At 58.3% G+C, this 130,012-nt stretch overlaps 7 protein-coding genes and 1 long non-coding RNA gene across 17 annotated transcripts; 3 read left to right on the forward strand and 5 right to left on the reverse strand.

Moving 5' to 3' along the window:
* Positions 1-4,130: 4,130 nt before the first annotated feature.
* On the forward strand, positions 4,131-8,085 carry PEAK3 (PEAK family member 3). Its single transcript, XM_087867426.1, has 4 exons — positions 4,131-4,250; positions 4,713-4,795; positions 5,210-5,748; positions 7,027-8,085. The coding sequence occupies exons 2-4, from the start codon at positions 4,714-4,716 to the stop codon at positions 7,807-7,809; spliced, it is 1,404 nt and encodes a 467-aa protein (XP_087723552.1). The 5' UTR covers positions 4,131-4,250; position 4,713; the 3' UTR covers positions 7,810-8,085.
* Positions 8,086-9,976: 1,891 nt separating this feature from the next.
* On the reverse strand, positions 9,977-12,941 carry OAZ1 (ornithine decarboxylase antizyme 1). Its single transcript, XM_045800113.2, is given in 6 exon segments — positions 9,977-10,546; positions 10,657-10,742; positions 10,978-11,150; positions 11,469-11,555; positions 11,557-11,614; positions 12,709-12,941. Coding segments are annotated over 6 exon segments (684 nt in total). The 5' UTR covers positions 12,855-12,941; the 3' UTR covers positions 9,977-10,412.
* Positions 12,942-17,749: 4,808 nt separating this feature from the next.
* On the reverse strand, positions 17,750-20,445 carry LOC148109001 (uncharacterized). Its single transcript, XR_015726741.1, has 3 exons — positions 19,658-20,445; positions 19,098-19,195; positions 17,750-18,553 (listed from the first exon to the last, which is right to left on the reverse strand). It is a non-coding gene; the product is annotated as an uncharacterized LOC148109001 (long non-coding RNA).
* On the forward strand, positions 19,396-23,228 carry JSRP1 (junctional sarcoplasmic reticulum protein 1). Its single transcript, XM_045800054.2, has 7 exons — positions 19,396-19,547; positions 20,492-20,653; positions 21,055-21,092; positions 21,252-21,372; positions 21,734-21,910; positions 22,537-22,625; positions 22,737-23,228. Exons 2-7 carry the CDS (start codon positions 20,536-20,538, stop codon positions 23,136-23,138), a joined length of 945 nt encoding a protein of 314 aa, XP_045656010.2. The 5' UTR covers positions 19,396-19,547; positions 20,492-20,535; the 3' UTR covers positions 23,139-23,228.
* Positions 23,229-23,440: 212 nt separating this feature from the next.
* AMH (anti-Mullerian hormone) lies at positions 23,441-26,595 on the reverse strand. The gene is made up of 5 exons (XM_045800051.2): positions 25,914-26,595; positions 25,225-25,367; positions 24,715-24,823; positions 24,465-24,633; positions 23,441-24,382 (listed from the first exon to the last, which is right to left on the reverse strand). The coding sequence occupies exons 1-5, from the start codon at positions 26,344-26,346 to the stop codon at positions 23,509-23,511; spliced, it is 1,728 nt and encodes a 575-aa protein (XP_045656007.2). The 5' UTR covers positions 26,347-26,595; the 3' UTR covers positions 23,441-23,508.
* A 493-nt stretch (positions 26,596-27,088) lies between these two features.
* Positions 27,089-38,295, reverse strand: SF3A2 (splicing factor 3a subunit 2). Of its 2 annotated transcripts, none has more exons than XM_045800115.2 (9): positions 38,166-38,295; positions 32,960-33,124; positions 31,686-31,757; positions 30,619-30,665; positions 30,039-30,148; positions 28,850-28,899; positions 28,629-28,769; positions 28,091-28,159; positions 27,089-27,979 (listed from the first exon to the last, which is right to left on the reverse strand). In XM_045800115.2, the coding sequence occupies exons 2-9, from the start codon at positions 33,083-33,085 to the stop codon at positions 27,221-27,223; spliced, it is 1,374 nt and encodes a 457-aa protein (XP_045656071.2). In that variant the 5' UTR covers positions 33,086-33,124; positions 38,166-38,295; the 3' UTR covers positions 27,089-27,220. The 2 variants fall into 2 exon arrangements, with proteins under 2 accessions (XP_045656071.2, XP_045656072.2); XM_045800116.2 differs by lacking the exon at positions 38,166-38,295 and adding an exon at positions 37,908-38,038.
* A 46-nt stretch (positions 38,296-38,341) lies between these two features.
* PLEKHJ1 (pleckstrin homology domain containing J1) lies at positions 38,342-40,763 on the forward strand. The gene is made up of 6 exons (XM_045800117.2): positions 38,342-38,575; positions 38,661-38,728; positions 38,977-39,043; positions 39,875-39,965; positions 40,048-40,111; positions 40,207-40,763. The coding sequence occupies exons 1-6, from the start codon at positions 38,482-38,484 to the stop codon at positions 40,270-40,272; spliced, it is 450 nt and encodes a 149-aa protein (XP_045656073.1). The 5' UTR covers positions 38,342-38,481; the 3' UTR covers positions 40,273-40,763.
* Positions 40,764-41,325: 562 nt separating this feature from the next.
* DOT1L (DOT1 like histone lysine methyltransferase) lies at positions 41,326-107,872 on the reverse strand. Of its 9 annotated transcripts, none has more exons than XM_087867427.1 (29): positions 107,544-107,871; positions 91,001-91,044; positions 82,735-82,809; positions 79,568-79,631; positions 77,893-78,121; positions 75,766-75,860; positions 75,266-75,328; positions 68,679-68,734; positions 66,442-66,521; positions 62,787-62,855; positions 61,900-62,006; positions 61,420-61,461; positions 60,360-60,470; positions 60,032-60,266; positions 59,440-59,553; positions 58,617-58,708; positions 58,229-58,330; positions 57,660-57,797; positions 56,804-56,929; positions 55,055-55,539; positions 54,731-54,866; positions 54,228-54,374; positions 53,037-53,151; positions 51,397-51,977; positions 50,922-51,124; positions 48,327-48,391; positions 47,007-47,936; positions 45,678-46,251; positions 41,326-44,125 (listed from the first exon to the last, which is right to left on the reverse strand). In XM_087867427.1, exons 1-28 carry the CDS (start codon positions 107,622-107,624, stop codon positions 45,713-45,715), a joined length of 5,124 nt encoding a protein of 1,707 aa, XP_087723553.1. In that variant the 5' UTR covers positions 107,625-107,871; the 3' UTR covers positions 41,326-44,125; positions 45,678-45,712. The 9 variants fall into 9 exon arrangements, with proteins under 9 accessions (XP_087723553.1, XP_087723558.1, XP_087723554.1 ...); XM_087867432.1 differs by lacking the exon at positions 45,678-46,251 and adding an exon at positions 46,778-46,908 and having other exon boundaries at positions 107,544-107,724; XM_087867431.1 differs by lacking the exon at positions 41,326-44,125 and adding an exon at positions 46,778-46,908 and having other exon boundaries at positions 46,114-46,251; positions 107,544-107,724.
* Between the last annotated feature and the right edge of the window lie 22,140 nt (positions 107,873-130,012).

Below are 130,012 nucleotides of genomic sequence, written 5' to 3' on the forward strand. Positions count from 1 at the left end.
ACCTTGGTTGCCATAACAACCCCAAGGGCCCCTCAAAATGACATCCAAGTGCCTTCATCATCAACGATGGGAGGGGTGTGTTCTCAGCAGCGTTGGGACTCGCAGAACGTCAGTGTATTGGGATCTCCCACCCCCTCTGCTCACCCCCCTCCCAACGTGAACCAAGACGCCCCAGCCCCCCAGCCCCCTCCTGCTGTATTTGGTTGGAATCCAATAAAAATGGAGCTGATTTAATAACAGACTTCGGGGTTGGGTTTTTTTTAATTTTCATGGGAGGAGTGGGGGCAGGAAGGAGCGTCTGCTGGGGTCCCCGGGGAGCTGTCTGGTTCCAGCCCCAAAGCTGGCCCTGCGTCACGGGGCACTTGTGGAGACAGAAGGACTTGTGATGACTTCACAGGTCTTGCTTTGGGAGCGCCCATGCTGTTCCAGGTGCTGTTCCCAGCTGCCTGTATTAACTCCTTCCAGGCAGGTAGCAGCCCCGAGAGCTGGGTCCTCTTAGGATCCCACTTTACAGGTGGGCAAAGGGAGGGTCAGGGGATGGAGGGCACTCGCCCAGAGTCCCCAGCTGAGGGAAGGTGGGGTGCTCCCCACTGTGCTTCCTCCCTCCAGGCTCGGGGGGGGTCTCTCCTCTTCTGAGGGGGGCCCAGCAGTCTCCCTGCTTCTGGGGACTTGGAGAAAAAGCAGGTAGCTTTTTTAAAAAAAGATTTATTTATTTGTCTATTTATTTATTATTTAAGTCATCTCAACCCCCAGCGTGGGGGCTCGAACTCACAACCCCGAGATGAAGAGTCACATGCTCTTCTGACTGAGCCAGCCAGGTGCCCCCTACGAGCAGGCAGCCATTAGGGACGCCTGGGTGGCTCAGCCGGTTGAGTCTCCGACTTGGTTTCGGCTCAGGTTGTGATCACCGGGTCACGGGCTCGAGCCCCATGTCGGGCTCCCCGCTCAGCGCGGAGTCAGCTTGGGATTCCCTCTCTCCCTCTGCCCACCCCCACTCAGGTGCACGCACTTTCTCTCTCTCAAATAAAAAAATATATATTTTAAAGAGCAGGCAGCTTTTAAACAAAGCCCTTATCCGCCCTTTCTGGAAGGAGGTGGGCCGAGTCACAGTGGTCAGCAGACTCTGACCCAGGCAAGATGGCCAAGAGTGGCCTGTCACGTGCCACACAGCGCCTCTCTCTGGGCCTGCGGGTCCCTGTCTGAAGCTGGGAAAAGGCGCCCTTTCCCGCCCTGCAGGAGGCAGCCGCAGGACCGGGACGTGGCAGGCTGCGGCTGACCCTGCGTGCCTGATTTCGGAGAAGCCGCTAGGCCAGGCGCTGGCCCTGGGAACCTCCCCAAGGAGCCTCCCTTCCCCTGGTCCTCCCACAGCAAAGGCTGGAGAAACCATTCCCTTCACAGGGACTGCCCAGCTCCCTGGCTCCAAGCAGGTCCAAGACCCAGGACTTCCTGAGTCCCGTCTCATTCTTGAGGTGGTGCTGAGGGGTCCTCCTTCCAAGGCCCAGCTGAAAGAGGACCCAAACCAAGGAGGGGCTGCTCAGAGGGGCCGCTCAGAGCCCCACAGTGTCTGTGGTCCCCCCAAAACACAGGACAGGGCTCCAGTCATCATGCCTGGGCCCGGGAGGGGGGCACTGAATATCCCTGCCTCGATTTCCCCTCCCAGATGGAGCTGGAATGGTGTGAGGTTTCCTCCAGCCGGGCCCACACGTCAAGCGTCTGTGAGCCCCATCTTCCTGGCACAGACCCACTTTTCATGCACCTCCCCTCTTGTCCAGGCCCCTCCGGCCAGTGCCCTCCCCAGTGTCCTCCTGAACCGTGCGCAGGGACGCCCCGAAACGAACCTGAGTGGCTTAAAACAACTGAGATTTATTAGGTGACAGTTCTGGGCTCAGAAATATAGACTGGAGGGCCAGTGTCCCCTCTACCGCCGGGGGCCCCAGGGAGACCCGGCTCCTGCCTCTTCCCGGCCTGCAGCCCCCCTCTATCCTCACCTCCAGCAGCGCGGGGTCTGCCCATCTCTGGGCCTCCCACCCTCTGCCTCCTTCTCGTGAGGAACCTCGTGAGGACGCCGGGCCCCCCGGTAACCCAGGCTCACCCCCACCTCATCTCATTAGCAGCCTCAGTTTCCCTGCCATGCCACATAACAGGTTCATAGGTCCTGGGCATGGACATCTTTGGGGGCCATAACTCTGCCCAGCACAAAAACGGGGGCATTTTTCTCGGGAAGGCCAGCGTTGTCTGGAATCCATGAGCATTTGGCATCCGTGGGCACCCCGGCCCAGCAGGACGCACAGAGGCTGGCCATGCAGAGGCTGACCCCGAGGCGGAGCGGCCAGGCGAGGCCAGCCCGAGGCAACTCCCATGTAGATGGTGGGGACCCAAGGCAAGCGGGCCCCATTCCTGAGCCTCCGGGGAGGCCTGCCCACTGGGCCCCGCGGGCTGCTGGGCGCTCCGCTCTCCCCTCCTGCAAAGGCCCCTGGGAGCGCTCGGAGGACAGGCCAGCCTGAGGCAGGCAGCGGTTCCCCATGGCACCCCTGCCCGCCACCCTGCCCCACCCTGGGCGGCAAAGTCCCTGGAGACGTCACCCTCGGGTCCCAGCCTGGCCTGTATGCTCACCCCCACCCCCCACCCCCCCACCCCCTCTTGCCCATGTGGCTGCCACAGCAGGGCGGGCACCAGGCCGGGGTGAGTGAGGCCCTCGCGTCAGGCACGGATTTGAAGGGAAGTCCAGAACTCAGCCATCAAAATCAACATTCCACAGACAAATGACTTCCTGTCCCGATCCACAGTGAGCAACAATCCATCTCTTAAGTAAAAATAGGATCTGCCCGGCATGACCCTGCCTGGCCCTGGTTCTAATAAAACGTCATTTACAGAAACGGCTGGGCGACCCACGGCCACCGGGAGCCAACTAGGTTTCTTAAATATTTCGTGGAAAAGTTCTTTACCCTGATTATGGAGTGGGGGTGTTTGGCCTCACCTTACCTTGTGCGCCCAAGGTGGGCGCCTGGCATGCTCTCCCCTAGTCGTGGGTCAGAGCCAGGAGCTGGCTGGGGGAGCCCCCAAGGGTTCCTGACGCGCAGAGCGAGACTGGCACCCAGAAGGGTGTGGGCAGCGAGGAGGCATGTCTGGTCCCACCAGGGACGGCTCTGGGTTTGTGGAATCCGGCCCTCGGGCTCATCTTGGAGCCCGCCCCCTCACCCCCACCCCCCTCCTGTCCTGAGGTTCCAAAGCCGCCTGGGTCACAGGGAGCCCCACCGACAACAGACGGAGAGCGAGCGTTAATTCTATCTGTTTAGGAAGCTGAGTTTGGGAAAAGGGAAAATATAGGATCAAGTTACGGAAACTCACCCTGGAAATGCCTCGAGCTCAGCTGGTCCATTTTGCCCAAAATGTGGGCAGGGGACCCGTGTGGAAGATGTTCACGAAGTGGCTTAACTTGCTTCCCCACACCCAGGGCCTTGGGTAGGGTGGGGTACCTGGCCACGCCCGGAGGACCAAGCACTGTGCCTGGACCGGCCGCAGGACTCCACAGGGCTCACCGCCCAGAGGGAGACAGCAGGGGGCAGGGGGGAATCCAGCGCAAATGCCCTTGCGACCGCAGCTTGGGGATGTCGTGGTTTTCCCTTCACGTGGCGGGAGGCTGCACGCGCAGCTGGGCGCCGGTCGCGCCTTCTGCCCAAACACAGCTGGACTTTCCGCGTCTGGTCCCCTGGATTTCCCCATTCTTGCTTTTGCACGTGTGACCACCGTAGACCAACTGTCCCAGAACAACGCAGGAAGGCGCTTGCTTCGTTGGCCCCCCCAGGGGCAGCGGGCGCTGGGGGCTTCTCAGACGACCCCGCAGAAGGGGAAGCAAGAGCCGCAAGGAAAGAGCCGCCCAGTGGCGTTTCTCGCTGCCCGGTTCCCTGCCCTCATGGGGGGTGGGGAGTCCAGCATGTCTGGCTCCCGCGGCCGGCCCCCTCGTGGGGGCTCTGGGGCTGTCCGCACATCACCCCTCCCCCGTGCCACACCCTCTGCCTGGAATGCCCTTTGCATCTCTGAGGGAGGTGTCTGCGGGCAGGCGGGCAGGCGGCTAGCACGTCCTGGGGAAGTGATGCAGAGAGCACCCCCTCCCTGCGGTCTGACAGTTGCACAGTGCTTCCGGGCGGCCACGGGCCACAGGTCAGCCGGACGGGTCAGGGGCGGCAGCACCTGGGTGTTCGACCCCAAGGCCACCCCTGCCCCTGCTCTCGGTCACTCCAGTCCTGCAGGTATGGGCTCCCGGAGGTGTGCTGGGGTGGGGGGGCAGAGGCAGCACCTCGTGGAGGTTGGGGTGACGGGGGTCTGGGTGGGGCAGGGCCGGGGACCAGGCTGCCGAGCTCTGGGAAGGAGGCCCCCCGCACGGGTCCCTGGTGTGTCGTCGGGCCCCCAGCTGACCCTCCCACCCCTGGCATGCCCTCACAGCTGGACATTCTGTTCAGTCCATGTCACAAAACCACAGGGTCCTTCCCAGTGTCCTGAGAAGTTGACGTTCCTGCCTCACCCATGAGGAAAGGAGCCCAGAGAGGGCGACACACCGTCCCAGGGCCACTAGCAGGTCAAGCGAGGCAAGAAGACCGAGACTGCCCCCACTCTCGCCTAGCTCCCCACACCCCCCCACACACCATCGACACCCCATGCATGCCCACCCCCGCGTGCCCCCAACTCTGACCTCCCCTCCCCTCCCCCCGCAGCATGAGCGACCCCAAGCCACCCAGTGAGACCCCTGGGCCTGACGCCCCCACCTGGCCGACTCAGCCCACCTACAGCAACCTTGGTGAGCCCCCCGGGGGCCCGGCTGGGGGACGCGGGCCGGCAGGGGCGGGTGGCTGAGCTGAAGGGCTGAGGCTCTGGTTACCCCTTGGGGAGCCCTGTGCCTGAGGGCCGCTCAGCTCGCTTGCCGCATCCTCCCTAACGCTCTGCTGAGAAAGGAGGAAAGCCGGGATCATCAGCTTGTAACATGAGCAAGCTGGGGTTCACGGGGGCGGGGGGCATCTGGCTAGAGCCACGCAGGGACACGGGGTCGCCTGGTGTGGGCCCCCACCTCTCTGCCACCGCTGCTCGCTCCTCCCTAGACTGGGGATGGCATTCGTGCCCCAGGGGGCCAGTCCTCTCATTCTGTAGCGGGTGCAGCGGTAGTTGGGGGGCCCGAACTCCGCATGTCCTCACCCCCTTCCCCGCTGCCCTCCAGGTGAGGTCCGCGCCCAACTGCTGCCCTCCAAGGCCTGCCGCCCCCGGACATCTGGGCCCCGCTCGACTGACTCGCAGCCCCCGCCCCCACCCCTGCCCAAGAAGACCCTGGCCAGGACCCAGTCCCTGCCCACCCACAGGGTGCCCAGCTCCAGCCCTGCTCCCGCGGGGCAGCCTCGGAGGCCCCTTCTGGGGTCCCACAGTGTGGACGAAAGCCAGGCAGGCAATGGCCAAGCTTGGGCCGCCGGTCCCCCTGCGGAGATGCACTTCCCCTCGCTGGACAGCCTGCTGGGCCTTGCCTTGCACGACCTGCATCGCCCCGAGGCCGTGAGCGCCATCCTGGAGGCCCGGCAGCTGGAGGGCCTGCGCATCGTGCACGCCCGGCTCCAGGCCCGGCTGCTGGGGGGCCGCCCCGGCCCCTGCCACCCAGGCCACGGCTTCCGCCTCCTGGACAGCTCGCCGTGCACGGAGAGTGGGGATGCCCTGTACTACCGCCTGGTGCGGGTGGGCGACGAGGCGTGGCACATGCTGGCTGCCAAGGTGAGCCCGCCACACACACACCCCCGGAACTTTCCCAGGGTCCCCTCTTGGGCGTACCCCAGAACACACAGACAGCTCGGGCCTCCCTGCTTATTTTGCAACTAACGCAAACTAACACCGTCAGCCCTGGGAACCACCTTTCTGAAGCGTGGGGCCGCGGGCCTGCAACTCGCCTGGTCGTCTTAACCCCCCACACCTCCCGGGAGCCCAGGAGCCTGCATTTTAACGCGGTCTCCAGCGAACTCCGGCGCTAGGCAGCCGCTGAGTTCAGCAGGCGCAGGCAGCTGGTGGCCACCTCGTTAATGACCATCATTGGCCACCGTCAAACGTCGGAGCCCTTCCGGGTGCCCTGAGCCACTCTGAGGACCCCAAGATGCCCTGCCCACCGGCTCCCCGCACTCCCTGTGTGACGCAACCATCACCACACTGTCATAAGATCCTTCCGTTTTTATGCGCCACTCAGGAAAAGGAAAGATCCCCGTTAAGCCACCCCGCGTCACACCCACCACCGTTTTGGTGGGTCCCCGGCCATTAGACAACCCGGGCTGGCAGGGGCCCGTCCTTTCCGCACCCTGGAGCACTGAGGGAGCACGGTGTCGCAGGCCTCCTGCGGAGCGGACCATGGGATCCTGGCTGCAGCCCAGAAGGCCCTGGGGGCGTAGTTTTTAACCCCCCCCCCAGTTGATTCTAATGTAATTCCCAGAGCTGATGCTCCCCCTGGCCTTCTAGAAAGAGCTTTGCTGTCCAGTACTGCGGCCGCTGGCCGCTGGGACTTCTGAGCCCTTGAAACAGGGCTGGTCCCCACGGAGATGGGCTGTCAGCTGCACACCAGATCTCCAGGACCCACGATCGAAAAATAGCCACAATGCGAAACACCTCATTAGTAGCTCTGACATCCAAGACTGCTGCGTGATAACGTTTTGGATATATTGGGTCAAATAAAATAGAGTGTGAAATTTATGTTCACATTTCTTACCACGTTTACGACGTGGCTACTGGAGATGTTCAATTACACCGCGGCCCGAGTCGTATTTCTCCTGAACGGCCCGGCCCTGGCCCCTGCGCGGCCCCCTTCCTCGCGCCCCTTGGCAGGCTGCACTTTGACCCCGAAACACCATCCTCCGTAGCACGTGGGCAACAGACCTCCAAATTCACACATAACTCCTGCTGCTGGAGGCCGAGCAGCCGCTTCCCCCTCCCCAACCGCAGTGGGCGCGGGCAGGGCGGGCAGGAAGGCTTCCACGGTCAGGCCCCTGATGGCCCCCCTGTGCCCCTCAGGTGCCCAAGCCGGGAGCAGAGAAGCCCCACCCGTGGGGCCTGGAGCTGCAGGCCTCGCTGGCCCCACACTTCAACCTCCAGGAGCTGTGTGGCCTGGTGCCCGAGGGCGCGCTGCCGGACGTGCCCTGGAGAGGCCCCGTGGTGCTGGCAGCCGAGGTGCCCGAGTGCACAGTGAGCCAGTGGCTGTCAGAGGCGGGCAGGCGGCCGCGGCACGTGGAGTTCCCCCGCCTGGTGGCCCTGCTGCTGCTGCAGCTGAGCTCAGCCCTGGAGCACCTGGAGGCGTGGGGCGCAGTGCTGGCGGAGCTCCGGCCAGAGAACCTGCTGCTGGCGGCACCACGGGGCTGCGCAGCGGCAGGGCCCCCACGCCTGCTGCTGGCCGACTTTGGCCGCGTCCACCCACGGCCCGCGGGACCCCCGGGCGGCCACGCGCGGCAGCTGAGCCGCCTGCTCCGCGTCCTACTCGGCCCTGCTGCGCCCTCGGCCACGCCCTTGGCGGCTGGCCTGGAGACCCTGGCGGCCCAGCTAGCCCGCTGGAGGCCCTCGGCGGCCCAGACGCGGGGTGCGCTGCAGGCGCTGCTCTGGGGGCCTGGGCCTGAGCTGCTCCGCCAGGGAGCCCCGCTAGGGCCCTGGCTGCAGGTGCGCCGCGCGCTGCTGGTCCTGCACCTGGCCGAGCGGGCCGCGGCTGGGGAGGCGCCGGGCCTGGAGGACTGGCTGTGCTGCGAATACCTGGCTGAGGCCACGGAGACCTCCCTGGGCCACGCCCTGGTACTGTTGTGGGACTGATGCCTTCCAAGGGCCTCGCCGAGAGGTAGGCACCCTTCCCGGGACTGGGGCTAGAAGGCCAGTGTAGATTGCCCCCATGATAGAGGGGACACCCTCTTCCAGAAAGAGTGAAGGACTGTGGCCACCTCCTCTCCAATGCCCGCCCCTTCCACACTGGGGACTTAGGCCCAAGTCCTCCCCAGGAAGGCCGGGGGCTGGGGGCTAATGGCCAGTGCCTCCTGAGGCTTTCTGACGCCAGGACGGCCCACCCCTCTTTCAGGGGTGGGCACTCCCTGTCAGCCAAGGTCTGTGTGAGGGTGCGGCTGTTACCCCCACCATCCAGCAGAAGCGAGGCTGCCCTTCCGGTGCTCGAGTCTGAGGGTCACGGCCTCAGTGAGAAGGTGGACACCGTCCTCCGTGCTGGTAGCAGAGCCATCTCTGGCCCCGGAGCACCCCCTCGTGCTGAGGGTGGTCAGTGACTCTTCGTATGAATATACTTGTCTAGACCCGCTTGGGTCTCCAGGGGGAGGGAAGCTCCTAGAACCTGAGACACCCAGCCCACCCAGCACAGCCCGCCCCTGCCCAAGCGTCCCCACGGCGTCCTGTGCCTTCTACCTGCCCCACTCTCTCCACCCACCCTGGCCTCCGCGCTCTTCCTCCGTGAAATTCAATTCCATCCGGCCGCCACACTTCTGCATGGGCCGCTCCGCCAGACTGCCCGAATCTCACCTCCTCTAAGCAAATAAAGTTGCCCCTCCTGGGCCCACTGTCGCTCCTCCCCGTGCCTCCCCGCTCGCTCCCCCGCCAGAGCACCCATCACCCCCCGGAAGTATTTATCTCACGGCCTGCCATCTGGCCACCTCACCCACCAGGCTGAGTTCCCTGAGGGCAGAAGCCAGGCCTAACACACGGTAGGTGTTGAATCACATAGGGTGATGGGATAAACTGGCAAGGAAGACTCGTCAGGGAACCTAAGGGAGAAGGTCTCAGTTCACACCTCTGAAAAAATGGACACACAGGCCCTGAGGGGCCCCACTGCCCTTGCCTCTGGGGCTCCAGTCATGCCCCCTCACTTCCCCTCCCCCGTCATGGCTAACCTGGAGGTTTCTCTCCTGCTCAAGCATCTCCCATGGCTCCTTAGTACCCTCAGAATACAGTAGGGCCCCTCCAGCAGCTCCACAGCTCTCTGGCCGACCCTTCCTGCCACACTGCCTCCCTGGGGAGCTTTCTGACCTCCAGAACTTGCCCGAGCTGTTTCTTCCCCTCGATCACTCTCCCTCTACTCGGCTGCTTCAGACTCCTATTCATCCTTCAACACCCCAACTGCAAAGACCTTCATCCATCCTTGCGCTCCCCCCAGACTGGAGTGTTGTCCAGCTGTCCCTTCAGACCTTTAAAGGCCAGCTCCATCCTCAGGTAACTGGACAGCCTACCCCAGCCCCAAATGTATATTCCAGCCCCTGCAAGTACCTTTCCTGCTCCATAAAAGATGCCTCCTTTTCCAGCCTCTCAGCAGAGGCCTGGAGGTGAATCTCTAGGCCATGCTCCCAGATGTGGCCAGCAGGTGGCGCTGCAGCCCTGCCGATCTTGGGCCTTCAGGACCCCCCCCCCCCTCACCCCAGCGGACCCTCTGCAGGCCCCTCGTCTGCCTTCCTGCATCCCTGCTGTGACCCCCACCGCCAGAGCGCTCCTGCCCCAGCATAACCTTGCAAGGCCCTCCCCCAGGGGTACTAGTGTCCATGGGTCCCACACAGGTGCTAAGGGTGGGGCCCAAGTTCAGATACACCCCCACACCTCAGCGCCTCAAGTCCCAGGCAGCCCAAGCCACACCCCACACATCAACCAGGAGCAGAAGTGAACCAGTTCAGGGAGCAGGAACTCAGCCAGCAGGCAGCGTGGCCATCCCAGATAAGGCACAGGAGCAGTAGGCCCAGGTTTGGGGTGGGGCAGCCAGGCTGCTGCGAAGGGCCGTGAAAACGTGAGGTAGAGGCAGCCCACAGCCCCCGGGGCCTGGCCTTGCATCGGATCCCACAGGCACGGGCCGGGGCCAGAGAGGTGAGGCGGTTCCCCTTGCGGAAGGGGGTCACACAGCTCAGGACACACGCACGCCCCCTTGCCCCACACCCTCCAGTCCGGGGTGGCGGGTGGGGACAGTGGCCGGGGGAACACCACTGAGCCAACACAGGTCTTGGAGGTGTCATCACTTTTATTCAGATTTTTCAGAGCACTAGAAGGGTAGATTAACACCGATCTTTCGAAGATAAGAGACCTAAGATTTCCAAGAGCCGTCAAATGAGAAACTCCTCCTCCAAATACAGGAACAATCGGAATCATCTTAAACCAGCAATAAAAAAGTAAAATATAAACTTTTATTTAGAATTAAAGCAAGTACTTCAGTATCACAAACACAATATTAAACTTCAAGAAATATACCGCTAATTTGGAGTGAGCGTTTATTTGCACAATCACAACATGCGGACGAACCCAGCAGAGATGAGCGGACCTGCCCTCCGCACCCTAGCGCAGCGGTCGGGCCCGCCACCCGCACCACGCGCAGCACACAAGGGACTGCGATCCAGGGCTCCGGCGGCGGCAAAGCGCGAGGGACGCAGGCGGCACTGCCACTACTCCTCCTCACCCGAGGACTCTCTCTCAAACGTGTAGGCCATGAAGCAAGCGTCGGGTCTCTTGGGGACGAGGGGATGCCCCGGTCTCACAATCTCAAAGCCCATAAAGCTGAAGGTCCGGAGCAAGGCGGCTGCAGGGGAAACGGAGTCAGAGCCGCTGCTGGGGCCACCAGCGCCCTGTAGGTGTGGCAAGACCCTGTGTGCCCCACCACCCAGGGCAGCAGGCACAGGAGTCCCCTACCTCTGTCATCGCGGTTCTTGTGGAAGCAGATGAAGACACGGGCGGCGTGGAGCCGCTCCTCCGCGAACTCGAGAAGAACTGCGAAGCTGAAAGGCCGACATCAGCTCCGCCAGCCCTGCCCAGGGGCCCCCAGCCTCATTTCCGGGGAGCACCCCCCCCATGCTGCTGGCATTCCTGGCAGAGCAGCACCCCAGTCACCGCCACCACAGCTCCCCCCACCCCAGCCCCAGAGGCAGATTCTCCCGAGAACAGCTGGCCCACAGAAAAGCCCCAGCACCCCAAAATGAGGAGGGCCAGCCTGGCTCCTGACTCAGCCCTCACCTGTCCTTGCTCCCCTCGGGCAGAGCGCCGCCCGGGATCTCGACGTAGAGGCAGCCGCTGCTCAGCACGGCTCTCCAGTTAATGTGTTTGGAACCCGTGAGCCTGGTCTGGACGTTCAGAATCCTCGTCTTGCTGTTAGACGTTAGTTCCTCTGTTACATTCAGCCGATTATCCTGCCGGAGAAGAGCGCCGACCTGCACCTCACACACCAGCCAGTTCTCACCGCTGGGGCTCCTGCCTGCTGCCTCACCACAGCCAACACTTCGCAGAGCCCCGAGAGGCACAAAAATGACACACATACACCCCCCCCCAGCGCAATGCTGTCTGGACAGGGGAGAAGGGCGCTGGGGCCAGTACAGGGGCTCCAGGGACGCCCAGACCCCAGTGGGAACCCAACCCTGAAGGTTAAACCAAGCCGTGGAGGTGAGAAGCAGGTGCACACAGGTGTGCTACCCCCCCCACCATGGCAGCCAGAAGGACGGGGTACTTACAGAGTAAAATAAATTAGCTGAAAGATTGTGATCCCTCTGACTATTCCCTCGCCCACCTGGGATCTTCAGGGGTGGGTGAGGGACATCAGGAGCACCACCGAGGCCCTGGACCCAGGTTACTACAGCAGTTAGGAGAGACCCTGGAACTGGAAGAAACGGGGCGCTCAGCCCAACTGGGAGGAGCCCCCCCAAGGCCCAACAGAAGGCCAGGGCCCTCCCAGTCACCGCCCTCAGCCAGGCTCGTGTTTACACTGCGAGCCACGGCCACTTCCGCCTGTCAGGGCAGCGGGCCAGCGCTCGGGGCTCGAAGGGCCCCCGGGCTCGTCCCTGCCCCCCCCCCAGCCATCTTACACCAGGCCCCGGGCCTGCCCCCGCCCTAGCCCTCCCTGTCCTCCGAAAGACTTCCCGTTTTCCACCCGCACCGCGTCGACTTCCCCTTCTCCCTCCCGCAGGCCGCGCAGAAAACCGAACCTTCGGCTCTTCCTGGCCTCCGGCAGCCTCCCAGCCGGGCCAGCCTCGAGCGGCGCCCCGGGCGGCACCCCTCCCGCACCCTCCCCACGGGCCTCGGGGTTGCGTCATCGCGGCAGACGCGGCCCGCGGCCCCGAGGGAGGTTTTCACAATCGGCGCGCTCGGCAGCGCCAGCAGCCATTTGCTGCGCAGTGTAAACAGGCCCCAAAGTCGCCTCCATTTTGCACGGCTCGCGTCTGGGTCCCCCCCCCCCATCCGCGGCCCGACGGCCTCCGGGCTCAGGACCGCGTCCGCGGGCCGCCCCCCCATCTCCACGGCCAGCCCACGGGGCGCCGTCAGAGACCCTGCCACCTGCCGCAGACGCGCGTCGTCGGGGAGCCCTGGCCCCGGGAGGCGAACACGACCGCCCCCCGACGAAGGCGGCCCCGGCCGCGTCTACGTGGCGCCCTATGCTCCGCGCTCCCTCGGGGGGCCCGGCGGGGGACCCCCGCTCGGTGGCGCTGCTCCCCCGTCTGCCCCCCCCCCCGCGGCCCACGGCAGCCGGCCGCGCCCGCCTCGCGCCCACCCCCCTACCCGCCCCCCGCCGGGCCCCCGGGGACCCCGAAGCGCCCCCGGCGCGGGTGGCCGCCCGCTCCGCCCCCGGCGCGATTGTGGCCTCGACAAAGGGGCGGATCTCGCGCTCCCGGGACCTCCGTGGCGCCCCGCGGCCGGCTCCCCGCGAGCCTGCGCGGCGGCGCTTCTGGAAGCTTCGGGCGGGGGCGGGGCGCTCACCTCTCGCTGCTGCGGCCTCCGCGGCTGTGCAGGCTGAGGAGCGGCATGGTGCGGGTGGCGTGGACGGTGGTGCTGGGTTTATCCCCTTCCTTCTCTCTGGCGAAGCAGTGGCTGTTGAGGATCCGCTGCAGGGAGGATTTCACCATCCGGCCGCTGGGGTCCGAAACCAGAAAACCTCCGCTGCGCTTCTCCGCGCCGCCGCCGCTGCTCGCCGTTCGCAAAATGGCGCCGCCGCCGCCGCCCGCCTTTATAGGCGCCGCGCCCGGGCCACGCCCCCACGCCGCCTGGAACGCGGCCGCGCGAGGGGGCGGGGCCATGGAGCCCCCTAGAATTCCAGGCGCGCCCGCCCCTCTCGGCGTCTGATTGGCGGACGGCCAAGTGTGGGGCGGGGCCAACGCAGGTCCCACCCCCTCCATCGCTGGCGTCTCTCTGCGGGCGCGGGGGAGGCGGGGCGCCGTGGTGTCGAGAACGCGGCGCGCGCGCCCCGCCCCCATCAGCGGGGCCTGGGGTCAGGGGCGGGGGTCGTTGCTCTCTGCGGGTTTTCCGGAGGCTGGCGGTGGCGGCGTCTCCGCCGTGGCCGTTGTCGCCCTCGCTGGGGTCCCTCCCCCAGTGGGGCCCCCTGTCCCGCGAAGCTCGGGGCGACAGAGGTCCCCGTATTCGCAGGCAGAGGTCCCAGAGCCCCCACCCCGTTTCTTTCCGTGATAACTTCGGAAGTGTCGGTCCGGCGGTAGTTTTCTGGGTTCGGTCTTGCACGTTTCAGAACAGCCGCAGTTAAACAGAGAACCTTCCATGCTGAAGATACTCGGATTTAGTGAAATCGTGCTTGTCGCGTCCGAGCTTAGCCAACGACCCTCCGGCTCGCAGAGAAACTCAGACCCTTCCCGGAGGAACGCAGACCCCTCCCAGGTCAACGTAGACCCCTCCCTGGGTCAGTGCAGACCCCTCCCCGGGTGAACGCAGACTCTTCCCGGGTCAATGCAGACCCCTCCCAGGTCAACGTAGACCCCTCCCTGGGTCAGTGCAGACCCCTCCCCGGGTGAACGCAGACTCTTCCCGGGTCAATGCAGACCCCTCCCCGGTGAACGCAGACCCCTCCCGGGTCAGTGCAGACCCCTCCCCGGGTGAACGCAGACTCTTCCCGGGTCAATGCAGACCTCTCCCCGGGTCAGTGCGGACCCCTCCCGGGAGAACGCGAGCTGTCCAGGCAGGGGTCCTGCTCCAGAGCTTGAAGGTGGGAGCGTTGCCGGTGACCGAATGGTCCGCTGACCTTGCAGATCCTGCTTCCGTTCGTGGTTTTACTTTCAGGCCCAAGTAGAGGCTCAGGAGAGCTAGGTGGGACAGAAGCAACTGCTGTCTCTTTGTCTTAAAAATCGTGCCTCTCGTTTTTATCTCATTTTTATTTCAATCTACTGTGTCCGTTTGGATTAGAGACACAAACTTTCCCCAAAGAGACCCTGAATGATTGCAAAACCCACAGGAGCTTTCTCTCCAAAGCACACGCGCTGAATCCCCGTGTGTCTCTCAGTTCCCTTCCAGGGGAGATGCGGTGTTTATTACTCTACAATACTTCCAAGTAAAAACGGCCTGGTTACAGCTTCCGTACATGCATCATGAACACTCCACAAAAACTCTAAGAATTGCTTGTGTTGGGCCAACCAAGGAATTTCCCGGGAAAGAATATTTAATCCGTGACTGTTTAGAATTGCAGCCCGTGGTGAAAATTAAAAGCGAGTGGATTCCTCGTTAACTTTCCAGGTGTTTGCCGTCATCGCGCCGAGGCTCACACTTTCACGGCAAAGGCTCCCTCCAGCCCACCCACCCTCGGGCGCTGCACCGCTGTCCTCACTGTTCGTAGCATCAGTGTCTTTGGTGTGGTGTAGGCCCTGTCTTGAGGCTGAAAGAGCCTCTGAGTTTTGAAATCTGGTTTTGCTTTTTTTGGTTTTTGGTTTTGTTTTTTTTGGGGGGGGGGGCGTTGCCTCTTGTTGGCTCTCCAGTGTTTTGCACAGACAAGTGATTTGGGGCCGAGAGTCCAGAATCCAGACCTGCCACGGGTCACTGGGTCATATGGTGTTTACCCCCCATGCCTCAGACCAGAAAGTGACAGAGGTCACGCCCGACCCTCAGCGCTGGTGGGTGCGAGACTGTCTCTGGCCTGGTCCGGTGAGCACCCGAACGCCTCACCTGGGGGGCAGAGACTGCACAATGAGGTGTAGCCCTCGTCAGCCCACAGGGAACCGCCCGGAGCCTCGAGGGACCCAGGACTTGGGTGGGAAGGGTCCCTTCTTCCTTGACAGGTCTTGTGCTGTTGCTGGCCAAAGCAGTCTTTGGATTTAAAATCATTGTGGGTGGAAAAGCGGAAAATGAAGCCTCTTGGTAAAAACAAGTCGCAGCAGCTCGCGACGAAGCAGAGGTTGGAGAGGAAAGGGGTACGTGTGGGGTCAGGTAGGGCAGGGCATCCGAGGCAGGGAGAGCCGCTGCGGGGAGGGGCAGGGCATCTGAGGGTCGCGGCTTGGGGCAGGGATGTAGGAGCAGTGTCCCCTGTCCTCCCGAGGAGGGTGGGCTCTGGGTCGGGGGATGGCTCCCTCTGCTTGCTGTCAGGGAGGTGGGGGCAGCTGGGTCAAGGAGCTTTTTCACCAGCGTTACTGGCTGTGGGGGCAGAGGGGGTCCGGGGAGCCTGCCACCACCAGGACTGGAAACACCGAGGCCAGGTCAAAATGTCTTTCCAGATTTCATCTGCATGAAGAGGCTTGCTCGCTGCTGGATCCTGGTTACCGCACACGGCGTTCAGGTACTCAGGCCGCAATGGATTCCCACTGTGCACGCTCAGGCCGGTCATGTCTGGGGGCCATCCTGGCACATCTCTGGTCCCCAGCACTCGGTGCCAGGAGCTCCCTCTGTCGTGACAACCACAGATGTCCCAAGACACCGCCCCGTGTCCCGCAAATATGTTCTCCTTTCTCCATCTGCTCTGGGTGCGCCTGTAAGTGCTGAGTCTGTGAGGAAGGCACCTCCACTCTCAGAGGACCGGGGTGGGGGGGTGTGCGGAGGAAGGCTCCGGATCAGGTGCTTGAGGCAGGCTGTCCTGGCTGGGCTTGCTGGGGACCAAGAGAGAAATCAGACTGCTGGGATGGGCCTTGCTGGGAACAGGAGTCTGTGAGAAGTGAGGGACCCCCTAGACCGAAGGGTAGGAAAGAGGGGTATCGGAGAGGGCTTCTTGGAGGTGGTGAGAGCTGAGCTGCAGGTCCAGGACAGCAGAGGATGTGGTGCGAGCATGTCAAGGAGGGAGAGAGCCTCTGTCTCGTGTCCGGGTGAAGTCAGTATGGCAACGTTAGGTATCTGGGGGTGCCAGGGAAGCTGGGGGCCTCGGAGTTTTCAAAAGGATTTGTATAGTTGGCTGAATAATGGCCCCCAAAACGTCCCTGTCCTAGTTCCAGAATGTGTGGATGTGTCACCTCACGTGGTGAAAGGAACTTTGAAGTGGGAGCAAGTCAAGGCCCCGAGGTGGGGGTGACCCTGAGCTCCCGGGGGGCCCGGAGTCCTCATGAGGTTCTCACGAGAGGGAGGCAGAGGGCGGGAGTCCCAGAGACGGCAGACCCCGCGCTGCTGGCGGTGAGGATGGAAGGGGCGCCGCGAGCCAGGAAGAGGCAGGAGCCGGGTCTCCCTAGGGTGTTAGGATTTCTGAGCCCAGAACTGTCAGAGAATCAGTCCCTGCGGTTTTAAGCCACTAAATTTGTGGCGATCACAGTGGCCCCAGGGAGCTCCCACGTGGAGCAAGGCCGACCTCCGGCTTCTGGGTCAGTGACAGCCGGTGACATGGGAGTTTCAGCCAAACGCATGGATCTCTAGTTCTTGCTGAAGCGTTTCAATGTCTACATCTGACTTTGAAAGGGACAGTAAGATGGGTGGCGGGGCCGCAGACACGCAGCTGGAGCCGGACAGAGCAAAAGCGGGAACCATCACCCGCGGGATGGAGGTGGGAGGTGTGTGGTGTGTGTCTGCCGGAAAAGCTCCTCAACCGTTTGGAAATTTTCGTAATAAAGTGCTAAAAACTAAAACCAGAAGAAGCTCAAAGCTCCTCTTACCATGTCCGGCCTGGCCCGTTCTCCGATCCCTGCTCCCGGGAACAGAAAGGCAGACGGCCTTTGGACCGTGGACCGAGCAGCAGGAAAACAGGCGAGAGTTGTGGCAGGTGTCCGCCTGCCCGTGCGTCGGGGCCAAGGAAGGCTCCGCCGGCTGCAGTCCGGCCGCCAATCCAAGCACGCGTCTGCGGCCGAGAGATAAAGCGCGGGACGGCAGACCACACGGGTGGCATTGGGACAACTTCGCAGACACGTGCTGAGAGCCCCCGAGGGGAGGGATGACACGGACGTGAGCAGGGCTTATCTCAAACCCTGGGAACCGTTCCTCTTATCTCTGTAGTTTCCATCTTCGTGCTCCTCGATACAGCCGGCGTGGCAAATGTTTCCGCAGAGGGTCCGTGATAGAGGAAAAACGGTCGCAGGCGGGGTCTGAACATGAAGACGCGGCTGTTCTGTACCCGGCCCCCCGCGGCCCCCTCCTCTGTGCTCACCAGGTGAACCGTTGTTTGTATAGATTTTCTGTTGCTAAATATGGGACCCACGGGGCGCCCGGTGGGCTCAGTCCGAGGAGTCCCGACTCTCCACCTCGGGACTGAGTTTGAGCCCCATGTTGGGCGTGGAAATGACTTAAAAAATAAAGCCAAGAGCAATGGCGTTCACTGAGGACACTAAATATCTAGGAGCATATTTCTTACCAGACTGTTTTGTGTATATTTTTAATATCTGTGTTTATACCATATGTGTGTATGTGAAATACCCTGCATTATACACATTTTAATACACTTGTATATTTATAAACACGTATTTTGCTGTGTCTAGTTTCATGGTATTTATTTATCTATCTACCTTATTCAATGTATTATATCTCTATGATAATAATTAACATATAATATGATTTACTATAAATAATATATTTATTTTATATGTCTGTATCTTTATCTGGAACTCCTAACATTTTGTAACAGGTTTGATCTGATAGAATTCATATACTATGCAATACTCTCATATTTTTAAAATGTTATTTATTTTTTAGAGGGGGAGGGGGAGAGGGAGAGAGAATCTTAAGCAGGCTCCAGCCCAGCACAGAGCCCGACACGGGACTTGATCTCACGACCCTGAGATCATGACCCGAGCTGAAACCAAGAATTGGACGCTTAACCGAACACACCACCCAGGTGCCCCTGGAACTCCTTGTGATGTAACCTTGGGTTATCTTCCCACATTCTAATATTAAAAACCACCTTTTCTTACTGGTGACTAGCCTGGGTTGTAAAGTGTATTTCCTAAAGCCGGTGTCAAGAACAAAAGAATTGAAAGGAGAGATTCAAACAGGCATCTGCACACCTGTGCTCACAACAACACGATTCACGGCAGCCGAAAGGTAGAAACACCCCAAGTGTCCGTCCACGGATGAAGGACGAACACAGTGCGGCCCGTCCACACGCTGGAACGCGAGCCAGACCTCAAACGGAAGGGATCCCGACACCGGCCACGACGTGGACGGACCCTGAGGACGCCGGGCTCAGCGAGAGCAGCCAGACCCAGAAGGACACATCCCGCAGGACCCCACTCCCAGGAGGTCCCCAGAGGAGTCCCGTCCACACAGACAGAGAGGAGCTGGTGGGAGCCAGGGGTGGGGAGGGGGTGCGGAGTCCGTGCTTCCTGGGGACAGCGTCTCTGTGTGGGGAGACGGAACGTTCTGGAGACGGAGGGTGGGGGTGGCTGCAGGACGGGGTGAGCGTGCTTCATGCCGCGGGCCTGTGCACCTGGGGACGGTTAAAGTGATAGAGTTCATGTTATGTGTATTTACCACAATAAAAAAAATAATGAAAAATAATCCATGATGAACATTTTATAAAGACAGGATCTGACACTGGACGTGACCAAGTCACTTCCTCTCCCCCCACCAATCCCAGCCCTGTCAGATGGGAAGGAACAGATACAGCATGTCCCCCACTAACGGGAACATCCCTCAACTGCACACAGGAGCGAGGTGCCCACCCGCGCTGCCCCGGGGATGGACCCCAGCCCACAATGCTCAGGGAGGGAACCAGACACATAAGGCCCCACGGCGTGGGAGTCCACATGTGTGACACGTCCAGAACAGGCTCCTCCACGGACGGGAAGGGGGCTCGCGGGGGATGGGGGCTGCGGGAGGGAGGTGAACGGGGAGGAGGCTGTCCTCAGGGTGACAATATTCTGGAGCTGCCCGTGGTTATGGAGTGGCTGTTGAATTAGGATCCTAGATCAGGAAACAGGCCTCTCCGCGGGTGCTCTGCGCCAGCCGGCCCGCGGAGGCCTCCGTCTCACCCTGGTCCCACGGGCCATCCCCGGCTGCTCCGGGATCGGGGACACGGTTGGCTTCACCGCGGCGGAGCCCGGCTCAGACTTCGTGCTTCACAGGCCTGCTGACAATTCGAGAGAGAAAGCAAGGTGACCCTTTGTGGGCTCCCTCACCTCCAGGACCTGCTTCTCTGAGGCTCAGAGCCAGAAAGCAACGTCCCCAGACCACTGTGGCCAGCCAGGCAGTGGCTCTGTGCTGAAGTGGGGGTGGGGTCCCCCTCTGGCCAAGGCCCAGTCCTGCTGCAAGGGTGGGGCCGCGCCAGCCCCAGCCCCCGGCGGCCCTCCTCCCCTCCCGCCACCGCAGTCTGCAGAGCGGATTGGCCCACGTTGCAGCCTCCAGCCACCTGTTGCTGTCTGTCTTGGGGCCACCCTCCCTGGGCTCCATCTGTCCAGCGGGCTCACCGTGGTGGCCGTGGAGTAAGTAGGGCAGGGGGCGGCCTGGGCAGAGGAGGGGGTCCCTTGGGTCCGGGGAGGGCATCTCTGAGGTCCATGGGGGTCCCCAACTGTTGTGGGTGCCCCCTACTTACCTAAGGGTGCCTGCCCACGGCCCGTTTGGGCCCCTCGCACAGTGCCCTGCTCCAGCCCCGGGGAAGGGTCACTCTTCTGACCAGAGGTGTTAGAACACACCCACGCTGGCGGCCGGGGGCACGAGGACCCCAGAAGCACGGCTGTGGGACGCCGGCAGAGCTGGGTTCGAGCGTGAGCTGCCTACCAGCTCTGGTGGAGGGCTCTCTCTGGAGACTCAGTTTCCTCATGTGCCCTGTGGGAGCAGAGGCCGTGGGAGGAGGCAGGGGCCCCAGCGTTGGCATCAGGAAGCCCCCGGGGCCCCCCGCCCCTGCCTGTAGTGGCCGGTCCTGCTTGCTCAGCCTGGGCTTCTAGACTGAGGGGCTGGGGCTTGCGTGCCAGGAACGGGTGCAGAGACCCCGCGGGGGCAAAAGCCTGAGGGGCCGGGCGGCTCCTAGGCCTGTTCCTCTGGCCTGACCCTGGATAAAAATAGTGCCTGGTCTCAAAGAACATGAGCCGACCCTGGGGCCAAGGGTTCTGGTCTGGGCTCTCTTCACTCATCTGCGTGTGACTTCCGGTGGGTCCCAGCCCTCTCTGGGCCCCAGCGGCCTCTGTGTGCTCAGGGAGGGGTCCCAGGGCAGGGAGGGGGCCTGGGCGGCCGGCAGCTGGGCCACGCCCGCCAGAGTATGAATCTGCCCCGTGAGGGAGGTTCCAGGCAGAAGGACCAGCAGGGGCTGAGCTGAGAGGCACAGGGCCACTTTATTCGTGTACAAAGGGTGCCCTCAGGTCAGGCCCAGGCCCACAGCAGGGGCTCAGCAAATGCAAGACGCCTCTGATGCAAGACGCCTCCTCTCTAGCCCTCCCCCTGCCCAAGCCCGACCGGAGGGGCTCAGACGTCTCCATGACAACCAGGGCCTTGCAGGAGCTGGATGGAGGCCTGGGCAGCAGCCAAGCAGGCGAGGACCTCTCCACACTGGCTGACCCCTGCCCCGACCAGCCCCAGGAGGACAGGGCTCAAGGTACCCACAGGGGAGCCGGCAGGACAGAGCCCCCCGCCCCTGTCCTGCTGTTGAGCTAGGGGGCTGACTGGCAGAGACCAGGACTAAGACTCCCACGTTGGACTGGCTCAAACTATGCTCCCTGTTTCTCGCCTCTGTGTCCATCAGTCCCTGGCGGGATCTCTAAGGAGCCCCAGAGGCATAGGTCCTAGGCCCCGCAGGTCAGGATTCAAATCCCAGCTTGCCAGCCAAGTGCTGTGCCTTTGGGCAGGGCCGCCTCTGAGCCTATTTGCTTTCTAATCTGTAAAATGGGAGCGATCCCCCACCCCTGGCCTGGCAAAGCCCAGCAGAGCCCAGCTGAGGGTGGGATGGGCCTGGGGGGGTGTCTCATGACCTTGACTCTTCCTTCTTTCTTCCAACAGCGATGCCCAGGCTGGCCGACTCTAGCAGCTGGCCCCATGTGAGTAGCCGGGGCCCTGGGGTTTCTGCCTGGGATGCCCCTGGAGTCAGGGACATGCTGGCCAAGGGGGTGGCTTTCTACACCCCATGGGAAGGGTCTGGGTTCTCTTGGAGGGACGAGGGGAAGGAAACACCCCGGGCCACTCATGACTTCTCATAGGTTTCTCAAGCTGAGGGCAGCCCCGCAGGCAGTGTGGATGCCAGGCCCAAGAAGACAGAAAAGGAGCCCGTGGCCAAAGTGGCCCCAGCACCCGGGAAAGAACGGCTGAAAGCAGGAGCGAGTAGGTTTGCAGAAGGCAGGGATGAGGTGGGGGAGTGGGTATGGCCCAACAAAGGAGGGCAGGCCCTGGGCTGGGTCCTCGGATCTGGGGGGGAGGGGAACAGGGTGCAGTGGGGCTGCTGGCTGAGTTCTGTCTCCACGTCAGCAGCAGTAATAGGGCTGGAAGCCTTCTCTCATTCATGGTAACAAAAGCTAAGGTGCTACTAGGCTTCAGTTAATTACCTTCTGGAGTATTCTCCGCATTCCAGGGAAGCTCTGAAGCACGCAGGGCTTAATTCCTGGGCCCAGGGCCGGGCCGCAGCAGAGCCAGGCAGGGCAGAGCCCCTTGGGGCCGCGCCCAGCCCAGCCCTTGCTCCCCGCAGCGCCCCGGAGCCCCGCACGCAGGAAGGTGCAGGCCTCGCCGCCCCCGCAGCGGCCGCCGCCGCCCCCAGCCCCGGCCCTGAGCGAGGAGCTGCCCTGGGGAGACCTGTCACTCAACAAGTGCCTCGTGCTGGCCTCTCTCGTGGCGCTGCTGGGCTCGGCCTTCCAGCTGTGCCGCGGTGAGCCTGGGCAGCCCTCCCAGGGCAGCTCGTGTGCCCCCTGAGGGGTGGGTCTGTGTGTCTCCCCTCAGGGAATGGGTCTTATATACCTGCCCCCCTCCCCCGCTGGCCCCCTTCTCCCTGGTATGGACTCTGGGAGGAGTCCTCGGTCCCCCCAGTGCCCCACCTTGTGCACCCCCCGTTCAGCCACTGACCTTGTGCGCCCCCAGGGTGGGGCCTGGGCCCTCCCTCTGAGCGGGCTTTGGGGAAGAGTGCCTCTACCCCTTCCCCCACCGTGGACCTTCTGGGGGGGGCCCTTCCTCTCCCGGGTTGGATCTTGGCGCACCTCTCCTCTGTGCACAGGTCCTCACCCCTCATGGGCCTTGCCCCCCAGGACTGGCCCTGGGAGCCCCCTTTGGGTAGTATGCACAGGGGAGCTCCGGCAGCCCGTGGAGAAACACGGCCAGCCCTTTATAACTGGAATGAGGGAGATTTGGAGGGAAGGGGGCGCCTTAGCAGCGGAGGCCAGGGGCCTTCCCTACTGAGGGCTCAGAGGGAGGAGAGAGGGAACTCTAGGGGGGAGGGCCGGCATGGCGGGTGTGGTCTGCACCTGGGCCTGGGCTGACTCGATTCCTCTCCCCTCCAAGATGCTGTGGCTGGGGAGGCAGATGCCCCTGCCTCTGTCCCTGAGCCATGGGTACCGCCAAGCTCGGCCCCGGAGCCAGCACTCGCCCCGGTAAGCGCTTCCATTAGGGGACCACGGGCGGTGGGCGAAGGGGCCCGGGCCCCGCGCAGGGGAGGTATGCGCTGACCCCACCATGTCACCCCACCCGCGTTGCTGCTGCAGCCGAAGCCCAAGGCTTGGGCGCCCCCACCGGGACCGCCGGCGCCGCAGCGGGAGGAGGCCGAGGAGGCCGAGAAGGCTGTTGGAGAAAAGCGCGCGCCCAAGGAGCCTCCGCGGAAGGAGAGGCCTCGGAAGGAGAAGCCGCCGAAGGAGGAGAGGCTGCAGAAGGAGAAGCGGCGGAAGGAGGAGCGGCCTCGGAAGCAGGAGAAGCCGCGGGCCGCCAGGGAGCCCCGAGGAGCCCTACCCCGGGGCTGGGAGGTGCGCGAAGGGGGCCATCCGCACTGGGCGCAGGACTCCCGAGACCCAGGACACAGAAAGAGGCAGGCCTGGGACTCCCCGCGGCGCGCCGACGCCGACCGGCCTCCGGGCCGCCAGAAGCACCGGGCGGGCAAGGGGCGGGACTGAGCCGGGCCCGGGTCCTGGGACACAATCTTGGGACACCCCCCCCGGGGCGGGGCCCGCGGTTCAGCGAAATAAATTGAATGCTGCAGCCCAGGGTCGCCTGCTCCGTTGAGCCTCCACGCCGGAAGCTGCCGGGCCCGAATGGCGGACGTGGAAGCTCCAGGCGCGGAGGTGGCGTGGGGGCGGGAGTCGAGGCAGTGGCGCCGTCGGGGATGACCCCGCCCCACCCCCAAGGGACAGCCGGCCAGGAGGAGGCCCCCGCCTGTCCCTACACGCACGTACACATCGGCTAGTGCTTGCTGGGCTTTATTGGGGCGATGGTTGGGGTCCGAATAAATACGGGCGGGGACGCCACTCGCGGCGCGGCGCGGGGTCACCGGCAGCCGCACTCAGTGGCCACCATGTTGGGCACGTGGTGCGCGCGGATGCGCTCCTCCGACAGGCTGACGAGGAGCTTGCCGGCGTAGGCAGTGGGCACGCAGCACGGGGCGCGCGCCAGGGCGGCGCCGCGGGCCTGCATCTTGAGCAGCAGCACCGCGTGGTTGCCGTAGCGCGGGTTGCGGTCGGACTGCGGCCAGCCGCACGCGCCCTGGCAGTTGTTGGCCTGGTACGTCTCGGGGATGAGCACGGAGCGCTCGGCGCGCAGGTCGACGCTCAGCTCGCGCAGCGCGCACGGCCCGTCCGCCGCCCCGGCCCCCGCGCTGCGCTGTGCCCGTGGGGGCCCGCTCCGCTCGCGCCCCCGCCACTCGGCGCGCAGAGCCTGCAGCGCTTTGAGCAGCAGCAGCGCGCGCAGTGGGCCGCCCGGGCCGCCGGGGTCCCCCGAGTCCCCGGGGCAGAGCGCGAGCAGGCGCTCCAGCAGCGGCGTGGCGGCCGTGGGCAGCCCCGGGAGCTCGCGGAGCTCGGCGGCCGCGGCCCGCAGCTCGGCGGCCACGCGATGCCCTAGGCCCGCGGCCCAGGGCACGGACTCGGGGCCCTGCAGTGGCGCGGGGTCCCCGGCCGCGGCCGTGGAGGGTGGCAGCAGCAGCAGCAGCGGCTCCTCCCCGTCGAGCAGGCGCTCCTGTGTCGCGGGGTCGGACAGGTTGACGAGGCCCTGCGGGAAGCCGGCCAGCGCGCCCGGGTCCAGGGCCAGGCGCGGCGGCGAGGCCTTAGCCGGGGGCCCCCGCAGGGCGCGCACGAGGCGCGTGAGCGTCTCCAGGAAGGGGTCTGCGCTGGGCGGTGGCTCCTTGGGCTCCTGCTCCTGGGAGGGCCTGGAGGGCGGAGTTGGGAGGTATGAGCAGGTACAAGGTTCTTCCTCTATTGCCCCCCCCCCCAACCTGGGCGCGCGCACACCTGGGTGGTGGGAAGGGCACTTGGTCCAGGAGGCCATGTGCGGGCATTGGTGTGGGCCCAGGCGGTGGCAGCAGGAGCAGGGCCGGGGTCATCCGTGTAAAGCAGTGGGGGTCGTGGCCGAACAGCAGCTCCTGCAGCTGGGGGGTGCTCAGGGGTGCACCCGCGTGGCCTGGCGGGACCCGGGGGTGGCTTAGTGTTTGGGGGCCAAGAGCAGCCTGCCCTTGCCAGGTCCCCTTCTTTGGGAGCCTACCATCGCCTCGGGGTTGCAGGGTCAGGGTGACCCCAGGGCTGTGCCAGGCCCCCGCTGGGTGGTCCACGGCCAGCACTAGGTAGCGTGTGTCCCGGGACCAGCAAAGGTTCTGTGGAGATGGGGGCTCAGCCAAACTGGGTGGGGTGAGAATGCCAGCCCTGCTCTGCCCGCAGCCTAACCAGGACACTTGGGACCTTGTTCGGTTTTAAAACCCCATTCCTGGGGCGCCTGGGAGGCTCAGTTGGTTGGGTGTCTGCCTTCGGCTCAGGTCACGATCCCGCAGTCCTGGGATAGAGCCCTGCCCCTTCATCGGCCTCTCTGCTCAGCAGGGAGCCTGCTTCTCCCTCTCCCTCTGCACCCCTCTCCCCCCTCCTCTCTCCCCCAGCTCTCTCTCAAATAAATAAAATCTTAAAAAAAAAAAAAAACCACCCCACCACTCCCACTCCCCCTCCTCTGCTGGGCGAGGGCCCCTGGAGGCCCCGGGAACAGGCCCATTCAGTGCCCTGGTACCTGGGTGCCTGGCAGCCCAGTCCCTGTGACAGTGACCTCAGGACCAGGCCCGGGGTACAGCACCAGCAGCGCCAGCTCTAGGGGACTGGCTCCTCCAGGTGGGGGGTCCTGGAACTTCAGTGAGAATGTTGGCTCCCAGGTCACTGTGGCCAGGATAGACAGGGAGGGGACGACACCTGAGCCACTGAAGCCCAAGCCCCTCCCCAAAGCCCATCTTGCATTCTGGCAGGGAGAACCCCCCCACCTCAACTGGGAGCCTTGGGGACCTGGCGGAAGAGGTCTGACACCGGTCATTCGACAGGGTGGGTGGCAAGGCTGCCACAGGTCACCCCTGACTCCCTGGGGTCTCTGTCTGGGGCTATCTGTTGGGGGAGGCCCATTCCCCCAGTGGGTCTGAGGCCAGTGGCTCCCGGGGACAGGCCAGCTCGCACAGCAGGGATGCCCGGGGCGCAGGGGAGGCCTCCCTCGGCTGGACCTTCAGGTGGGCTGGCCCCACTCCCTTGGGCTCCTTCCCCAGAAGTGCGGGAGTGGGTGGGTTGGGGAGCCAAGCTTTGGGTCTTCGAGGAGCCCGGGGAGGGGTCTGCAGCTGGGGCCCTGGCAGCGCCCGGTCTTGAGAGTGTGGCCATCTCCCTTCTCAGGAGACCGGAGCCAGACCCCCAGCCCAGCTCACGGCGCGGCCCCCCACCTACCTTCCTGCAGGTGCAGCACCGCCAGCCGCCGCCCCCCGGGCTCCCCCAGCCACGCCTGCAGCTGCCGCAGACGGAGCAGGCCGGGCTGCCCTGCGCTGGCGGTGCAGACCCCGAGGGCGGCCAGGTCACGGGGGCCCCAGCGCGCCTGCTGCACAACCTCGAGGAAGGCGTGCTCGTAGCCTCTCAGGGCCCCCGCCACCCGAAGCAGGGTGCTGCTCCTGTTGCCAGTCTGGTCCAGGGTCACCAGGCACAGGGGGTCTTGTGGGCTGCCTAGCGGCCAGTCCCAGTCTTGGTGGAAGATGAGCCCCCCAGTGCCTGGCTCTCCAGGCGAGGCTGGGGCGCTGGAGCCCTCTCCTCTGGGGGCCCCGGCTCCCAGCAGGGGCCCCATCACCAGCAGTACCAGGGCCGGTGGCCGGAGCGGCAGAGCCCACATCCTGGCTGCCGGGAGGGCTGGGCAGCTCTGGCTTATATGGGGAGAGCCCAGGCTGTTTGTGCAGGACAGCAGCCCCTATCTCCTCCTGGGATGTGACCTTGGGGACCAGTGCCTGGCGCCCCACCATGGCCTGGGACAGGCTGGGAAGCTTGCTCTCAAAGCCCCTTCTGTTCCGGCCTCACTGCCTATCTTCCTACCCATGATAGAAGGTGCAGCCTGTGACCAACTTGTCAAAGGCCTGTCCTTGAAGAGGTCTTCCCCCCCCTGGAGATGGGAGCAGGAACAGGAGCAGGGAGTGTCGCCCCAGACTATCAACAGCTCTGGGATCATGGGGGGGGCGGGGGGGGGGCACAGGCCTGGACCAGGGCAGAGGGCGGATGCCCCAGAGAACTTGGCACTGGGCTCTGATGGGGACCCCGTGTCTTGGTGTTCAGACTGCTGGGGGGGGGTGGGCCCAGGCAGTCCCCCAACTCAGCTGGGGCTCCCCAAATGCTCCCCCGCACTGTCCCCAAGAGCGAGCAGCCGCAGCTCTGCCCTCCTCATGAAGGAGATCCCAGACCCACTGCTGGCTGGCTGGGCCTGTCCTCACCCACCAGCGTCCTGCAGGGCACACGGACACCAACGCCCCACCCGAGCAGCCCCTGGGTGCAGTGGGGGGACACTGCAGGTGTTCGTCAACAGCGAGTGGGTGCCCCCACACCTCTGCCCCATCGCCCCCCAGCCACCAACACAGCAGCTCAGCCCAGGTGTTGGGGAGGCGTTTAATGAGCACCGGGGACACAAAACAGCCCCGGACAAACACACCAAACTCAGATCTGAAGGGAAACATACAAGAAAACACAACAGCAGACTTGCCTAGAGAAGGGGCCACTTTTCAGTTGGCTGGGGGAGGGGGTGGAATGTTCCCAGGACCTTCGGAGGGCAGTGGGGGCCTCAGCATCGGGGGCATGGGAGTTGGGGGATGCACCCCAGGATTTGAGGGGTGAACTACAGGAGGCTGGGGGTGGACCCCAGGAGCTGGAGGGTGGACCCCAGGAGGTGGGGGGTGGACCCCAGGAGCCTGGGGATGGATCCCTGGGGCCGGTGGATGGACCCCAGGAGCTGCTGGGTGGACCCCTGGGGCCTGGGGGTGAACCGCGGGAGCTGGGGGATGTACCCCTGGGGCCTGGGGGTGAACCCCAGCAGATGGGGGAGGATGGACGCCTGGGGCAGGGGGGTGGACCCCTGGGGCTGGAGGGTGGACACCCGGAGCTGGTGGGTGGACCCCAGATGTTGGTGGGTGGACCACTGGTGCTGGGGGGTGAACCCCGGGAGCTGGGGGATGGACTCCTGGTGCTGGGGGATGGACCCCAGATGTTGGGGGGTGGACCCCTGGTGCTGGGGGGTGGACCCCAGGAGCTGGTGGGGGCAGCTGGGGAGGGCCCGGTGGCCCTGAGGGTGCAGGCCCACTGGGCGGCATGGGTGGCAGAGGCAGGCCTCCCGGAGGTGGTGGGGGCAAAGACTCCGGCAGAGGTGGCCGGGGGGGCAAACCATTCATCAGGGGGGGTGGGGGTCTCTTCACCCCAGGAGGCCCAGCAGGGAGGCTCGGTGGGGCTGGTGGCTTCTCCATCTTGAAGTGGAACTGCAGGAAAAACTGGAGAAATAGAAGAGGCTGAGTGGGGCCTTTGGGGCCCTGGGGGAAGGGACAGGCCAGCCAAGGCACCCATCGAAGGCCCCAGAAGAGCCTGCAGCCAGACCGACCTACCTGCTTGGTTTCCCGATTCCAGTGAGTCCAAAACTTGCCTTCAGCCTTATCGATCTCCCTGCTTGGCACCTGCGTGGGGAGGGGGGCAGACGGGGGCCTTTAGGACCACCACGGCCCTCACGTCCGGGCAGGAAGCTCAATGGAGTGCGAGGTGCCAGCCTCCCAGGCAGGTGACTGCCCTTTGGCCCAGCAAAGGCCCAGCAGGGGGACACCATTCAGTTCTGGGGTAGCAGACAAGCCCCGCTCCTTAGCAACCCTGCCCCCTGGTGGAAGCTGTGATTTGTGCTCTCATCCGTGCGGGCCCAGGACGAGACGGAGGAGCAGGACGAGGCTATGGGATCCCTGAACAGCCTGGCCACGAGGGCCTCTTATGGCTAAGGGCACCCGACCTCAGGACGCCCAGCCCCCAACCCTCACGTCCTTTCCCAGCCTTCCAGAGGCAAGGACCCACTGATGGCACGCCTGTGGAGCAGGCCGGAGGGCCAGCAACTGGCCGCTCAGCACAGCGTGGTGCATCTGGGGACCCCGTGGGCACTACCTTGAAGGCGATGGTCTCGTAGGGCTCGGCAGCCATCAGCAGGTACTGCCAACGCCGGTCCGGAGGCTCGATCCTCTGCTCGTAGGCAGACATGAAGCGATGGCGGGGCATGATGCCCTCGGCGATCTCAGGGTAGTCAATCTGCGGGGACACAGCCGGTGGCAGCGCTGCCTTTCGAAGGACCGCCCGCCCTCACGGTCAGGTGCCAGGCCCCAGCTTACCTGGAAGAGGAGGCTCTGCTGGCCCATCTCGGTGTCCCTCTGCTTGGTCACTGCAACACACGAGGGTCTCTAGTTCAGGCCAACTTGTCCTCCCTGAGGCTAAGGGCCACGGTGTGGCTAATGCCACCCACAAATGGGAGGACGGGACCCCAGGGGACCTGTACTCAGGTGGCTGCCACCCAGGGCCAGGAGAGTCCCTGCCTGAGATAACAGGTAGGGGCGCGGGCAGGAGTGGGCACTGTTGCCCTCACCTGGAGGCCCGGAGCCGCACCGTGCAGGAGCTCCGGACTGGGCACGCTGTGTACGTAAGGCAAGGGAGGTCTGTACCCCGGTGACTGGGAGGGTGCCCTTCGCATGAGAGGTCTGCCGCCAAGCCTCCAGAGGCTGTGCCCCCACTTCCAGGCTGCTCTCCATACAGCTCCGAGGCATGCCGCACTCCCCCTTAAGCCCTCAAGCGTCCCCCTGCTTTACTCAGGAGACACACCAGATGCCCGATTACGGCCAAAAGACTTTTGGTAGCCTCCCCACAAGGATCCTGTCATCCCAGCCCTAGCTTATGATGCAGACCTGGCCCAGGGCCTTTGCACTGCTGTGTCCTGCCTGAATGCCAGTCACCCACATGGTTTCTCTACTTTTATTTAGCACATCTGTCTGATAGCTTTTTCTTCCTTTCTAACTCCCAGGAACACAGTTCTCTACATTCTAATTGAGCCACTTAACCAACTTTCTGGCAGGTGATCCAGAAACCCTCCTCTCTGCCCAGTGGTTCCACTGAGCAAGTGGTTTCTTAACAGACCTTCCCCCTCCTCCTCCCCAAGGTCAAAGGAAAGGGACTCACGGGCCCCTCCCCCATGGCCACTCATCATCACAAGGACTGTAAACTATCGCTAGCTCCCCAAACACCGGGATAAGGCACAAAGCGTGCAAGGGAAGCCCTGACACTGTGATTTGGTGGTTTGGGGAAGTTCACATGAAAGGTGGGGCCCAGGGCCACTAGTGGACCAGGCTGGGGGGCCCATCCCAGCCCGATCCTTCTGATGGACCACCAGGAGAGGTGTGGGCGAGGGAGGGCCCCTGCTTCAAAGGCCAGAGAACAATAGTCTCCATGGGGCTCAAGGACGGGGGCTGGGGGTCGGGGGCAAAGGGCTCATTCAGGCTCAGGACAGACCACACTCCCAGACAGAACTACCTTTGTAGCCAGGGCGGCCAATCTTCACAAACTTCTTCACCTCCACCTTGACCTTTTCTGGCGCCGGCTGGGCGGGGGCCTCCTTGGCCTCCTTGGCGGCTCGCCGGGCCCTGCAGGCGGGATGCATACGGCGCTGTGGCCCCTCCACACAGGCTGCCAAGGCCACAAGCCCAGGTGCTGGGAGTTGTCCAACCCCCACACTGACCTTGGAGTTTGTCTGAGAGGCCAGGGGTATGGGGGGCGGGTTGGCTAGGGGTCCTGGGGTTTGCATGAAGTGGGGATGAGACAAGCTCAGGACGCCCCTCTCTTCTTGTCATGTTTCCTGCTGTCCCTTACTAGGGAGTCTTCTGTGAACCCTAACCTTTTTCCTCTCGTGTCCCAGAAGCCTCACGCTCAAGCAAGATCAGTTAGCTTAATCGCCGCGGAAAGAGCACCTCCCACCTCCCCTGGCATCCACCCTCTACTCAGCCCCAAGGCACGCACGGCTGGGCTGGCTCGAGACCACCTCACCCCAACGGATGCAAGTGACGCCTCGTCTACCTCGGAGGCCTGGGCACTGGAAGGGGCCTGAGGTACTCACAGGTTGGTCTGATGCTTCTTCCCTTGCGTATGTGCCAGGTAGCTCCCCTGCAGTGGGAAAAGCACACAGACGACTCAAGACAAGGTGGTGGGGGCGGGCCAAGAGGCAGAACCAGCCCGTCCACCAGGCCACCGGAGGATGAACAAGGTCCAGGGGGTTTACACAAAGGGCAACGAAACGCACACACAGCCTAAGAGAAAGTCTTAGTGGTCATGGCGTGTGGGACACGGCACGTCTCAGTGCCTGCCACGGCGGGGAGCTTAGCGGACCTGGCTGGACGGTGGAGACCACGTGGCACCAGCCGGTGGACCCCCAAGTGAACGTGCCCTGTGACCCTGTGCGTCCGTTCTGACCACAGCCCAGGGGACCTCTCCCCAGAGAGCAAGATAAACTTTACGTTTTTCTGGACCAGCAGAGGGACACTGGGCCACGTCTGGGCATGTCTGTGGTCGTCACGACTAGGGGACGCTGCTCAGCAGCCCCCGGAGAATGGCCCGGCTCTGATGCCAGCAGCGCTAAGGGGACAGACCCTGACATACGAGACTGGCCAACTCAGCACTACTTGTGCACAAACCGAAAAACCACCAGGCCTTTGATAGCGTGGAAAAGGACAAACAAAATGTATTTGTTACTGAATCAGGACCACATGAGCACTCATTAGACCATCGCTGGGATGATCTTAGGGTCGTTGAAAGAAATAACCTAAAGCCACATCAACGAGATCTCAAAACCTGGACCTAGAACGTCCGGATCGTGCCTGCCCCATGCCTGCAGGCATGCGTTCACGTGGGATCGGCACTGACGGTGTTCAGGAGAAGCGGGCTGGAGGGACCCCCATACACCCACTGCGGCGGCGGCAGGCTCTGGGGCGCAGGCTGGTGAGCGAGCAGACCTGAGCCCCGCCGCCCCCGGCCACGCTCTGAATGACGTCCCAGAATTAACAGGGAGAGCGCGATGGCACAGGGATGGGAACGGCGAGCCCTGCCGGAGCAGGGACGGGCTGGCGGCATCTGCACCACGCCGGTGGCGGCAGAGCAGCAGAGCCCTGCCCAGCGCGGAGAACGCACCTCATTGTTGTGCAGGGTCAGACACAGCTTGCACTCGTAGGAGCCCAGATGGTTTTTCATGAAGTACGGGTCCTGTGCAGGGAGACACACCCCGTTAGCCGCAGCCACACCCCATGGTCCCTGCCCGCCGTGAGGAGCCAAGGCTCTCTCTTCATCTAAGCAGCACAGCCCTCCCTCAACTGGCAGAGAGGGTCGCTGCTTTCCTCCTGGGCAGCTGTTCCGAGGACACAAGACTGGGGCGGCCAGGGCCCTGCAGGGCCTGCTGACGGACCCAGGCAACCTGGCAGGGGTGGGGGCCAACAATGCTGGTGCTGTCCCCACTTCTGAAGCAGTTCTGGGCCTAGACGGCAGCAAAGCCAAAACAGCACTGCTGGGCGCCCACCTCCCGGGCCAGGACAGGGATCTGTTACCAACCACGCCACCGCGCCAAACACCAGCGCACAAGCCAGGTGCTAGAAGAACAGCAGTGAACGGGCTGTAACAAAGGCCCACGGAGGTCCCTGTCTCTGCGTGCGGGGTTCCCAGGCCAGACAGGTGACTTTCCATAAACAAAGGCCACAGGGTAAGCGCTTCTGACCCCAAGCATAGAGCACACCAGCTGGGGTTCAAACCCTAACTGCACTGCCCGGTGGCCAAGCCATCTTTGGCAATGACAGTCTTGCCTTGTTTCCTCGAGAGGAAGGTAACAGAACTAATCTCAGAGGTGAGGGCTCAACACATGTCAGGGGTTCAAAGTCTAAGCAGAACCACACACTGACCGCTGGGGGTCCCGCCCAGGGCGACTGCCCCCAGGCAACACTGGGTGATGTCTGGGCACATCTGTAGTCCTCACAACTGGGATGCTCCTAGCACTGAGTGGCTGAGACCCAGAGATGCTGCCCAGAATGTTCTGGCCCTAAACGCCTGAAGTGCCAACAGTGAGACTCTGGTCTACCTACAGCTGCGCAGACCCAAAAGAAATGTTGCCCTCTGCTGCTTACAGCGGATATCAACTCACATGATGCTGTCAGGGCCCTTGCCACTGATAATTCTCTACATCTCTGGTAAATCCAACAAAACCAAAAACTTTGTGCAATAAAAGGCCTTTTTGAACAGCAGGTGGTCTCTGGAGTAGACAGCAGGAGCTGCTCTAAATCAAGTTCCCTCGACTACAGACCAGGACCCCAAGGCCAAGGGCACCAGGTGCAGCGTATACTGAACTCGGCTCCGTGGACAGAAGGGAGAGGGAGGGGCCACGAGATGGGAGGGACCTGCTGGCCCGCAGTTCAACCAACCTTGTTGATGTCGATGGTCTCCAGGGCCAGCTGCCGGAGGCGCTCCCTGCGGTCTCGGTTGCTCTCCGAGGAGGAGGCCACGCCTCCACTCCCGGTCTTACCCCCGGGGCGATGCTGGAAGTCCATGGTGAGGGCTTTGGGGCTTTACCAGACGGGTAGAGGGACCTGCAGGGCCAAAGGGGAAGCTGTGAGAGCACAGGACACCGCCTGGCGGACAGGGCAGGCCAAGACCCCCTTTCTCAGCCTCCTCTTCCCTGCCTATCTTCCAGGAGACTAAGGGCCCACAGTGGCCCAAGGACACACAAACCAGGAATAAGGATGAACAAGGACAAGTGGGGCGTCTGTGAATGACTGTGGGGGAGAACTGGAAACTGCAGCCCGAGAAGTGTAAAAGCTCACAGACCCAAAACGGCAACGGGGAAGAGGCGGCCCAGTTCTCTCACCAACAAGTCTCACCTCCTTCAGGAAGCTTTCCTGGACTGCCTAAGTACACAGTGTGCACTCCTCTGAATTCTTTCTGCTTGTCTACACTCCATTCTCCCAAGCTAAATTCTACTCTGTGACTCAGCTGTAAGTCTGCTGAAGGCAAGAAAGACGTCTATCCATCCATCTACCTACCTGCATCTTTTGCCTAATACTCAAGAGAGATTCAAGACCTCTCTGTGGCCAAGGAAGGCTCCCTGAACCCTAAATAGCCTGGTTCCATTACCTACTACTGTGCTTCCCACGTGCTCAGACCCAACCTCCACGCACCTCCCTCTGGCCCCGTACACTCTCCCTCTTGACTTGGTCAGTGTCAGCCCCAGGCCCCTGGCTTAAACCCACCATATCTTGTCTCTGTAGAGATGAGCTCATAGGAATGGGGCCCAGGAGTGAATATGACCCCACAAAGACGTCCCCATTCTAATCCTTGAAACCCAAGAATATGGAACCATAAATGGCAAAAAGGACCTGGCAGGGGCAGGCAAGTCAAGACCCCCCAAGGTGGGGGTGAGCCTGGGTTCCCAGGGGGCCCAGTGTCCTCACGAGGTCCTCACGAAAGGGAGGCAGAGGGAGGGAGTCCTAGAGACGGGCAGAGGTGAGGATGGAGGTGCTGGAGGTAAAGATGGAGGAGGTGCCGTGGGCCAGGGATCTGGTGCCCCCAGAAGCAGGAAAAGGCAGAAGCCAGGTCTTACTGGGGTCCCAGGGGAACACAACTCTCCATTTTATACTTAGAAAAAGGAGCGCCTGGGTAGCGCAGTCGTTAAGCGTCTGCCTTCGGCTCAGGGCGTGATCCCGGCGTTCCGGGATCGAGTCCCACATCGGGCCCCTCGGCTGGGAGCCTGCTTCTTCCTCTCCCACTCCCCTGCTGTGTTCCCTCTATCGCTGGCTGTCACATAAATAAATAAAATCTTTAAAAAAAAATGGTTTAATGATCTACTTATTTTAAAGAAAAAACAGAAGAAGCGAAGGGATGGGGTGGGGGTGGAATCTCAAACAGACTCTGCACTGAATGCAAAGCCCGATGCAGGGCTGGATCTCACAACCCTGAGAACACGACCTGAGCTGAAATCAAGAGTCGAACACTTAGCTGACTGAGCCAGCCAGGCGCCCCCATTTTATACTTCTGACCTCCAGAACTGCACGGTAATAACCCTGTACCATTTAAACCACTGACTTTGTGGTGATTGGCCACAGCGGCCACAGGAGAGGAACACATCGGGTGCAGCCCCGCTCTGCGTGGACCTACAGCGTGACTGGGAGTCGCCCCTTACTCTAGGAATCTAGACCTCTCTTTGGCCCCGTTCTTATTCCCTGGACGAGCATACAAAGACCTCACACCCGGGAACCAGGAAAGCGACCTCCCAGATGGGTGCTGAACCAGGAACTTGTACCTGTCACAGGGTCTGACTTTTTATTACCCGAGTCCACCCAGAGCTGCCAAGCCTGAGAGACCAGCACCAGCAACCATGGCAAGCGCTCTGCGAAAGAGAACGTTTCGTCCTGACAAAAGGAGACTACACTACCCGGACAGCCCCGACCAGGAACACCGGGGCGCCACCTGCACCTTCTTCCGCGAGACCAGGGAGAACTGCACCCCAACACGCACGGAGGCCTGTGGCCGCAGTCTGCCCAGAGTGCTGTGCTTCCCGATGGCAGACCTGGCCACAGGCTCCTCAGGGAGCACTGCCTGCGCCTGCTGGTGGAGCACCTGACTTGCCCTGCAGGAGACCCAAGGTTTCTGGGTGAAGTGACAGAACCTCCCACGGGGGAAGAGGAGGGACACTCCCGGCCCTCTGGCCTCCCCTGGCAGCACGGATCCGCAGCAGGAGTCAGGGGCATGGGAGGTCTCTTTCCCACAGCTCCTGAGTGACTTACAGGCCTCTGTGGAGAGATAACACCCACTTCTCAAGGCTGTTACAGGAGGGCATTCACCTGAACAACAAAAACTGGGTGCTTTTGAGGATGGGAGTGTGCTCTGATCAAGTCAGCAGTCAACCAACGGGTGGATGAAGGCCTGCTCAGCGTCACTAGCGAAACCACAGTGGGATGCCACCTCACTCAGATCAGGGAGGCTGTTCCCAAAAAGAAAACAAAGGCAGCGTGTGCTCTCCAGTTCGGCTGGGGCTCAGGGGGGACCTGCGTGCTCCCTGTGAAGCAGGCACTGACAGCTCCAGGGGCCAGGACAGAGATGTGCCCTCACTTCCTGTCACATGTTGTACCGGTGACACCTCCAGGACACCCCAGTGACTCGGCAGAGGTAAAAGCTACAAGAGCGACTCAGAAGGCAAAGATGTGGGGGTGCATGGGTGGCACAGCGCTTAAGCGTCTGTCTTCGGCTCAGGGCCTGATCCCGGCGTTATGGGATCGAGCCCCACATCAGGCTCTTCTGCTGGGAGCCTGCTTCTTCCTCTCCCACTCCCCCTGCTTGTGTTCACTCTCTCGCTGGCTGTCTCTATCTCTGTCAAATAAATAAATAAAGATCTTAAAAAAAAAAAAAAAAAAAAAGAAGGCAAAGATGTTGACAAAGCCGAGTTCCCACCACTTTGGTGAGGAGCCCAGTTCCTTCTGAAACAGCGGGATAAGCCCCTCGAATGCTGGCGGCAGCCTGGAGAACAGGCACCAGGGGCGGCACAAAAAGGGCCCGCGGACAGAGTGATGGGCTCAGGGAGACTGAACTCAAACGCTGAACTGGTCACCAAGTCAGAGGGATACCAGTAAGTACCAGAGACCCAAACTGCCAGTTACTCGTGGCCCACTGCACACAACATCCCTATCCTCCAGGAGGGCCCAGGGGCCCTGACCAGCTGCTTGGCAGGCTGCAGTTTTACTCTCACGAGAACCGGAATGACGGCGAGGCTGAAAGAGGGAACTCCATCAAAACCTGCCCTTCCCCCACACCTTGCCCAGAAGGTCCAGCTGGAGGCCCACAGCCCAGCCCAGGGGCACAGCAAGAGCGCCAGAGACGGTATTCTCAGACCCTGACAGCTGGGGTCCCCCATGCCCCAAAGAAAACACCAGTGTCTTCCCAGGGTCGCTGGGCAGTGAGGCTCACTAGGTGAGAAGCTGGGAACTCAAACACACACAGACACGAAGAATTCCACATACCAACCCCCTCCCCCCCAGCGACATTAGTGTCCTCCTTAAACACCAGGCAAATTATGACACCACAAAAGCAGAACAACACACCCAAAGTTAACAAGGTGAGTTAAAACCAGAACAAAAAACCTCCGTGAAGTAAAGATAGAACGATCCAAACAAAAAGCTGAATTTGAGAGCTTGGAAGTCCAAGTTACATCTTCTAGAAAGGAGAACAAAAAGGGGAAAAAATAAAAGGCAGCACAAAACCTAGGTGAAATTTCAGAGCAAGTATCATCACAGAAATATGACAGCGTTCCCAAAGGGCAATAAACCAGGGCTGAGAGAATCTCCTTGCTCCCATAGAAACACGCAAAAAGCCTGTCAATAAAGACAATCAGGAAAGCTTACCGCACCCAGAAAACCTTTAGTTTCTAACAAAGAAAGAAAAAGACCAGAGAAAAAAAGGCGGGAAACCAGGAGAGGAACCGGCTTTTCGGAAGAGCACTGAACAAGCGGTGAGCAACCTTCTCCCGGTTTCAAGATGGATTCTTTACCCTAACTTCTGGTCGTGCCAGGGCTCAAACTCAATCAGTCAATCGATGCCTTCAAAAGCCACCCCGGGATGCATCCCGAGACGACCATGGAAAAGGAACACACGGCCAGATGAGAACAGACGCGGACTCGGGGGACACGCACAGAAAGTTCTAGACAACTGCTCGGATGCCCTGCCAGCAACCGGTGCAGACTGGGGCAGGTGTGCCGGCCTCTGAGGGGGCGTTTCTGTGGTGGTGGTAGGGGTGGACGGGGAGAGGACGAGGAAGCCATGAGTTTGTTTAAAGCCACGGAGAAATACAATGGGTAAGAGAGTAATATGTTGAGAGCTTCGAGGGAGAAAATCACTACCGGGCCAAGAAAACCAGGCTAATAGGAAAAACGAAGACCTTAGCTTCGGGGCAGAGAAGCGCAGCGGAAGAACAGCGCACGCGCAACTCCGACGGTGTTGCTAACACCGGCGCAGACCCCGCCGGGGACAAGCCAGGGCCAGCTCCGAGAACAGAGGGGAGGGGGGAGCGGGGCGAAGCACCCCGGCCCGGGCCTTCCCCACGCCCTCCTCGGGTGGCCCACAGCCAGGGACCCCACAGTGGCGGGCACCGCGGCTTCCGCGCGCCGCGACCCCGACCCGACCCCGCCGGCCGCCGGCCAGACGTCCGAGGAGGCGGGACTCGCCCGGCCCGCCCGGAGCGCGGCCCAGGAGCTCGGGCCCGTGGGCGCCACGAATCCAAAAGCCGCCCGGTCCTCACCCCGCGCCCCCCGCCGCCCACGTCCGCTGCGGTCAGGGGCCGCCAGGGCCCCGGGGCCGCCGCCCTCAGCCCGCGCCCCTCCTCACCCCGCGCAGCTCCTCACTCCGCGCCCGCCACGAATACGTTATGCGCACGCGCTTCGGGTGCTAGGGAAGCACTTCCGGGGTCAAAGGGGGGGAGGGGAAACGGCCTCCCGTGTGCGCATGCCCGCTCTGCCCGGCGAGGAAGACCAAAAGCTCCGCAGGCGCGAGGAATGGGGGCGGGGCTGAGAGTAAGGGCCGGCACTTGAAGTGCGCATGCGCACCAGGCTCTCAACGCCTAACTCGCGCGGGGTCAGTTCTCACCGGAGGCCCAGCTTTCACTCGTCGGTAAAGGGCGCCACCGATCGTGAGGGTACCTTACTCTGTTCCCACCCCGATCCAGCTTATTGCACAATTATCTATAACGATCGTCTGTGTCGTCTTGTATCGCGTGCGCCCCACGCGGGCTTCGCTTATCGCCGCGCGCCGGCCATCCACGGGATGTGTGGTTTGGAAGCGCGCAAGCGCAGTGGCTGCGGTGGTGCTTCCGGGACGGCGCTGTGGGACTTTTTTGGCGCGATTGGGGACGGCGGCCGGGAGGGCGCGGTCAGCTCTTCGCGTTTGGGGTCCTGGCAGCGCCATGCGCTACAACGAGAAGGAGCTGCAGGCGCTGTCCCGGCAGCCGGCTGAGCTGGCGGCCGAGCTGGGCATGCGGGGCCCCAAGAAAGGCAGCGGTGAGCGGGCCGGGGCCAGGCGGCCGAGCGGGTGGGTGGGGGTGGGCGGCCGCCGAGCCCGTGTGAGCCCGCCCTGTGCCCGCAGTGCTGAAGCGGCGGCTGGTGAAACTGGTGGTCAACTTCCTCTTCTATTTTCGGACGGACGAGGCCGAGGTAGGCCGACGGGCCCGGTGGGGGGCGGGGCCGGGGGGGTGTCGGGGGCCCGGCGGCGGGAGGGGCCGTGGCCCGGCGGGGGCGCGTCGGAAGCCAGGGCTTTGGCCCGGCAGGGGCGGGGCCGGGCGGGGGTCGGGTCGGTGACCCGGCGGGGGGCGGGGCGGGTTGGGGGCGCGGGGCCGAGTTGGGGGCCGGAGTCCCCGCGGAGGCCCGCCCTCACCGGCCCCCTCGCGCCTCTCTGCCCGCAGCCTGTCGGAGCCCTGCTGCTGGAGCGCTGCAGAGTCACCCAGGAGGAGCCCAGCGGCTTCTCCATCAGTGAGTGCTGGGCCCCGCCCTGCCCCTCCCGGTCCCTGCCGCCGCGTCTGTGTGCGCGGAGGTAAAGTCCACTGCCCCGGGCGGCGGGAGGGCGAGCCGGGCTCTTCCCCCCGCCCCCCTCGGGCGCAACCACTTCCTAGCTGCGCCGCAGATCCGCTAGGACTTTCTCTCGTGTTGGGGAGCACTGCGTCGTTCGGTGCCCGGCCCGGTTCTGGGCGCTGCGGAGGACCCTCTGGGGTCGTCTTGAGAGCGTCGAGTCCGCAGAGGCTGCTGGAGTCTGTGCTGGTTTTCTGGTGTGCGCATAAACGAGAGAAACGCGTACTCTTCCAGTCCAGGAGGGCAGAAGTCCGACAACAGGGTGTCTGCAGGGGTGCTTCCTTGCCAGGGGAAACTTTCCCAGGCGATCTGGCTCCTGGGGGTCGCCAGCAGGGCCAGGCGCTCTTGCCCTTTGTAGAATCATTCCTGCAGTTTCCATGTCCGCATGGCTCACCCTCGCCGTGTTTGTGTGCACATCTTCCTTTCTATAAGGACACGAGTGGGATTGGGTTTGGTGGCCACCTTCTTCCAGCTGGGTTCATCTCCTATTATTACACTTGCAACGCTCCTGTATCCAGATAGGGCCATATTTTCAGGTTCTAGGGCTTAGGACTTGAATATACCATTTTGAGGACACAGTTCAATCCACAGCTCAGCTGGTAGGAAGAGATGAGTCTGGGCTTAGACTAGAGGAAGGGCCAGTTTTGGCCAGAGGCAACAGGTAGCTGAGGCCTGTGGTGGGCTTTGCGGGGGGGCAGTGAGTGAGAACAGACCGGGGGGCTGCTCCCTCTGCAGGCTTCCTGGAGGACCCGGAGAGGAAGTACCACTTTGAATGCTGCAGTGAGGAGCAATGTCAGGAGTGGATGGGGGCTCTGCGTCGAGCCAGGTGGGGTGTGGGCCTGCGGGGGGGGGGGGGGCTGAGGGGGGCACAGCAGGGCTCTGTGAGCATACACCACTTTCTCCCCCAGCTACGAGTTCATGCGGAGAAGCCTCATATTCTACAGGAATGAGATCCAGAAGATGACTGGCAAGGTGCACAGAGGGCACGGGGGGGGGGGGGCGGGGGGGTGGAGCCAGGGGTGTGGGCCTCTAGGGCCTGGGCTCATGCTGCCCATTCACCCACACAGGATCCCCTGGAGCAGTTCGGCATATCTGAGGAGGCCAGGTTCCAGCTGGGTGGCTTGAAGGCCTGAGTCTGGAACAAGCCCTCCCTACCCTCTCCAGGCCCTGGCTTTCCTGGTCAAGCCTGGATTTGCTGCAGCACGTGCTTGCCTGAAGGACTTCAAAAGCCCAAGATTGGTGGGGGTGGGCAGGGGCAGGTTGGAGAAACACTCCAGTAACCCACCCCCCTACCCCCGGACTGGTCTGGCACCTATTGGTGCCCCATGCTGCTACCGGGGGATGAGTGTCCACTCCTAGAAGCTGTGCCCAGCCCCTTGGGCACATCCGTCTGTGGCCTGGCGGCTTCTGAGGCTGGTGTAGCTCTCCTGCCCTGTGCAGGCTGAATATACAAAGCTAGACAATGCTGTGAAGGGCGTGGAGGCCATGCCTCCTGGAGCCACTGTGAATTCTACTCCTGCTGATGGGGCAGGCCCTGGCCAGACGCCTCTGGGCGGAGCTGGGCAGCCTTCACTCAAAGGCCAGTGTGCTTGTTGTATTCAAATAAAGGGACCTCTTTTCCACAGGGGATGGTGCTGCAGTGAATGCAGGGAGGGGCTGGCTCCCAGGCCTCCATGGGACGGCAGTCCTCCCCAGCTTGGAGGTTTAAGTGCCCAGGAGGAAGGGCTGGGCTGCCCCAGTAGAGGTACAGAGACCTAGAACCAGACCACGGAGAGGCAGGGAGCCTGGGACTGGGGTGTTGACAGGCTCCAAGGGACAACAGAAGGGTGGTGTGACTGAACCCAAAGATGACCTGTGATCCAAGGTCCTAGGCCTCCCCTTGAGTACAGGACCTTGGAAAGGGTTTTGCCAATGTTAGAGTCCTAAATCAATTATTTTTAATAAAAAAAAAAAAAAAGGAGGCATCCGGGGTGGGCCTGACCTAATCAGGTGTAAGCACGGGAGGGGCTGAGCCTCCCGGAGGAGGGTGCTTGCTGCCATGGTCACGTGGCTGCCTTACTGCCTTAAGGAGCTTACCAGGCTTCTGCGGGAGTCCCTGTCCTCCGCACTTGGGGAATGGTGAGCGTAGCCCTGGCCCTCATGGCTCCCCCTTGCTGCATCATTAGAAACACTGCCAGCAGACGAGGTTCAAGTGAAAACAAATATTTTATTACAGTGCCTAGAGATGGAAACGCAGAGTGCACTGAGGTTTTCTTAGGAAAGGAGGGTCAAGCCAGCAGCCCAGGGAGGGACAGGCCATGCCTGCACCCCCAACTGAGACACAGTCTGCCAGAAACACAAAGCAAAGCCCCGTCTGAGTTACAAACCAAGGTCGAGAGACGTGGGACACAAACCAGTGTGGCTGGGCCGCGGGAATGAGCGCGGGCGGGCGGGTAAAGAGGGGCACGTGAGCCTTGGGTAAATCACGGTCCATAGCTGCAAGAGACGGCGAGCTGCCCCGGGAGGGCCGTGTTCACGGTTAGGTTTTCCTGAGCCGAGCCACCTGCGGCCTAGCAGACTTCCCTGAAGTTGCCCGCGGTTGGCGGTAGCCCCGGGGCGCTCTGCACCAACACACTGCCTCCCCTCCTCCTGCCCGGGACAGCCTGGCCACTGTGGGGTGATTCCAGACATGCTGTCGCCTAGACACCGTCGTGCCCATCGGCACACGAGCATCTGTGCTGGGAGACTCCGTATGGCACGTCAGCAGGAAGCCCCACGTGAGTGACCATGCGGGCCCTCCCTGAAGTGATGTGTGTGTGGACAGGGTTGCTGTGTTCTACACTGGGGACTCGTGCTGTGACCTCTCCACTGTCCACCCTGTAGCTTTTTAGGGAGGCCTGTGCGCCTGACACGGGGGCATGGGGGGGGACCCTCTCAGGCCGAGCAAACACTGCCATGTCCTGGGGGCCACGGCTTGGGGTTCAAAGGGGTGGGGCACAGCACCTTCATGCGCCAGGAGCACCAACCCAGAGGGAGGGAGCCAGGGCAGCCAGTTACAGAAGGATGGGCCAATTTCAAGAACCCATCACGAGCACCATCTTCTGCCTCAACTATTGCTCTGGGCCAGGGGCGTCACCCCCAGGGCACGCAGGAAAGCAGGGCTCTGGCAGGCCCCTGCCTGCGGAAACCAGGGCTCCGGCCAACTTCCAGAATGGAGCCAATGGCCAGACCCACCCCGCGCAGATTGGTCTGCCTTGAGGAGGCGGCTGCTGGCAGAAAAGGGTCCTGCAGTGGCCCTCTCTGGCCTGAGGGCCTCAAGGCCTCTGCCCGCCCACCTAAGAGCTGGACCTGCCCCTGGGGATCAGCAGGAAGCAGGGCCGGGCCGGCCCAGCACGCTGACCCTCCTGGGCAGCCAGGAGCTCAGGGCCTCTACTGAGCAATGGGCTAAACCCCTATGCACAGCCCACCTTTGGAAAGAGGCAAGTTCCCTGTGTTCCTTGGGGGGTGCTAGCACTGAGGACAGGGCTCGGCCTGCACCGACTCAACTCGGCCCTTCCTAGAGCACCCGTCCTGGGGTCTAGGTCCCCCTGCCAGGACCTTGGCTGATGTTGGCCCTTTCAGGGGGCTGGGGGCTTCTGGACACACCCTTTTAAAGACCGCAGACATACACAACACTGGGCAGACTACTATACTGCAGGGGCTGGAGAGCCCTGCTGGCAATCTGTGGAAGCATCTGGAATAGCTCTCCTGGCTTTGCCCGGGCCACCTGCCCCCCCCCCCCGCCCCCGCCCCAGTGCATTCACTCCCAAGCACCATCAGAGCTGCTCCAGGATGGGGAGGGTGGAGATGGAGCAGCAGCACAGACTGGCCGGAGGGGCTTGGGCGGGGCGCGGGGCCTGTCCACTCCGCCCCAGGAACCGCAGTCACGGAGTCCGGGGTGGAGGGCTGGCCCTGGGCCCATGCCACTGTGTGCACTTGAATAAATAGAAAGGTTTTCCCCTCACTTTTCTTTCTTTAGTTTACTGTTCTTTATACAATCTAAAAATAAATGAAGTCAAGTCTATGAAATTTATAAATTTTCATCACATCTCTATAAAATACTGTCACTCATCAGCGTGACTCTTCTGTACAGACACACCAGGCACCCGTGACTGACCTGCCCCACGTCACCGACCCACGTGCCGTGAGCTTACTACGCGCTTTGGTGACCGCGGCGGGAGCCCGAGACGAGCAGAGACGCACGACAGTTCACACGCTTGCTGCAGCAGCCGGCCGCGCCGTCGGGAGTCGGGTACCAGACCTTCCTCAAGCACCACTCAGAGCGGGTCCGCGCGGGAGCGGGGAGGGTCCGACCGTCCCATGCCCGCCGACCGTTCCTATGCCAAAGGCGCTGATCCCAGGACCGAGGGGCCAACAGTCTGGTAGGAGCCGTTCACAGTGATGGGGTGGGGGCGGGCGCCCCCTGGGGAGAGGGCCTCTTCTGAGGAATGTCACAACAGCGCGAGCCACCCTCCGTCTGGAGACAGCCATGCCTTTGGTATAGGAAGAGCGGCGGGAATAAATAGGGCAGGCGCCTCACGGCCTGGTTTTGGCGTTGGTCAACCTCCAGTCAGCACCAAGAGGACGAGGCGGCGGCGAGGCCTGCATCGAGATAGCACCGGGACCGGCGGTCAGCGCGTCCGCGGCGGGCCAGTCCTTCGGGTGGACGTCTTTATATAGATCCTCTCATATATAGTATTTACACTTCTCAATAGGTCGCCTTTACGACTTCGGTGGAGTAAAATAAGTCAGAATTGTTTATACTTTTTAAAAAACGATAAATACTTTATCTAAAACTATCGACAGTACGAGCTGGAGCCAGGCCCCAGCGCCTCCCGCAGGTCTGCGCACCGCGGATTCACAGTAGAGCCTCGTCCCGTCCTCAGTCCGTCCTCGCCGTCCCGTGGCCGGCCGCCGGCCCAGCCCGTCCTTGCATAGTCTCGCGGTTGAGGTAGAAATCCTAGTTACCTGCGGAGACCCGCGCGGGATGAAAGGCAGCACAGCATTAGCGCCTCACTCGGGGGAGCCCAAACATTCCCCCAGGCCAGGAACCAAAGCCGCCTATGGACAGACAGACGGACGGTCGGACAGATAGAACGTGGTCGCTGCAGGCCCCGCCTCTCCTGGCAGGGACCGCCGGTGCCACGCCCCTGGTCCACTCAGAGGCAGCAGTTCCCCGTCCTCCCCTCCTCCCCAGGAGCCTTGGCACCGAGGCCCTCCCCAGCCACATGCCAGGCACCGCTCGCGGCCCAGCCCAGGGAGACCGCGTGACGGCCACAGGGCAGAGGAACAGAAGGCGGTGGCCCACTATGGGCCGGGAGTCTGATGCCCAGATGCTTCCGCACACACACCTCGGACCTCTTCAAAGCCAGTCCCGGCCGCGCAACGCCTTCTGAGGTGGTGTGAGGCCACCGCGCGTGCAAAAGCTGCTCTACCCTCTGGGCTTTTCCAACAGGACAGTGGCATGGCCTATCCCCGGAACCTCAGGTAAGGCTGTCCACCGACCTGCACCCTGACTGGGAGGCCATCAGACTCCACCGGGCCCATGCCTGTTTCCACTTAAACACGCAGCAGACAGTCGAGCACGGCCCCGCCCCAGCGCCCTGTTAGCACCTGGCTTCCTTTCCCCAAGTCCTCGCCCCCAGGGACGCCAAGCAGCACTAGCAGCGGCTGGGCTGGCCGGACCAGGGCCCAGCTTCCTAATGCCGACGCGCGGCCGGCGGAGGTGTGGACAGAAACCCTCCCTGAAGGCCTCACGACGACCTTCCTCACCCGCTTCCAGAGACGGGCCCTTCCTACACTGCCCTGCACCAACTCCGCGCTGGCAGTCCCGAGGCACGGGCCGCGCTCCTAGGAGCGGCCAGAGCTGTGCTGTGGCCACCACGGCCCAGGCAGCCCTTCCTCTGTGGCCGGCACCACGCTGCCCTGTGCCCGTTGGCCCCCGGGGCCTTCAGGTGGGCCCTCTAGCTCCGAAGCCCGAGGCACAAGCACCGAGTTTTAAACAACCCTCTACGCATTGTCTTTTCTTAAAGCCCTAAGGTGCGTTCAGGGAGACGGCCTGCGGGAGGGCCCTAGAGCAGACAGACAGCAAGGCTGAGCTCCGAGCTGCCCCGGTGGCCCCAGCCCCTGGCCACTGCAGACATGAAGCCTGCGGGCAACGATGGCAGGCTCGAGCTGGACGGGCTGGGCTGGGCTGCCGGCCTCACCCCCCTCCTACCAGTCACCTCCACTGGGCGGGGGCCCAAGGGGCTTTGCCATAAAGGGCTGGGCCAGGCAGTGAGAGCTGGCCACCCCCCCTGGAGCTCCACAGCCAGCCCTGCCTGGCCACCCAGTTTCCCTCACTTTCCTGTGCTCTATCTTCCCTTGAACCTCTCAGAACCAACCGTCTCCACCCGAGGCAGAACAGCCTGGGTCCCCTGGGCCCCTCCTCGGAGCCCTGCGGGCCCATCCACTCTCTGCAGAAGAAAGGACAGACAGTTCAGGGTCTCGTACGGGCCCCCTGGTTGGGCTCTAGCCTTACCTTACAGAATATGAACTGCTAGCTAAGCAAGGTCTTTATCTTGGCTTAACCCCCGCAAGGCGCGCGGCATACGGAGGCGGCATGCCAAGGGAAACCCACACGGCAGACGGCCCCGTGGAGCTGGCCTGCGGGATCACGGGCGCGGCCTGGGCCAGGGCCAGCCCGGGCAGGGGCTGGTGGTGCACCGTGAAGGAGGGGCGGGGGGCCTTGTGCGGGAGGGAGGCGAGCTTGATGGACAGAGAGGCGTTAGCGGGCCGCAGAGAGGCGGCAGAAGAGGCGGGTAAGAAAGCCTGGTTAGCCGGGAGGGACGCGAGGTTCTGCAGAAGCACAGGCTCAGAGTTAGCCGGGAGCAGCGCGGGGGCAGGAGGCAAGGCGGCGTTAGGGGGAGGGGGTGCAGGGAGGGCGGGCTGCCCCGGAGGGGGCGGGGGCGGGGCCTGAAAGGAAGACGCAGGGGCGCTGGCCACCGCCTGCAGCGGGGTTAAGCTCAGCGTGGCGCTGCGACACGCAGCCCCGCTGCCGAAACTGGCTCCAAACGGATGAGCGGAGGCGGAAGGCACCGCGTGGTTAAAGACACCTGCAAACAGGAGAGAAAAACTCAGCTTCAACAGGTGGGCACTCTCCAGTCAAGCGCAGAGAGACACAACAACAGGGAAGCAGACAGTGGCCACAGCTCCACGTGCATCGCAGGGGCGGGGGCAAAGCAGCAAGCAGCGGGGGCACGGGTGGCCAGGGGCGACTTACCTGCAGGGCAGCGCCGGGCCGCACCCCCTGCGGGCACGCCCACCCGGGCTCCCAGCCGCGAGACAGGGCCTCGCCCGCCTGTGCCCAGCAAGGAGCCAGCTGCGGAGGTCTGGGACCCCATGGCGGGCCCGGCCCAGCCCGGCCACGTGGCTCCTCTCCACCCCTACACGGTGCCACCACACATCAGGCTCTGTGGCCACTCGCTCTTGCCCAGCGCCAGCCCCCAAGCCTGCCCGGAACCCGCGGGCTGTGTCAGGTCGGACACGACTACATGACTACAGCCCCAGTCATGGCGCCAGCTCTCCTGAAGGTACAAGGGACGCCGTCACAACCAGAGGGCCTGACGCAGGCCGACTCACGCGTGAGTGCTCTGCCCACACCACAGGCACATCTGCATCTCATGAAAAGGAACGAGGTGGCAGGTGCAAAGTGGACCCAAAGGGACAGGTGGGCACAGCCTCTCGCCCCTTAGGGGGCCCTGCAAGGGAACCTGTAAAGCAGTTGTCATTAGCCCAGCGGTCCGGGAGGGCGACGGCGTGCGGCCCACAGGACCCGAGAGTCAGACGGGAGAGACGCGCGTCTGCCTACCTCCAACAGCGCCGCCTGCCACCCCGGAGGAGAAGCTGCCCATGGCGTGCGAGTTGGTCAGTCTGGTCGCGGCGGACGAGACGTGCACCAGGCCGGCAGCGGCTGGCACGGAGCTGAACAAGGACTGTAGCACGGACGAGCCCAGATTGGCCTGCAGGGACATGGGACCCAGGGCAAACTGCGGGCCGGGGGCAAAGGTGCCCAGGAAGGGGCGGTGAGTCTGGGCAGAGGGGGCCGCGCTGACTGCCGAGGACGCCGCCGTGGCGAGGCCCGGGCCGCTGAGGAGGCTCCCGGGAGGCACAGTGGCGGCAGAAATGAAGAGGTTGTGGCCGTTCTTCAAGTCGGGCTCACGGTCCCGGCCCTTGCCTGGCTTGCTGTGCGTCAGCGAGGCCTTGTCTGGGGGCCCGCACGCCGGCAGGACCAGCTCGCCTGCCTCCCTGCCCTTTGGGCCTCCCAGTCCGTCCAGCTGCCTCTTGTTCACAAAGGCGCCGGGCTCTGTGGCACTGCCCTCCTTGCCCCGCGGGGCGGGGAAGCTCAGGGGGGCGCCCAGGCTGGCGGCCTCGGGGACCTTGTGGGAGAGAGAAGCACCATCGCTGAAGCTGTGTAAACTGAGGTCGGCGGCCAGGCCCCCGCTGAAGGCGAAGCCGTTGGGAGGGTTGCTGCTGGGGCTCAGCCCACCGGCCCCCGACAGCGCACCGGGAAAGCTTTTCCTGGGGTGGGCAGCCAGCTTGGCATCGGCCAAGCCGGGCTCCTCTAGGGGGGGCCGGAAAGTGAACAGGGAGTTCTGGCTCAGGGCAGAGCCGGCCTGCAGCGGGCTGTCGGCACATTTGGCCAGGCCGAGGTCGGAGATGGGCGAGAAGGTGGATTTCCACTTGCTGCTGTTGGCGGGCTCACCGGCAGGGGTCGGCTTCCTGCCGGCCAGGCTACCACCTGACAAGGAGAAGCAGAGCTGGTGAGGCCTGGGGGCTCAGAGCCACCCCCTTTCACCTGAGGGAAGTGCGCCACAGTCCACAAGTGCTCTGTTGCAGGAGCAGGTGGTCGAGCAGGGCGAGGGTGGGATGGGGGGGGGGCGTCTGCGGGGGGTGGGGGGGTAGGTGTGCAAGCAGAGAGTGTCGGACACTGGCCTGGTTCACCCAGGAGGGGACAGGACTGCCGCCCCACAAAACCGAGACCAGCCGTCATGGGGACACGGGTGGCTTTCGACATTACCCAGAGATAATTTTAGAAGCCCAGCAAGGTTGGTCCTGAGTATCAAGGCCACACCCTGGGGCCAGGTCACCTTGAGCCTGGGAGTTACAGGGCAGGGCGCATGCTACTCACCACTTTCCAAGGTTTTCGGAGGAGATTTGCTTTCTAAGGAAATTGTTGCAATTTTTCTCTCGATTCTATCAAGAAAAAAAGAGATGACAGACGTTTGAAATCTGTTTGCACACAGACTGCCCAGGGCGGCAGGGAAGCAGGCCTCTCTAGAGGGGACTGTGACCGCCAGGCAGAGCCCGAGGCCCTGGTGCAGAGCTGGATACTGCCAGCGATGGGGGACGGGGCTGAGAGCTCGGGAATGGGGGCACCACATCCCGACACAGACAGACACACACAAGTCCCACATGGGGCCGCCTCTGTTCTAACTGGCCTCCCAGGCTCTTTGTCAAACCTCAGAGGCCCGCTGTAGCTACAGGCACTACGCCATCGCCGGCGTGTCCCCTACGTGACACGCAGAACGGCACACGACAGCAAGTCGGTACTCGCAGCAGCGCCAGACCGCAGAACGGCGTACGCTCTAGGTGTCCGTACTTTTACGGCACGTCCCAAAGAACACCGTGACCTCCAGAAACACAAGAAAACTGCCCAAAAGAATTTAGACGCTACGAAGTTGGACATTCCCAACACAAAAGAAAACCACTTGAGTGCACAACTTTTAAAACCATAATTTACGTAGCCTAAGAGGAACAGGATGAACGAGCCTACACGAGACACCGGAAGCAGAACAGGGGCGCCCAGGTGGCTCAGGTGGTGAAGCGTCTGCCTTCGGCTCAGGTCGTGATCTCAGGGTGCTGGGATCGAGTCCCGCATGGGGCTCCCTGCTCACTGGAGAGCCTGCTTCTCCCTCTTCCACTCCCCCTGCTTGTGTTCCCTCTCCCACTGTCTCTGTCAAATCAATAAAATCTTTAAAAAAACAAACAAAAAACAAAAGCACAGGCAACGAAAGAAAACAGAGAAACAGGACGGGACCAAAATTTAATACTTTTGTCCTTCAAAGACACGTGCAAGAACGTGAAAAGAAAAATCCAGAGACTGGAAGAGAATATTCACGGATCAGTAAGATAAAGGACCACCCGTCTAAAACGCACAACAACTCTTCTAACTCAGCAACAGCAAAGGACCTGAGCAGACGTCTCTCCACAGACACAAAATGGCCGTCAGCACATGAGAAGACGCTCCGCGCCACTGGTCAGAGAGCGCGAGAACGCACAACCACAGCAGGACCCCACCTCACATCCAGGAGAATGGCTACTACAATAAAACACAAAAACAGACCGTGACAGGTGTCAGCGAGAATGTGGAAAAACTGGCTCCCTCACAGTGATGGGGGGGAGCACGGGGGGGGGGCCCGCTGTGGAAGACAGTCACTGTCTGACTGCAGTTCCACTCCTGGGTAAATTGAAAATATTTTCTTGTCTTTTTTTAAAGATTTATTCATTTATTCGAGAGAGAGTGAGGAAGTGTGCACGCGTGTGTGCGTGAGCAGGGGGAGGGGCAGAGGCAGTGGGAGGAGAGAGAGAATCCTCCAGTAGACTCCACGCTGAGCAGGGAGCCCGATGCGGGACTCGACCTCACGACCCTGAGATCATGAGCTGAGGCAAAATCAAGAGTCGGACACTTAACTGACTGAGCCACCCAGGTGCCCCAACTAAAAACATTTTCAAACAAAAATAAATATATGAAAGTTCATAACAGCATTATCCCCATTAGCTAAACACCGGACACACCCCAAGTGTCCACCAGCATCTAATGAATGACCACAATGTGTGCGGTCCATCCCCATGCTGGAACACCACCCAGCCCTAGAACGGAAGGGATCCTGATGCCTGCCACAACGTGGACGGACCCTGACACCTGCCACAATGTGGACGGGCCCCGAGGACACCGGGATCAGCGAGAGCAGCCAGACCCAGAAGGTCACATCCCACAGGACCCCACTCCCAGGAGGTCCCCAGAGGAGTCCCGTCCACACAGACAGACAGGAGCTATACAGGCTTCTTTCTGGGGTGATAAAAATGTTCTAAAATTGATACTGGTGATGTTTGCACAACTCTGTGAATATACCAAAAACCACTAGATTACACTCTCCAGACAGGCGGTGCACGATGTGAATTAGATTTAATAAAGCTGTTATCTATTAGGAAGGAACACCATTCACGATCAAACACACCAGATGTGCAGCGGCGACAAGAACTGGGGAACTCTGCTCTCTCAAGCCCGCGGCTCCGGCGTGGCCGCCCACGCTCCCTCCATCTACTCTGACCAGATGACGTAGGCACCAGGACCAAGACCAGACACAGCAACCCCATGCCCTGGGGGCTCTAGGCCCAGGGGGCTGGCCCTGCTGTGACGGCCCAGGTGGGAAGACCGCCCAGGCCCTTCACGAGCAGCTTTCTCACCAAGTAAAGGTGGACATCTGGGGAAACTGTCCCTTTGAGCACAGCCGCTCTGTGGGACTGTGGACAGCAGCTGAGGGGCCCCAGGCGGGAAGCCGCCACGGTCAGGGCCCCGGTACCCATCAACTAACGGCAGCTGGACGCTGCCTGTCCTTCGCCAATACCCTGCCCTGGAAGGGCCCACCTCACCACGAGGGCTTCTCCTCCCAGAAACCCCACCCATGGACACCCCTGGCCCACCCCACCCGGCCCCACTCGCCTGGCGCTGCCCGGCTCGTCCTCGGAGCCTTGCTCCTCGTCTGAGGTCAATGGGGAGTAGTGGGCCCCGTTGGTCTGGCTCAAGGGCTTCTCCTTCTTGAGAACGGGCGGCTGGTCGTTGTCCTGGTAGGGGACAGGGGAGCTCTTCAGGCTCTCGGGGGACGAGATGGCCGTGATTTCCAAAGGCTGATTAATGTTGCTGACCTGAGGGACCAGCACAGACACAGCACAAGCCTGTCAACGGGCTCCCCGAGCATCGACACCCAAGGGCTTTGCTTGGGTCCCTCCCGCCCAGGTCTGCCCTGGATCTCAGACTGCGCTAGGGAACGGCAAAGCCTGCCTCCCGGCTATGCTCCTGAGACCCTGCCACCTTGGTCAGGCTGGAAACGTGGGAGGCCGCGTGCATGCAGCCACGTGGGCCGAGGCGGCATGCCCTCCCCACTGCGTCCCTGCCCCCCAGCCGGCCCTCGCCTTACCATCGAGTTGAGGTTCAGTGGGGACCCTGACGACTGCGTGAAGAGGCCGGCAACGGACGGCAGGGCGCGACGCTTGGGCGACACGCCAGAACTCAGGCTGGGGGTCCCGGCTGCTGCCCGCTTCCTCCTGCCCCGCTTGCGACTGTCCGGCCCATGGCCCTGGCCGCTGTCCCCGCGGGCACCCATGGGCAGAGGGCTGGGTTTGCTGGGAGGTGACTGCTTGGCACTGCTGCTGCCAGCTGAGATGGTAAAGACGATCCTCCTCTTGGCTTCGCCCTCGGGGTCTGAGAAGCCGGCCTCAGACGGAAGGTCCCCTTTGCTGGCCTCGGGGAGCGGGCCCTGGGCGGCACTGCTGAGCCGGGGGCTGGCGCAGAGTGGATGGGCAGGTGAGGCTGCGCCGGAGCCGCGGGACTGCGGCAGCAGTGGCGGGTGCTGTGGGGTAGAGCTGCAGGACCCCATGCTGACGAACAGGCTTCCTGAGCTGGAGACCTCGTCGAAGGCGCTGGGCTCGGCTCCAGGAGCAAGGGGGGCTGGGCTGCCTGCCAGGGCCCCACTGACGGCCACTGAGCCCGCGTAGAAGCCTGCCAGGAAGAGTGGGGTTTCTCAGGGGGGGGACGCCACTGCCTTGGCGGCAGCCGGGGAGGAAGCTCCGCACCCGGGAACCCGCCCTCCATGTGGTTCCGTCGAGCACCAGAGACCGGCCCCAATGAACTGGGCACGGCTGCGCCAGCCCCGGACGCCCCCGCGTGCACAGGAGGACATGTGGCTCTACCCCACGTCTGGGTGTGCGACGACTGCTGCTGGTGGAACCCAACAGCTCCAGGTGGGCCTGGGCAGCCCCTGCCCCGCCCCAGGGAGCCCTTTCATGGGGCCTCCCCCGAGGCTCACTAAGCCCACGGAAAGCCCTACTGAGGTCCGTGTCTTCTGCACAGACCCAACCCTCCTCACGCCACCCACCGCAAAGCCCTCCCCGCCCCAGAGGACGGGGTGTGCTGGACACTAGAGGCAGGACCTGCCCTCCCTGTGCTAACACAGGTCGGCAAACGAACGACTAGCCCGTGGGCCTGGCAGCCTGGCCAGCAGCTGGTGTAAAGAGTTTCTCTGGCACAGGCCGCCCGTCCACACACGGTCACTGGCACCCCTATGCCACAGGGCTGAACAGTTGGGACAGAGACATGATGCAGCAGAGGCGCCGTGTGCGCCTGGCCCTGCATGGAGGCCTGCGGGGGCCTCTGGCAGCAACAACGAGAGGTTTCTGAAGGAGAGTCAGAACCCAGCGACAGACCAGGGAGCTCCACAAGGGCATCGCCAGCCGGGTGGGGCACACTGCCCAGGCTGAACTGAAGGATGAAACGTCAGGATGCCTCAGCCCAAAGGCTCCAGAGATGTGCCGAGGCCCAGCCCAGAGCCCCTGACCCCAGGGCTCGTCGTGCTGCATGCAGACGGCTAATGTAGCTCAGACCCCGTGGCCGGGAGGAGGTGGGCCGGCTCAGAGCCTGGCCTGGCAGACCTGGGGTCCTCACGTCCCTGGCCTATCCTGGCTCCTTCTCTTTCCAGCAGCAGCAGCGGCAGAGGCTGGCTGTCCCCGTGGGCACCTGTGGGCAAGGGCATGGACCCAGGAGCAAGAAGGGCACTCTGACCTGCAGGAGCTGGGGCGAGGCTTTTGCTTCCAGCACTGTGGGCGTTCGTGCCCATCTGCTTTTCAAGTGCGGACGAGGACTCTCGGGTCTGCGGTACGGGGCTGGGGGTGCTTCTCTGTGGAGAGAGAGCACACACTGTCAGCTGAGCCAGGGCTGAGAGCGAAGGGCAAGGAGGGAGTCGTGAACATAAACTACAGGATGTGTAACATAAACTACAGAATGTGCAAAGGTCCTGAGGCAGGGAGGACAGCAGGCATGTGAGAGCCGGTGCGCAGAAGGAGAAGTGACCTGCTCAGGATCTGAGCACTGTGGGTAGCCATCAGAAGGTTCTGACAAGGTGAAGGGCCGATATCTGACTTGGTTCCAAAGGACTGCTCTGGCTAACAGCAAAAGACAGGCTGGGGATGAAGGGAGCGGGGATGGCAGGAAGGGGCTGCAGCTGCGATTCGAACAGTGAATGGGATGAAGATACCCACCCATACCAAATCTGTGCACGCACATTCACAGCGGCGTGACTCAAAACGGCTGAAGGTGGAAACGAAGGTCCACCCTCAGATGAACACATAAACACAAGGTCCGTGCACACATGGGCACGTCTCTCAGCCACGAGCAGGAGCAAGGTGCCCACACGCGCTGCCCCGGGGATGGACCCTGAGCCCACAACGCTCGGGGAGGGAACCAGACACAGAAGGCCCCCGACGTGAGAGTCGCTCTGTGAACACCCTAAATGCCGCTAGAATGTGCACTTCAGCTGGGTGGACTGGGTGTGAATCATCTCTCAACTAAACAAAGCCAAGCCCACATCACACGACACGGAGCCCTTCACGGGTGCACAAGTGGGAGGCAGGATGAAGGGGGACGGGCTGCGCGCTTCTACCAAATCCGGAGTTTGATCCCCTCTCCACCCGCACACACCACCTTCCACAAAAACAGATCTGAGATAAAAATGGGAAAATGTTACTGTAATGAACTCTGCATTTTGGGGTTCTGTTTGTCTTGGGGCGTCGCGGTACACTCCAAACTCACCAGCACGCAATCTAACAAAAAGCAACTAAGTCTTGCAAGGAAAAAACAAGACGAAACCCCTCTCTGCCCGCACGTGTGCTCTGGGAACGTCACACTGCCGGAGCCCGAGGGCCCGGGCCAGTCACACCAGGGGGCTGGCACCTTCCCCGGCTGGCGTCCACTCACCACTTTCTCGGCGCGGCTGGGCAGCACCACACTGGCCAGAGGGATGCTGACAGGCAGCTTGCTTGGCTGCACGGTGCTGAGCGGGATGCTGACGGGCAGGCTGGTGATGGCCTCCCCGCTGCTGGCGTAGGCACGCTCCTTCAAACCCTGCACACACACCATCAGACTGGCTTTGCTCCTGCTGACCAGGAACACCAGGCCACGAGCACCACGCGAAGGCCACGGGGACCCTCCCAGCACAGGAGGAGGTCCCTCGTCCCGTGACACCCACCCATCCCACCCCACAGCTCCTCCTCCTGAAATTCCAGGGCACATGCGTAACTTTCCCATGGTGTCTCTCCTTCTTGTCCTGACCGGCAACGGCCCCCGACAGGGGCTCTGCTGCAGCACCATGTCCCAGGCATCTCGGGCCCTCCGCCTGGCCCTCACCTGGGTGGCCTCTCCTAACGGCCTGGCTCAGGACGCCTGCTGTGCACCCCCCCAAACCTAGGCCCCGCTCTCACCTTCTCGCCGCCCCTCTCCCCTGTCATCTGTAAGGCCACGGGGGATGAAGGTCGAGGGTCCTGAGGGCTCAGCTTGATGCCATTTGCAATGCCAGGGCTCTGGTACGGAAGGCCGTTCTCCTTGGCATGCTCAGCTCTGGAACAAGACACATCCCTCATTCCTTCTCTGCGGAGCCGCCACAACCATGCGTTTGCACCTACAGCTGAAGGCCTGGGCCTAGCAAACATCCCGAATCTCTTCCAAACCGCTGAACGCTCACTCAAAAGACCCCAAGGTGGCCCACGGGCGCCAGAGCAGGGCTGGCGAGCTCCACATGCACTCACCGCGGGTGCAGCTCGCCAGCCGCAGTCTTGCCACTGGCCGCATGGTCCTGGCTCAGGTGACGCCTCAGCACCAGCTTGGCTGGGGAGAGCCGGGTGTAGTCGGGCAAGGCCAGGCCCGACATCTTCTCGAGCCTCGAGCGGCTGCTGTGGCTGGGCGTGCAGGGTATGACTTCCTGGTCCAGGGGGGAGGCCAGGTACTGGGGGGTGTTCTGCTTGGACGAGGGCCGGCTCAGCGCACTGCAGACCTCATAGGTGGCTGCGTGGCCGTTTATGGAGAGTTCTGGGCTCGTGCTGCTGAAGTGGGGCAGAGAGAACTTGGAGCAGTCCAGGTCGAGGTGCAGCCGGCCGGCGTCAGCCTCCAGCTCCCGGCCCAGGGCGCCTTTCCCGCGCAGGTGTGCCGACAGGGCATCGTCCGGCGGCACGCAGGACTTGAGCTGCAGGAGCTCCTGCTGCCGCTGGCTCTTCTCCAGCTCCACGATGCTTATCTGTCGGGCGAGGAGAGCGTCAGGCCTGCTGCTCGATGCGGAGGCCTGCTCACACCCCTGCCAAGGGCCCGAGGACAAGCTGGCCCCAGCTGCACCCAGCAACCCAGACAAGGGACGGTCCCAGAAAAGCTCGACGGACGCACACCCGGAGTGGCTGCAAGGACGCAGACCAGCTGTGTGTGCGACGGACAAGCCACAGCAGCTAACCGCCCAGCATGGGTCGGGAAGCTCTGGGGCCACGGGGCGGAAGAGCTGCTGTCATGTGCACTCACGGGCAGGGAACGGGATGTGGGGAGCCCGTCTGCACTCAGGCAGGCTACGGATAAACCGTCCGCGGGAGACCCTGGCCCTGGGCTTCCTTCCCCGTGCTCGGAACACCAGGCACTTTCTCTGGTTTCTCTGCCTTGTTTGTGCTTTGCCCGTAACGAACGTGCTTTGACCCCACAGAGCGATCAGCGCCCAAATGGCTTCTCACAGACGTGTGCGCAAAAGCAAGGCCTGGCTCTGCTAGCGAGGTCAGCAAGCCTCTTCTTGGCCACGACCTTTCAGAAAGCAGCTCGGCCCCGTACCCTGGGACCGTAAACCACTCACAGACCCACTCTAGGAAGTAGGAATATCCTTAATGTGAGTCTTCGGTGCAGAACAAATCCTTGTGGTGTCGTTTTGTAACAAGAAAACACCCGAAAGACCCCAAGGGCCTGGTGACCAGGAGGGCTTCACGTAAGCAGTGAAGCCAGGCTGGGGAGACGCCAACCCAACAGGGGCCAAAGCCTGACAAACAGAGCTTCCAGGGACCAATGATGCCCACACCACACGCCCTGCTGTGGTCCTGTGGTCACCGGAAGGCTACACGCCCGGTCAGCCAGCTCCAGGAAACCTCAAGAGGAGACAGACCTGTGTGTTCCTCCTTCCTTCCTGCCCTGTTTTCCAGCTGACCTCGACAAACACGTTACCCTTCTTGGCAAAAGGTACAGACTATTAAGGTTTCCTGTGAGGTTTCTCCTCGCGGGTGGCTTCACAGAGGACTCAGTAAGGGGCACCGGGGAAATCCTAGGTTTCGAATGGAGCCTGAGACACTCTGGGAGCAAGTGGGGCCCCTCAGATGCTAAGCCCATTGCTCCCCTTTGAGGGTCAGAGACAGGGATGTCCACACTGTTCCTGCGACACCACAACGAACGCCCTGTCCTTGGGCGCAGGACAGCTCCAAGGGTTGGCCGACGGCACCGCCCTGGAGGCCTGAGAGCCCCGCGGCCCCAGCCCCTACCTGCAGCTCCAGGCAGTGCCTCTGCTTCTCGGAGATCTGGGTCCGCAGGGCCTGCTTCTCCTTCAGCAGGTTCTCCAGGGACAGCGTGGACCAGTCCAGCTTCAGCTCCTCACACCGAGCCTTGAGCTGTGGGCACGGGGAGGTCATGATTGTGAACTGGGCCGGGCAGACCCCCGCCCTGGAGCAGGTGCAGCTGTGGGGAGGGCGGCATGGGCACCTGTCCCCCTGGCAGAGGGCAAACCCTGGGCTCTGGGGGGAGACACAGCAGATGTCTGGGCAGGTGTCTCCAAGGGCCTGTGTGCCCAGAGAAGCGAACCCGCTAAGAGAAGACCAGGCTGAGGCGGCGGCCCAGGGAAGAGACTGGGGTTTCCCCGTAAGAACACCCACAGGGAGCAAAGCAGGGGTGCCCGCAGGATGGGACAGGGAGGCCCCGTTAGAAGTGACGGTCCTGAATGCCTGGCAGGTGTGCCCTGGTTCCCAGGGGGGTATGGTCCCAAGACATCTGCACCCTGGCCCGAGGGCTCGTTAAGGAGACCAGCACGGGGCTGCGGGTGCGGCAGAAGGATATCGAAGTCTGGGCCACCTGGAAAGCCCCATCTAATGAAGGCATTAGAGCCTTCGGGAGGGTCGTGGGCCCCACTGGCTCCAAGGTGCTCGGAGAGCCCAGGAAAAGAAGGCACTGGAGTGGTGAGGGCTGGGGGCGGGGGTGTCCTGAGACGTCCTGCTGCAGACTGCGCAGTCACGGGAAACTCGTCCTCGAGAAGGGTGCCCGAGCCCTGGCGATCGCCTCTCCCCCTCTGGTCAGGGCCCCCAGCAGAACGACAGCCTCCAGGCCCGCCCTCCCCCGGGAGCCCACCAGCTGCAGGCTCTGGCTCCTCAGCTCCCTGTTGTCCTTCTGCAGCTGCTCCGTCTGCTCCCTCAGCTGCTGGTTGTGAGCCGAGATCTCCTTCTGCGCCTGGATCAGGTCATTGTAGGTCAGCGCCTTCACTCCCAGCTGCGGACACACGACAGCACAGGTGGGCTTTCACGCAGCAGCACAGAACGGCAGGAAAGGGCAGGGGGAGGCCCCAGCAGGCCCGAGTCGCCAGGGACTGGGGCTGGGGGCCATTCGGGGGCAGTAAGGGCAGGGCTGGGGTGGCGGCTAATGGCAGTCACGGAGAGGACCAATGGTGGCCCAGAGAAGGAACAAGGGGATGACCCCCAGGGCACGAACCCACGCCAGTAGCCCTCTGACCACACGCTCACATTCTACACCCTCCGTCAGAAGATGTAAACTGTCAAAGCACCGGAAAGGAAAAGGTCCTTCCAGATCTCACGCTCTGGCCGGCACCTTGCTCCTGCCCCTGCCCACCCGAGTCCCGTGCTTGGGGCCGTCTTCTGGGCCAGCAAGCCCAGGGTGGCAGGCGTGGCCTCCGGCACCCCTACCTCATCCAGTTTCTGCTGGAAAAGCCTCTTGATCTCCTCTTTCTGGGCCTGGCAGTGGCCGAACAGCTGCTGGGCAGCGCCTAGCAACCGCGCGTTCTTCTCCTGGGGGGATGGAGCATGGTGATGGCAAGGCCCTGTCCCCACCAAGTCCCTTCCCACAGAAGGCCTGAAGGGGGGATGCTCAGTTGGACATGCCCCAGCCCAGAAGGCCGACGTCTCTCAGCTGTTCTCGCTGGTTAAAATGTTACCCCGTGGCGAGCAGCGAGACCCCACAGCCTTTCTGAAGCCAGCAGGGACAGTACATGGGCCTGTGAGGAGATTGCTGCTTCTCCTGGGACCAAGGCACCTTCTGGGGGACAGCAGGTGGGAGGCACAGGGCATAGCTCACCTTCTCCTGGTCCAGCAGCTGCTGCAGGCTGGCCTTGTACTGGGCGGTCTTGGTATAGGCCAAGAACTGCAAGTACTGAATCTTGAAGGATTCTAGAAGGGATCAAGTACACAGTTTAGCACAGACATGACCCCACTGAGGCCAGCAGGAAGGAGGAGAGCAGCCCTTCAGAAACAAGTCAAGGGTGGGGGATGGCTGCGACCCCCAGAGGCTGCTGAAGTTCATCTCACCACCTGCCCTCATACTGGGGCCTTCGGTCCCCACCCTGGGTGCCCCTCACAGCTCCTGCCACCACAACTCCATGTTTTCTTCCCTCCAAGACCACGTGGGTTCCTGTTAGTAAATCTGCCTGTTTTCTTAGGAAGCACGTGTTACTGATATTGAGCTGAGAAAACCGACAGCTCCCAAAATGTGAAAAGGGGTTTCTTTCACCCAATTTGTAGAGATAAGCAGCCGCTCGATAAGCAGTGTGAGTTTGTACACGCTTCGCTCAGCAACACCGGGCGCCAAGCTCACCCCCAACACAGCCTCCCCAGCCCCGTGCAGTGGACACGGGCCAGGTGGTTCTCTGGGGGCATCCCGGGTACTGGGGAGATCGAGCAGCATCCCGGCCCCACCCCCTCAAAGCCAGCAGCACCCCAGTCCTGACCCCGTGTGCCCTTGGGCAGAAGCCAGCCCGTAGACGAGTACATGGGCCCGGCTGACAGTGGCAGCACGGACCCTGAGCCCGTGGGACTCTGGTTTGGGGGCCGGGCAGCACAGGGGCTTGTGGAGAAGCCCGCCGGGGGTCCCCGTAGGCCTGCGAGGTCCGGGTGTGGCTCACCTAGCAGCTTCTGCAGTGCGGGCGGGGTGGGTGCCAGCAGCAGCTGGTCGGGGGGGTGCCGCTGCACACTGGGAGGTAGCTGGTAAAACGGGCTATGAGGTGACTTGTACGCATCTGCAGGGAGACAGAGCGGCCACGTGTCAGCAGCAGGCCAGCGCACCCGGAGGCTCCCACGAGTCGGCCTCAGAGAACTGGCCAGCTTGTTAACACGGAGACTAAACGTGTGACCAGACACCGTGTCTCGGCACTTGGAGAAGCAGAGTCGCATCCCCGCGTGATCTAAGAAATCCACACGAGCCATGTCCTCTCTGTGCAGCCCTTCATCAGAGCCCAGAGTGGAAGGATGATGGGAAGGCCCCCACCGGGGCTCGAAGCTGTGGACAGGCGTGAGGACACCCCAGTGTGCCCACAGTAGGGTCTGGAACGCAGGTACCCAGCCACTCAGCACGTGATGTTGTCACGGCTGCCTCCGCCCCTCTCACCGCCGCAGGGGACAGGAGAGGGCCCCCACTCACTGTACTAAGGCAGAGCAGCGGGGAGCACCAGGAGCAGCAGACTGCACGCCCGTGGGGCCCGCACACGGCTGGCTTACCCTGCGGCGAGGGCGCTGCCGTCTGCGCCGCGGCCTGGGCGTGCAGGAGGTCCAGTGCAGTTTGGCTCTTCTTGGGCTTACGCTCGGGGTTTGCAGTGCTCATCTTCTTGGGACGCCCGCGCTTCCGGCCGGCCATCTTCCGTCCCTTCTTGTTCAGCTTCTTCTTCCGGGCTTTGGAGGGGGACGGCTTTTTGATGGCAGTCGCCCCAGCCTTTTCTTCCTCGGCCCCGGAATCCTAGCAGATGGGGGGTGGGAACGTCAAGGGAGCACTGGCGGGCCCATCTGGCCACGTAAGCCTCCCTCAGTGGGGTGCGGGGCGAGCACTCACCATCGGGGTGTCCGCGGGCACGGCAGCCTTGCTTTCGGGCACCTTGGTGGGAGTGGTCGTGGTGCTCTTGTTCTCTCGCTGCTGCCTGCGCCGAGCTGCCTCCTGTTCCTCCTGGAAGGGCAAGTGTCGGCTGTGTGTGCAGAAGGCTGGCTCCGCAAGCGCCCCCCTGGCTTGGCGCCGCCAGCCCGCTCTGCTCCCTTCTGCACACGCGGGGACGCCGGAGGCACAGAGGAGCCCGAGAGCGTGTGCGGGCGCGCACATCCCCGGCTCTCTGTCAGACGGCAGGTGCCCCCCCCCCCCGAAATGGCGCAGGACCCTGGTGCTGGGGTGGGAGAAGCCTCCTGACTGTCATTCCCCTCCCGTGGGCAGCATGCTTCCCCACGCCGAGGGGCGCGTGCACTAGAGCACTGTCCTCCTCGGTGAGGGCTCCCGGCCACACCTCAGTAAGGGGAAGGACAGCGCTGGCCAGCGCCAGGGAGTGAGCACGGTCAGCACGTTAAGACCCGGATGCCCCTAAATACAGTAGGAAGGAAGCGGGACTGCAGGCGGTTGGAGCTGGCCATCTCTCGGGGGGCCTCTCTTGCTTAGATACTTGTATGAGGCACCAAAAAGAAAAACTCTTGCCCAGACGGCCACTGAATCTGGAGGCAAGTGAACTGTGGCCATGAGGGCGTGGGAGGGAGTGCTGGAGCAGATGGTAGGAGGGACGCGGGAGCCAGGTTCCGGCTGGCTGCCCTCGGACAGCAACTCGGAGCGTTCCGGCCCCTCTGTGGCTTGGGCCTCAGGTCAGGACAGCACGAGGGCTGTTCGCCGTCCTGTCTTTCGGCACAGCTCACCATGTCCCCAAATCCCATTTCAGAGACTCATTTAACCCATTCCTCCAAAACGTGCACAAGAGTTGTGTTCCCACTGAGGCCAATGAAGACGAGGCAGGTGTGCGCTGGGCCCCCAGGTCCGCATCGCTCAGACCAGCCCCCCTCCGTACAGCCACTCCCACCTGGCACACCCTCCGCCAGCTGCGTATACATGTCATGAAGGCAAAGGAAAAACACACACTTACCCTGAGTTTTGGGTTTTTCAGACTAGAAAAATAGTTTTCAAGCTGAAAATGCAAAAAGAAAAGACAAAGTCTTCTTAGATGTCAGCCCCAAGCCCTGTCGGGGAAAAAGCAACAGCCAGGCACGCAGACACCAGACACTGGCCCATCGCGGCATCTCCTGGGCGGGCAGCTGGCAGGGGCGCACGCCTGCCCCGAGACCCGCCAGGTTCAGGGCTCCCACTGTGCGGGCCCATGCGGACCCCGCAGCGCCACCCCACACAGAGCCAGCAGCCGTGCGGAGGGCCTAGCCGAGAACCAGGGTTTCTGGGCCTGGAGGCCTCTGACAGCAGAGCAGAGCCGCTGTCTCACGAGTCCTCTCGGACGAGGTCTGCCCACACATGGGCTGAAGACAAAGAACGCGACACAGCAGGGGCCCCCAGCCTCCTGACCCACTCCCATCCACACCGAGGGCCAGGGGACACCCCCAGGTGGGGCACTCACTATGGTGCGGTCGATGGTGTGCAGGTAGTAGGAGACCGGCTTCCCCGTCCAGGACACCGAGCCTTTCAGGGGCGAGAGCTCCACAACGCGCATGATGGTGCCGATGTCTGCGCACAACGGGAGACGCTCAGGGCCCCTCCTGCGCCCAGGGGCTGAGCGGGCGGGGCCTAGGCCACATTCGCTTCTTGGTGGCTCCCTCCCTCCACGAGAGACCCAGGTGAGGAGCTCCGGGTGAGGCAGAAAGAGGCAGAACCGCACGACCTCACCACCCAGGGCCTGCCTCAACTGCCCGCCAGGAGGAAGCTGGCCACCCGCACGCGGCTGGGTCGGGGAGGCATGCACAGCTACCCCAGGGGCTTGTCTGAGGAAAACGGCGACAAGCCCGGGGTGGGTGGCATCGGAAAGCACTTGGAGGATGACTTAAAAACAATGCAGCAATAGGAACTCCCAGGAGCACCCGAGAAGTCACGAGCCCCCGAGGGCCACGCAGCCCGGCCCAGGGGCCCAGGTGAGCTCCTGCCCCCAGCTCTCTGACGCCAGCCTTTCCTGTGCAGGGACAGGGCAGCCGCTGCCTGCTCAGGCCAATCACTACAGGAACACAAAGTGCTCGGCAAACCTGTCCCTCTGAGTTCCATGCCAGGCCACTCTGCCTGCAGGGGACACAGGGCCATGTCTGGGGATGTCTGTGGTGGTCACACAGGATGTGTTCCTGGCACCAAGGGGATGGGGCCGGCGATGCTGCTGAAACCCCCACAGTGCCCGGGACACCCCCATGGAGAACGACCTGCCCCGATGTGAGCAGCACCCAGGGACAGACCCCACAATGACACACATCAGATGCTTAAAATCACATATATTTATGACTCAGCAACGCGAGAGTCTCTTACCACTCAAGTTTCTGCTGTTTATTCTGAAGTTCAGAGGCGCAAAGGGCTTCGAGGAAACGATTCTGCCACCTGAAACACAGAGACTAGTTATTGCCGTCCGTGGGCGAGTAGCTGCACACACACAAACGGAAGGAAAACGGAGTCTGGCGGAGCAAGGAGAAGCCACAGGAGGAGTGGGGACAGCAGTGCGAAAGAGTCCTGTCCGCTTCCCACAAGCCAGAGCAAAACCAGGAGATGCCTTCCCCATGGACGTCTGCGCCATGAGCAGCTCGCGTGGACGGACGGGCTCTGGGCCCCGCGGTGCCGCCTGGCAGAGCTCCCACCGGGGGCCACCCATCTGTGAGGACACGCGCCCCCTCTGCCGTCTGGGTACTCGTGCGGACAAGTCTCACAGTCATAACCGAGTCTGAGTGGCAAACGCAAACCCTCAAGTCCCAGGTGACACAACCACTACTTGACCGTCCGTTGGCATGGCCATGCAGATGGCAGTGGTTCCACGTGCCAAGTTCTAAGGAGAAGAAGACGCACAGAGGCACCCGCAGGCTCGGGAGGGAGCTCACAGCGTGTGCGCGGTAAGAACTACTGCAAATGAACAGATGCACATGCTCAGAGCCACACTTCTTGGTAGCAGAAAAAAAGAGTCACTTGGAAAAGTCAACGAAACTAACGTCGAAGCTGGGAAAGGCCGTCTGAATCCATTTCAATGAGTGCACGCACAGACACACCTGCCGGCCGGGGCGCCCCCGTCATGGGGGGCACCCAGCCACCCGGCCTGTGTCCTGAGCGCCTTCCCCGGAGGCAGCAGGGGATGAGGGGCCCAGCGCTGGGCCGGGACAGGTGCGAGGTCAGGTGGCAGCCAGGGTCAGAGACCGCGGGGTCACATCAAAGGTCTCAGCGGCCAGAGGCTGAACAGAGTCCCATGGGGCGCCTGGCACCTGGAGGGCCTCTGAGGAGCGTGGTGCCGAGCCCCCAGATCGCCGGACTGCTCCAGTTAGGAACGCACCACCCTGCACGGCCCACACGGCAAGGGCAACGGGAACTGCGAGGGGCCCCTGAGGGCACATCACTACCGGACGCATGTCACTACAGGACGACAGGTCAGGTGGCTGGGGACTGCAGGGCTCGGCGGGTGGTCCCACCCCATCAGGTCCCCCACGCCCACCTGCAGGACACCATGAGGGGGGACCAGAGCAGTGACACCCCACGAGGCAATGAGCCTGGATGCCCAGCAGGCGTCGTCAACAAACCCAGAGGAGCCCTGCTGGAGCAAAAGCCCACCTGGCTGGCCCCTGGCCCAGGACGAGACAGCCAGAAGGTGGGCCGTTGGGCGAGCGGCAGGAGAGTGACAGGTTGGAGGGCCTGGGACAGCCACTGTTCATGCCTACAAATGATCAGGGCCCCACACGCACACACAGCTGTCAGTCCTGAAGGCAGCTGGTGACCACCTGTGTCTGTGCTGGGTGAGCCCTTCGCTTCTCTGAAACGTCTCGTAAGGCAACACGGGGGGCCACGCCATTCCTCTCCCAGCAACAGAGATGAGGAGGGCGTCGGGCATTCTTTGAACCAGTGACCAGAGGCAGCTGGGAGGGGGCATGGAAGGTGCCGGGCACGGGCTCTCCCGAGTGGGGAGCACCAAGGTCACGTTCAGGCCATCTCAGAATCTAGAAAACCAGCAGCAGCTTTAGCAGTTGTCTTAGGATTTGCAGTGATTGGCCAAGGATGAGAGCACTTCCTGAGGCTTCCCGTCCAGGCCCCGGGAAGGGCACTGCTGACCACAGGGCCCAGGCCAGCCGAGGCCCACACTAAGGCCACAGCCCATGACCCATTCCTCCAACAGGGCACGCCACGCTGGGGGCCGGGGAGGCCAGAGCTCTAATGAGGACAGTAGCAGCCCCTGCCACACCCCAGTGCCTGGCCGCCCTTCACCCCAGGCGTCTGTGAGGAGGACAGTCCACAGACTGGGGTCTGAGCACTCGGCCGGAGGACTCGACCCACAAGCTGTGGGCTCCTGTCGACGCTGAAACACCATGGGCGATGACCAAGGACTTCGGGAGGGATTCTGTGCATCACCGAGCTCAGCTGGACAGAGGCCCCCCCACCGTCCCGAGACTTTCTCCACATGGGGAGAAAATGAAAAATGGAATAGCCAGGACCTTGACTCTCGGCTCAGTGAGGACACACAAGCAAGAGACATGAGGGTGCAGACCGAGGGGAGCAAACAACCAGGCAACATGGCCCTTGTCCACGGGAGAGAGGCGGGAGGACCCACTGCGGCCCGATGGCGTCCAGAGTGACCCACACCCAGAAGAAGGTGCTGGTGTTTCTATCTTCCCTCCAGGCGCTTGCTGGGTTCCCTCTCCTGTGCTCGGAGTCAGAGCACACACTGCAATCTGCTGCAGTTACAAAAGCCTGAATTGGTGCTCAAATGAAACTAGTTCACGCCCACCTATCTAGAAGGTTCTGGACTGGATGGTCTCTGCCTGACATACCAAGCGCACGAGGGCTTCCCGCACAGGAAAGGGAGAAGAGACACCTGACCCACGCTGCCTGGTGCCTGGGTGTGGCCTGAATCCCCTCCGGCACTAAGACGGAGCCCGAGGGAGCTCCTTCCCCAGTCTAGCATCGGCAGGGCGGCTGTGGGGGAGGGGCGCGGGACCCCATGGCACGTGCACCTCTGGCGCAGAGGGATTCTCGAGGCCACCGCTCAGGACGGACATCCTCAGGTGCGCCACAGGCCGCAGGAGGAGCCAGGGACAGCAGAGTGCTCCCCCAGAAGGAGCAGCTTGCTGGGCCAGGTGGCGAGGCCAGCCGAGAGGCTGCACCCCAGCACGCCGGCCCCTAGTCTCAGCTTGCCAAGATTCAGAAAACAAACTTTCCCCTAGAAGGTTCAGGCCAGATACAGCAGAGGACCTCACTCCAAAGAACCACCCACGCAATTCCAAATCCAGAAGCCTCCACCAACACAAGGGAAACACAATCCTACCTACACGCCAATCAACTCCCAGGGCAACAGCCCAGCTGGGGAACCGGAGCTCGGGCTATCAAGCTCCTTCCACGAGCCCCCCTCGCCCCCCCCCCACAGCTGTGCCCAGCAGCTCTGCTGCAAGACCAAGACTCACACGCAGCAAAGGGCCTTCCCTCCTCCCACCAGGGACAGGAAGGCAGCCGAGGGCAGCAGGGGCGGCTCTGACAAGGCGGGGAGGGGCCCAAACATGGGAAAAACCCAGAAAAAGCCAAAGAGGACCCTCTGGACGACCCCAGTGGCCTCACTGCCCCCAAGTTAGAGTCACCAAATGAAACGGGGACGTCAGTCAAGTCTGAATTTCAGATACACGGTGAGTGATCCTTCAGTATAAGTTTGTACTGAGAAGGTATTCGTGGTCTCCAGGAAATCTGAGAGTGTGACCGGTCAGCTGGAAGCCCCCTGGCAGCCCCCACCTGGGGAGCTGCGGTCAGCCCGCCAGCAGGTGGCAGAACCGCAATCGGCGGACCCCCATGCCGGAGGCCTTCCGCCTGGCCCGCATGGGGAGGGCTGTCCGCACTCACAAGGGCCCCAGGCCCGGCCGTCAGTGCCGGACCCACAGACAGGCCCGGGGGGGGTCCTGGGCGCCGCGAGCACGTGGTGGCCACGCGGGGCGGGGTTGGGGTACGTTACCTTCCTTCATGTTCGCAAACCGCTCCTTCAGCTGGTGATCCACCTCAGGACCAAAGGCAAAATTATTCACAAATATAACACTGCAAAATAATATTCCAGTTGAGTACGCTGAAGGCTCCGGTTCCCGACGCGCACGGAGTCCCGCGCGCACCACGTCGACCGCCTCCGCTGCCAGCCCCCCAGCCCGGGGATGGGACCTAGGGCCCAGGGACGGGACCTGGGGCCCACGGGGCACTAGGGACAAGCAGGCTAGCAGTGGGTGCCCCCGCCGGCTCCTGGGATGTCCCTAGGGTGGGAATGCGGACAGCATAAATGTCACCCGGGCACAGAGGTGAGAGGGCACCCGGGCAGGAAGGCAGCACGGACTGCGTCAGGCCGCATTTCAGAGTGAGCCGCCCGAGGGCCTGCAGGGCCAGAGGCACAGTCCTCCTTCCTCCCCACGCTGTCTGGCCCCGGGCGACGCAGGGGCCTCCGTCCGAGCACGCCACCTAGGGCGGGCGGCCAGGGAGGCCACTGCCCCACACTGGGCGTGCGGAGACACCCCCTTCCTGCCCGCCCAGGCCCAGCTCGTGCCCACTGCCAGGCACTCTCTGAATGGCTACGCTCCACAAACAGCCATGCAGCTGCTCGTCTCAAGCCCCCCAGGTAGAACAGCTCCCGACCCAGCTGTGCGGCTCTTCCCTCCCACGCCAGTGCCTCCAGGTAACACCTGGCCACAAAGGGCAGAACTGCAGACAGAGGGTTCACGTCCTCTCTTGAAAGGGACAGAAGACACCCTGGGCTGATGGCCATCCCCTCGCTGCTTGTTTTGAGTCTCAACAGTTTAAAATCAAGATGTCTAGAAGCTATCAGAGCAACCAGGTAACGGAACAATCACAGAAGACCTGACCGGAGCGAGAACAGACACCAGACGCCAACGGGCAGAGTGGCAGGGAAGAAACATTAAAGACGCGGACCAAGCCCAGTGCTGTCTACCTGTGCCACCACGCAGAAAAGATGAGGATGGGAGGCTTTAGGCTGGGGTGCGGGTGACCTGGGGAGCCAAGGGACAGGGCCCTGACAAGACAGCCGGGCAGGACAATCTCTCACAGGGAGCGAGGCTGGCCTGTCCTAGTCCCTACTCGGGGACAGAGCCTGGGAAGACAGGATGTGAGCCAGTAAAGGCCCTGGGGACGGCTCTGATGGAGGAAGGGTGCTCCGAAGGCACCCGCCCTTCCATCTCACGCACAAGGAGTCAGAAGCAGAGAGTCCCTAACAAGAAAGGGGCTGGGAGGGGAGGGGACACCCCCTCCAGGAAGCAGAGCACACGGGGGGACATCAAGGGGACGCTCTCCTGTCACAAAAGCCTATTTCCAATCTGCCTGCAGGACAAGGGGCAGACGAGGCCCGGGGGACAGTGCCCTCCCCGTGAGCTCTCACATCACCAGGGTGACCACAAGATGGGACACTTTGGCCCAGATGCTGCTGGCCAGTGCTAAGCACTGGAGAGCCCCAGAACCCCACAGATGGGGATACCCACGGGGCCAGCAGAAGTCTCTCAGGAATAGGGGGAAAACCTGGCCAGTAGGGGACAGCAGAGCAGACCCGTCTCAGATGAGGACTTCTCATGGGACAGCCACAAAGGGAGATGCTCTGGAAAGAGCAGCACCCAGCGTCTACCTGCCCCCAGGAGTCAGACAGTGGGGACTGTGGGGCAACAGGCAGTATGTGCCTGAAGGAACGACAGGGAGAGGCCAGACGGCAAGGTCCCCCAAAACAGTGGGCCACCATCGGCAAGGCAAGGCTGACTTCTCCCCAGGAAGATGGCTCTGGGGTGTGCAACAACTCTCAGGTCCCCGAGCTTCCAGCGGTCTCCAGCGGACTGCAGCACCCCCGGCCTGAGGCCAGGGGAAGGGCTGCAGACCAACCTCAGGCCCACAGCGGAGGCAGAGAAACAGCCCTGCCCCCACACCCCACTGGGGGAGGTGTGGACACAGCAAAAAACCTGCATGCTGGGCACAGGCTGCCTCACGGGCAGCCAGGGCACTGGCATGTGTGGGCCTCGAGCCACACCTGGCCCTGCCCTGGGGCCCTGGGTCTGGCTCCCAGGCCACCTGCTCGGCTGCAGGCGAGGGACGGGGAGAGAAGGAGCTCCACCAGCCTCTGCCAGCCTCCGCCAGCCACCCCTCCCAGGCGCACTTCAGTGCGCCCCACGGCCACGCACCCTCCCTCGGGGCACCCGCCCGACCAGGCCCTACCTTGTGTTGGCAATCCGCTCTCTCCACTCTTCCGAGAGGAAGTCGCCTCTTTCCAGCTGAAAGGAAGAGAACAGGAGGGAGGCTGACTCAGGAGGCCTCACCCGGCTTCGCGCCCTGCCCACCCGCCGGCGGAGAGAAGATGAAATGAACGCAGTCACTGAAGTGGGGAGGTGTAAGACCGACGCAGTGGCGGCTCCAGGAGGTTCCCGCCCCACCAAAGGACGCACTGCGGTCACACAGAGCCAGGCGGGGGCAAGCCCGGGACACGGCCACATGGGGTTCCCAGGCTGCTGGCGGTTCTGGACGGAGGTGGGCCGGCTGGCCGGCCAGGGCTACCACGGAGAACAGTGGTCATACACTCGGCAGGCGCCTGGGCACACAGCACCGCCGGGGGGGAGAGAGCCAGCCCGGCACACAGCAAAGGCCAGGCCTGCTCTCTGCACCACGTTAGCGCCGGTGCGCCGGCTGACCCCGGCCTCCTGCGGGCTCGCTCACCTGACAGCAGCCCACCTGTGCCTTCAACATCAGCTCTCTGCACTGCGCTTGCAGCATGCTAATACGGCGACTCCAGGAGCACCCGGTTCTTAGTGACCGAGATGTCCGAACTGTGGCATTCAGCAAACCGAGACGTCTAAGTTCATCATTCTTTGAAAACACTATTGCACCACGCCTCAGCGTGCCGAGGAGAAGCGAGCGCCCCCACGTCCCCACGAAAGCTGTGCGTGCGTGGTGTCAGCAGCAGGATTCAGAGGAGCCAAACGATGGAGACCATCCAAAACGTCCATCAACGCGTCCACCGCACATGGGAGCGTCCCTCGGCCGCGAGCAGGAGCAAGGCGCCCACCCGAGCTGCCCCGGGAAGGACCCGAGCCCACGACACTCAGGGAGGGAACCAGACACAGAAGGCCCCACGGCATGGGAGTCCACGTGTGTGACACGTCCAGAACAGGCTCCTTCACGGACGGGAAGGGGGCTGGCGGGGGCCGGGGGCTGGGGAGGGGATGGGGGGGTGACTACACTCACCTACACCCCTACGCATGCCGCAGGGTGACTAGGAACCCTCACTCTCCTCACGAAGACAGCAGGAGCCCTCTGGGCACTAGGCCTGCTGTCACTCAGAAAGGGACAGAACAAAGACCCTGAGCAGAGACAGTCCAGCGAGCACTGCTCACCTGGTGCAGAGGCTGTGCGCCAGGCCAGGAGCCAATCCTACACCCTCCAGCGCATGCACAGAGACCATCCAGGGTATCACGTGGTGCACGTGACCGTGAAGGGCGCGGGGGGTGGGGAGAGGGGGCAGTTCCCCCAAACGCGCTCAGGCACCGTGGGGGGCTGCCCACAACCCAGCTGTCCTATCTCTGAATCCTCTCCCCACCTGTGGAACTTTCTAAATCTGTCACACTCCAAGGACAGGCCTGCCAGGCCTCAGGAGTGACTCAAATCCACAGTCTTACTGGTGCTGTGAAAGAGAGAGCTTGCGCGGCAGGCCTGAGACTTCCCTCCTCAGAGGCCGGCTCGCAAGGCTGGCCCTCGACGGCGCCTGGAACCGGACTCCGGCACCCTCTCTGGCGAGGGGCTCGGTCACTGAACCATCCGTGCAGACACAGGGTTCGTGCTGAGCACCTGCTCCCCTCCCGGAGTCGGGGGTCCTGGCCCGAGCCGGAGAGAGGGGCCAGCGAGACCGACCCCCACAGAGAACGCTGGGTCTCTGCCAGCCGCCTGGATACCACACCTCACACACGCGGTCCCATCTCATTTGGGGGAACTAACTGCGTCCTGTGGGGCACCCCGGGAGAGGACTCTGGAAACTCATGCCTGGCATCCCCGCCCCCACCCCTACACCGCTGTCCTGAGCTCATGTTGCTTCCTATCCTCTCTCTGTATAAACTACGGCCGTGGGGACGACCGTCTGCTGAGCCCTGGGGTCCTCCCGGCACATCCTGCCCCTGGGCCTGCTCCTGGGGACAGACACAGATGCCTGCAGCCACTTATCCACAGGGCCTCCCTCTCCTGGCAGCTCCCCAGTCCAGGCCGTGCTGTCTTAGGCCACAGCACCACTGCTGAGCTGAGGCAAGAAGACAGCCACTCTCCCAGGCTCTGCCTGCCTGGTCCCGTGGCAGCTCTGCTCTTGGCATGGGTGAGCTGTGACCCTCTGACAAAAGGGACTGGCTGAGTCGGCTGTGCTGCTGGGGCTGGTGGACCTGAGTTAACAGTGGCCAGAAAGATGTCTGTGGCCTTCCTGTGCCCCTGCCCAGGGACCCCATGAGCAGGCCCAGTGTCACTGAGACCTTCAAGTACGGAGAAATGGGAAGACATGCAGAAGGTCCCTGGCACACACAGGTGCAGAGGGCTTCGGTGCCCACGACCACCTATGCCACAGAGACCACTGGTCAGCGCGTGGCCCCAAGGCCGCAGGCAGATGCAGCAGGTGCAGCCCCACCCCCAGGCTGCCCCAGCTGGCCCCAGATGTGGTCCTGGAGGCAGTGCTCACCCCTGCACGGAACACACATGCTCTCCAGTAAGGGGAAAAGAACACCCACCTGCTGGTGACCCAACCCAGACCAAGACCAGAGAGGCAGGTGGACCAGCACTTCTAAGATGCATGGGGCCCCGGCTGACGTGGCCCAGCCACCCCAAGGGCCACACGGGCAGCATCCTGATGTGGACCTAGCTGGAGGGGCAGCAGGTGCCCTGGGGGAGGCCCTGCACACGTCCTAGAGAGTGAGGCCCCTGCCCTCGACACCCTAGCACCACCCCCACAGCATACAGGGCTCATTGTGAACAGCACAGCTACCAGGTTATGGGGGCTCCAGGGGCCTGGACGTCAGCCTGGGCGGGGAGTTGGACAGAGTATCTCCCAGGCAGAGGGGGCACCCTGAGGTGAGATAGACCCGCAGGCAGAAGCCAAGTGGAAGGAGGGCACAGGGGCTCTGACAGGAGGAAGCATGTGGGTGGGTAGGAAGGGTTTGGCGCCCGGGCACCGCTGGGCTGCAGGACAGGGAGGCGGGGGCTAAGGCTGGCAGGGTAAAGCCTGGCTGGGCGGCGCCTCTGCAAAGGCGGGAGGCGGACAGAGGAGGCAGCGGCCACCCGGGGATCCGCAGCCTGCAGAAGCAGGCTCTGGGGCTTGGAAAAGCACACTGGGCTATTTTTAGACTCCTGTTGGCTCTGTTTCCTCTTAGGTTCTTAAGTAACAGGAGCAGGACTCTGTCCGCCAATAAGGACGCCTGGTCAAAGCCACAGAAAGCTGCTGGGAAGGTCTCACAAGACCCAGGACACGAGTTCCCGCCAAATGTGGGTGCTCACCAGTCAGCACACGCTTACCACGCCCCGCCGGAGCCCGGCGGGGTGCAACAGGACGCCCTCTGGAAACAGACAACAGAACAGCAGAGGCACGGCCGGCTGCCCGTCGTGCAGCCAGCTTTTTCCACACACCCACTGCCAAGGTCGTGCCCAAGTGTCCTTTGAGCCAAATTCCATTTGCAGCCACCTCTCCAGGGCCACGGCGGGGCCAGTGACCACTCTGCCCCACACGAGACCCAAGGAATGAGACGGTTTCACACGGGGAGCCCCTCCCGTGTGCCAACCACTGCACCGCCAGGCCCTGATGTGCCACTGAGCCAGGATGGAAACAAGAGAAAGAAAGAGGATGGCAGAAGGAGAAGTGGGCGGGCAGCGCCCCCAGCCTCACCCCTGCTCCTTGCCCCAGCCGTGAGGAGCATCCCAGACGCTAAAACCAGGCTGCGCACAAAGTCCCGGAGGCCATGCCGAGAGCAACAGGGGACGCTTCTGAGAAATGTGGCAACACGACCTCTACGCCACGGGCTGGGGCTTTCTCACCAGAAGCAAGCAGTGGTTTAAAACGTGAAAACCTGCGTTTTAGGAAGTCCACTTAGGAATGCAGTCAGCATAAGAGCAGATGTGGGGGACCGCACGGGAAGAAGTTCCTTAAAATGGAGACCCACTGGACTTCCTGCGTGCTCAGCCGAAACGGCAGACCCCAGGGAGCCTCAGACATGGGGGTGGAGAATTCCAGAAGAAACTGCACCAGGAGACTGGGAAGAGAACCCACTCTGCCTGTGCATGTCCTGGCCCCAGAAACACAGAACACAAGCAGAGGGCGCGCCTCCTCCCCACAAGGGGCCAGCATCACCCCACACCTGAAAACGTCACACGGAAGGAGAACTACCGGCCGGGACCTCTCGTGGACGCAGACGCAAGCTCAACAACACAGGTGCAGCGGAAATGCAACACCGTGTGAAAACCACCGCGCACTGCGACCCGACTGGACTCACCGGGGCACGGAAGGCCAGAGGGACACCCCTGCTCGCCACATCAACAGGCCAAAGAAAGATCCCAGGAGCGTGTCAACACACGCGGGAAAGGCATTCAACAAACTGCAACACCCGTTCATGATGAAGAATCTCAGCAAAATAAGAACAGAGGGGAACTGCATCCACTTGCTAAAGAACACCCACAAAATACCTACAAACTCACATCACCTCCGTGATGAGAAAGTCGAAGCTTTCCCAGTAAGGTCAGGAATAAGGCCACAGTGCCCCTCTCACCACCAGCTTTTGGCAGTATACCGTACATACCAGCTGTTAACACTGGCTCGTGCAATAAGACAAGAAAAATAAAACATACACAGATTGGGAAGGAAGACATAAAACTGCCTCTGTTCACAGACGACACGATCATCTATGCAGTTAATTTGAAAGAATTCAGAAAAACAAACAAACCTGGAGCTAATACGCGATTACAGCAACATTCCAAGGTAAAAGTATTATTATATATTAATATGCAACAAAGGTCAGTTGCTTTCCTGTAAACTAGCAATGGACAAGTGGAATTTGAAATTAAAAAGACAATATCATTTATACAGGCACCAAGAAAGACAGAGAGACTGACTTCAGTATAAATCTAACAAAATGCGTACGAGGTCTACATGAGGCAAAGTACCAAGCTCTGATGCATGACACTGGTGAGGGAGAGGCAGGCCGTGTCGGACGCAGGAAGACACGACACTGTCCGGAGCAGCTGTGCCGGCTCAGTGCCATCCCGCCCCTGCCCCCACAAACCGACTCTACGCCAACTCCACGGTTTATCTGGGGAAGTAAAAGGCCCACAGTGGCCGACACAGTGTGGAAGGAGAAGAACAAGGTCAGAGGACAGGCGAACGCTGCCTGAGTGAAGACACGCTACAGAGCCACAGGAACAGTGACAGTGTGGGCTGGTGAGGGAGCAGACAGAAAAACAGACAGAGGAGCAAGAGCAGAGTCTGAAACCATGGGGCTGAAACAGCTGGGCCTCCATGTGCAAAAGAAAAGATCCAGGTGCCGCCCTCACAGCCTCACGGCCCTATACATAAAACACAGCTATGAAACTCCCAGAAGACACTAAGTAGCAAGTGTGGGTGGCCTAGCGTGTGGCAATGACCTTCAAACACTACAGCGCAGGCATGACCCACGAAAGGAGAAGCCATCAGGCTGTCCTAAGGAAGGGGAAACCTCCCCCTTCCCCTTCTCTCCACACCCCAACCGACCTCCAGCCTGTCATCGCATGACTTATTCTAGTTCTCTAATGCAACAAGGAACACCGGTTCCAGCTCAACAGTCAACACCCCATGGGATGGCTTGCTCTTGGCTGCTGACAACAGACAGGGCAAGAGGTGAACACTTGTAAGAAATCTCCGGGAGGGAGGAGCGACAGGGCCGGCCAGGGAACCAAGTGGAATCTCAGTGATTTGGGCCTTGAGCTCTGGGTATGTGCAGATAATGACCTGAGATGGGAAGAGAAAGATGAATTAAAGATCCGGTTTGGACACACTCTGTCTGTGGTGTCCCTGCCGTGGCCAAGTGGGTGCAGGCTACACGGCCGCAGCGTGTCCGCAACAACAGAAAGAGTAGGGGACGAGTCTTGGGCCCAGACACAGGTTTCAAGGTGTAACACAGATGCCCCGGACAGGAGCAGACAGAGGACAGGGGTCTAGAACCCCAGCCGGACAAGGAATGTGGGCATCGCAAGGCTGGGCCGATCTATGGAGGCCGAGGCGCAGCAGCAGCCAGGAGAGCTGGGGGTGTGTGCCGCCCCAAACCTGAGCCTCGCCAGGAGGGTGACTCACCGGCTGGGTCACATGCTGCCAGGAAGGCAAGGAGAAGATGCCTTCTCATCCACCCTCCGCTGCCCAGCCCCGTGCCGCTGCCGTGACAGACATATGCACGACACCGAAGGAGGGCGCCCTGAGACCGCCAGGTGCCTGGAGACACGCTGCACGCGACTGCCTTCATTTGGCTGAGGGCTGGGGGAAAAGGGCGCCGCCACGTGCCACGTCTGTCCTCAGAGAGCACGGGGCAGGAGTAGCTGTAGCCCCTGGAGGAGGCCCAGAGAGGGCAAAGAGCCAGGAAAGGGAGGAGGGTATTGGTGATGCCGAGCGGGCCTTCCCTTCCACAGCGCCGTGCTCCACGGGGGGCAAGGACGGGCAGGGAGGGCGTCCCCGGGAGGGAAGAACGGCGGGTCAGAGGGGGAGGAGGAGGCACAGAAATGGAGCTGGGTTGTTAGCCACAGGGGCATGGAGCGATGGCACTCACTGTGTATTCTGCATGCTTTTTTCCATACCATTTCATCCACTTCCTGAACTCTCGGTCCATGGTCTGCAAGGGAATGACCCGACAGCCCGTCAGTGGCTCCCCGAGGCCCCTTCCTACCCGCCTCCCTAGGGACAACCTGGGACTGCCCTTCGAGAAGCAGCCCCGGATGACCCTGGGGGTTGCAGGGGAGGACAGACTGTAGGACCTGCAGAGTCCACCAGATGTGCAGGCCACACACTCTAAAGACATTTCTGGAGTTGCACCTACTGCCCAAACCCCACTGACACCACCCCAGGGGGCCCAGCTGGGGGAGACGAGGCTGGAACCCTTTCTGGCAGCACACGGTGGGGCCCAGATGTGCATGCAGAGCGCAAGCAGCCCCTCGGACCGCCCACCTCGTTCTGTCCTTCCCTCCTCACACCCCATGGGTCACGGCAAACAAAGGTCTGAAAGCAAAGAGACACACGCACACACCTGTGCCCCACTCCAGAGTCACTCACCTCCGCGTACTTGGCTGGGATGTCGGCTTTCTCCACGCCATAGTGATGCTTGCAGTTGGTGGCTGCGGCGACCTGCAGCACGACCTGGCCCACTCCTTCAGAGAGAGAGCGGGACCGTCAGACGCAGCCCCTGAGGCAGGGGCTCCACCTACCTGGAGTCGAGGCCCAGCCCAGGCAGGTGCTGGCCATGGGGGCAACAGGCAGAGGCCACTGGCTCTCCAAGAAGAGACGAGCACTCTCCAAGGTCACTGAGGAAATGCCAATGACCCAGGCCGTGAGCCGAGCCCCCGGTAGGGGGACGGCCGTCTGGCCCACCCTGCCTCACACAGACCACACTCCGGGGCTCCCGCCATGGTGACCTGCTGTCTACAGCACCTGCGTGGCATCGACTGTGCAGCCGCAACTCCACGAGACGCAGTAACGCCTCTGGAAGGCTCCCAGGTTACCGCCACAGCACGGCCCAGCCGGCCGGATCTGAAAGCCCTGAGAACACCCCTTGATACTCGGCATCGACTGGGGTTCGGTGCAGCTGGGAGATAGCAGGAGAAGCCCCACCCACCAGCAACGGGGTCTCCAAACCACTGTCATGCGCTGGCCTCGCCGTGCGGCCCAACAAGCGGGCTGAAAGCACCAACGTGCCCGGCTGCGCTCGTCACGAGGGGCCGTGCATGCACGCTTTGGGGTGGCTGGCGCTCAGACCTCAGTGCGCCAGGAAGCTTTGCCAACGGTCTCCCCTCCTACCTGGGTCAGTCATATCTCTCAGATAACATGCCAGCAGCCTTCTGAGTTTGCACTTTGAATAGAATATATTAAAAAAATAAAGACAAGCACACCGGGGCACCTGGCTGGCTTGGTTGGTGGGGAACGTGACTCCCAATCTCGGGGCCATGAGTTCAAGCCCCACGTCGGGGTAGAAGTTACTTGAACAAACAAAAAATCTTAAAGAAAGAAACAAAGAAAACAGGCCCACTACTTAAAAACACAGGGTAAATGGCAAGGCCGATGGCGAGAGGACACAAGGGTCGTGGCCAGGGGACGGGGGTGGGGTAGGGTGGTAAGAGCCGGACATGAGGAGCTGGGCAGGTGCTTTCCAAAACTCCTAAACCTTTCAGTACACGCAGATAAGTTCTGTGGCCTTTTAGGTAACTGACTTTTGACGCATATGAATTCTTTTTTTCTTTCTTTCTTTTTTGTTTTTTTTAGAGCACGCACATGCACACACACAAAGCAGGGGCAGAGGGACAGAGAATCTCAAGCAGACTCCCCGCTGAATGCGAAGCCCAACACAGGGCTCAATCTCACAACCCTGAAATCATAACCTGAGCCGAAACCAAGAGTTGGACCCTCAACTGACCGAGCCCCTGGCGCCCCTAAGTGTGCGCATTCTTATTAAAGTATGAATTGCGTGCTTAAAAAGACTCAGACTAACGATGACTTCAAAAAAGTGGTCCTCGCCCGGTGTGCTGGGCCCTTTTCCAAGCGCCAAGGCTGTGCCGGCTTGAGACGGGACGCTGAGTCTGCCGCAGCACAAGGTTCGGTGTCAAAACAAGGTCACATCCGGGTGGCAGAGCCACCCCAGAGAAGGGCTGTGCATGGGGCTCCTAGGGCAGGCTGACAGCCGGCCACCTCATCAGCCCTGTCACCCCAACACGTCCCATCCGGAATCGAGCAACCTGAGGGATCTGTCTATTCAGTACAGTCTGTAGTCCGTCACGTGGACACCTGCTAGGCCACACTGAGGACAGGCCCCTGCCCTTAGGAGCCTGCTCCACTCTGGGGCCAGAGGACCACCATACACAAAGAAGGGGGGCGGCTAGTGAGAGCCGGGGAATGGGGGGAGGGGGCGAAGACACCCAGCAACGTGCGGGACTGGTCTGCAGGGGTCACGGGGGTCCCCTCTAAGCCAAGAACAGGTCCAGCAACGCGAGGAGGGGTGAGAGACAGGGAGGGGCCCTTGGGAGCACGACGACCCAGCTTCTCCTCTGCACAGAGCACAGGCTTGGCGCAGAGAGGGGCAGCCCCGCGTCGGGGGCTGTGGGCGACCCGGGGTGCTGACTGAGCCGCCCCCTCCATCTCCAGGGGCCAGGGAGGCTGGCGGTGCTCACAGCACGGCCTGCCCACACTCACCACTGCCCAGGTCCACAAACAGGTCGTCCTCGGTCATCCTGATCTCATCGATCATCTGCGCGACCAAGTCAAAGGAGGTCTCCCCGTACACCTCCGGGGAGAAGGGCTCGTAGTTGTTGAGCTTCTCGGGGTCTGTCACCGAGTGGTTGTAGACCTGCTGCAGGATGTGCCGCAGGAGCCCGTTGGACGGCCGCGTGTTCAGTTTCATGGGCTGCGTGGTTCCCTTCCACTAGCACAGCAGAGAAAGCACCACACACATCACAGGCGGCCGTCCACCCCGGCACCTGCCGGCCGCTGCCCACGCCGGACAACGGTGCTCATGCTCGCGGGCAGCCGCCCACGCCGCCCCACTAGACATGAGAGGTCGTTAGCCTCGGCTACCCTGCAACCCTGGCCTCAGAGCTGCACCTTCACCTGAAAGTCTGTCTGGGCAAGAAACGGGCCAAGAGCCACAGAAAGAACCAGAGCCTTCCGGGTCCTTGTCAGGACCCTACGGGCTTGATCTCTGCCCTAGGGGAGAGAACTGAGCCTGCATCCCGTTTAGCTCATGCTGGCCCAAGGACAAAGTCCTCAGGCTCCCAGCCCTGGGGCGCCACTGAGGCCTGGTGCCCTAACCCCTCACGGTCCACCCCCTTTCGACTCACGGCAGCTGCCCTTCAGCCACCTGCAGCCTGTGACGACAGCACTGACAGCTGCAGAGGGCCTTCCCAGCCTGGGGCCAAGCCACCGCCGTGCAGGGCACTAGAGGCTGCATGGCCTGGCCACCATGAGCCGCCCAGGTCAGCCCCAAGCCTCAGGCCCCACCTCCTGCCCAGGACAAAACCGAGGGGAGGACTCTGCTCCGAGGCAGTGGCGGGGCGGGGACGCAGAGCTGACACCCAGAACTTCTCTGAACCCCAGGTCCCTTGCACAGGACGTCAGAAAATATTCGTCTGACTCAGCATCCCTCTCCCCTCCCGTCAGTAATAGTGATGGGGATGACTGCCCAGAGAGCCCAGGCTAGCCCGTGCAAGGCCCTCGGAGCTGCATGGCCCGACATCCTGCCATAGCCTCCCCTGACAGCAAGGCTCCTGCCAGAGAACTCCCACCCCCACTAGGAGCCCACACTGCCTAGACAGTGGAACGTCCTTAGAAACAGGAGTGATGCGCTCTCTGCAACTGCTTTCGCAGCATGGCCTGTTCTTTGCCAGGTGAAGGCTCCCCAGGTCCCAGCATGGTGGCAGAGGGAGGTGAGAGCCCCAGGCCTCTCCATAAACAGAATACCCCAAAGGGATGGCAGGAGAACACTCACAACACAGCTGGCTGAGGGACCGGAGAAGCCCCGGGCAAGCTGCTGACCGCACCTGCCTGTCTCAGCCCATGGAGACAAGGCACCAACATGAAGGTCCGTATGCACTCAAGACCCCAGGGATGAGCACTCAGCATGGCGGGGGAAGAGGACACACCCCACCCTCAGGCCGGCCCCAACAGCGGCTCCCAGACACCTCCCACTGGTGGTCAGCAGTGGCCGGCCCCACGCCACACGTGTGAGCCCACACACTCCAGGGTGGTCTGCAGGGGTCTGCGAGGCGTGTCGTTAAAACCACCCAGGAAACGTGATGGGCAGCTGGGTGAGCACCCCTGCACAGGCGCCCGACAAGCAGATGCACGTGAGGGGAGGCCAGAGGCCACCTACCAGCTGGTGGATGCTGTCGATGGCGCGGTTGTATTTGTCACAGAGCCTCTGCATGCTTTCAAAGCTGAAAAGGCAAGGGAAAGACGCCGGTCACTGCAGAGCTCAGAACAAGCCACAGGGGGCCTGGCAGGCCGTTCAGGAGGGACGGCTCCTGCACAGGCAGAGCCAGCTCTCGCCTGGTGGGAAGGCAGAGGTCGCAGGGCACCAAGGAGAACCACGAGCGGGCAAGAAGGCTGAGCCCAGAGTCTGGGGCTGAGGCAGTTTTTGGCTGCGTGGCCAAATCGTGTACCTCGGGGCAGCCTGCGGAGGTTGCGGTTCATGGGCCAAACCCAAGGTCAGTGGTGTGTCAGGTGAGAGAAGGGGCTCTGCACAGCCTTCATAAAGCACTTCGGCTGGGACCAGACTGGCCCTGACTCCCCACCCAGTGGGCTGGACAGAAATTTCTCCTGCTCCCCCAGCCGGACCCGTAGCCCAGGGCCGCATGCACGGGCCTTACAAGGTCTTCCCTCCAGGGCCGGAAGAAGCCTCCATCTCAGCCCCAACTTGATGGGCACAGGGGCCACCCTGACTTAGCTGGATCCTTTTACTTCCGTGGCCCGCCCCTCCGGAAGAGCAACAGAGCCCATTGCTGCTCTTGGGGTCCTGCGTTTGCCATAGGAGCCCGGGGGCTGCTGTGTCACAGTCCTTTATGAGGACCCATCACGCTCTGGTAGTGGCTGCCCCTCCCGCTCGCTCCCCACGTCTCTCGCAGAAAGGGCCCCTCACTCTCCTGGCAGAAGAGGACACGGCCCAACACCCGCCCGCAGACTCCAACATTCTCAAAGATGTGCAGGCAGCACGTGGCAGGTGCCTAATGAGAGCCCGCTTGGGAGTTTTTCAATGAGACTGGACTGTCCCAAGCCCCACGATGTTTACTCCAGGGATGACTTTCAATGCAATGCCCTAACCCAGAAGGTCCCCCAGGACTGACTCTGCCTCCAGGAGACACTGTGCAACGTCTGGGGACATCTGGGGACATTCTGGGGTGCTCCTGGCATTGAAGGGGTGGGTGAGGGATGCTGCACGGCCTGTGACAGTGCCCGGGACACCCCACAGAGAATGACCTGCCTGACGTGAGCAGTGCCGGGGGGACGTGCTGTGAGGTCTGCGCTGTGCTGAGGGGACGTCAGCTGGGGGGGCTCTGTCTAGAACACCTACACGCACACACAGCGGCAAGGAGGCATCCTCCCGGAGCCAGATGCCAGGAGCCTGGGACTGGTCCCTCCACACTCGGACCACGCCGTGTGCACCCCAAGCTGCCCACCCCACTGCCCCCGGCATCTTCGCTGACCACCCACCCCTCATCCTCGGTCCCAGATTTAACCCAAGAGCTCACGTGCACCTTTTCTTTACAACAGAAAAAAAAAGATTCAACTGAGCTGGCTCCCCGACGGCAAGTCCAAGGTCCCCCATAGGACAGCACGACAGAAAAGCGGGAGAAGTGGAGAGCGAGCGAGAAGAGTAGCCACTATCAAAGTGAGATGGGTCCTCACAAAGGACAGTGACGCAGTGGCCCCCGGGCTCCTGTGGCGAACTCAGGACCCCAAGAGCAACGATGAGCTCTGCCGTTCTTCGAGAGGGGCGAGCCACAGACGCAGGCTGGACACAGGCGGTACAGGCGCTCTAGCCCCCTCCCCCGCTAAGCGCCGGGCCAGGCGGGGTCACAAGGAAGCAGGACCTGGCAGTCCGCAGCCCCGGCAATGCCCCAGTGTCTGAGTGACACTCCTTGGCCCTCCTAATTTGCAAAATGAAAGATCCAAGATCTCTGGCTCCTAGTTTCTCAAGCCGCCCTCAGGGGAAAACCATGGCACTACTTTGTAATTTGATTTCCTTGTGGTTCCCCTCACCTTCCACAGCTGTGAGCCACCCAGGCCCATCCCTGGAAGGGTGTGCAAACGCTGTGGGCCGGCCCTACTGCCACCTTGCTTGAGAGAAACAAGGATCTCCCACCACGAACCTGATTCTGAGGCCACACCGGCCCCTCAGGTGGATGCCTCCAGACTGGCCACCCAATCCCAGTCTTTTCTAAGCCAACTGAGTATGGAGGGAAAGAACCTCAAACACCCCCCTGCAAACATCTTAGAGCAAAATGATCCTGAAAAACACTGGCCGCTCTCGGCCAGGCCCAGAGCAATCACCCGTTATTAAAGGTGTGTTCCACTGGCCAAATGACTGACATCCAAGGGTCAGCAGCCATATGCACCCTCACCCTGGGAGCAAGAGAGTGCACCCCAGTCCTCGGTGTGGGCCCACACTGCCAGATGCACGCACACCACCCGAGCCCACGGGGCCTGGCTGCTCTGTGTGAGGAGTGAGCACAGTTCTCTTTTTTCTCAACTGCTGGGCCAATTATTAAATGGGGAACAAGACAGGAGGCCAGGGGAATGGGATCAGGGCTGGCGAGCAGACCAAGAAGTCCCTAAACAGAAACGTGAGACTGGGTCGACAACACCTGGGTGCCAGGTCCTGTTAGGGGCCCCGGGCTTCTCTGGGCTGTGCTCCTTATCTAGCGCGAGCTAGCAAAGCCCACAGAGGACACAGTCCTTCAGGGAAGACGGCAGAGCCGATTCTAAGCCTGCCAGGAGCTAAAGCGGCAGGAGCATGGAATGCCAGCCTTCCTTCTCAAAGAGAAACAAAAAACTCAGGCAGGCATTCCAGAGACAGCCTCGCCCTTCTCCACCCACAAGACTCTCCTCTGAGATCCAGGACGTGCCTGCAGGAAACTGCGAGAAGCGGCCAAAGGGCTGGACTCGCAGTGACGGACCAGACCCCACTGAGGCCCAGACGGGGGCCGGCCAGAACGCAAGCCAGGAGGCCCGTGCAGAGGCGCTGCCCCCAGGCAGGAACGCCGGCTGCTAGCGGCCGCCCGCAGGGAGACCGGCCCCTCGGCGGCTAGCTCGGGCTGACTTCACACATACCGGGCGCCGTTTCCGCAATGTGGCATTTACAATTACGTCCTCGCTGACAGCCTCTGCCAATATTTGATAAACATTTCCTACCAAAATAACTTCATGGAGGCGACAGCCAACTCTAAAAGGAAATTTCAGACCAGCTTGCGCCGTCGAAGAAGAGCTGACGGAGGCTGTGTCCCCGGCCAGCGCGGAGAGGCAGCGCAGAGCTCTGCTCACCTTTTGGTGTCGTAGTCGATGAGAACGTAATTCTCCATCGCAAGCTTGAGGTCCGGGATCTCTTCACAGACCCATCTGAAACACAAACGCAAAATCAACAGTGAAAACTAATCTCCACGCTCTACTTTTTACTCTCAACTGTCTTAAACACTGTTAACTTCCAAACGTTTAAAAAAAATCCTCTTTATTCGACTCAAAATGCACAAGAGAAAAGGGAGGCATTACTTCGGAACAAACCCCGCGAGGCCGTGGCTGACACTGTGACTCACGCGGTCTGCAGAGGTCCCGCCAGTGTCGGCTCCTGGGGGCCAACGGGGAAGGAGCTGAGGAAACCAACCCGCTCCAGGCAGGGAGTGTGGAATGCACCGCGCCCTGGGAGCCAGCGGCAAGTGCCGCTCCACGAGTTACCCAAGCCCAAGACAAGGGGGCTGCTTCCACAAACACGCGGCAAGAACCAGAGACGGAGGGGAGCCCACGGAGGAAAGGGACAGAAAAACACACCAGCCAATCCCAAGGCGTAACCCTTGCAGGATCCTGCTGCAACCTCGACAAAGAGCCAGGGGAGAGGGGTCGACGCTACAGATCTTCGAGAGAAAACCCGGGACACTATGGAAAACATCCCGCCGAGAGATCGGACAACTCCAATGAAATGAACCAATTCCTAGAAAGAATAGATAAGGGAAACGGATGCCAGAAGAAAGGGACCATCTAGGCAGCCTGGACCCCACTCAAGACCTCGATTCTCTGATCAAGCACCTTCCCACAAAGAGCCCTCCAGGTCTAGCTGGCCTCACTGGGGAATTCCACCAGACACATTTAAGGAGGAATGACACCAATCACTTTCAGTTTTACGAGGCCAGTGTTACCCTGAGGCCAAAACCAGAGGGAGACAGAGCCTTGGAAAGACAAAGTCGGTATAAAACAGGCATATAAAACAGGCAATCTACCCACCAATATCCCCCATGAACACACACAAAAATCCTCTAAAAACACTAGTAAACTGAAGTCAGCAATACATGTTAATCAGGGGGAGTTTATCGCAGGAATGAATCACTGTCCTTCACCTCATTACTAAAATAAAGGATAAAAAGAAGTACAGTCACTCAACAGATACAGAAGCCAAACCCAAGCCCCAAGCAGGATAAAAACCCCAGAGGAAGCAACAGGTGGAAACGGGCGTGAGGTGGGGCAGGGCCTGCATGCCCACTGTCTCTGCTGTGCCTGCGGGCTCCTAGCCAGCTCTGCTCCGTGGGGACGGGAGTTCTCCTGGAGGAGGGAAGGCCGCCCTGTGCTGTCCCTGCATCCCCGTGTCTTCAAGCCAGACTCCCTCGCCGGAGCAGGAAGCAGCTGCTGAGTCCAGGGAGCAGCTTCCTTCATCGTGCCCTGCCAGCCCCCAAACACACAGACACACACGGCGGCTCTCCTGCCCCCGACTCTGCGGTCCCTCCCCACGAGACCCCCTCCACACTCACAGTCACCAGGGCCAGCTGGGCATGCCCGCCTCCAAGTATCAACCTGCCCAAGGGTCCCTCTAATGCATCTGAGTTCCCCCCACCCTCCCTCCTCATGAGTACGTGTTTACAGTAAACTCCGCTCAGCAGCACACGGGACAGGAAGGTGCGGGTCCTGCAGATGCCGCCAGACCACGGGCACAAGACTGAGCAATGCCAGAAGGGTAGGGACAGGTGAGGACATCGGCCACCACGCTTCCCTTCAACACTCTATGACAGGCCCTGGCCAGCACCACGTGGTAAGAAAAGTAAGTGAATGGTATAAAGACCAGAAAAGAAGCAAAACGTCTCCGTTCGCAGACACACGATTTAATACACAGGCTATCCTAAGGAATTTACATAGAAGCTTCTAGAACTTATGTGAATTGAGCAAGGTCACAAGACATGAGGTCAATGAACAAAAATGAGCTATGTTTGTATATACCAGCAACAAAGAATTTTTAAGCGAATTTTTTAAATTCCATTTAAAATATCAGTAAAGCATAAATACTTACGGATAATTTTTTTAATTATTTACTTGAGAGAGAGAGACAGAACGTGCGCATGGGGGAGGGGCAGAGGGAGAAGGAGAGAGAGAATCTTTTTTTTTTTTTTTAAGATTTTATTTATTTATTTGACAGAGAGAGACAGCAACAGAGGGAACACAAGCAAGGGGAGTATGAGAGGGAGAAGCAGGCTTCCTGCCGAGCAGGGAGCCCGATGTTGGGCCCGATCCCAGGACCCTGGGACCATGACCTGAGCCAAAGGCAGACGCTTAACGGCTGAGCCACCCATGCACCCCATGAGCCACCGAGGCGCCCCAAGAGCTCTAGAGAGAATTTTAAACAGGCTCCATGCCCAGCATGGAGCCCAACCCAGGGCACAACTTCATGACCCTGAGATCATGACCTGAGTCAAAATCAAGGGTCACTTAACAGACCGAGCCACCCAGGTGCCCCTTTAGTGATAATTTTAATGAAAGATTTGCAACACCTCTATAGTGAAAACAGCAAAACATTGCTGAGAAAAATCAAAGATGAAAGAAAGCAAGGGAAACTATGTTCATGGAACAGGAGACTCAACGTTGTTAAAATGGCCCTACTCCGGACTGAACTGCCAACTAGAAGTAATTCCTAGAACGAGCCCATTAGGCTTTCTCAGAAACAGACAAGCTGATTCTAAAACTGACATTCAAAGATTGCGAACCTAGCCTAAATAATCTTTAAAAAGAACACTGTTAGGGGCGCCTGGGTGGCACAGTGGTTGAGCGTCTGCCTTCGGCTCAGGGCGTGATCCCGGCATTACGGGATCGAGCCCCATGTCAGGCTTCTCCGCTGGGAGCCTGCTTCTTCCTCTCCCACTCCCCCTGCTTGTGTTCCCTCTCTCGCTGGCTGTCTCTCTCTGTCAAATAAATAAAATCTTAAAAAAAAAAAAAAAAGAACACTGTTAAAAGATGTAACTGCCTTACTTTGAGACCCTCCTGGTCTACAGTAACCAGGAGAACGTGGTGCTGGAGGAGAGACAAAGAGACAGATCAACGACCCGGCGCACAGGACAGACGCACGCTAACATTTAAGCGGCTTTTGATAAAAGCACCAAGACAACCTGATGGGGGAAAACAAAGTCTTTTTAATTAATCTTGATCCCTACAAATATAAACCCCCAGCCGACATACACAAACACCCACTCACAACTGATGTTAAACCCGCACACAAAAGCTGAAACCACAGGGCTTCTTGAAGAAAACAAAGAGAATACCTTTGTGACTCGGGCAGGCAAAGATTTCCTGGACATGACCCAGAGAAGGAACCGCCAAAAATGAACTGATACACTGAAGACTTCCACCAGTGAAGGTGCCATTAAAACCACAATTAGCCGCACTACACGCAATACAGTATCTCACGGGGCACTCACAACCACGGTATGTCAAGAATGCTCACAACTCAGCAAGGAGAAGACAAACAACTCAATCTCAAAAAACAGCACATACTGGTCTCCAATAAAAGAAACCAGAGCTCCTCAGAGATGCGATGGATTCGCAGATCTGGAACATGGGAAATTCAAGACGACTCTTGGAGCACCCATGGTTCTAGAAAGTGAGGATACGCTCGGGAAGGCAGGGGCACGCCAAAGGGGCAGGGCACACACTGAGAGGGCCCCAACCGGCCAGCACAGGAACAGCATGAGTGAGGAAACAGCAGTCGTGAGTTATGGTTCACGGAATGAAGTAAACACGTTATAAGAGAATAGCTCTTCCTTACAGAAGAGCTCCAGTCAATAACCACGGAGAGAATGAAAGAGAAACTCACCTTTATCAGAACGCAGCAGTCACCCGTCGTGGCAGGTGAGAGCCACCTCTGGATGCTAAAATCAGCAGCCACAGTCCAAGGAGAAACGGCATGTTTGCACGGTGTCCAAGGATCTCCCCCAAGGTATTTATTAATTAAAAGGGGAAAAGCAGTGACTATACATCAGAGAAATGTCACCAGAGCAAGACAAAATTACAGGCCATGTGCCTCTTGCTGCACTGAGAGCCCTTATCACCAATAGATACTTCTTGTCAAACGCTTTTCGGCACCTACTCCCTGTCATTCAGAAGCAGACCACGGACATTCTGTTAGTTTGTTCATAAGGACTCCAGCACTCATCTGTAAAAGTTATGGGCTTCTTCTTTTAATGTGACCACAATGCCATGGTCACACCTAGGGAAAAACAGCATCAGGGATAGCAGGGAATTTCCTCGAACTCACACAGGGCGTCTATGGAAAACCTACAGCTTTTACCACTTCTACACAAAACTGTACTGAAGGTCCTACAATTCGGTAAAGCCAAGGAAAAGAAACAAAATCACGAAGACTGAGAGGAAGAAGTAAAACTGTCCCTACTCACAGCCAATACATGTATTTCTACAGCAAATCCTAAGAAATCTATAAGTCAGCTACTAGAATCGATAAATTGAGCAACAGGTCGTGGCTCATGTACAAACATCAACTGCATTTTTATTAGCAGCAGGCGACTGGAAAATAAGACAACACAGAATACCATCTACAGTAGTGCCGGAAGCCCGACTGTCCGGGAATAAACAGAACAAAAGGTGCCCAAGACCCACACTGAAATAACAGCACTGCTGAGAGAAATGCAGAAAGATGTATACCATGTTCATGGATTCAAAGACCCAGTACTGGAAGCCTCAGTGGCAAACCTCTACAAACGACCTATTGATTTAATGTAATTCCTAACAAAATTATGCAAAAATCAACAAGTTGACCCTAAAATGTATATGGAAATACAAAGGAGATGGAATAACCAGCAATATTTATTGTCATTATTATTATTTTTTAAGTAGGCTCCACACCCAGCATGGAGCCCAACATGGGGCCTGAACTCACAAGCCTGAGATCCAGACCTGAGCTGAGACGCAGAGTCGGACGTTTAACCTACTGAGCCACCCACAGCCCACCAAAGCAATAGTTTAAAAGAACAAAGGTGGAGAACTCACTCTGCTCAACTGTAACACTTACTCTACCGCCGAAGTAACCAAGGTTCTCTTTGGTGAAAGGATACAGACAGCGGTCAGCAGAACAGAACCAAACCTAGAAATAAGCCAACTCCCACACTGTCAACTGACTTTTGACAAAGGTGACATGGACATTCCATACAGAAAGGACAGTCTCATTAACAAATGGTGCTGGAACTAGTGGACGTCCACACATGAAACAATCAACTTCAACCCACACCTTCGTGCCATACGTAAAAATTGACTCAAATGGATGAAACAACTTAAAACAAAACCTAAACCATAAAACTTCTAGAAAGCATAGAAGAAAACCCCTGTGACCTCAGATTAGGCAAATATTTCTTAGGAGGCGAAAAACAGAAATTATAAAAGAAAAATGTGGACAAATTGGACTTTTATTAAAATTTAAGCTATCTGCTCTTCAAAAGACACTATTAAGAATATTAAGAGGTGGGGCGCCTGGGTGGCACAGCGGTTGGGCGTCTGCCTTCGGCTCAGGGCGTGATCCCGGTGTTATGGGATCGAGCCCCACATCAGGCTCCTCTGCTATGAGCCTGCTTCTTCCTCTCCTACTCCCCCTGCTTGTGTTCCCTCTCTCCCTGGCTGTCTCTATCTCTGTCGAATAAATAAATAAAATCTTTAAAAAAAAAAAAAAAAGAATATTAAGAGGTAGGTACGCCCAGGGGGCTCAGTCCATGAAGCGTCTGCCTCGGCTTGGGTCATAATCTCAGGGTCCTAGGATCGAGTCCCGCATCGGGCTCCCTGCTCAGTGGGGAGCCTGCTTCTTCCTCTGCCTGCAGCTCCCCGTTTGTGCTCTCTTGCTCTCTCTCTCTCTGATAAATAAATAAAATCTTAAAAAAAAAAAGAATATGAAGAGGTAAGCCACAGACTGAAAGAAAAGATTTGCAAGATACGCATCTGATACAAGACTGGTAACGAGAATACGTATAGAACACTTAAAATTCAATAGTAAAATCAATTCTCAAAAACAAGCAAAAGATGATGACCATCATTAGTTATTAGGAAAAGCAAATCGAAATCACAGTGAGATACCACTACACAGCTCAGATTAGCCCAGCAAAACCACACCATGTCAACAGCACATGCTGGTGTGTTGGGGAGCCACGGAATGTTCCCACACGGTCTGCAGGGTACAAAACAGGATGGTCCCTTTGGAAAACACCTGGGTAGTTCCTCTTCAAGTAAGTTGCCATAAAACCCAGCAGTCCCACTCCTGGGTATTTACCCAAAAGAAATAAAAGACATGTCTACAAAAAAAACCCCACATGAATGTTCGTAACAGCCTTAACTATAATCTCCAAAGTCGAAAACAGCCCAAACGTGGCCATCCTATGGTAGGATGAACAAACTACAGTCTATCCTACAACGGAACACGCCTCAGTAAAGAAGAGGAAAACTGACTGATACAACAGGAAGAATCTCAAAATCATGTGCTGGCTGAAAGTCAGGAAAAAAAAGGACATCCCGAACGAGTCCACGTAGGTAAAGTTCTAGAACAGGAGAAGTAACCTGCAGGGCAGGAAGCGGGCTGGCGCTGCCTGGGGACAGCGGTGGAGGGTAAGCAGGTCACAGAGGACACGAGGGACTGGCGCAGCTGATGGAGACATCTACTACTGAGGCTGCCGCACACACGCGGACACACACCTGCCTCAGCTGGAGTGTGCACCTTACCTGCGTGTGGTTTCTCGTGAGGCCATTGTATCTCGATTGCATTTTTAAAAAATACAAATACGGCAAAGAATAAAGGTGACACCTGAGTGGTGACGAGCCGGGCACCATGAGGCTGGGCGGCGGGTATGCGGGCTCCGGACACCCTCTGTCTACCACTGCATCTGTCCGGAGACGGACAGTCTCCGTCACAGGAAGTAAAACAAGAGAAAGAGCAAGAGGAGGTAACTGACTGTCTTGCCAGGGAACAAAGCCTGTCTGCAGGGACAAAGAGGAAAAAGGTGACATCGTGTTGAGACCCAGGACATGACAATCAGGCCTGTAAATGGGCAGCCCCGGGAGAAGACGAGGCCGCAGCGGACAAAGGGCTGGCTCAGCAGCTGCAGCGCGGATGCTGACCCCCAGCCACACGGGGACAAGCGCCCTACTCCGCGGATGAGAAACAGGCGCAGAGGCCGCTGGGGCACACGCCAGGCCACCTGACTCAGAGCCCTCCCTGTGAACCACGACACTCCCACTTCCTAACCAGCAGCCTTCTCTAAAAAGGACACAAATCAAACTACAGCAACTAGTTAACACTGTGATTGCTTTCAGGCCCTCCCTGCAACACCAGCACACGTCATTTCACTTAAAATCGAAAACGGTCTTGCAAGGCGGGCTTGCCTGGCTCCCAGAACCAACCAAACAGGCTTGGGCAGCTGGAGTGCCCGGGGTTCGTTGCCCAGCCACGCAGCAGGGAAAGGACTCCCATCACAGCCGGCCCTCCCATCCTGGCTGTTTCACAAGGCACCACCAGCCCAGCCCTGCCTCTGGCCACTGCACGTTCCTGCAGACATCACGGCGGGGGCCCAGGTGGTGGCTACACGGTTAAGGATTTTGAGGAAAAACACAGTGACAGAGGCCAAAGCCACACAGACACACGACCAGCTTTACTGCAGACGCTCAGAAAAGAACAGGGTTGGGGTCCCTGACCACACACTGTACAGCAAGAAGCAGTTACAGAATGGCGCCCAGCAGCCACCCGCGGCACCGGGAGGTCCTTCCAGACCCCAGGCCAGCACGGGAGAAGGCCCATTAGAAACAGAGGGGTAGGCAGCCTTCCTGCGGGTTTTGTCAAGGTCGCCCACCGGGTGGGGGGGGCGGGGGGGCGCTCTTCGCACACTCAGGAAACAAGCTAGCAAAAGGCTGTCCAGGGTCCTGAGAGAAGGAGCCATCCGTGGGAAGGCTGAGTCAGCACCAGATCCAAGGGGGAGGAGAAAGAAGCAAGGTGGTGAGGGGAGGTGGGGGAGCCCCCGGAATCCTGCCAGCTCGGGATTTCCCTCCCTTTCCACAGGAAGATCCAAGGCTCAGAGAAGCACCAAGACCTGATCGGGGCCACGGCGGACAAGCTGGACTCCTCCGACTGAGCTGTCACTGCTTCTCAAGCCTTCTTGAGGTGCTCACCGTGAGAGCCACGCAGGGCAAAGCGGGGCCAAAGGGCAGACCGTAAGCCCAGAGAGCACAGGTGGGGTGGCCTGCGTGGTGGCCCACCCCGTGAGGCCCCGCCCGCCCCGGCAGGTGCCACACTCACCGGATGGTCTCGATGATTTCATGAGCAGCATCGTGGTGTTTGTCCTGAAAGACAAAGGGACAGGGTTTACACCCTCCAGTGATGCAGGGTGCGGGGACCCGGCAGGGCCTAGCAGCCAGCCCCAGCCCAGGGCGTGAGGTGCTGCTCTGGGACCCCTGCCCACGCTGGACACACCGCCCTTGGGGAAGACCTGTTCCTGCAGCACTCCCTTCCCAGGAGGCAGTGGGCAGGGGCCTGGGATGGAGTCTTTGCCCGGACTCTCCTCTCTCCACCCCTCACCCACCGCTCTGCTGACTCCTCATCCGCCCCCGCCAGCCACTCCTACGGGCTGGAAGCCACAGACCTGGCTCTGACTTACTGAACCTCTCCAGGCCTCTGTTTCCCCATCTGTAAAATGGGGGAAATACCACTAACACAGCCATGGGGAAAACGCACATGGCCATCCTCCTGCCAGAGCACAGACACCCCCTAACCCCAGTTGATCACGGCGGGTCCCCACAGTGCGTACTGCATGGGAGCTCACTGCTGCTCCTTCCTCACAAAGGAGGCTGAGGGCTCACTCCAGGCCTCTCACTGGGGTCTGGGCAGCCAACTGACCCCAGACTTTGCAGAAACCAGGACCAGACATGTTGAGGGGCCCTTCTCCGCCCCGTCCCACTGCGGCAAGCACTGAGCCTGCGGCGCCACGGAGAGGGAGTATATACACGCCTGCTGTTACAACAGACGCCTGGGGCAAAAACCCGGTGTCCAAGCAATTCCAAGTACCCTTGTGCCCCACGCCCTGCCCTTGTCACCGCAGGGACAGCCGTGAGGACGGAGTTCTCACAGAACGGAGCTCGCCTGCTTCACACACACAACTCCATGGCTTTTCAGTACTTCCAGAGCTGTGCAAGCAATGCACTAATTCCAGAACACTCTCATCACCCCGTAAAGACCCCGTCCCCATTAGCTGTCACTCCCCCTCCCCTGGCAAACACGAATCCACTTTCTGTCTCTGTGGGCTTGCCTGTTTCTGCACATTTCACGTGAATGGAATCACACAGTGTGTGGCATTTTGTACTTTCTCAAGGCAAATGAAGAGCCAACCTTCCAGTGTTCTTAATAATACTCTCCAACCCATGCGGGACCAGATGACACGCATCCCTCGCAGTCCTGTTACTCGGATGTGGCGGAGGTGGGGGCGAGAAGGAAGGCAGGCAGCCCAGCGGCCCCAACCGAGGGGAACCTGACCAGCAACATCAGCACGCTGCCGACTCAGAAACTCGGGGTGGGGACCGCTAATGGGAACCAGCAGCCCCAAGACCTCCTGGTAAATGTCAGAAGACAACTGGGGCAGCTCTGCTGGGCACGTGAAGACAGTTTTAGCTCAACTTCAAAAGGTCTCAAAGGAACAATGGGAACTGGCCGCAAGGACAGCCTCCTCGCAGGCCATGGGCACAGCTGTCCTGAGGCCCAGCACTACCTGACCCCTGCGTTCTGGGGAAGGCACATGGAGCCGGTGGACACTCCTGGCCTCTGACACGGGAGCCCCGGCTTTGTCGGCGGGCATGCCAGCCTGCGCAATACCCTCTGGGCCCCAAGTAAGCGGGAACACACCCATGCGCTCTGATTCCCCGGGAGGGTGGACGGGAGTGAGGAGCTGGGTGACACCCACAAGGAACCAGCTTCTCTGCTCATTCAGTCTCGTCTTCACACCTCCTGGTGCATCAAACACGGAGCTCCTCTTACCTGAGCACCAGAGGAACCCAGACTGCTACCTTCAGAGTCCCCACAAACTCCTTGTGGGCATTCCCGCGTTATTTCGCGAGAGTGTTGGGAACAAGGAGGAAGCCATGATTCCTGCTGCTGGACCGCTCGCCCAGGAGCCCACACGGCGAAACACCACTGTGCCCACGTGCGGTGCCATCCCTCCACGTGGCTCGCCTGGAGGTGTCCAGGCCCATCATTGCGTGGGCCTGTCTGCTCAGCCCTTGGCCTCTAGGTCCACACCTGCCATGCGGGCACCAGTGAGGTGGAAGGTGCGACAGCAGTGGGCGGCACCCGCGGAGCTCGGGAGAGTGCGTGACACATGCAGGGGAGTGTGTGACACAACCACTGGGCTCAGGTGGTGCCAAGCCCTCCGTGTGCATGGCCAGCCATCCAATGTGCAGATGGAGAAGCTGAGCACCAACCTGCCCCAAGTGCCTCTCACGAGGCAGCGGTGGCACCCGGAGCACGGCCAGGAGACACGGCAGCACCCACCGCTTCGGTGAGAAGTGTGAAGGGTGGAGGGGAGGGCCCTTTCCCAGAATAATCACGTAAGCAAGCTGCACTTCATCAGAATGAGACAACGATGCTTCCAAGGACAGCATCAAAAAAGCTGAAAAGACGAACCACAGAATGAGAGAAAAACTGTGCAAGTCATCGCTGAGGAACAGCGTCTGTATCTGTCACAGGCACACCTTACTGGGCTGCACTGCGCAGAGAAGGGCGCTTGTCCAAGCTGAGGGCTGCGGCCACCCGGGGATGAGCGTCTCTCTCTGCACCGTGTTTCCCATGGCGTTGGCTCCCTGGGTGTCTGTGTCCCACTTTGGTAATTCTCGTGGTATTTTAAACTTTGTTATTATATTTGCGATGGCAATCTGTGATCAGTGATTCTGTCTCACTGAAAGCTCAGATGACAGTTAGCATTTTTAGCAAAGTGTTTTTTCTTTAAGGAATGTACACTTTTTTTTTTTAGACATCACGCTATTGCACACTTAACAGACTAGGGTACAACATAAATACAACTTTTACATGACTGGGAAACCAAGTAATTCACATGAGTCATTTTACTGAGACATTTTACTATAGTGGTCTGGAACTAAACCCAGAGGACCCCCAATGCGTGCCTGTGTGTATACAGAACTCGAACAACTCAAAATAAAAAGACAAACGAGGCCGCTAAATCATGAATTGACATGGTCACTGCTACAGAGAAAATACTCCAATGGCCAGCCAATAAGACCAATAAGGGAATGAAAAGACACTCCACCACCTGAGCCATGAAAGGACACAAATCAAAACCACAAGGACGGCTAGAGTCCACACGATGGACACTGAGTGTTGGGGTGGGGAAATAAGAGCCTTCACACATGGCCGGTGGGCATGTAAAATGGTCCAGCCACGTTGGAAAGCAGTCTGGCAGTTCCTCAAATGTTTAAGTGAAATTTCCACATGGTCCAGCAAATTCCACCCCTAAGTATACACCCAAAAGAAACATCACACATCCACACGAAAATCTGTGCACACACATTCACAGCGGCAGCATTCCTAATGGCCAAAAAGTGGAAACACCCCAAGTGTCCACTGACAGATGAACAGATAAACACAACCTGTCTCCCACACACGGGAACATCACTCAGCCCACACGCGCTGCCCCAGGGACGGACCCCGAGCCCACGATGCTCAGGGAGGGAACCAGACACAGAAGGCCCCACGGCGTGTGAGTCCACGTGTGTGACACGTCCAGAACAGACTCGTCCACGGACAGGAAGGGGGCTCGTGGGGGCTGGGGAGGGGGTGGGGAGTGACTGCTGATGGAGACAGTGTTTCTTTGGGGTAATGGAAGGTTCTGGAATTGATAGTAGTGATGATTGCACAACTCAGTGAATAATGCACACTCCAAATGGGTGAGTTATTTGGTATGCGAATTACACTTCAAAAAAGCTGTTAACAACAAAAACATCCGCAGAAGTAATGCCGCCTATCATTAAAAGCACCCCCACAGCGATAGGAAATACTGAGTTTGTAAGACACTCACACAACGAGCCTCTGTTGCTGTTGCACAACATTTAATGAAACCCAGGTTCACAGTATCGGCGGGAGCTCACCTGACTCCTGTACTGACCGACCCTGAGAAGCAGAGAAGACACCACGCTGTGTCACAGCGTCTACAGAAGGACCATCACACTCACACGGCACAAGGACGAGTAGCTACAGAGGTGATGAAGGAAGTTAGTCTGGACCTTTCCACCAGATCTCTCCCTCTCCCTCTCTCTCTCTCTCTCTCTCAGATCACTCGCTCTAGGGAAGCCAGCGGCCGGGTAATGAGCAGCCCCACGGAGAGGCTTGTGCAGTGAGGAGCTGAGGCCTCCCTCCCACCCGCAGCCCCGTGAGGGCGCATGAACGGCTCCTCCCGCCCCGGTGCAGCCTTCAGACGAGGCAGCCCCGGCTGGCCAATGCGCTGACCACAACCTCATGAGAGACCCCGAGCCAGGACCACCCGGCTACGTCTGCTCCTGGATGCCCAACCACAGAAACCATGAGAAAATAAATGTGTGTTGCTTTCAGCTGCTAAATTGCGGGGGGAGGGGAATTTGTTACGCAGCCACAGCTAACTGATACAGATTTTGTGTTAAGGCTGATAAGCCAGTCAGGGAGCACTGCCCCTGAGAAAAAGTGCTACAGTAACAGGACTTGATGGCGACTCTAGAAACGCCCCTGACCACGAGGGTCTGACTCAAGTCAGCACCGCAGTTACAAGACGAGCTACACAGCCCTGTGAAGCCCCTCCCGAGAGCGGGGCGGAGGCAAGCACACCCGGACAGCAGCCCTGGGCAGCCCTGAGCAGCTGCTGTGCGGCAGGCACGTGCAGATGCGGGGCTCACAACCCCCCCCCCCATCCTCACAGAAACCCGCACGGCGGCCAGGCTGACCCGTCTCACGCCAGATCCACAGACCTGGAAAGGCAGCAGTGCCTGGAATTTGATCTCATCTTGTGAGAAGATGAAATCCAGTTTCCAGTGCTTTAAAAGCAGAAAAAAGGAAGAAAAAAAGTTTACAACTGGGCCTCCAAAGGTCTCAGAATGATCCTTTCAGACTGGCCAGCTGCCACCAGTGGCCCTGAGATGTGTAATTTAAGATGTGCCGATCACCATAAATGATTCAGGAACTCCGACTTCGTGGATGCAGCCTCTCCTTACTGCTCCACAGGCCTTCAGGAGAAAGACGCCAGAAGCCACCCGGAAGGTTAGACTGAGAACAGCCCCTAGGAAGCCTGGATTCATGAGCAGCCCTTGTCTTGTGACCCAGGGACACCCCCTTGTCTCCTGCTCCATCACAGGAGCCCTGGAACCCGGGGCTTATGCCCCAACCCTGCTGTCCTCACAGGGACCCCTCCACACACACATAGCCCATGTCCCCAGCCTGGCGCTGGCCACAGGAGGAACGCTGTCTGCAGAGTCGGGGACTGACCCACTCTCTCAGAGCATCCACACGGAGCAGCTGAGAGGCTCTTCCACATGAACCCTGTTTAGCGAATGCAGCTAACTGGGAGAGCGGGCACTGGGCACCAGGCTGTGCTAGGCCCTCCACCTCGGGGAGCACGTGAAAACGTCCGTGACAAGCACAACTTGTTCCTGCCCTTACACTGCACACCACATGGGGGCAGTCGTCACACCCAGAGAGGACACGAAACTCTATCCCTGCAACTACCACTCGCCTCCTCATCTCCGGCGGCAGCGTGTCCTCAGCACTCCCAGCACAGACGGTGCGTGCAGGGCACACGCACAGAGGGACAGAGCATGTGGAGAGCCCCCGCTGCCTCCCTTGCCCAGGCCCGGCCCCCTCTTGCACCGAGGACAAACCTAAGAATAAGCACCCAGGACAAGAACTTAAGGTCTGGCTCTGCCACCAGCCTGTCCCCTGCAGGTTTGCAGTCCCCCCTCTCAGCACAAGAAGTGTAGACAGGAGGGTCTTTGAGATGCCCTCCGCAAGGGCACGAGCCCAGGCTCCCGAGCATTCAGACCTCCCGCACTCTAAACGTCTGCACAACTGCAGGGGTGTTGGTGCTGGGGGTGCACAGTGAGAGACGGGCTGCCAAGGCAAGGGGAGACCAAGAGGTGAACGGAGGGGCGCGTGCACGGGGAACCCGTCTGCCAGCTCCATTCTCCTGACTCCCATTTGCAACAAGAATGACACCCAGGGAGTGCCCTCTACTACCATCAGGAATCACAGCCGATCGCAGAACCCAAGAGGTCCTCTGAGGCAGGGGTCTCACACTGCGCCAAGCCATCAGAATCCCCTGGAAGGCTCCTGAGCACAAATGGGGCCCACCTACAAAGTTTCAGATTCAGATCGGGGTCTGGGAATCTGCATCTGTAACAAGTTCCCAGGTGAGGCAAAGGCTGCTAGCCCTGGGACCCCACTCGGAGAGCCACCGCCCTGAGGAAACCGTGACGTGGGAATTGCCATGGACAGGAAGGTGATGTGCGAACAGAGCTCTAAGGAGTGGAGAAGGACAGAGAATGAAGGTGGGGTGATGGGACATGGCAGGAGGCCTGCTGTTGTCTGTCCGTCTCAGTGGCAGGGCTTTGACTGCAGAGATCTGGTTGGAGTGAAGGACACAGTGCACAATCAATGGGCGTCCAGAACTCAGCCCGGGAGGAAGACCAGAGGGCCGCAGCCACAGAGCCCAGTGGGGTGGAGAGCACAGGGCCTGGGGGCCTGGCTGGGGTGCTCAGCCTCATCTATCCGCCTGTGTGCCGGTGCACCTGGGACCGGGGGCAGGGAGCAGTGGTGAGGACGGCAGACCGGCACGATGTGGCACCCCTAGGACCTCAGCATCACGAAGGGAAAGAAAGGCTTTCATGGGAAAATGAGCAAGCTCACACGTGGCTGCAGAGCGTGACGCCAGCTGCATCCACAGCCTGCCCCAGAGGTCTGCACTCCCCCAGCAAGGACAGAGCAGAGTGGCAGCGATGGGGCGCCTGCCCTGTGGGCTCCGGGAAGGCGGTGGAAGCAAGCCCCACCAACCACACCTGAGGACAGGCCACGGCCGAGGTGTGCGCGATGGACACGGGCCTCATAGAGGAACGCAAACACGGAGCACTGCGCCCAGTCAGGGCTGTCACAGGCGGGGGTGCCAGGCATAGCCAAGTGGTCTGGGTCTCCAGCCAACAGACTCCAAAGAAGCAGCTGAACAAAGACACCGACATGGAAGCATCTCGGGGCTGCTGGAGGGGCTGGATGGTAAGACACAGGAAGACTGTGAAGAACAGAATGTTTGGGTCCCCCAGATCCACATGCTAGAGCCCTGACCCCCTGTGGTGTGGTACTAGGAGACACGGCCTTTGGGAGGTGATTAGGGTTAGGTGAGGACAAGAAGGTGGGAATCCCCTGTGGGATTAGTGCCCCTGTAAGGGGATGAAGGGACCAGAGCACGCTCTCCACATCACGTGAGGACACCGCGAGGGGGCGGGGCTGCAGCCAGTAAGTGGGCCCTCCCCAGGCACGGACCCTGCAGGCACCGTGGTTTCCGACTGCCAGCCTCCGGGGCCCTGAAAAATCAGTGTCTGCGGTTCAAGCCACTCCCGTGGTATCCCATTTTACTGCAGTCCATGCAAACTGAGACAACGACCCACAGGGCACAAACTATACAGCCAGTGCTCACAGGGTGACCCAGGAGGAAGGGAGGTGACGAGGAGCTGGCCAAGAAGGAGCACGCCTCTCGGCCGAAGGCAGGAAGGAGGACACAGGTGGAAAAGCAGAAGTCCAACCCAAAGTGGCAGCCGGGAAGGTGGAATTTCAGCCGGCAGCAGCACACGGTGCCGAAAATGGCCACACACAGTAGTTCCTGACAAAATGCACTTCTGCGGCTGGCCCAGGAACCCTGGAGCGGACGAGGCAGCCAGGCTCTGAACCGAGGTGCCGGCACTCTCCGAGGCGGCTGCCCACACCCGGCGGGAAAGTGCGCACAGCCCAGAGGCCTCCCTCCTCCTAAGAACCCACGTGGAGAGACGGGCCCTCGGAGCAGCAGCGAGGGCTGGCCAGGCCACGGCTCCTTCACGGTCTGAAATCCAGGTTTGCACGACCATGTCTCAGCACTGGTTCTCTCCTCCACAGGACTCTGAAAAGGAACGAGGCTCCCTGGAAGAATGGCTGATTCCAGGCTGGGCCCGAGGACACACAAGATGAGCCTGGACATCCTGCACACCAGGCAGCAAAGATGTGGTCCCGAAGGGGCGCAGGCAGGCCCGGGGCCCAGGAGGAAGCCTAGAGGCGCTCCCGGGGGCCAACTCCAGAACGTGAGCGACGAGGCCCTCACCAACTGGACCATCACCTGCAGAACGCAGTGCACGTGGGGGCTGGACACGTGTGAGTGAGGGAGTGGGGGGCAGCCACAGGTGTTCCAGAGAGGAACTGCGGTCAATATGAGAGTGTGGTGAAGGAAAGGAGAAAGCCCCACGACGCAGGGGCTGCGGTGACTGCTGCAGTCAAGGCCGCCCAGGGTCCCGGACAGCCTCGACGCACCCCTCCCCGGGGGAGAGGGGAAAGTAGCAGCAACCTGACCCTGGACGGGGGAGGGACCCGGCGCTGCCGCCTCGACCAGGGCTCAGGGTCAGCACCATCCGCAGAAGACGCACAGACCCAGCGGCCTCAGAGGTGATGGCCGAGGCGTCACAGCGTCCACCTGTGGGACTCCTGCCAAGAACGCACGACAGCTTCCAACCCCGCATCAGGACCCCTGCATGGTGGGCAGGTCATGACAGGTGCTGGGCTTTCCTGAAATGTCAGGGACCGCCACAGGTTAGAGCTGAGGACACACAACCACTAAACACTAAGGGGACCCTGGGCTGGACCTGAGCAAACAGGGACATGGGAGGTGGAGTCCTGAGTCTCCTCAGTGCTGAGCCCCGGCTTAGATCCTGGTGCCACGGGCAGCTGAGTGAGGGGTATAGGAACTCTGTTCTATTTGTGCAGCACGCTCTTCTGTCTAAAATCCTCTCCAGCGACGCCTGGGGGGCTCAGTCGGTGAGGTGAAGCTCAGGTCATGACCTCAGGGTCCTGGGATGGAGTCCCCCGTCGGGCTCCCTGCTCGATGGGGAGTCTGCTTCTCCCTCTCCTCCCCACTTGTGCTCTCTGTTGCTATCTTTCTCTCTCTGATAAATAAATAAAACCTTAAAAAAAAAGAATAAAAATAAAAATGAAAAAAATCCTTTCCAAGTGCAAAAACGTTGCACAGGAAGATCAGACACAGAAAGTTCTTCAAATGCAGACAAACCAGAAAGGTGCCGTCAAGGTTCACAGGTGCTCTGGGCACACGCACGTCCCTCAGCCCGCCCCCGCCCCGAGAAGGCCCTCCTTTCCAGCTGATGGAAATGCCGCCTGCTGCCTCCTCATCCGGCAGGAACACTATAAACATACACATAACACACTCGGGCACCCGGACGACTGAGTCAGGGAAGCAGACAACCCTTGATCTCAGGGCCGTGAGTTCAAGCCCCACAAAGAACCAATACAGCTCACTTTAAAAAGTAAAAAATAAAAAAAGCAAAAACAAGAAAAAGAAAAAACAGAGCATACCTGAAGTCTTCTGAATATCTTAATAATTCCATGAATTTTACAGTATCTTTCCCCCACTAAAATTTTATATTCCTCAACTCAGAAATAAGGAAATCTGCAACATAATACCCACAATTAGGAATGTAATAGATCACAGCCTGAATCTGTTTAAACATCTCAAAACAACGTGGTCAATTTGCTATCTTAATAATCACCTTAAGTTCCATCCGGAAGCTGCGCTTTCACAGATATTACGACATGGCCCTGTGACAAAATAAACACTCATTCCCGATCACTTTAAAACAGAGTGCGCCACTTTGGTCTAAGTTCATGGTTAAGCTGAGCAGGGGGAGCAAATTACCAATTCAACCATTTATAGTGACAGCATCTTTTCCAGTTCAAATAAGCAAGAACCCAAAAAGACAGGCCATGTGTACAAACGAGAAAGAGCAAAAAACAATAAGAAGTCTGGTGTGGGAGGGTATTAACGCACCCCGGAGGTCTGCCTGGAGGGGAAGGAAGGTCACTGTGCAGTGCCCAGAGCAGGCAGGGAGAGTCTGGGGGCTCCGCCGAGGCAGAGAACAGCTACTGAAGGTGCTCTGGGAGGTGAACAAGGGGTCAGGTCTGTGGTTCACACTTAGCCCTCAGGACAGAGTGCAGAGCAGGCAGGGCGAGAGGCCAGGGACCGGGGGCAGGCTGCCTCGGGCCGGGCAAAGATGGCAGCTCGGGCGGGCGAGGGCGCTCCTGTTCACACGTGGTTAGCCATCCAACGGCATTAAACCAAGCATGGAGCCCTCGTGCAGGAAGGCCTGCAGTCTGCAAGAACAGGACTCGGGACTTGTCCTCTCTGTGCATGGCTCCCTCACCCGTGCACCGGACCCTGCGGGGACACACCTGCGCTGGAAAGCCCTCCTGTTTGTGCTGGTCCTTCTCCCAGACCTCCGTTCTCGACCGGCTGGGTCTTCGGACACCACACACCCACACAGTGACAGATGTGCACAGGGGACACAATCTCCCAGCTCACAGCCCTAGTGTCTACGCAGCAATGGGTGCCCCAGGGGGCTCTGGGCCTGCTGTCCGCGGTAGGAGGCGGCACGGGGAGAGAAGGGGCCAGTTACAGTGACTGTGGTCACACTGGGGCCACCTGCTTCGGCTGCGTGACGGGGAATAAGACACTACCCCACGATGAAGCACGGTGCCCATGAGAGCACCAAATGCACTCCCCCGAGCTGCAGAAGAGTCAAGTTCACCCAGTCACTGCTTTTGAGCTTCACTAGTTTTAAGGACTAACATGGTCCCCGAAATAATGTCACACTGCAGAGGGGCCAGAACGAGATAACTTGTCTCGGGGGAGGAGGGAGCCGAGCCAACCACTCACCTGTGACGCATGCCGGCTCTCAGGGAATGTTTCTGCTCTATGACGACAGCCAGCAATGACTCACCAGGAAGGAGGGCTTGGCGCCTGCCCCCACCTCCACCGCACCCCTCTCCACGGGGCCACGCTGCCCAGTGCCAACTCTGACACACAGGGCTGCTCAGAGGACAGGGCCACATCTAAAAGCACCCGGCCCCTGAGCCCTGCAGCCCCCAGCTCTCCGGGGCAAGGGAGTCCGGCCCAGCGCCATCCCAGCAGCACGCCAGGCCTGCGCTATGGCCGCCGGCAAGTGACCACGAAGCAGCGCTCCACGCAAGAATCCACACGCGAGCCCCACGAGGGAGGCGCTGCGGGAGGCAGGGCGGGCCACGGGGATCCCCCGAGGCTGTAAATACAGCTGGGGGAGGGAAGAGGGAAAGCGGGAGTGCGTGATAAAGAGACCCCAAGCATGGTCTGAGGGGCCACGCACAGCACGTGTGGCGGCATGGACACCCAGCCTCCTGCACGAGCCGGCCAGAAGGCCGGAGCAGCAGGGCCCGTCAGACCTCACTCAGGCGCAGACTCGGTCCCACACAGCGCTGGACGCTGTGCTCAGTGGACTCCACTGACCAGGGGTCCAGAAGAAGAAACCCCCACAAGGAAGGAGTCTGGAGCTGCGCCATCCTAGCAGCAGCCACTGGCCACCTGGTCCATCCACGTAGGGGAACGTCACTCAGACGCATGCAGGAGCGCGGCGCCCACCCGCACTGCCCGGGGACGGACGCCGAGCCCACGACGCTCAGGGAGGGAACCAGACACAGAAGGCCCCGCGGCGTGTGAGTCCATGTGTGTGACACGTCCAGAACAGGCTCCTCCACGGACAAGAAGGGGGCTCGTGGGGGCCAGAGGCTGGAGAGGGGACGGGGGGTGACTGCTGATGGGGTGAGTTTCCTTCTGGGTTGATGGAATTTTCTGGGACTAAAGGTGGCAGTTGTACAACCCTGTGAATGGACTGGTCTGTGACACTGTACTTTAGGTGGACAGATGGAGTGGTGTGTGAATTATATCACAATAAAGCTGTTACTTATAAACAAAACTCATAAGCCCCAGCACTGTCCCTGCACTCCTGTTGATTGTCCTCCTAGTCCCTTCCTGTGTCCCCTACCCGCCCAGCCCCTGTGCCTGGCCTCCTGTACCCAGCACATCTGGGGCAGACAACCCCAACCCCCAGACCAGGTATGCAGCCCAGCATCCGCCCCTCAGAGGGAGAGCAGACCCAGCCGCAGTGAGCCACACACAGACCAGGGGAAACAACCCTGTTCACCCCTTTAAACAGATCACAGCAAAACAGCCGTCCAGAGCAGAAACCTGAGCCCCACGGGGCCTCCTGTGGTCCCGCAGGCCACACTCCCCCCACCAGCACCTGTGCCCTACCACAAAACCCAGAAAGCTCTGTCCCCCAACTCCTAAAAAGAAGTGTTGGGTTTCTAAATGACAAAAGTGTTATCAGAGTGGATGGATATCCATCACTCACCCCGGCCGCATCTGGAGTGAAGCTAAGGCTTTCTGCACACTAGCCCACACCCCCTCAAAACTAGCTGAGGGAAACTCAAGCCAAAGTCTCTCTAGAGAGGAGAAACTGAGCCTTAGGGCGGGTGCACAGTAAAGCTCAGAGCCCTTGACCTCCTAACCTCCACTGGCAGCACCCCAGGTGCCACACAACAGCCAGGGAGAGGGGCTGGTGCTGCACACGAGAGAGGGCCCATAGGCTCGGAACTAGAAGCACGATGCAGGGGGGGGGGGAGACTGTGGTCAGGAAGGGAAGGAGTTGGAGAGCATGGAGCAGGGAATGGCAAGGCACTGAGGGGCATGCCAGAGCCACATGTGGGCTATGCAGTGGCACAGTGACACCCCGGCACTCCCCAAAAGGCGGCAGGTCCTTGGCGAATACCTGCAGAATCAATGCCACGGCCTGGGCTAGCAGGAGCCCCCGCTGGTGGGAACTGTGGGGACAGCTCAAGCAGACAGAGAAAGCAAGAGAGAGGCTTCTGGAAGTACAACCCGGAGCAAAAGGAAGGAAACAGGAACATTATTCCCACAGCTAGGGAGACCCAGGCACACTTTACAGGGGAAGTCAGGCAGAATAAAGTTTCCCAAAAGAGAAGCATGGGGCCCAGGACCCAACTGCTCCAGAGGCAGAACCTTGGCAGCCCGCAGGTCCCCATACTCAAAAGAGGACCCCAAAACGCTCTGTATCTTGATTATACTGATGCCAACAATATACTCATCTTGCTCTCTGGTCCTAAGATACCACCACTGGGGGAAGCTGGATAAGGAGAACATAGGCTGCCCTTGTTATTTTTCTTTCTTTTCTTTTCTTTTCTTTTCTTTTCTTTTCTTTTCTTTTCTTTCTTCCTTCCTTTCTTTCTTTCTCTTTCCCCCTCTCTCTCTTTCTTAGATTTATTTATTTGAGAGAGACAGCACAGGGCAGAGGGAGAGGGAGAGAAGCTCTGAGCACAGAGCCCAAGTGGGGGCTCAATCTCACGACCGTGAGATCATGACCTGAGCCGAAACCAAAAGTTAGACCCTTAACCGACTGAGCCATCTAGGCGCCCCTGTTATTTCTTACGGCTTTGAGTGAATCTACGATTACCTCGAAATTAATAGTTTAAGAAAAGAAAGGGCAGAGCTCCCAGAGGGACACTGGGCAGGGAGATCCCCTGCAGCTCTGCCACTACCTCCCTAGTGAATATTCCAAGTTCCCACTCCCTCCGTCTCCTACCCGTCCGGAACAGAGTACCCGCTGGCATTCGGATCCTAGGGACAAGACTATGAAAACTAACAGCCGCATATGACATACAGGCTTTTCTGATTATCCCTCTCCCCTTTAAAGTAGCTACTCCACCCACACAAGGTTGGCTAAGGGTTAATCTGCCTTCCACCTGAGTGAGGATTAGGCAGAAGGCTCACACAAGCATCAGAAAATATTTTCTGAGTCACAGGGAGGGATGGCTCACTCTACCCACCCACTCATCCCCCTGCATAAAGGGCATGACTGCTCAGAGGGCATTCATCAGAGGATCGTGGGCTCCCCGGGAGGAAGCTGAAGGCGGGGACAGTCACGCTGGGGCTGTTCCCCCCGCCCACAGGCTTAATAAGTCATGGAGGGGATGGACCACTCCACGCCCTCGCAGGTTCTTGCCCTGCCGCCAGGCAGCCAAAAATACCACTACCTCCCTTCCAGCTGGGACCTGGTTTTCCCACTAAGACAAGGGCCACCTTGAACTATAGGTGGGTATCCAAGAACCCTAAGTCGTGGAAGCAACAAAACTCAGCCACCCCTCCCCCCACCAACCTTCCCTCCTATTTGTCAATTTCCCAAAAAAGCCTGTTTCTGACCCTGGACATTTCCCAGTGTGGGTGGTTGTGGTGTTGGCACTTCCTCCTACAGATGCCTCCACCTCCAAGAAGCCACCCACACCTCCCCCAGGGCAAACCCAACAGCCCCTCCTTCCAGGACCACCTTAGCCGACAGCTACGTAAGTGGCACCATAACTGCTGAACTTTTGTGTTTATAGATCTCCTACCTCCCTACGTTTACAAGTCTCCTGAGGATGACAATACTGTCTGCTGTCTTCTGCCTCCCCAGGAACACTGGAAGCATCCAGTAAGTGCTGGGAAAATGAATGGGCCCAAGAAGAAACAGGCCTAGTCATCCTGCACACGCAGTCCAATGATAATCTGACCTTCTGAAAAGTTAACTTATGAAGTCATCCGTTTTCTTAATGTAGTCATCATTGAATCATCACAAAATATGAACCCTTCTGAAAGTACTGCCCCTCACTTCCCACGAGAAAGCAAACTTCGTGAGTAGGGATGCGGAAAGTCAATAGACATCACTACAAAGCTGTAGCAAGAGTGTCGCTTGCCACTGTAGCTAGCTGAGGATTTCACGGGGCCCGCCTGCCCACTGGCCTGGCAGTGGGACAACCACACCAGGAAACGGCCTGCCAACGTCAGGCAGAGTGCCTGGCCAGGCGGGCAGCACAAGCCCGTCCCCCTGCCAAGCAAGGTCCCGGCCAGTGAGGGAAAGACACTCCGCAGTTCAGAGCCAGCGACCACTAGAAAGCGGGTCCGCCAGGCGCAACACAGAAGGCCTTGTTTATACCAGGTACAAATCGCTGTGGGCCTTGCTCTGCTCCAAATAAAAGATGGTGGTGATGGGGACACTGTGGCTGTCTCTGAATGAACTTTCACCTTCGTATCCAGGGCCTGGACAGTGGGTCACAGTGCATTTCCTCACTCTTCCAATACCCAACAGTGCCAATCTGGGAGATGCACAAGAGACACACAGCGGCACAGGCCTCACCGTACTCCCCCGAATGCTTCCCAAGGTGAGAAATCAAGTTCACGTAGAAACCTGCCCCCACACGCTCATAGCAGCTTTATTCCTAACCCCCCCCCCAAACTGGAAACATCCCACAAGGCCACCAGTGGCCAGTGAAACAGGGAAATGAAAAGATGGAATAGGACACCGCAGTAAAAAGGAGGGACTTCTGATACCCACAGCAACATGGAGAAGTCTCAGAAATGCCCTGTTGGGCCAGAAAGCTGCCTGCTGTGGATTCCAGTTATCTGACTTTCTGGAAAAGGCAAGACTGTAGGGGGAGAGAGGAAAGAGCTGAGCTGGTGGAAGGGCACTGGGAGGGCTGACCGGATCCGTCTGCGGCCTCATTAGGACGGACCTGTCAAAACTCCGGAGCTGCACCGTGCTAAAAACAGTGATCGTCCTGCGTGCTAGCTAAGGATTAAAAAAAATCACTCAATTTTAAAGAATGCGCTGGCCAGCCAACTGGTGCATGCGGAGCGCTGTCACAAGGGCGGAGGGAGGCGGAGGCCGGTGGAACGGTTGGAGTTTTGAAGGTTCTCCCCACTTTCGTCACCTTGGACGTCGGTCTCCCCGCCCTGCCCACTGCTCAGGCGGCCGGACAGACACACACACACACACACACACCGGCGCTGCCAGCCGGAAAAGCCAGCGCCCGGGCTCGACCTCGCCTCCGGCCGCAGGATGAACAAAAATAGAAAGCTCCGGTGCGCGCGGCGGGCTGGAAACCGCGAAACCCTCCGACCGCGGAGGAGCCGGGGCGGGCAGCCAACACCAGCTCCCGGGCGGTCGCCGCGCCCCGACCCCGCCCCCGGCCGCGACGTTTCCAAAAACTGACACACACGGAGCGCGCGTGAGGGGCGGGGCGCGCGGGCTTCCCCGCCGGGTGCCCCGGAGGCCCCTGTCCCCCCGCCGGGCGTCCGCGCCGAAGGGCGCCCCGAAGACGCCCGCCCAAGGCGCCCGCCGCGCTCCCACTCCCAACGGCACCCTGTCCGGTCCGAGCGGCCCCGGGGACGCGGACACCCGCGCCGCGCCGCCCACCCGCGCCCCCGCGGCTCCGCAGCCGCCCCGGGGCCGCCCCGGTAAATTTCCGCTCGGCCTGTCATTCTCCGAGGGTCACTCGGGAGCGGGGGACAGAACGGCCCCGGACCCCGGGTCCGGCCAGCCCGCCCACCCCCCCCCCGTCACGGGGACGGAACACAGCGCGGGGACCAAAGAGCCGAGCACACTGACAGCGCCAGACCCCAACGACCCCACGCAGGGCAACCCCGAATGTCAACACACACCAGCCCGAGAGACCCCCCGGACCCGGACCCGGCAACGGCAGCCCCGCGCCCCGCCGCCCCGCAAACGGCCGCGGGCAGCGCCGCCGAGCGGCAGGGCGCCCCCGGAGGGGGGCTCCTCGGGACCCCGGCGGCCCCGTCCGCGGGCGGGCGCGGCGCACCGCGGGGCCCGGGCCGGGGGGCAGGGGGACTGTGGGGCGCGGGGGCGGCACTCACGTAGACCGGCAGCGGCCACGGGTAGACGGCGGGCTCGGCCCCCACGGGCGACTTGAGCCTCAGCTCCAGCTTCTCCCCCATGTCGGCGCGCGCGGCCGCCGCACCATGCTAGTCGGGCGGTTGGGGGAGGGGCGCGGCGCCGCCGGCGGGGGGCGGGGCGGCGGGCGGAGGAGGGCGGGCGGGAGGGCGGGAGGCTGAGGGGAGAGGGGGGGCCTGGCCTGGGCCTCGGCCGCCGCCGCCGCCGCCGCCGCCGCCGCCGCCGCGCTCCCGTCCGGCCCCCGGCTCCTCTTTGTGGTCACAGGCCCGGGGCCTCCAGCGCCGCCGCCATCTTGGGCCGGCGTGAGGCGAGCACAATGAGCCGGGGGCCGGACCGAACCATTCGCCGCGCGCGCGCGGGGGGAGCCCGGCACGAGGAGGCGGCGCGCGCCCGCTGCCCCGCCCGCCGCGCCGCGCGCGGCCCCCCCGCCGCCCCGCCCCGTGGACTCGCCCACACGCACGCACGCACGCACGTCCTCGGCTGCCCTCGGCCTCCCCCGCCGGCCCGATGCGGGGACCCGGGGAGACCCCGCGGGTCTGGGATGACAGGTTCGAGCCCCGCCCCCGGAGGAGTGGGGGCCCACCCTCCCCGCACCCAGTGAAGCCGTAATTCCTCGTGAAACAGGACGGTCGGCGTCCGGGAGGCCTGCGCTCCCGCATGGAGTCGCGGCTCGCTCCGCGCCAACGCAGCTTGCTGAGCGTCGGCTCTGCGCCAGGCCCTGGGCATCCAAGAGTGACCAAGGGGAACTACCCTGCCCGCAGGGAGGATCGGGCCAGTGCCGGGGAAGCCACGAGGGTCCTTAATGCCGTGTGTCCACTGGGCCAGGAGCTAGTGTTCGGATGAGATCACGCTTAAATCGGTTGACTTGAGGCAAAGACTATTACCCGACATGCTGTGGGTGGGCCTCGTCTGATCAGTTGAAGGTCTTAAGAGGGAAAAAGTAAGGTTCCCTCCAAGGAGGGACCTCTGTCTGCGGTGGTCTTCAGACTCTGGCTGCAACATCGGCTCTTCCCTGAGGTCCTGCCTGGAGATTTCTGACTTGACGGCCCCACGGTTGACCGTGTTCCAGTTCCCTAAAATAACAGTCCGTATGGATATGTGAATGTACACACCTATACATTTATGTGTCTGCATATATGCAGTGTATATGTAAGGATGTCTGTTTACAGGTGTGTGCGTACGTCGTACATACAGGAACATGTGTGTTACATGTTTACGTGTACAGATGTGTGTGCTACAGTGTCGCATGTTACACACGTGCAGGCATATTACCTGTGTATACAGTACACACACCCACCTCGACGTCTCTACATGTGTGTAAATACACACAGACGTGCTGTGGATTCGGCTTGTCTGGGGAACCCTCACTAATACAGACACCTGTGATCCTTGAGCCCTTCTCAGTACCTCCCTTCAGTGTCCTGCCCCCCAGGCCGGCAGGTGGCGTCTGCTCTTGCCCGTGAGGACCTGAGGTGCACCCGCTCAGGGTCACGCAGGTGGCAGCAGCGTGGTGCTGCAGAGCCCACTGCCCGTAGGTGCTTCTTCCCCGCGATGTGGAGGGAAAGAGGCGGGGTCTGAAAGACAGCTGCAGTGGCTTCCGTTTGTTGGAAGCTCGAGACCAAGGCCAACTAACCAACGGCATTAGAAGTCAGGACAGTGGTTAGCTCAGGGGTCAGAGGGGTGACACAGGGACATTCACCTGTGAAAAAGTATCCATCGTGCACTTTTTGTATGTCTATCAATAAAAAGCTTTCTAAAAATAGATTCCCCTGGTTGCTATGCAGAGAACACATTGGGGGGGGGATGGTAAAGGAAGAAGCAGTAAGAGGAGTGGGGGGGCCAGACGGTCACCCAGGTGACAGGAAAGGAGTGGTCCCAAGAGGGACAAACCTCCCCCTGGATGACACAGCCAGCCAGCCTGGACTTTGTGAGCTAAGGACAGCCTGAGACAAGGGTTAGGAGCCTGAAGCCCAGAGCCACTCCTCATCTTCCCAGGGAAGAGAGCCAGTCAGCCACCTCAGGCTCCCGGGCTCTCAGGCTATTTTCAGCTTCCATCCCATAGGACACAGAGGCAGCCAAAGCATGTGTCTCAGGAAACACCCTCCTCCCTCTCTCCCTCCTCCATGCCTTCCCCTCCCTTCTTCCCCGCCCCCATCTATCCTTTCTGCAGTAGTTTGCGGTAGTTTGTAGGGTGACCCGCTGTCGGGTTTGCCCAGGACTGTTCTGGTCTTGGTGCTGGAAACCCAGGGAACCCCTCTGTTCTGGGCACACAGGGATGGATGGTCACTCTATCTAGGATTTATCTCCTGTCTGCACATAGCCAGAAAGGAAATCTCCCCCTACCTGCCTTCTTTCCTGGTAAGCCTTCATTCATCCACTCATCTCTTTGCTCACCTCGTTTATTCGACAAGTATCTCGTAGCAGGCCCTCTTCCAGATGCTGGGAACACAGCAGCCAGGACAGTGGATGGAAATCCATGTCCTCATTGAGCTTATGTTTCAGGAAGAGCAGCAAACAATAAGCTGATAAGATGTAATTTATTATCGGAAATGGTGTCAGGGAGACCACTAAAGTAAGGAGGGGGGAGGGGCAGTTTTAAATGCAGGCCCTGAAATCAAAGGGGCCCACTGCTCTCACCTGGACCGATCCAGCTCCCAGGGGACGCTGGGCAGTGTCTGGGGACACCTGTGCTTGCCACGACTAGGGGTGAGGCTGGCATTGAGTGAGTGGGGGCCAGGATGCTACTCAGCCCCCACAACGCCCAGGAGACCCCCACAGAGAACGACCTGGCCCCAACATCGGCAGCGCCGAGGGGCAGAGACCCTGATGCAACAGTATTCTGACGGGTTGGTTCCCCCAGAATCTTGCAAGGGCAGGGACTCCATCCCAGCCACGTGTGCACTCGCAGAGGTGACGCCGAGTGAGGCAGCCGGGTAAGGCTGAGGCAAGCCTTGGGGATGAAATGACAAGCATGTGTGCCCATCCACCTGGCGCTCAGAGCTGGAGAGGTGGGGCTGCCCCCCCACACACACGATGGCCTCTGTCAACCACCTTGTGCAGCTGCCTCTGTCCAGAGTCACCCCCTCTGGCCACTGTTCTGGTCCCCGTCCGGGGGTGAGTCAACGCTGAGAACAAGGACATGAGTGCAGGCTGATGATTTGAGAGGTGCGGAGAACAGCCTGGTAGGGGGAGGTGGGACAGGAAGAGACGGGTACACTTGGACACCAGTCACCACGGTGGGACCAACACCATCACAAAGACTCTGGGGATATGCAAACATATACCTTGGCATGAGCCCACCGGGGGGTGGAAGGAGCTGGGGTACTTACACATTAATTCCTATTAATGGGTGGAGGGGTGGGGGCGGGGGGTGGGAGGGTGTGAATTCCTCGGACCATCTGGCCCGCCACAGCCCTCGAGAGGCAGATACTGGCTGTTGGAGTCTCAAAATGGTCGTGGCCACCGGAAGAGGCCAGGGCGCCAGCACCTAAGTGACCGGGTTCATCCTCCCCTATGGTTCTAAATACTTGTGGAGCCTTCAGACTTCGCCCAAGGTTTTCGTCTTCAGCTCTGGTGTGAGCCACCTGCTGACAAACCACCCCCTTCCTGGGGGGCTGACAGCAATTCCTTGTTATTGATCGTAAGATACATCCAGATACCAAAATCATAAAGACAGAAGGAGACTCAGGCATGTTTAAATCAAGGAAATACACTATTATCTTTGCAGAAGTGCTTCATTTTAATAGTTGAGATTGACCCAAAAAGTTGCAAGGATGGTACAGAATGTTCCTATGCTCCCGCACCCTGTACCCAGTCCCACATTTTTCGCATTTAGTATGACACATTTGTTGCAGCTAAGGAACCAATATCGATACATTATTACTAACTAAAGTCCAAACTTTATTTGCATTTCCTTAGTTCTTTCCTAACATCTTTTTTCTGTCCCAGTGTTCTCTGGACTGTGACGGTTTTGGTACCTTGAAAGTTTTGAGGAGGACTAGTCAGGCATTTTGTTCCTCAATTTGTTTTTCTGATGTTTTTCTTATGGTTAGTATGGGGTTATGGGATTTGGAGGAGGGAGACCCAGAGATAAAATGCCATTCTCATCAGGTAACATCAAAGATACCTGCTACCAACAGAACTTAAGACCAAGCTGTTAACTTTGATCACCTGACTACTATTATCTTCTAAGTCATGGTAGACATTTCCCTTTCCCAGGTAACCAAAATTAAAGAGACTGACAATATCTAATGTTGGTGAGCACGGGGAGCCTCTAGAACTCCCATGTGATTCTGTGGGTCGCGCAAATTGGAGCAGTCACTTTGGAAAGCTGTTGGCTGAACCCCAAGAGCTAACTACACCCACTCAGGTCTCAGCCATCCCCCTCCTCCGTGCTCACCCAAGAGAAGTATCTGAGTCCCCACTAAAAACCATGCACTGGGATGTTCACAGGGACTTCATTTACAATAGCCAACAACTGGGGATGATTTCAATGTCCTTCCCGAAGAGAGCAGCTGAAGAAATTGTGGTATACTCAGAAAAAGGGATGCCACACAGCACTGAAAGGGAAAGAGCTGGGGTGTGCGCCTGCGGGGGTGGGTCTCACAGACGCAGTGGTCAGGGAAAGACAGTGAAGCAACACCAGAGGGACTTCTTTCCTTCTTTCTCCCTTTCTTTTTTCTTTCTTTTCTTTCTTTCTTTCTTTCTCTTTCTTTCTTTCTTTCTTTCTTTTTTTCTTTCTAGGGTAGTTTGTTCTTGGAGGCTTTTTGTTTGCTTGTTTTTATTTTGTTAATTGTTTTGTTCTAATTCCAGTCTAGTTAGCATGCAGTGTTAGTTTCAGGTGTACGACACAACAATTCGATGCATTTCTCAGTGCTCATCATTCTGTACTCTTCAATTGTTTCACCTGTTACCCACCCACGAAAGGGATTTACTTTTTACCTCCATTTATATGACGTTCAAAACCTAGAAAATGAACGAATGGTGTTAGAAGTTGGATACGGGCTGTCTCTGGGGGTTGCAGCGTTGCCAGGAAGAGTCTGGATGTGTTCTACGCTGTGGTCTGAATGGTGGTTGCTTGGAGATGAAGGTAAGGGGGGGAGAATTTACTAAGTCACTCACTTGAGATTAGTGTACTTGTGAACTTTTTGTATGTGTGCTAACCCTCATATTAAAAGAGGAAAGAATAGAATAAAATAAAACCAGGTCTGGGTTGGTGGGAATATCATCCCGCTGCTGTGAAAAACGGTTTTAGAGGTCCTCAAAAAATAAATGTAGAGTTACTGTGTGACCCAGTAACTTCATTCCTAGGTACACACTCAAAAAATTGGAAACCGATATTTGCACACCTGTGTTCACAGCAGCCTTATTATGATGTGATACACTCATACGATAGGATATTATTCAACCTTAGAAAGGTAAGAAATCCTGACACATGCTGCAATATGGATGGACTTTGAAGACCTTGTGCTTAGAAATAAGCCAGGAAGTCACATCCCGCAGGACCCCACTCCCAGGAGGTCCCCAATGAGTCCGGTCCACACAGACAGAGAGTGGATGGTGGGAGCCAGGGCTGGGGCAGGGGCTGGGAAGTCCGTGCTTCCTGGGGACAGAGTCTCCTTGTGGGGAGACGGAAAGTTCTGGAGATGGCGGGTGGGGGTGGTTGCAGGACGGGGTGAGTGTGCTTCATGCTGCGGGGCTGTGCACTTAGTAATGGCTAACATGGTAACTACACTTACAGTGGTGAGCATTTCATAATATATATAATTTTCAAATCACCTCAAACTGACATTATATTGTATGTTAACTATGCTTCAATAAAAAATAACATTTACATTCTTAACCATTCAAAAATTTTAAGTGTATTTTATCACAATTTTTTTTAAAGTGCTTTTTAAAAAAAGCAAATATAGGGGCGCCTGGGTGGCACAGCAGTTAAGCGTCTGCCTTCGGCTCAGGGCGTGATCCCAGCGTTATGGGATCGAGCCCCACATCAGGCTTCTCCGCTAGGAGCCTGCTTCTTCCTCTCCCACTCCCCCTGCTTGTGTTCCCTCTCTCGCTGGCTGTCTCTATCTCTGTCGAATAAATAAAATCTTTTTAAAAAAAAGCAAATATAGTCATAATGACCAGCTTTGCAGACAAGGGTGGGCTTCTACCCCAGAAATATGGGACCGAATGAGAGTCCTTCTGCATTCCAGTTGTGTCATTTGCTTGGTCCTAGGGTCAATGAGATCATTGTTGGCAAGCCTGGACGCACGGGTGCGTCTGTGTTGCAGGGAAGGAGGATTACAGATCTATATGCCAAGTTAAAGGTCATCCAGCAGATGAAACCATGGAAAGATGTCCTCATGGAGAAAGATGTACATGGTATGTTGTATTAAAAAGAGCAAGGTGCAGGTCAGCGTGCTGAGCAAGTTCATATTTGTACTTAAATATACGTGTGTGTCTACATACATAAACATGCTTACATATAAGTAAGCTCTTCCTGGCTCACAAGAAACACATCACAGTGGTTGTAGCCAGAAGGGACGAATAGTAGATTGTTGGGGTCTCTCCCTACAGTGGGAGATCCCATTGTGTATGCACATCCACACTCTTTGCCGTGTGTATTTGCAGGGTCTCCCGGTAGAGCTGTCAAAACATACATCCCTGTTCCATCAACTCTAGACTTAACGATGTGTATCGCTTATCCACCGCTGTGAAACAAACCACTTACAGAACTTTGTGGCTTCCAACAATGATCATATAGTTCACTCCTTGTTCTGTAGGTTAGCAATTTGGACTGAGCTCAGCTGGACAGCTCTCCTGCTGGTGGTGCCTGGAATTTTTCACATACGTGTGGTCATTCGGTGGGTCCACGGTTGGCTGGTTGGTCTAAAGGGCTTCGGCAGGGCTGGCTTGCCTCTACTCTCCGGCCTCATCCTCCAGGAGACGAGCCTCATGGTGTTCTAACGTCAGTGAGAGCCTAAGAACAGAAGCTTCCGGGGGCGCCTGGGTGGCTCATTTGGTTGGGCATCCAACTCTTGGTTTCAGCTCAGGCCATGATCTCAGGGTCGTGAGATCGAGCCCTGCATTGGGCTCTCCGCTCAGTGTGGAGTCTGCTTCTCCCTCTCCTTTTGCCTCTGCCCCCCCCCAAGATAAATAAATAAATCTTAAAAAAGAGAAAAAGAATGGAAGCTTCCAGACCTCTTGAAGCTGTTTTAGTTGGCTTTAAAGGCCCATACTTTTTCTTTTAAGGAGGGTTGGCTTAGGACAGGGTTTAATCCAGCCCACCTCTTGTTTTTGTAAATAAAGTTTTATTGGAACGCAACCACATGCATTCATTTACGCGTCACCTATGACAGCTTTTCCACCACCACAGCACAGTTCAGTTGTGATAGCAGAGCCAACGTATTTACTCCCTGGACCTTTACAGAAAGTGTGCCAGCCCCCGATATGAAACATGAGAACACTTGCCTCTTGGAATCAGCTGCCTTGCCATGCCTACCACACTTGAGGGGAGCTGGGGCAAAGCACATAACACAAACCTCCCCAACATTCTCCTGCTGGATTTGGACCCCGGGGCGGTGATTTGCTGACCCCCTGATTAAGGTTACAGGAGCTCAAAGCACCGGACACAGTGGATTGCCTCTCTGCCCTTCGCCCCGCACAGAATCCCAGACCCTTCTGCTCCCCAGCCCCACAACACAAGTGTTTTCTCCTAGTGGAAATGGAGCTCGTGACCATTTTGACTACACTCACGGCTTTTATGACACCCCCCCACAAGGCCCACACATTGGAATTTTTTTCATGGTGAAGACCAACAAGCACAGGATAACATCTGATTGCCAGATGCTCTGGAAAATCTCCGTGGATTCACCAAATCTTCCCCAGCAGGGAAATGTTACCGCTCCAGCTCTTGGGGGCCCAGTTTAAAGTCCCAGAAGTGGCAGCAGTAACAGCAGAGAACGGAGAAACCATGGCTTCCTTCTGCTCTGAGATGCAGGCCACTGTCCCCTCTGAAGCCCAGGGTTTCCCAAGCTCCTTGCAATGGTACTGTTTGGCAACTCAGCCGTTTCCAATTATTGAGCATTGACTATATGCCTGGGCTAAGCCAAGCCCTATCCATACACAATCTCACTTGATCCTGCAAGGACCCCAGGAAGGATATTCTTTCTGTATCGGTTTCCTACGGCTGCTGTAACCAAGGACCACAAGTTAAAACAACACAAACTTACTCTCACACACACATTGTGTCTCTGGAGCACCCTGACTAACACACTGGGCTAAAATCAAGGTGTTAGCAGGGCTTCACTCCCTTCCGGAGGGTCTAGGGGAGGATTCATTTCCTTGCCCTTTTGCAGCTTCTAGAAGCTCCCTGCATTCCTTGCCTCCTGGCCCTTCCTCCATCTCAAGCTGCTACCTCCCTGACCATCTTCCACTTTTAAGGAGCCTATGATTACCTTGGGTCCACTCGGATAATCCAGAATAAGCTCCTCATTTTAAGGTCAGCTAATTCACAACTTCAATTCCATCTACAACCTTAATTACCTAAATTCCCTTTTGTCACGGGACCTAACATAACCGTAAGTTCCGGTGACTAGGAGGCAGACGTCCTTGGGGGCATTGATCTACCTACTGTACTCTACAAACATCCCATTTTGCAGGTGAAAAAACCACTCAGGTTTGGATGTTCAGGGATTACCTGAGTCACAAGCGGCTAGTCAGTGGTCTAGCTGGGTTGATCTTTTTTTTTTTTTTTAAGATTTTATTTATTCATTTGAGAGAGAGAGAGAGAGACAGGCAGCAAGAGAGGGAACACAAGCAGGGGGAGTGGGAGAGGAAGAAGCAGGCTCCTAGCAGAGGAGCCCGATGTGGGGCTCGATCCTAGAACGCTGGGATCACGCCCTGAGCCGAAGGCAGACGCTTAACGACTGAGCCACCCAGGTGCCCTTAGCTGGGTTGATCTAACTCAAGAGCCCAGCCTATTAGCCAGTATTGTGACCTGCAGGATGCCAGGTACCTGTTGGCAGGAGGAAGGCAATGCAGAGCTGAATATAGGATTTATTTTTTTTAAGATTTTATTTATTCATTTGTCAGAGAGAGAGAGAGCACGTGCGCACAAGGAGGGGGAGCAGCAGGCAGAGGGAGAAGCAGGCTCCCCATTGAACAGGGAGCCCAACGCGGGACTCGATCCCAGGTCCCCGGGATCATGATCTGAGCTGAAGGCAGACACTTAACCGACTGAGCCACCCAGTTGCCCCTGAATATAGGATTTAGAAAAGCAGGAAGCCAGTCTCTCACTAAGTAAAGTAGGTAGATCTGTTGGAGGGCACTCCACGCCCCCCACCATAATAAAGTCTCTGGGGTCTGAGGTTACATCTCTCTCATCCCCTTAGTCCAGTTGGCTGCATCCTCCCCCCACCCCCAGCCCCTCCAAACACACACTTTGACAGGATCTGGACACTTTTCTTTTTCTGGGCAGCTCAGAGCTCTCCGTGGTACTGAACCCTCCCCCCCATACCCATCCCTACCCCCCACCACAGCTTGCCTTTCGCGGCCAGGGGTTTGGGTCTCTGGTGTTCTAACTCTGTTTGTCTTGCTAACTACATCCCAGGACTCCTTTTTTCTCCAGGTCCTTACTGGGCCTCGAGTTGGTGGGGAGTTCTAGGGCAGCCCAAGAGCTTAGAGCTTTCCTGGAATCTCTAAATATTTTCACATTTGGAGAGTCCCAATGGGTGTACAGTAAGCAGATCTGTGATTGAAGAAAGCCCTCCCTTTACTGACATATCTCTTAGGAATTATGCAAAATCACTCCTGGACAACCTCAGTGTCCAAGTTTTGGCTTCAAATTATACCAGTTGTTTTGACCGTGCTGATTTAAAAAAACAAAAGACAAACAAATGAAAAAGAAACTCTCTTCTGTTTTTTTGACCCCATTTAGCCTCCAGAAGCCATCTGGTCAAGCACACTGGGCTCTTGGAGTCTGTTGTTTTTGCCGTTGTTGTTGTTGTTGTTGTTGTTAATTGTGGCAAAACACACATAACATAAAATTTACCATTTTTATTTTTTTTAAAAGATTTTATTTATTTGACAGAGATAGAGACAGCCAGCGAGAGAGGGAACATAAGCAGGGGGAGTGGGAGAGGAAGAAGCAGGCTCATAGCAGAGGAGCCTGATGTGGGGCTCAATCCCATAACGCCGGGATCACGCCCTGAGCTGAAGGCAGACACTTAATGACTGAGCCACCCAGGCACCCCAAAATTTACCATTTTTAAGTGTACATTTTGGTGGCATTAAGTACATTCACAATGTTATGTAACAATCACCACCCTCTATCTCCAAAACTTTTCACCTTCCCAAGCTGAAATTTTGTCCCCATGAAACACTTAACTCCCCTTCCAGCCCCCCCATCCCCGGTTCCCACCATCTACTTCCTGTCTCCAGGACTTGCCCGATTCTATGCCATTTTTACGTTCCAAGATCCCATCCAGGGGACTGCATGATATGTAGTGGTCATTTCTTCTTGAGCTCCTCTTGGCTGAGACAGCTGCTCAGATCTTCTTGTTTTTTATGACCTTGACAGTTTTGAGGAGTGCTCATCAGGCATTTTATAGAATGTTTCTCAACTGGGGCTTGTCTGGTGTTCTTTTTATGATTAGACTGGAGTTATGGATTTCAGGGAAGAAGATCACAGAGGCGAAGGGTCATCCCATATCAAGGGTCCGTGCTATCAATATGACATTGCTGTTGATCTTGATCACCTGGTTGAGGTGTGTATGTCAGGTGTCTCCACCATAAACTACTCTCCTCTCCCCTTTCGCATCCCATTTCCATCCAGGAAGCTGTTATGTATAGCTCACGTTTATAAGTTGGAAGTTATGCTCTCTCTCCTTGAGGGTTCAATATTTATGGAATTGTTTTGAATTTTTCTGCCTGGGAGGTCTATCTATTTTCCCACTTATTTCTTTAATCAGTTACTTACATCAGTATGGAGTCATAGGTATTTATGTTATATTTGGGGTTTAATCCAATATTGCTTTATTCACTGCAAACATTGTTTCAGCTTTGGACACTGGGAGCTCTTTCAGTTGGTTCCTGTGTCCTGTTGGCATAACCCCATCTTTGTGGTGGATTTTTTAAACACTTACTTCCTGGTACCACAAGATGCTCCAGGCTCATGTTGTGTATTTCCTCAGTCTAAAATCAGGACCCTGGTTCCTTTTGTTGGAGACTGGTATTAGAAATCAAGATCTGGGTGCTGGGTGTCATGGACTCATAAGTGTTCCCCATCTTGGGACAAAGATATATGATGTGATTCTGTGCAAATGGCTTCTGTTAATCACATTAAAGATAGAGTGTGGGAGTGGGGGAGGCGCGCCTGGGTGGCTCAGTTGGTTAGGTGTCTGCCTTCGGCTCCGGTCTTGATCCCGAGGTCCTGGGATTGAGTCCCATGTCTGTCAGTCAGGCTCCCGGCTCTGCGGGAGCCTGCTTCTCCCTCTCCCTCTGCCTGCCATTCCCCCTGCTTGTGCTCTCTCTTACTCTCTGTCAAATAAATAAATAAATAAAATCTTTAAAGAAAAGATAGAGTGCAGGACAACATTGTTCTCTAAAATCATAGACTGCCAGAATCTTTGCTGTTGCCAGTCTCATTGGTGGGAATGCAACATCTTGCTCCTATCTGGAGGAGGGTCTGAACCCTCTAGGTTGCTTTGACCCAGAGAAGTAGTCTGGATTTCCAATCCAGGTGCGGAGCTTCTCGGCTGTCTAGACACATTTCACATGACAGTTTCCAAGGAAACAAGACCCCACGGCCGCATCTTAGCCCAAGTGTAACACCAAACTCTTCACTCATAGCTCTCCCTAGTTTTGAGCCCATCAAACTCCACTTCATGTAAATATTACCTAAACTCTAATTTTCCCTCAAATCCTATCATTTGTTTCCTTTTTTCCCATTTTTGATGAGACACTTCATACATCCTCTATTAGGTGGTCTCATGCTGTGGCAAGTTAATACACCTAACTTTCTGGGACCACAGTTGTGTCCCTGGAGGTCCTTATCAGATGGGCTTTAAGCAATGAAGGGGATGGGGTGGGGAAAGGGTTATTCTGAAACACAGAGAAAGAAGCTGGGATTAGCTGTTGCTAATGTCGGATGAGCCCTTCAGTAGCTCTGAGCCATAGTTCTAGCATGAGCATAATGAGGTCAGTAAGTCTGCTCGTTGTTCAAACTCTCAGTAGATGTCGTGATAATCAAAGAGAAGAGAGAAAATAGACATATTTCAACTGTCCTCTTCATGGGAGGAAAGAAGGGAAGGATCTTGAGGGGGAGTGGGGTTGCAATATAGGCCAAGATCAACAACCCAGAGATCTAGCCCCCACGCGGGGATAAAGGTCCTCACGAACTTCTTCCTCTGTCATTTCCCCGTCCCCTCCCAGTGAAATATCTGCAGTAAAGAGTCTCTGAATTAAGATCGCCAGGTCTAGCAATTAAATGTACAGGATTCCAAGTTAGACTTGAATTTCAAACAGTGAATAGTTTTTGTAATGTAAGTATGTCCCAAATATTTAATGGGACATGCTTATAACTAAACGAAATTCACTGTTCACTCGAAATTCCAATTCAATGGGCAGTCCTGTATCTGAAGCGGGATCCTTCCCCAGAAATCTAAACACCTAACCAAAACACAGCAGCATTTTGGGAAAATGGCCCCGGTCACTTCCTGGAGCCCAGGTAGCCATATTTATTGTCATGTGACACTGTCATGTGCTCATAGTTCCTCGACAGGGAAGCAGCCTTTCAGGTGGGTGGGAGTTCTAGCCAATAGAGGCTTTGGACAGTGACTTAATGGTGCAAACAGAGCTTCCCTCTGTAGGATTATTGAAGGTGGGACACCTAGGTGGAAATGTGAGTTCAAATCCTGCCTCTGCCCCTTAGCAGTTGTCTGTGTGTTACAGGAGGGTCATCAGCCTCTGATTTTTTAAAAAAGATTTTATTTATTTATTTTGGGGGGGGAGCACAAGCAGGAGTGGCAGGCAGAGGGAGAGGGACGAGCAGGGAGGCTGATTTGGGGCTTAATCCCAGGACCCTGAGATCATGACCTGAGCCAAAGGCAGATGCTTAACTGACTGAGCCACCCAGGCGCCCAGCCTCTGATTTTTATATGAACCACCTATGGGCATTAAGCGAGATACCACGGACAAAGCTTAGAGTAAATGCTCAATAATTATGCCCATTATCATGATTACCGATGTCAATATAATTAACATCTTTGCCTTCCCTTCCTCCCATGAGATTAGGCCAACGGGGTATAGCATAACCGCACTTTACAGCTGAGGAAACCAAGGACTGGGATGGCGCTGTCGGGCTGAGTTCCTGATGGACCATTGGGTGGGACCAGGCCCCTCCAGGGTCCCTAGCCACCTCCCTGGAAGCCTGACTCACACCTCTGTTGCCTCCTCACCTCCTCACCCTCCCAGAAAACCTGGTGCCTGTGGTTACCAGGACCACAGGTGATGCAAGATGATGGCTTCATTGCTAGGACCTCCTCCCCAGCTACCAGGGGACTGAAGCAGCCTAATTGGTGTCTCAGGGTGGGGGGGTGGAGGTACCAAATTGTTCACCCAGGAACTAGGCCTAGCCCTGGGGACCCCACCCATCACAGGCAGAAAGGAACAGCGTTTTCTCACTCCAAACTGGAGGACTCATGCTCTGCCACCGACCAGGATGCTGGGCAATGGGGGCAGGCCACCTCCCTGTCTAGTATCCAGGTTCCTGGTCTGCCAGATGGGCACTGTGACAATCACATACGTGTTCAGTGAGCAAACGTTGTTGACAAAACCAAATGTTGGCAGGGATAGATAACACGGGAACTCTCAGCTGCTGTTGCAGGGATTGTAAATGCCTACAACACTTTGGAAAACTGTTTGGCATCATCTACTGAAACTGAACATACACTTAGCGCTTGGCCCAGAGATTCCACTCCTGGATGTGCGGCCGGGAGAAATGAGAGCATCTGTCCACTAAAAAATATGCACGAGCATGTACATGACTTAGATAAATTACACATCATCAGAATGAAACCCTTTTGTGGTTAGTAGAACACCATCGAGAGAATGAAAAGACAACTCACAGAATGGGAAAAAATATTGTCTGCAATGAGGTATCTGAGAAAGGACTTCTATCCAGTATATATAAAGAACTCTTACAACTCAACAACTTAAAAATAGTCCAATTGAAAAATTGGCAAAGGATCTGATAGACATTTCTCCAAAGAAGATACACAAATGGTCAATGAGCTCATGAGAAGATGCTCAATGTCATTAGCCATCAGGGGAATGCAAATCCAAACCACAATGAACTATTGCTTCATACCTACCAGGATGTCTAGAATCAAGAATACAGATGATACCAAGTGTTGGAGAGGATGTGCGGAAACTGGGACACTCACACACTGCTGGTGGGAACATAAAACAGAGCAGCTGCTTTTTAAAACAGTCTGGCAGTTCCTCAAAAGATAAGCATAGAATTATCATATGACCCAGCAGTTCCACTTCTATGTATATGCCTAAGAGAAATGAAAATGTGTCCACCCAAAAACTTGCATATGGATGTTCACGGCAGCATTTTTCATAATTACCCCAAAGTGGAAACAATCGAAATATCAATGAGCAGATGAGGAGGCATTCACACACGGGAATGTCACTCAGCCACGAACGGGAGCGAGGCGCCCACACGTGCTCCCCCGGGAACGACCCGAGCCCACGACACTCAGGGAGGGAACCAGACACAGAAGGCCCCATGGCGTGTGAGTCCACATGTATGACACGTCCAGAACAGGCTACTCCACGGACGGGAAGGAGGTTCTTGGGGGCCCAGGGGTTGGGCAGGGGATGGGGAGTGACTGCTGGTGGGGATGGGGGTTTTCTGTCTTTGTTTGTTTTGTACTGAAATGGTCCTAAAATTAGAGTAGCGATGTTTTGCCTAACTTTGGGAACATACTAAAAACCACCGAGTTGTACATTTAAAGGGGTGCATTTTATAGTACGTAAATCATACCTTGTGAAATAATAACAAATACATATATATAGGTCTCTGTCCCCCAGTTCCTGTCTAGAGCTCTTAAAACTCATAAATTTCCTAAGTGATAAGACTGCTAGGAACATCTTCTGTTCTACCATTGGGTCTCTGTCCCCAGTTCCTGACCCTTAGTTCCTAGATCCCTTGGCATTTCCTGGGTGATAGAAGTGTCTTTTGTTCTAATGAGATGACCTGGTGGGCTCCTGGATGGGAGCAGGTCACCAGAGAGACCATGGTTAGAAGCTTGGAACTTTCAGTGGCGCCCAGCTGGCTCAGTCAGTGGAGCATTCAACTCTTGATCTTGGGGTTGTAAGTTTGAGCCTCACATTGGGTGTAGAGATTGCTTTAAAATTAAAGCCTTAAAAAAAAATAGAAGCTTGGAACTTTCAGCCCAGCTCTCATCCTCCAGGGAGTGGAGAAGGAGATTGAGTTAATGATCAATCACGGCTACATGACGAAACCTCCATAAAATCCCAAAGTTACCAGGTTTGGGGAACTTCCAGATTGGTGAGCATGTGGTGGTGCTGGGAGGGTGGTGTGCCCGGGGAGGACACGAAGCTCTGTGCCCCTCCCACCTGCCTTGCCCTATGCATCTATCCCATCTAGATGTTCGACTGTATCCTTTATCATATCCTATTAGAATAAGCCAATAAACAGTAAGTAAAACTGTTTTCCTGAGTTCTATGAGCTGCTGCAACAAACTAATCGTACCCAAGAAGGGGGTTGTGAGAACCTCTGACGTATAGCCAGTCGGTGAGAAGCCCAACGGACAGCCCGCACTGGGAATTGGTGTCTGAAATGGGGGCAGCCACGTGGGAGTGAGCCCTGAACTTGCCAGGTCTGATGTGTCTCCAGGTAGATAATGTCGGAATTGAGCTAGATTGTAGGGCTCCCAGCTGATGTCACGTCTGGCGTCAGGGTGTTGTCTATGTGACGGTGTGAGAGCAAAGGAGACACACACAGGAGGAGGGTGAGTTTTCCTAGGCATATCTCAATAGCTGTTATTATTTTAAAAGGTGGGGAGGAGGACACAACGGCAGATGTGGTTCCTTGTTTTATTCTTTCGTATTCCTAACCCCTCCCTGTGTCAACACCGTCAGGTGAGGCTGAAATCTTTCTAACTGTGGGAAGTATGTCCCTGCCCCATGGGGTGAGATGCCCCTGACTTGCTCTGGCCAATAGGATGAAAGCAGGTACTCACAAGCAGCCGGGAGTGTAGCCTGGCCCCAGGAGGGTTTGAACAATCACACGTGAGACGACAATGTGCTGAAGTCAGCTCACACGGGCTCATAAGGACCAATTGTTAAATATTTAGGTATTTGGTGACCTGCGTTTTAGACACAGCCAGTGTTAGAAGTTAAATTACATAAATGTACACTTAAATAAGTTGTATTTAAAACAAAGGTAATCAATGCTCAAAGCTCGCTATTCCCATTTGTTTTCCATTCTCTTGGCGTTACTTATCACAATCGTGCGTGCTTCAGAGTCTACAGATTGAAATAGGTTATATTTTCAGGTTATTTACATCAACTGCATCAGCACTCTCCCCACAGATTCGTGTCTTGAAACCTAACCGCCCCCTTGCCGTGTGTTGAAATTTGGAGGTGAGGCCTTTGGGGGGTGATTAGGTCATGAGGGTGGAGTCCTCATGAGTGGGATTGGTGTGCTTATAAAAAATGACCCCAGAGAGCTCCCTCACCCCTTCTGCCACATGTGGACACAGAGAAGAGACAGCTCTCTGTGAACCAGGAAGCAGGTCCTCACCAGACACCAAACCTGCGAGCACCTTGAACTTGACCTTCGCAGCCTCTAGACCTATGAGAAATCAATGTCTATTGTCTGTAAGCTCCCCATCTATGGTATTTTTGTTATAGCAGCCCAAATGGACTAAGACAGTGTATAATTATCCACCATTGCACACCTCTTTCCAACTCTTCGTTCAGTGATGTCATAATGGTCAATGGAGATCAGCCACAGTGGGAGTATTTACACCATAGAAATTGGCAAAGGTGACAAACACCTCCACCCCATCCCCTCCCCCAAGATGCTATTAAACGTTTACCAGCACGCCCTGCGAGGAAAACATGTAGGGCAGCATGAAGCTCGGAACCAGGACCAGCTAAGATAAGGTTAGCTCTACAGATGCCCAGCAGACCTGAAGATGGGAATAGATGACTATCGTCAAAGCCACTGAGTTTTGGTGTAGTTTGTTACACAGAGTTATCACAACACTTGCTGACTGATACACCAGGTGTCCACATTATTGGACAGAGAGAGCTTCAAAGTAGTGAAACCAAGTGCAGAAGAAAGAGTCTGTTAATGGTGACACAGTTACCAAAGAGTCCAAAGGTAGCTGGGTGCAGGAGACAAATATGACACCTGAGTCCAAATCTGGCAACTTAATAGCTGTGGGGCTTTGGTTGATTGGCCTCATTTCTCTAAGCCTCTGCTATCAAGAGCAAATCAGGATGACCCTCACCCATTGTCTCGAGGATCAAAATAGAAGAACACATGTAAAGCCTAGCACAGGCACTCTATGAACGCTCCTGTCAGGAGATGCCTAGTGACCTTGCCCAGCTTATCTTCTACTCCCCTCCTTGCTTACCCTCCAATCATATCAGCTTTCTCTCCATTTTTCCACCATGCTAAGTTTGTTCTAACCATTCACTTTGTCTTGAGATCTGCCTGGTCATTTTCCCAAAAACTTCTCTCGGCTATGAATTTGTCCTCCATCTCTGTTCATTGCCAAAGTCAGTACACAGTAGATATTCAGTATGTTGTTGTTGAGTGAATGGATGAGTAGACAGAAGGATGGACAGGTGGGAGGATGGACGATGGATGGATGGATAATGGATGGGGGGATGGATGATGAATGGGTGGACGATGCCTGGATGGATGATGCATGAATGGATGGGTCATTTGTAGATGAGAGGACTGATTTAGGGCTGGAGCTGGAATTGATCATAAATGCCCAAATCTCTAGCCAGGATGCCATGTTTCAGGACTCCAAGCCAAGAGCATTTCAGAGAAGAGTGGCGCCTTCTCTGAGCCTGGCTAGCACTGCTCTCTGCTGGCTGTCCCAGATATTGCAGGCAGCCCACCAGAACCCTTGCGTTGTCAAAACCATTCTTCAGTACACTCTGGAGGTCCCAAGTCCGACCAGGGTTTCACTTGACTAAACCCAGGCATGGGCAGGTCTGGTTCCTTCCGGGGACCCCTGGGAGTCCCATCTCCTGCCTTTTCCAGCTTCCAGAGATGCCACCTCCTTGGCCCACAGCCCCTCCTCCATCCTCACGGTCAGCAGCGCGGTGTCTTTCCATCTCTTGGACTCTTAAACTCTGCCTCCCTCTTGTGTGGACCTTGTAAGGATGCTGCCCTCCCTCCCCACTGGTAGTCCAGGATCATCACCATCTCAGTGTCCTTACCCTTTTACCTTGTGAGGTAAAATATCCATGGGTCCCAGAGTTTAGGATGTGGACATTTTTATGGGCCATTTTTCTGCTAACAGCATCCAAGACATATTGGTAAGTGAAGGCAAGCAACAGATCAGCATGCTTTCATTGTATGAAATGCATTCACCCCAAATGGAACAGGTAGAGACCAACATGCATAAATGTAGAGGGAAGGGCCTGGAAGGAGACATCCCCAACGGCTAACAGTGGTTTTCTTCTGGGGAGAGGATATTGGGACATGAGGAGGAGGGCTTTTGAGGAAAGCCATGAGATAGAAAAGCCAAAAGGTATGCAGTGTCCCAGCAAGTCTGAAATCAATAGATGCAATAAATACTAAAATATCAGAGGAAAAACAGGATGAGAAACAAGATATTACATAGTCTCAAAATATCTTCCCTAAGATATTTACTGATTTTAGAGGGATATTTTGGGGTTTTCCAGGTATCTATTATTAATTTCCAATTCAATTACATTGTAGTCATGAAATATTTTGTACATATTGAGAAATACTTCATGACCCAGCTCATTATCCAATCATCTTGATGAATATTGCATGTGCTTTTGAAGAGAATGTATATGCTGCTCTTATTGGTTGATAGTGTTGTTCAAGCTTTCTATATCTTAACTGATTTTTTACTTATTCTACTGATTAATGAGAGAGGGATGTGAAATCTCTTGCCATAATTGTGGATTTGACTATTTTTTCTTTTTATTCTAGTCAAATTTTGCTTTGTGTATTTTGGACATAGTTATTAGGGGCATACATGTTCAGGATTGTTATGCGCTCTTGATGAATTGACCCCTCCAACATTTTGTAATGCCCTTCTTTATTCCTGGTAATATTCTTTGTTTTGAATTCTTCTTTTTTTTTTCTGATAAAAATACAGCTACTCCAGATTTCTTGTGATTAGTGTTGGGGTGGTGTATCTTTTTCCATCTTTTACATTTTTTTCCCTGACGATGTAAAGATTTTCCCCCACTTGTAGCATTCCCCCCTCAGCTTTATTGAAGCATACTTTACATACAATTAAATTCACTTACTGTAATATTACAGTTTGATAAGTTTTGGCAGGTTTCTTTTTTTTTAAGATTTTATTTATTTATTTATTTATTTATTTATTTATTTATTTATTTATTGGGGGGAGGGGCAGAGAGAGAAGAGAATGAGAATCCCAAGCAGACTTGTGTTGAGTCGGAGTCTGATACAGGGCTCAATCGCACTATGCTGGGATCATGACCTAAGCCGAAATCAAGAGACAGACGCTTAACTGACTGAGCTATCCAGGCACCCCTAGTTTTGTCAGTTTTTATGGTTGTATAACTATATCACAATCACAGTATAGCACATTTCCATCACCCCAAAGTTCTTTCTCCTTTGCAGTGAACCCTCCTCTCATCCCTGCCCTCAGGCCATCACTGATATGTTTTCCATCAATATTGTGTTCCAGTGTTTTTTTGAATTCCATAGAATGGAAGCATACAGTGTGTAGTGTTTTGAGTCTGGCTTCTCTCGTGTGGTGTAACGGTTTTGAAATTCATCGAAGTTATTGTGTGCATCAGTAGTTCATCTCTTACTGTTGCTGAGAAGTGTTCCATTGGATGGCCATACCACCACTGTTGTTGTTTTTTTTAATCCATCCGTCTGTTGATGGATACTTAAATTGTTTCCACTTTGGACTATTATGAATAAAGATGCCATGATCATTTGCATACATGTCAGTGTTTGGAAATATATTTTAATTTCTCTTGGATAAATACCCAAGAGTGGAATTGCTGGCACACATGGTAAATGTATCTTTAACTTTGTAACAAACTGCTAAACCATTTTCCAAAGTGGTTGTGCCATTTTGTGTTCACTCCAGCCATGTATGAAAGTTCCAACTGCTGTGCATCTTTGCCAATACTTGGAGTTAACGGGTTTTCAAATTTAATCTTTCTAACATATATATTGTGCTATCCCATCGGGGAGCATTTCTTTAAACACTAATTATGGCAAGTATCTTTTCATGTGCTTATTGGATATTCATAATCTTCTTTGGTAAAGTATCTGCTGTTCAAATCTACTTACCTATTTAAGAAATTGTTGGCTGGGGTGCCTGGGTGGCACAGCGGTTAAGCGTCTGCCTTTGGCTCAGGGCGTGATCCCTGCGTTATAGGATCGAGCCCCACATCAGGTCCTCCGCTATGAGCCTGATTCTTCTCTCCTACTCCCCTTGCTTGTGTTCCCTCTCTTGCTGGCTGTCTCTCTCTGTCAAATAAATAAATAAAATCTTTAAAAAAAAAAGAAATTGTTGGCTTATTTTCCTAAGTTTCTTAGTATTTTCTTTTTATTTGTCACATATATGTATTGTGAGTATGTTCTCCAGTTGGTGCTCGCCTTATCATTTTTTAAACATTTACTTGAAGAGCGATTTTAAAAAAATTCTTGGTAAAGTCTATCTCATTGCTTCCAAAAAAATGGTTCATGGTTTTTGTATCCTATCAAAAAAAAAAAAAAATCAGTGCCTAACAAAAGTCATAAAAACTTTCTCCTATGTTTTCCTCCAGAAGTTTCAAACTTTAAGCCTTTATACTTAGGTTTGTGATCCATTCTGAGTTATATTTTGGGTATGTCCATTAAGAGTAAGGATGGCGTGGCTGAGTGGCTCAGTTGGTAGAGGACGCAACTCTTAATCTCAGGGTCATGAGTTCAAGCCCCATGTTGAGTGTAGAGATTACTTTAAAAAATCTTAAAAAAAAAAAGTCAGGACAACTTTTTTTTCCTGTTTTGATATCCATGTGTTACAGCACTCTTTGCTGAAAAGGCTGTTCTTTCCCCCACTGAGTTATTTGGCAGTTTTGTTGTAAATCAATTGACAATATAAGCACGAGTCTACTCTTTGGACTCTCTTTTGTCTTCTTATCGTCTTGGTTACTATACATTTATAATAAATCTTAAAAACAGGTAGCCCTTCAGGGGCACATGGCTGGCTCACTTGGTAGAGCATGTGACTCGGGGTCGTGAGTTCGAGCCCCACGTTGGGTGTAGAGATTACTAAAAAAAAAAAATAATAATAAAAAAAAAAGCTTAAAAATACCTCCAGGTAGTCCTTCAATCTTGTCCATTTTATTTTATTTTATTTTATTTTATTATTATTTTTTAAAGATTTTATTTATTTATTCGACAGAGAGAGAGACAGCCAGCGAGAGAGGGAACACAAGCAGGGGGAGTGGGAGAGGAAGAAGCAGGCTACCAGCAAAGGAGCCTGATGTGGGGGTCGATCCCAGAACGCGGGGATCACGCCCTGAGCCGAAGGCAGACGCTTAACGACTGAGCCACCCAGGCGCCCCCTGGATTGACTATTTTAAAGATTCTTCCATTTTTACCTATAACTGTTTTATTAAATTCATTCTTCCTCTTTATTTTATTTTAAGTGATTTTTCTAGGGTTACAACACATTGCTTCTCACTCTGTGTAAGCCCCTCACCACAGTACATTTATATTTCTGCTTCCCGTTTCATATTATTGTGTTACTTTAAATAAGCTCTAAAATAAATCTCACAACACATTGTTATTATTTTTTATTTAAAGAGTCAATTATCGGGGCACTTGGGTGGCTCAGTCGGTTGGGTGTCTGACTTCAAGTCAGGTCATGATCCCGGGATCCTGGGATGGAGCCTTGCGTCTGGATCCCTGGTCAGCAGAGAGTTTGCTTTATTTTTCTGAAAACAGGTGTCATCTTTGCTTTGAAAGATATTGTTGCTGGGTAACGAATTTTAGGGGTTTGTTTTGATTATTTTTTTTCTTTTGGTACATGAAAGATATTAGAACATTGTCTTCTGGGGTGAATTGGGGCTTTTTTAGGGGGTGAATTGTTTTTGTTAATAATTACAGTCATTCTTTTCTTTTAAAAAAGATTTTATTTGTTTATTTGGGAGAGAG

Source organism: Ursus americanus, chromosome 14, assembly GCF_024610735.1.
Source record: "Ursus americanus isolate L20-20 chromosome 14, mUrsAme1.1.p, whole genome shotgun sequence".
NCBI lineage: Eukaryota > Metazoa > Chordata > Mammalia > Carnivora > Ursidae > Ursus > Ursus americanus.

Excerpts from the sequence above, each read along its gene's own strand:
- PEAK3 (XM_087867426.1), top strand. The coding sequence starts at position 4,714 with ATGAGCGACCCCAAGCCACCCAGTGAGACCCCTGGGCCTGACGCCCCC. Across the intron at positions 4,796-5,209 it reads GCCCACCTACAGCAACCTTG|GTGAGGTCCGCGCCCAACTG; the intron begins GTGAGCCCCCCG and ends GCTGCCCTCCAG. Across the intron at positions 5,749-7,026 it reads GGCACATGCTGGCTGCCAAG|GTGCCCAAGCCGGGAGCAGA; the intron begins GTGAGCCCGCCA and ends TGTGCCCCTCAG.
- JSRP1 (XM_045800054.2), top strand. The coding sequence starts at position 20,536 with ATGACAACCAGGGCCTTGCAGGAGCTGGATGGAGGCCTGGGCAGCAGC. Across the intron at positions 21,911-22,536 it reads GGCCTTCCAGCTGTGCCGCG|ATGCTGTGGCTGGGGAGGCA; the intron begins GTGAGCCTGGGC and ends CTCCCCTCCAAG. Across the intron at positions 22,626-22,736 it reads CGGAGCCAGCACTCGCCCCG|CCGAAGCCCAAGGCTTGGGC; the intron begins GTAAGCGCTTCC and ends TTGCTGCTGCAG.
- AMH (XM_045800051.2), bottom strand. The coding sequence starts at position 26,346 with ATGTGGGCTCTGCCGCTCCGGCCACCGGCCCTGGTACTGCTGGTGATG. Across the intron at positions 24,824-25,224 it reads CTGGGCTGCCAGGCACCCAG|AACCTTTGCTGGTCCCGGGA; the intron begins GTACCAGGGCAC and ends CCATCTCCACAG. Across the intron at positions 24,383-24,464 it reads GTGCCCTTCCCACCACCCAG|GCCCTCCCAGGAGCAGGAGC; the intron begins GTGTGCGCGCGC and ends TCCGCCCTCCAG.
- SF3A2 (XM_045800115.2), bottom strand. The coding sequence starts at position 33,085 with ATGGACTTCCAGCATCGCCCCGGGGGTAAGACCGGGAGTGGAGGCGTG. Across the intron at positions 28,770-28,849 it reads AGCAGAGCCTCCTCTTCCAG|ATTGACTACCCTGAGATCGC; the intron begins GTAAGCTGGGGC and ends GTGTCCCCGCAG. Across the intron at positions 28,160-28,628 it reads ACGAGACCATCGCCTTCAAG|GTGCCAAGCAGGGAGATCGA; the intron begins GTAGTGCCCACG and ends CTCCCCACGCAG.
- PLEKHJ1 (XM_045800117.2), top strand. The coding sequence starts at position 38,482 with ATGCGCTACAACGAGAAGGAGCTGCAGGCGCTGTCCCGGCAGCCGGCT. Across the intron at positions 39,044-39,874 it reads GCCCAGCGGCTTCTCCATCA|GCTTCCTGGAGGACCCGGAG; the intron begins GTGAGTGCTGGG and ends CTCCCTCTGCAG. Across the intron at positions 40,112-40,206 it reads TCCAGAAGATGACTGGCAAG|GATCCCCTGGAGCAGTTCGG; the intron begins GTGCACAGAGGG and ends TCACCCACACAG.
- DOT1L (XM_087867427.1), bottom strand. The coding sequence starts at position 107,624 with ATGGGGGAGAAGCTGGAGCTGAGGCTCAAGTCGCCCGTGGGGGCCGAG. Across the intron at positions 56,930-57,659 it reads GGAGCCAGAGCCTGCAGCTG|CTCAAGGCTCGGTGTGAGGA; the intron begins GTGGGCTCCCGG and ends CCGTGCCCACAG. Across the intron at positions 51,978-53,036 it reads CCTCGCCCCAGCTCCTGCAG|GCTTCTACGCGGGCTCAGTG; the intron begins GTCAGAGTGCCC and ends TCTTCCTGGCAG.